Source organism: Ceratotherium simum, chromosome 20, assembly GCF_057802395.1.
Source record: "Ceratotherium simum simum isolate JZ-2026a chromosome 20, ASM5780239v1, whole genome shotgun sequence".
In the NCBI taxonomy this organism is placed as follows: domain Eukaryota; kingdom Metazoa; phylum Chordata; class Mammalia; order Perissodactyla; family Rhinocerotidae; genus Ceratotherium; species Ceratotherium simum.
In genome coordinates this window covers 44,509,714-44,653,892 of record NC_141919.1, presented here as the reverse complement: position 1 = coordinate 44,653,892, position 144,179 = coordinate 44,509,714, and the positions used below count along the sequence as shown (strand labels likewise).

The 144,179-nt window shown below is 37.4% G+C and overlaps 1 long non-coding RNA gene across 1 annotated transcript; it reads left to right on the top strand.

Annotated features, from left to right (window-relative positions):
* Positions 1 to 56,857: 56,857 nt before the first annotated feature.
* LOC147914448 (uncharacterized) lies at positions 56,858 to 137,786 on the top strand. The gene is made up of 4 exons (XR_015555328.1): positions 56,858 to 57,028; positions 57,211 to 57,290; positions 114,660 to 114,756; positions 136,774 to 137,786. It is a non-coding gene; the product is annotated as an uncharacterized LOC147914448 (long non-coding RNA).
* Positions 137,787 to 144,179: the final 6,393 nt, after the last annotated feature.

Here is a 144,179-nt window from a genome sequence, read left to right as displayed (position 1 = left end):
TTTTAATTAGCCTGGAATCCTCTATATTAGCAAAGAATGGGGAGCCTGAGTTACATCTGACATTTGAAAAGTTCTGATAGAAATTTTACTGTTCCTTAAGATGAGTTAGCCTAGGCTAAGGAAAATGTCAAGTCACTTTCATTTTAGCCAGAAGGATGTCAATTCAGTGTTGAAATGGTGTTTAACATTAATCGTGATGATTAGAGGGCCCAATTGGGAGGATACTACCAAGAAAAGAGGTGGACTATTTTTAATAGATAAAATGTGAAAATAAATTATTTATTTAATATGTAAAATTACTGAAAGTAATTCATGCAGGATGGACCTGGGGCATGATGAGGGTGGGTATAAAAGAAATTTGTGGGACATGGTAGGGAATAAGCTGGGCTACTGAGGTACAAAAGATTCTAGAGTCGTGGAATTTGGGGGATGGACCGAAGTGTTTTTTTTTGGTTGAATTGAAGAGCCTTGAGCTTTCAGGAAAGTCAAGCTCCCAAAGATGCGTTGATTCAGAACTCAGATGAGGAAGAATGTTAAGAAGGGAGGGAGTATAGAAGAAGCCGTGGGAAGATTGAGCATTTGATGGGGAGAGAGTAGTGGCTGGCTCTGAGGTCGACTATGATACGTGCTGGAGCAATGAACAGGAAGATACCCATCTGTGGAGAAATTTGGGAAGCATTCCTACATCATAACATTGCTCAGCATTCATGTTATACCCTAAAGCAGCAAAGCCCCTAGGTGCTTTGGGGGCCTAGGGAGAACTGACTCCAGGAAGAGTTGCCATTGAGAAAACTTCAGTTCCTGTGACTAAGTCAATGAGAACACTGTTGGCACTAATGGTTAAGGGCTTACATGGAGTCCAGGAGGGTGGGATCCTGGTTGCGAGTAAGGGCCTTGAGTTTTATGGAAACATTGGTGAGGGCAGGAAAGTAGAGTGTGCAAATTTTCACATAATCCCAGGGGGATCTCTAAGCGAATATACGTATTGAGGTCAGATATTTGTTAATGGAATGAATATTTTCTTTTAAGAAGAAGGATTTAGAAGATGGCTTCGTTTCTCGTAATTGCTCCCTGTCTTCTCTCACAATCTCTACTCTAGCCATGTTGAACTATTTATAGTTCCTTCAACTTGCCTTCTCTCACCACAGTAGGAATTTGAACTTGCTGTCCCTCTTGCCAAAAACTCTTTTCCCCTCTTCTTTGCTTCTCTTTCTTAGACCACCATGAAGACTCCCCTGAGGCTCACCTTCCTTGAATAATCCTGGCTGTGCCCCTTCTTTATACTTTCTTGGTTCTCTGCTCTTCCCTCTATCACAGCATAGAGAACTTTGTCTTTTTGTAGTAAACCAAATGCCTTCAGATCAGAGGCTGCGTCTTACCCATTCTATAACAGTAAATACTTGTTGAGTAAATGAATGAAAGTAAGCAGAACCACCTGATTTCTGGCACTACATGCACTTGTAATAGAATTCTACAGCCTTTTAACCATGAAACTAAATTTTTGCAGGTAGAATTTTTTTGTGAGCTCAATTGTGCAAGGGCTCATATTCTTACTGAGCTTGGGAAAGGTTTCTTTTGACTTTATGGAAATCACACAGAGCTAGAACAGGTTCCTTGATAGATATACTAGTGCATCAGATGTCCCAATTTTTTCCATTTGGAGTGCTCTCCCCCTAAGTAGGATAAATAAGTCTCTAACTTAGTTAGAGACTAAAGATTTGTGGGTCTGACGATCAGGTTTAGCACCAAAACTGATAGTGAATTTAGACACATTATCTTAATGTTCTACAGCCATATCCACATTAAGAGAGGCATAATTCTTTTTTGTAAGCTGCCTCAAAGCCTTTTTAGAAAGAAGGATATAAATAAATTCAATACAACTACAACATTAAAGTTATTCTCGAGAGATAGTTTGGGGAATTGTGTTGCAGCCTAATCATCTGAGTAATAAAATCCTGCCTTTGGAGTCTTCTGAAGAAAACAAAAAGAAACTGATAGGTCTATGAATTATCCAGGTTTCCCTGGAGAATATTACCCTTCTACAGTGAACCCCGAATGGGTTGTGTCTCCAGCTCTCAGTGTTTTTCTCTTCTCTGGTAAATCCCTCCTCCTCTCTGTCATTCACTTGGTTATAAGAATAGCAGTTTGCTTCCCCAGTAGGATCTTGCCCCATGACCTCAAGTGAACCAAGAGGACTAATGATATGGAATTGAGTCTAAGAGATTCCATTGTCCAAGTACATTCTAGTGTGTGGCTGACTTTGGAATGGAGGAGATCTTTGCTAGAGAATTGTTGACAGTAGTGGTTTTCCCTATGTAACCCAGGAAATGGAAAAAGCCAATCTTCGCTGAGGGAGAAGAATGAAACAAACAAATGAACGAAGCAAAGAGGCAGAGAGACAGAGGATTTTCTGGTTATCTATAGCCCTTGAGGAGGAGTTGGTTCACATTTTTCCTGAGGATTTCCCCGGACACCCTGTATTCCTAATAAGTAAACCCGATTTGTGTGTTCCAGCTCAAGGACGTTTCTGTTACTTGCAGCCAAAGAATCTAATTCTCAGACCATCCTTGACCTACTGGTCTCAGAGACACAAGCTGGTGGAGAGAGAATGTTGGGCTTCTAAACTCATGGCACTAAGTAGCCTCCTATTTTGTCTGAGGGTAGAACAAACCTGCAAATCTTGAGTCGCTAATTGACAAAGCAGCATCAATCTGTGTTTCTCTACGTCTGTGAGTTGTAATCATGCAGTGTGGTATAGTGGTTAAGACAGCAACTTGGGGGTCAAGCTGCATTTCTGACTCTCAGTGTCTTCCTCAGTGCAATAGGAATGTTATCTACATTTCAGGCTTTTGTGAAATTAATTGTAATAAAGCATGTAGCACAGTAAATAGGAGCGCTAATGAACAGTACTGTTTCATCCTAGCACACTCTTCCTTACAGAGCCTCTCCACGCGTCTTCACCTTCGAGTTTGAGACCAAATGTCTTCATTTTTACCTCAAGCATCATAAAAGAGGCATATCTTTCCAATCTTCCAGAAGCTCTACACCCCCTACTTCTGCCCATATAGATCACAGATTGGAGTTGAAAGGAAACTTAGAAGTCTAGCGTGATCATCCTGTTGCTCATTTGAGGAATGTGAGAGAAAGGATGAACACCTGGCCTAAATTCCTAACAGCTACTAGTGCTCGGTCTCTTTCAGGTAATATTTTCCTCCTGGTGAACCTAGGGAACAGAAAGTTCCAAGATGAACACCACCTGCCTGCTGGGTTTCTTAAGAGCCCTCAGGCCAATGCTTCTCTAACTTTTGTCCCAGGACACTTCTGAAGGTGGAGGAGAGAGAGCATATCTCAAGGGCCTGACAGATAAAATATTATCACAACCACTTTTTTTTTTTTTTCTAGTGAGGAAGATCAGCCCTGAGCTAATATCTGATGCCAATCCTCCTCTTTTTTGTTGAGGAAGACTGGCCCTGAGCTAACATCCGTGCCCATCTTCTTCTACTTCATATGGGATGCCACCACAGCATGACGTGACACACAGTACGTTGGTGCGCACCCGGGATCTGAACCCGTGAACCCCGGGCCGCCAGAGCGGAGCGTGCACACTTAACCGTTTGCACCACAGGGCAGGCCCCCCACAACCACTTTTTTGAAGTCATCCTCTATCTTTAAAAGTCATTCAGATTTTACATTTTTCTCCAGAATATAGCCATGTCTGTTTTAATATGAAAGAGAAGTTTTAAGTGTCAAACCATTAAATAAAATTGTTGTTCCTTGGAGTGCTAAAATTATCCTGTGGCTTCTATTCTTCCAGGACACCACTGTGTATTTATATTTCTCCAAATTGAGAAATAAGGCATTTGGATGTCATGTTTTAATATGATGGTTATTTCCTCCACTACTCTCCACATATTCAGAGGAGGACTAGAAAGACTGACTCTAATAGCAGCTAACCTTACAGGAATAACAGCAGTAAACCAACAGCTCTAAATAGATTGCAAAATATAAGTACCACATAAACAGCAGTGCTAGTGCTATAATCTCACATTGCTTGACTGTGGTGCTTTGGAAATATCATTGGACTAAATAAGTTGCTTCCTGGCCCTAATCTATCCATCTATTTTAATACTTTTAATATGCATCTATATTATAAAAATAATATAGCAGAAGTTTAAAGATGGAAACTAAATTCATCGTTTGTGAATCGTGGAGTGAATATGTTGGATGTTAAAAAGAATGGGGGATATTGGTTCTTTAACCAGACAGAAAAGGAATAAATTTACTTACAAACTCAGTGAATTGCAAAAGGTACTGCCGGTTAGTAGTTATGGGCTTCTGTGCATGAATTCTGCATTAAATAGAGAGCTAATGTAGGTAGCAGAACATTTTTATTTAAGTGCACATCAACCCCAAGTATGAAATGCAGCCATGAAGTAAGCTTCTGAAGTTCCGGAAACCATAAATTCCCAATGCTATAACTTAATCTTCTGGATATTCTCCGAATAACAACCCTGAGTTCCCCTGAGTGAAACACTCTTATTTTCTTCCCATGTGCATTTAACTCTACTCTATTGAATTAAAAAAAGGGCGACTTGGTTTGTTGCTTCTAATAAAAGAAATGTAATCTGAATACTCAAGTATATAATCAGATCATAGCATTTCAATTGTATTACTATTATGGCCATAAAATAAATAAGTTGTGCACTAAAAAAGCCCACCATGTAGGTTGATCCCGTCACTGTGTCCCATTCATCTATTCTGGCCATTTCCAGTCCGTCAGCATTTTTTTCTCTACTCTTTTGGTTGCACCTAATGATTTTTCACACATCCTTCTCTGCTGTCTTGTTACCTTCTAGTTTAATATATAGAGGTGGGAAGAATCTGTTGTACCCCATTTATGCATCTTTAGGTTTTGGACTCGCAATCCATCACCTGACCACTCTGCCTGCTCCTTTCTAGCTGTGCTCGTTAAACCAGGTGCTAATGCATGAAAGTGGATGTTTCTCATATTGATGTTTCTGAACAATTGGTCTTTAAACTCTCTGAACCTTGCAAGATGAAGCTTGTCTCTGGTGATAGTCTCTAACAGATAAATAAAGCAATAGCAAATATTCTTTTAGCTTCTTCAATAAAGTTGGAAATTATAGAGAAAGGATAAGAATTTCCTTACAAAGATTTTTAAAATAAGTTAAGAACTAATTTAATAGGTACTTTAATTTTTGTGGAGGAGAGGGTGAGTAATCTTTTTCTCTTAGCTTTGGGAGGTTTGTATTTATCTGGAGCAGTATATTTAAAAACAAATACATATTCATACATGTTAGATCATCAAAATTTTGACCAATCTTAAACCCAATACCCAGACTCACCACGGCACAATTAATTTGGATCTTTAGGTCTTTATTCAGTAAATATGTGAACAATGTTATGTAAATTTTATTAAAAGAAATATTAACTTCAAAAATGGTCACAGCATTCACTGATGGACGTTACTATTGCTCAGTGAGAAATCTTATTTAATAATTTAATTTTATAGTATTCAATAAAGAAATCAATATTTTAGAAAATACATATTTTTATACTGAATTCTGGAATGATTTTCTCTTCTACTTTGTTCCGCCTCGTGGGCACTAGAGGGGAGCCATTGGACAACACAGTTGAGTTATAGCTCTAGGTATTGACCTCTGGTAGCAAATGAGGTGCACCCTGGAATTTACTGAATTATCATGAGTGTTTCCCAGCCAGAAAGATTTAGGACAAATATCTTTCTTTCCTCTATTTTAGTTTAAAAATCACCAGTTACAATAATGTCTCTAATATACCACATCATTGAGATCTTGTTCTTTGAAGCAGTCTCTTTGTAATGTTCTTTTGTTCAAAAAGCTTTGTATTTCTCTTGGAATCGAGTGTGTTCTTTAGTAAAAACAACCCATGTCTGCTAAGGGCTGTGGATATGACTCCTGTTACCAAAGTATTCAATTCAGTCCCATAAACTGTTGAACTGATCTCCCCTCCTCACATTAGGATTGATGTGGAGTTTGCCTGGTTTGAAAGAACAGTTGTTATGACATTCTGTGGGCAAGGCCCCTGCCAACATAGTGAATACTCTTAGGAGATATGGCTGTGGGGCTGAAAGACAAATGAGTATTGCATACGCACAGGACTGCCTTAAGTCTCACACCGTTAAATATTCACAAATAGCTCACATGAACTACCATGTTCTCAGAGTGGTAGAGGGCTGAGATGCCTCACCAAAGTCGTTCGCCTCCTTCTGGTGTTCCAAATAGCATGCACATAATAGATGCTTAGTTGGAGAGAGAAACATTAACCATCCCACAGATGCTTACTCTTGTGGATTCCCTGGCCCTCCAGGTTTCCAAACTCCCCACTCTTGGCCCAGCTCTTCTGCGGAACAGCCATAATCCTCTTTGCTCAGCATTACATGGTCCTTTAGTGATTATGTTATTATAGTGATTACAGGGTTTGGACCAGACAATCTCTGTAAAAGATAGGTGCATTGAATATGGGTATAATTGACCTCTGACAAAGCAAAAAATAAAATCAAAAACAAAAAAAAAACCAATAAGCATAAGGAGATTTCCTTGGTAGGAGAAAAAAAAGGATAGACAAGGATCCTGTCAAATAGTCTTGAAAAATTAAAAGTAAGTAAAAAAGACATTGCGGCACCAGTTGAGAAGGTGGACACAGGAAAAAAGAGGAGAAGTAGAGGGGCTGGTCATGGTCTGCCCTCTTTATTCAGTACTTTAGCTCAGGCATGGCATTGATCCAGATGACTTGGCAAAGTAATTGATGTGGGGGGAAAACCAATAAGAAAATTCATTGAACACTGGTGAGCTTGATGCTGACTTCTGAAATCTCTTGATATGTCATTGAGGGGATAGCCCGGTTGGGAACAAATTTTAGTTTGAATAAAAGCTACCGTTGTCCTCCCCTAGGTCACTTTCTGTGCTTGTTATATGCAAAAGCCGATGGGTACAGGCATTCTTGATTTTAGTGTTATTGATATTACTCCTTTTTAAAATTTTTTTTTGTTTTTTTTGGTGAGGAAGATTAGCCCTGAGCTAACATCTGTTGCCAATCCTCCTCTTTTTGCTGAGGACAATTGGCCCTGGGCTGACATCTGTGCCCATCTTCCTCTGCCTTATATGTGGGACGCCTGCTGCAGCATGGCTTGATGAACAATGTGTATGTCTGTGCCCGGGATCCGAACCTGTGAACCCTGGGCCGCCAAAGTGGAGTGCACGAACTTAACCACTATGCCACTGGGCCGGCCTCTATTACTCATTTTTAATAACCTTGAAATACAAATTTTTCTTTTGATTTGTTCATATAGATAAATATAGTACCAGGTTGTTTCAGATTTTATGTCTCTGAATGTTGTACGTTTTATTTGGAAAAAATGCATATTACCCATAGACTAATTTATAAATTTAAGTATAAATTCCAAGGCTTAACTTCCCTGAAAGACAGAAAACCTCAAACTTTGAAGAGATAACATGCTTGATCTTCAAGTCATCATTCTGCATTTATTAATGCCTAGTTACCTGCCCTATACAGTAGTTTTAAGTTTTTTTTTTTTTTTTAGTATTTTCAAAGTTATTTATAAAGTACTTACTATGTGCCAGGCACTGTATTAATTTCTTTATATGCACTATCTTAATGTTCAGAATAATCCTGTAAATTAGATAAGTTATTTTTCCTATTCAACGACTGATGAAATGAGCACAAAGAGATTAAACATCATGCCCCAAATTATGTATTACATAAGTGGCAGAGCCAGAATTTTAAACCAAGTTTTTCAAACTCAAAAAAGCCTATATTTTTAACCTGAGTTTTATTCCTGAAATTGTTCAGAATTGAACTCCTAATCTCGAAGCTATATATTAAAGACAATTTTGAAAACTGTTTGTTTTTAAAAAACACCCACAATAATGGAAACCTGGAAAAGACTAGGTTAGCATCTATTCTAATATCCTGGAATCTAATAGCAGGAACTTTTAATATGTCTATACAAGAAAGCATTCATTCCTTCATCTTCCAGTAAATTCACTGAGCACTTACTGGGTAGCCAGTTTTCACTATGCTATGGCCATTGCAACTATTTTTTAAAGTTCTCTCTGATACAGAAGAAGCAAATAATACAAGTGTATTATGCATTTTTATGAACAAAAACAATCCACTTACTTACTTAAAATCGTTTTTGCCCTAAGCATTGATGGATAGCTGCAGTGCTGCTCGCAGTAGCTTCACTCTTTGTCCAAAATGTCGATCACCAACAACTCTGTCTCTTTAACAACTCCATCCTTTTCTCAGATAAGTCAAGTTAAATTAAAGGTTGATTTTTGGATGTGCCAGTTTTGATTATTTCGCTAAATTTAAGGGTCAATATAGGATAAGTAAATGACTAATTTATTCAAGTAATTTATTAGTGAGTTCTTACTGACAGAATAACTTAGATAAAAAGGTTGTACCTGTCTGAAAGGTAGATTCAGCCCGAGTAGCACCACAGAACAAGCAATTAACAGTTGCATGCCTCAAGTTTCTCTACTAAGGAGTTGGAAAGCTTGGGAAAGACTTCAAATTATTTAAAGAGACAAACAGTATGTTCTCAAATGAAAATTATTTTAATTTCCTCTTATAAAATCTCAAGGAAGCTTAAATTAGAAGTGTCTGAAATATCAAATGAATAATAGAATTCTTGAACTAAAAAAATCAGTGCATATTTTTGAGCACCTACTGTGATGATAGTCTTTCTATTAATCCATTTATGTACCCAACAAAGTCGTTAAGACCTTAAAGGTTTATGTGAAATTTGAGTAAACAATAGCGTAAAATTCTTATTTGAGTTCAAATCCTTGGCCATATTTATGTTTGCTGGTCCATTTGTCTTTCAAAAGTACTGTAATAAATATTCAGTGCAGTTGGCCTTTTTTTGAATAAGAAGATAGAGTAGATGAGATTTATTGAGTATTAGTTTTCGGTAAGTGATTATATAAACAAAGGATTTGGAGGTAGGAAACCAAGAAACACTTATTTTATTGAAATTGTCTTCTTAAAAGACAATTTAATAGAGTAATTAATTTCATACCTGTCAGCCACTGGATCCATATCACAGGATGGTACTGATTCCTATTAAGAAAGGCAGACATTTGTAGCGTGCACATTATGGCTGTAGGATTGGATTTGGAAACTGTTCAGACAAAGGAATTCCTGTCAGAATCTCTGAGAATTGACCCTGAGTCCCAGGGCTGTTCTGAACAAAGTGTGTCTGACTCCTTTAATACTGAATGGTTTCCAGTTTGGAAATTGTGACTGAGTGTGACCAAGTCTCCTGGGCAAATTAGTTTAAACTCTGAATACCCCAATCCTTGAATGTTTCTCTTGGGATGCAAGACCAGTCTTGAGGTCAGTGAGCTTATAAAAGATGTCCACAAACCAGAATACAGCATGCCAAGACATCTGCTCAGTGTTTCCCCTTTAAGTGTGTGTGTGCCAGTGCAGAGCTGGACTTAAAAAGAGATGGGCAGCCAATCTTGAAATATTTTGAGACAAAAAGTACCAGTACATTGGCATTCATCTCAGGTAACAGCTGTTCTCCAAAACAGGTGCTGTTCCAAATCACAGACTTTGGAGAAGCAGTACACTTTCTGTTTCCTGAAGTAAAACTGTATCTTGTTTTTCCAGACCACAGTCCACCCAATGTGAAACTAACACTTTCATCATCAATATTATAGATAAGTAATTGAGAGGAGTTACTTGGCTATTTTATACTGCTCTTGTAAATAGGAGTTTTCTAATATTAATATAATATTCGTGGTCCTAGTGCTTTATGTTTTGCTTAAACCTGGGTCAGTTATGTTTTCCATAAATTAGGGGTGATAACTCTTGGGGTTCAATTGCCCACAAGCAGTTAGGAGCATCCTGTGTATCGGAGACCACCTGGTTTCCTCACAGTTCAGTGTTGACTATATGCTTTTTCATCTAAATGTCAGAATTTTAGCTGTGGCTAGCAGTTGAGGACTTGTCAACTTTCTTGCTCCTTTTCAATCCCTATAATAGCTCAGCAATTACACAGCAGGTAGGTTGGTATGTTTCTTTCAGATGGTAGTCTCCTCCAAAGGAAAGGTGTCATTTTCAGAAGAGCTAAACATAGGAGCTTCAGGATATAAGACCTTAAATATACAAATATTTTCTTCTAATGCTGTTGCTTGTTTGTTTCCCTCCCTGAATGGAGAATAGCCTGAAGGAAAATGGCAAGACAGGTGATGGGGGGGGTGGAGGGGGGTGGAGGAAGGACACTGGTAACATTTCAGTTGCTTTTTTTTTTTTATTTATTTATTTTTCCCCCAAAGCCCCAGTAGATAGTTGTATGTCACAGTTGCACATCCTTCTCGTTTCTGTATGTGGGACGCGGCCTCAGCATGGCCGGAGAAGCGGTGCGTCGGTGCGAGCCCGGGATCCGAACCCGGGCCGCCAGCATCGGAGCGCACGCACTTAACCACTAAGCCACGGGGCCGGCCCTCAGTTGCTTTTAAATCAAAATGAGCTTTGTAAGAGAGAAACTGTGTTTGTAGCTTCACAGGAAATGGAGAAGGCAAAAAGAAAGAATACAGAAATAAGAGAATGGGAGAAAAGATTGTCATGAGTAAAGGGGAAAAAAGGAAAATGAAAATATGATCCCCACGCCTGTTTCTCTAACATCTTCTCTCTCCTGGAACCTCCAGACTATGTTAAGAAGTTTTTGCAAATCAGACGTATTGCAGCTGGAAATGGTTTTAGATAACATTTAGTGCAACCACCTCATTTTATAGAGACAATAGACAGTGAGGAGAGAGTTAAGAAAAGCATAAAACCAGAAGAAGTGGTAAAAAATAATAGAAGATAGAGGAAGAAAAAAAGAAAGAGAAGTAAGCTTTTCTGGAAATTTTTTTTTTTTTTAATTCTAAAACTCAATATATAAAACTACAAGGAGTGGTAGAAAAAGAAAGTTTATATTCATTTTGTGTAATTGTTAATCTGTTTTTTTCCCTTCCCAGTATATAACATTTTGGTTTCCAGCTGTTTATTATCCAAATCATTTCCTGCACTAGATAAAGCACCACCAGCGGGACTCTAAGATGTTTTATGCTAATGAGGGGGGAAATTTGGACAAGTTGCAAAGCATAGATTTTTGAATGACATGACAAAATAATCAAAATATAAATGAAAAAGGAAACTTGGGTAACAGCCATTATACTTAATATGCCAAAATAAATGATTGACAGTTTAATTAGATGAGAAAATGTAATTATATTTTTAACTCTGAAAGGACCCCTTGCAAGAAAGATGGACATTAAATAAAAAAAACTTGCCAGAACACAAAGGAGTACAAAGAATATAAAGATGCACTCAATTTTCAGTGTTCATGACATGAGTTATTAATTCCATGGATCATGAAGCAAAACTTTTAAAAAAGTTAACTTGCGTTTACCCTTTTGACAACAGTTTGCATTATAGTGATTGAATTTTATTAAGAGAATTGTTTGCTAGAGCTATTTGTCTTCACTTTGGCAGCTCTGGCGTAAATGTTTAATTTAATTTATGTTCCAAATTAAAAAAATGTCTCATAAAAACTGAGTGGCTGAGTTGTACCTGCTCACCATAAAAAAAAATGAGACTTACGTATTGCTGCACATAATAAAAAGTACATCTACTTGAAATGAGACTTTGTATGACTTGAAGACATTAACCTTTTCTGACATCTGTGGAGAAGAAGAGCTGTTAAGAACCAAATAGAAGAGGATAACAAGTTGAGCTACAAGTCATGACTTCTCCAAACTAATGTTGCTTTTTAAGTTTTTCCTCTTGTAATGTGGTTCTGATTAATACTTAACACAGACACTAACCTGAAAAAAGTTAAGTAGAAACTTTAGATACAGGAAAATGTTAACAATTATACTTTTTAAAACAATGAACTTGCGGGCCGGCCCTGTGGCTTGGTGGTTAAGTGCGCGCTCTGCGATGCTGGTGGCCCGGGTTCGGATCCCGGGTGCGCATCGAGGCACCACTTCTCCGTTCATCCTGAGGCCGAGTCCCGCATACAGCAACTAGAAGGATGTGCAGCTACAACATACAACTATCCACTGGGGCTTTGGGGGGAAAAAAATAAAATAAATAAAATCTTTAAAAAAAAAAAAAAAAAAAAACAATGAACTTGCTTACATTTTTAAACTTCACTTTGAATTTCAGTTACTTGTTATTTTATTTGCGTTTTCCTTTAGTCTACATGCCAGTTATAATTGGGGTCCTTGAAGTGAGAATATGTAGAAAATACTTGCATAAGTCTTGAAAGTTCTAGATGATAGTGGTATATGTTCACTTCTGGAGTATAGGTTGTAGTTTCCACTACATGAAAGAGATATTGCAACGGTACCATAATTTTTCTCTTTGTGGAATAGAATTTGTCATAAGGGAGGATCCAGGCAGTGAGTTACAGAAATATATAAGGGATCTGGTTGTCAGACGGTACTGTAGCCTTCAAGCACTGACGTGTATATCTTCATGTGCATATACACTTTGTAAGTCACAGAAGAGTTCCGGCAGATTGTATTTTCCAAAGATGGCCACAGCAATATCTCCCATCTCACGGACTTTTGTGCAGTGTGATCTTGCTGTTCCCCCCCTGAGAGGTGGAGTCTAATTCTCCCTCCCTTGAATCTAGGTTGGTTTTTGTGACTCACTTGTCATCATTAAAATATGGATAAAGAAATACTGTGTGACTTCTGGAGCTAGGTGAGAAGAAACCACGCAGGTATCTCCCTGTTCTTTTGGAATGCTTGCTCTTGGGATTCTCTCTCTCAGGATGCTCTCTCTCAGAACTCAGCTACGAGGCTGTGAAAAGCCCAAACCGCATGAGAGGCTGTGTATATATGCTCTACTCAACAGTCTCAGTGGAACCTGTCCTGCAAGGCATCCCAGTCACGGTGCTAGACATGATACTGAAAATATTTCCAGCTTAGGGCTTGGCAAACCACAGCCTGCAGACCAAATCTATTTTTGTGAGACTTATGAGCTAAAATTAATTTTTACATGTTATAGGATTGTAAACAAAAAAAGACATATGCAGCAGACACTGTATGTGACCCACAAAGCCTAAAATATTTACTATCTGGCCTTTAAAAAAAAAAGTTTACTGACCCCTGTTCCAGATGATTCCAGCCCTCAACATCATGGAGCAGGAACAAGTCATCACTGCTCTGCCCTGTCCAAGTGCCTGAACCACAGAATCCCTGAGAATAATAAAATGGTGTTGTTTTACTTCAGGAAGTTTGGAGTGATTTGTTATGCATCAATTGGTAGCCAGAAGAAGAATCAAGTTATTTTTTACTAAAAAGTGAAGAACTGCACACATGGCTTCTATAATAACAAAGTGTCCATGACAGATGATGCTCAAGTTACTTGGATAATGTGATCTTGCTATCATGGGTCTGGATTATTCTTAAGTAGTTGAACTTGTATTTTTAGAAGATCAGTACAGCATTAACAATTTAGTGAAAACTAAATATTCTATTCTGTGTTGAGCCTCTTGTTTAACTTTTGAGTAATGAAGCTCTCCTATCAAGTTATTTAATTATAATTGAGAGTTACATGATACAGTAAAATCTACCTTGTTGCGTATATTATTTGTGATGCTATACAATCCCGGATATTGTGCAAGTGCCATGAGGCTATTCTTCTGAGTTGTCTTCATGTCCAGTATTGAACTTTCAATATACGAGCTTTCTAGTTAGTGTGAGTCAAAGCATTAGTGTAGACCAAAAACTCTTTTTCCGTAACACATTGCCTTTACTGAGGTCTTCCCTTATCATCCTAGCCCTTTTGGAGGTTAGGTAGACTTCTCTCAGAGTAATAATCTATTTTAGGCTTTATATTTTCATAAGAAAATGTCAACTTTGCTATGCCATAAATTTAAAATCTAAGCTATAGGGATATTGCTTAATCAACACCTGACTGGCTGTAATTCAGGCACTCATAAGTTCTTAAGTGACAGTCAGTTGTCCGTTGTTGAAGAGGTGGCATTTTAACCATTTCTTATTTTTTCAGAAAAGTTTTATGCATATACAAACATATATCTGCATGTTAATACATAATCTAATCTCTCACACAGTTGAGGCATACTGTGCATCTGGTTCCTCAAATTTACAACCTTTCTAGAATATCTTTCTATGTCAACACATATAGATATATTTTATTCTTTTTGATGGTTATGTAATTTTCCAATGTATAATTGTGCCAAAATGTATTTAACTCGCCTTGTATTGTTGAATATATTAGGTAGTTTCCATGAACAATTTTAAAGTAACTTTGCCCAGACCCTAATGAGATGTTTGATTATATGTCAGAGACATTTTGTTCTGAGGTCTAAATGTCATATTTAATCATTCAAATGAATTAAACAGATATGGGAATCTCCACATGGAGTAGGCAAAGTAGACCAGGTTTAAGGCAATATCTATAAAAAGTAAAATACTCAATGGTTTGACTGTTGGAGCCAAAGGTCATGGAGAGGACCCTCAGGTTGACAGGCACTTTGACTTGACACTAACAATAGCCCAAATATTGCATCCTTTGTTTTACCAAAACTTGGCAGCTGTTAGGACAATGTCTTATGCAGTTGTAGACAAGAGCAGCAGGAAAGTCAGTTTGTTTCCAGTTGTAGTGAATGACTCTAGACGTGTGATTCAGTGTTTCTCACACATCTGTCCACAAACTGTGCCAGTCTGCGCTGAAGCTTTCACCAGTGTGCAGGCAATGTGAAACATAGGGACAACATAGGGAGTTTCCATGAGATTAAATTTAATTGTTCAAGTTAATTGTTCAATGTAAAGGGCACTTCTTTATTCTGAGATTAAGTCTTTTCTAATTTTGGTGGTTAAAATGTCCTATCATGAATTGATATTAAATAGTAAATTGTAGTTTTTTTTTTTTTCAAACGTGCTTGTAAAATCTAAATGCTGGGAATCAGTGTTCTGATCATTTCTTCACCCTGTTGGTGAAGGAGGACTCTTTCACCATAGTATGAGATGGCTGAACACATGGCACCCTACATTTGACGGATGAGATTGACAGTATTTATTAGTCACACTCACAGCCTGGGGGAGGAGGACACTGTACACCATGCAGAGCCATCCAGGGGAACCAGAAGGGGTTGTTGGGGACAGGCCTTGTAGTAACAGGAGGGTGGGGTACCCCCTGAATCCTGCAGGAGTATGTGACTTAATTGTTTGAATAATTCCGTGGGCTGGCAGAGAAGTGAAACTCATTAGGTTGAGAACGGGGTGGAGTGAAGTTGGTCTGGCCAATAGGTTAATGAGTCAGGTGGGAAGCTTTTCTCACTGGGTGTGGGTGGGGGCCTATCTGTTGAGAGTAAAGGAACTCATGGTTAGGCCTTTGGGGCCCTGTGAGGCTCAAAGATGTCAAGCCAGCACTTAAAATTTTAGGCCTTACTATAAAACTGTTGACCTTAATGATGACCCAATTCAGTGTGTAATGTTAAATTGGTGGTGAGAGAATTTGGAATTTCTAAGCAATTGTACACGTTTTGAGTTGTGGAGTTCACATCATTGCCTCAGGCATTGCCCCCAGAGGATGAGATAAGGGACTTAACAAGACTCACGCGTGGGGATCAGAGCATCTCTTTGACAGGAGCAATCTGAGTGGCTTGGTGAGAATAAGCTGCTGAGTGAAAATGAGTGCAAGTCTAGGACGAAGTCTTCAAAGCTGTGGGCGGTGTTGGAATTTGTTCTGAGTTACTAATCAAAGCTCCATGAAGCTGTAGAAAATGTTTTCTTGCCACATACACATAGTAAAGGGACATACCAGCCACTGTCATGCCTAGAGGAGGTGAGTGGCAGGAAGAGAAATCAACATATAGGAACACAGACACACACACTATTGACGACAGAGTAGAAAGAAGGGGCAATTTGGCATTTGCAGCAGAAGTACACCGGAACAAGTCTATTGTCTGTATGCTGATTACTGACAAGTCTCATTTGGACAAGAAAGATCATGGGCTTTAGAGTCCAGAGCAGTAACGGAACCTCTTTATGTCTTAGTTTTCTCATGTGCAACATAGGGATTGATGCTGCTACTACGTCATAGGGTTGACATGAGGAGCGAATAGCATAGCATAGGCAAAGTGCTCTACAAGGTTGGTTCACAGTAGGCGTTCAATAAAAGGGAGACTTAGACAGTGAGACCCAATGGCAAAGTAACACTGATTCTTGGATTTTAAAGTTGCAGCCAAGTTTTCAGGAACATTTCTATTTTAAATGTAGAGGTCATAACTGTAAAGCTTTTGCAAATAACTCTCTAAAAAGAGTTGCATTAATGTCAACAAGCCAACAAATATATATATATATATATATATATATAAAACTCCTCAGACGCTCATTTCAAAGTGTGAAATGCACACAGGGTAATTCAAAACAAATTTTAGGGTGTTTCAGACCATAAATTCCCTCAGCCTAGATCAATGGCTCCACTCCACCACTGCTTATTTTCAGTTTAAATTGGGTTTTACTGAAGAGGAATTTTTAAAAATAATAGACCAAAGCATCCTGACTTGTTTTTCAATTACTTCACACATATTTTAATAAGAATTGTCAACAGGCATTTTGCTATCCTGCTCATTTTCTGTAGGTACAGAAGTGCAGTGGCTATCTATCTGTTGTATGTGTACTTTGTTACAATTATACAAAATTTCTCTTAGTCATAGATTTGTTCTAATGTACCCAGAAACAGTTTCTAGGTAGGGGTTAAATTTTATGGCATAAATTCCAACGACATTATGAATCACATTAGTTCCCCAAACTGTATTTCAAAATGTTTATCTGGATGTGTCAAAAGGAGTTGGATGCAAATGTGAAAAGAAATGATGATTTCAATAATAAAAAATAGACTCTAAGAAACAACTGCACATTATCATTATAAAGTCAGCTAGTATCTCTAGAAGGTATTCATCCTTTTACACACGATTGCAAAAAAGTCAAGAATGTGAAGGCTGAAGAATGTAAAAACCAAAATAGAAAGACTGGACATGTTTGGATCCTCCTGCTGAGCAGAGAGAAAAGGGAACTGACCTGATACTACGTGCCAGACACTATATTAAACTGCATTAAGCATTTCATAGTCATTTACTTATTTCATCCCTCAATAGTTCTTTCAGGTAGGTACTTGTATTTGTGTTAGTCGGCAGTTAGGTAACTGCCATGACAAATAATCACAATATATTAGAGGCCCAACACAGTAAAAATTCCTCACTCATATCGCAGTCCAGTATGGGTCAGTGGGGGTTGGGGAGTGGAAGCCTGAACAAGCAAGTTCTGTTCATTAGAGTAATTCAGAATCCAGGCTTCTTCCATCTTATGGTTCTATCACCCTCTACGACTTTGAATTTCTCCACTGGAAGATGGATTAGCAGGTGAAGGGACAGTGAGAAAGAATGAAAGATTCCATAGGAGGTTTTAAGGAACAGGCCCAGGCTGATAAATGGCTTATCTACATTCCACCAAAATTTAATTCGCCAGTTCAGTCACATGCCCCAAACTAACTATAAAGGAGGCTGGGAAATGTAGTCAGCCAGTCTTCCCAAGATAAAAATGACTCTGGCTTTGGTGAACGTTGCCATGTTTCCGCTACAGTGCAATTAAGCCAATTTTATGTACTGAGAAACCTGAACTTTGGAGAAGTTAAATAATTTACCCAAGGTAACATAGCTAGTATGATAGGACTGATTTGGCTATCTTGAATGCCAATGCAATCTCATTGCATCAGAAATTCTCTTTAGAAAAATTTGAGAAAGGTAAATTTTCAAACTTAGTAACTGTAACAAAACCATATAAGGATATCTTGACAGCAGCAGCAAAAAATCAGAACATTTTAGCTTTTAGTAGACAATTCTTGACAAATCTAATATACTGCTTGAGTTTAAAGACTGAAATATGTATGATACGTACATAGCTTAAATTATATATATCTTTATCTGGCATTCATTATTTCCCCTAGATCATTGTATGGCTTTTTGGAGACATTATGAATTAGGTTATCAAGGTGTTCAGCCAACTTTCTTACAGTGTTTCCGTTTATGCAGCAATTGGATGGATATATTATCACCATACTTTCTTCCTAATGTCTCGTGATAACTCAGGCTAGGTTGTGGTTTTTATGCTGGCGCGAAATTCAGCTATTATAAATCTGAGCTATTCACTCAGTAACCTTAACGTGCAGACAAAGATGCTGACTGATCGCTTGTGTAATGATCTACTGCAATCATTCTCCATGATCCGTTTGTTTCACTCCTAAAATCAAAATCTTTAAAAAAATACAGGAATCATTTAACATTAGCTGATGTGGAATCTCATCTATGCCTTTTTCTGTGACCTAAGATTATATAAAATATAGAATGAAGGCATATTAAGAATAAATCAACCATCTTAATCTGGAAAAGCATTTTTCTCTTTACATCCCAACAACCACCTGAGCAATATATTTAGATGTCTAAAGCCTGTTTTGATCACCAATTTGGCAGAGTGGAAAGTACTGTGCAGTTGGTTTGAGAAGTCCTGAGTTTGGATTCTGGCTCTGTAAGATTGGCTATAGATTTTGATTGATTGATTGATTCATTCATGCATGCATACAATGAGCTTCACACATGAATTCATTCAGCACATGTCTACTGAGTGCCTACAATATATCAGGCATTGTGATGTGCTGCCAGTATATAAAGAACTTAGAAACAAAAGGAAAAAGAGTATTCTGTTATAGTAAACACCTTAAGATCTACAGATATATAATGGATCAGAGTAGAGATACATATAGGTATCTTAAAGAGACAAATGAGTCCCCAAGTACATTGACTAACAGTTAAGAATGAAATATATAAATGAGAAAAAGGTATAATATAAGATTTCATAAAATTATTCTTATCTTTAGAACGTTGTATCTGAGCTTAATGAAAGAATTATACTGACATGCTAAGCTGTTGTACTAAAGGTGAAGTCTATGGAAGCATATCCTTAAGATGGAGGGAATTGGAAGAGGGGAGGCAGCCTAGACAGATCACCTATATCCCCTGCTATTACCTTGACTTCTAGATGTATTTGGATTGTCTAAAGTTATAGTGTGGGAAGGCCTTAAAGGGGCAGTAAAGGTGCATGGGAATGATACACATCAACTTCTGAAGAGTGTCTCCTCTTAATTTAGGTAGTTTAGAGGGATAATGGGTTGGACTTTAGCTGTATTTGCAAAAAATACTGTCGAATGCGGTATGAGGAGAGGTCATGATTTTCCCCAAGAGTGTTGAAAAGAGTATGATACAGCTTGGTCTCTTTTACCCATGAAACATTCAGACGCTTTTCCTGCCCCCTCATTTTTCATAAATTCTAAATCAGAGAGAAACTCTGTTATTTCTCTTCCTCACTCTCAGCCTTCCTAGGAGAATGAAATGGAGGTGGCAAATAAATGTGATCTGAACAACTTTCCATGTTGGGTGTATTCAGCGCTAAGCTCCATTAAAACTCCAAGTGGGAAAAGACTTTCTTGGGGCAGCTGTGTCGCAAATTCACCGCCAAGCAACATGCAAAGATAGGTTTAGTTTTTGTAATGACTTCTTTGAAGATTGTGACCTTCTAAAGAAACACTGTAAATGTGTTCTAAAGAAACACTGTAAATTCTTTAGAATTTTAAATCTACCCTGTTTTCCCTGCACGTAATCAAATAAATGGAATATTCACATTCTTAGTAGCATGTCTTTTGTAGTTTTGTCTTTCTTTCCTCATCTTGGGAAGAGGTAGGGGACAGAAGGAGAAGAGATGTGCAGAAAAGAAAGATCAGAGAATATGTAAGATGACCTTTTCCACATAGGAAGCTGTTTAATATAGTGAAAGAAGCATAGTGATGGGAGTCAGAAAACTTGGATTCAAGTCTCTTCTCCAGCCATGTGAGGCTGTACAAGTTGCTTGTTGTTCCTTACCTTTGTTTCCTCATATCCTTATATGGAGGTAATTAATAATCCCCATCTCTTGGGTTGCAATGAGAATTAAATAAGAAAACATAAAGAACCTACCACAGATATTGGCTTATTGTAGTGGTTAAACTATGTTAGTATTTTTTCCTCCTTTTCCTTTTTGAAGTTCTCAATTTAGCCCAGGGATTGTTGTTACCCAAGTGGGTTTAAAAAAAATCTATTTTCTAGAGACTTACTTTTGTATTGTATATTGCATTGTCTTCAGTGGCTTTTTAAAATAGGACCACTGGTTGTTTTGGTGCTTATTCATTCATTTTCACCACTTCTGTAGTACAGAACACTAAAAATTTTACATTGTTTCCTGATTTACAAAGCTCCAAGTAATGAACTATATGTCATGTGATATTAGAGTTGTAAGAAATATTAGGCATCATCTATTCAACCATCTCATCTTGAAAATGAAAAATTTAGGCCTAAGAATAACAAGACATAGTTAAGGTAACACAGCTAGTTAGGAAAGAGTTGGGGAATGAACTCAGTTCTGCTGATTTTCAGTTATACTGGCTTTCTACCACACCATGCTACCTACTTGAAATAGGAGCTTGAATATCAAATAATTTTGATGCTTTTCCATGAGGGCGTGGATCATAGTTGTATTTAATAATCCCATCTCTTGGGTTACAGTGAGAATTAAATAAGAAAAGGTAAATAAAGAACCTAACATCGGCATTGGCTTATTGTAGTGGTTAAACTATGTTAGTATTGTTTCCTCCTTTTCCTTCTCAAAGTTCTCAACTTAGCCCAAGGATTGTTGTTACCTAAGTGGGTTTTTAAAAAATCTCTTTTAGATCACAGTGCCTAATATGGTGAATGACACATTGTGGACTTTCAATGAATTTAGAATAAATGAATAATTTCTAATTAATGGTATAAAGTATTCTCTTATACACCTTGACTGGACAGAATATTCCAAGTCATGTTTACTATGATAGATATAGATATAGATTCCAATAGATAATATCTCCAATTCCATCCCCATGGTCAATCTCGTCTCTAGCTCTCGTTCCAGTAAAAGATCTGGGTTTTCACTTTTTCTCAAGATTTATATTAAGTTGTGTTAAACACCTCCCACCAATTCCATGGCTTAGAAAGGTACAAAGCCCTCTTCAATATTTCTGTAAATTGAAGAAGACATTTTCATGGCTACCTTGGTCTTTTGGCTCTTGTTTCTACTCAGGCAAACTTTACTCTTCATTCCATTGATCCTGATGGAAAATTCCATGTTTGCTTTGATTTATACACAAATGCAAGCATAGACACACAACCTTACTCACACAAAAAATTTATAAGTGAAGTAGCCTTATTTAAGATTTGGAAGAGAAGAAACATCTCAAAAAATGCAAATATCTTTCAAATGTTTTGACGTTGTTGTTCTTAAAGGTCTTTTAATCATCCTATACCATGGAATTTTACTGCCCCTCACCCCCCAGTCTGCTTAGCCACTTTCCATCTTGGTGAGCCTGCCTGTCACTTCTGGCTTCTCTATTCTCTCTCCATTTCATTTCTAAAGTCAAAAATATCAATACTACTTTTGTCTTGTGCAAAGCAGATTTGTCCTTACAATTGACATCTTGAGTGGCCTACAACCACACTTCTGGGGTGTAGAAAGCACTGAGAAGGTGGATGAGTGGAGGTTGTACATCTTATCTTCCATCCCATGTCTTAGGCTCTCCCCTTTCTCATGTTTGTATACAGAGGGATTTTCCTGGACTAATATCCTGGCCTCTCTGTCACCCTTGTTCATTCCACCTCTTAGAGGAGGAGTGACTTATCTGATTGATGTCTGAAAAAATAAGCTGAATGTGATTGGCTCAGCTTTTCACCTGCATCTCTTAGACCTGTCTGCAGAGAGAGACACGTATTTAAACATAATCATGAACATTTCACACACTGCTTAATATCCTACTTTTTCACCTAACATTAGGTTGAGGACATTTTTATAAGAGTTCATTTTAACTTTGGGCTTTTTAAAAGCAACAAAGCATGAATTGTGAGGACTCAATAGCATATCAAACCTCACCCTACCTGCAGAAGCTGATAAAAATGATCTGTTAGGTTCTCTACGAACAAAAGCACCCAAGATCTAAAGAATTAGAATGTGTGGAAGTGAAATCGAATTTTGTTCTGATCATATTAGTAGAAAGAGTCCTAAAGCCTTTTGGGTTAATCTCAACCATAAATGTCATGTTCAAACTGTAAATAGTCTGAACACTACTTGAAAAATACACACATTGGATTATATTTTAATATTTGATGCCCATCAGAGTCAATATTCATTAAGTTTTTTCCCACATCTTTGAGGAGTATGCTGTTTGGCCGTTCCAGCTATTCATACATCTTTTGGTGATTGTCAATCATTCCTTGAAAATTTTGGCAACAGGCTCAATGTCTCTCTCAACAAATTTCTCTCGTCATGAATCTTGAACATTTCAATATCCACAGGGAAGATGCTTCTGATAAGCTGGCCTCTGAGCTTTTGGGGCACCTCATTTCCAAAGATTTTCTCTTGCGCTCCACCCTAGCTACCCACACTGATGGTCATAGTAGGCTGTTTTTATTACTGATGACTCCACCTCTTCCATAACCCAATTTCAGACACACACTTTCCAGCCATAACCTCCATCTTTCCATCTTAACTTCCTCTCATGTCCTCAGATCCAACAGTTCTTCAACCCCACTGTTTCTTCCAAGCCATTTGACTGTTTCCACCTTCCATGCTCTTTGACCGCTCTTTAACCTCACTTCCTTCCTTGCCTGGCTTACATTACAAGGTCCGTCTTTACCATCACTTCCTTGCATACACTCTCATTTCTTCTGGCCTTCTCCCACTTTCTCCTTCTGTCATCCTCACCTGGTTACGTTTAAATCCCAATCTTTTATCAGCTGTATTGACACAGTTAAGTATGAATGGAAAAAAATAAATCACCCTGTCTGGTCCCACTTTAAATTCCATTATCCTGCTACATTTCCCCGATTTCATACTCTCCTAGGCAAATATTTTGCACCTTCTCCTATGTCTTCTAGTCACCAACATCTTCTCCCTCCTCATTCTTCTTGTTTACTTCTTGATTATTTAATATTTCACTAAGGAAATAGAAACAAAAGCAGGAAAACTTTTACGTGTTTCTACTACCAATATACCAATTTATCTGCATTTGAACCTTGTATTTTGCCTTTCTTTTTACAACATTGTTTCTATTCCTTTCTATGGCCAATGCTTCCATTTGCACTGGAACCCATCCTCTCTTCTACAGTTATGACATCTACTTTTTCCCTCTTTCCCATGTTATCAAATTTTCTCTTTTTCCTGGATCATTTCCTTTAATATGCATGTGCAATAATATCTCCCGTTAAAATATTCTGTTTGCCTTGCACCTGCATTCATGCCCCACCGCCCTATTTCTCAGCTTTCTTGTTGCCTTGTTCAGCAAGACCATCTTGTTTGCTTCTCAATACTTAAAAGGCATTCACATTTACTGCTCCCCGCCGAATGGTCTTAGTAAGACATCGATGGCATTACCCTTCGCCAAATTTGGTCAAGTCGCAGTCTTCATCTGCCTCTTCCTGTCAGCAGCACTGGGCAGAGCTGATGACTCTTTTCTTGAAATACTTCTTTACTAGACCTCTTCATACTTCTAATAGTTCTCCCGCTTCACTGGCTGATCCTTTAAAGTCTCCTTTACTGACTCTTTTTCGTCTTTGGGACTTCTCAGCATGGGAGTGCTGTAGACTCCAACTTTTTTCTTTTCTATTCTCACTTACTCCTTAGTTGATCTCATCCAATCTCATGGCTATAAATCCTTTAAATACTTTACCATTATGTCTTCTGACACAACCTGTCCTCTGACTTCCAGACTCCTATATTGAGTCGTCTATTTATATCCCTACCTGGATGTCTAATGGGCAGCTCAAACTTAAAATGTCTGGAAATGGGCTCTTGATTCCCATTCATCTCCCAAAACATCTGTTCCTCCTACAATCTGTCTCTACAAGTGGCAACTCCAATCTCTCAGTTTCTTAGGACAAAAAAAAGTTTGAATCATCTTCTCCCTCATGCCCTACATCTGATCCTCAACCAAGTAGCAAATCCTGTTGGCTCTAGATCTGAAAGAAATTGGGAACCTGGCCTCTTTCATTCCCTTTGGTGCTATTACCCTGCTCTAAGTCAGATTCCTGGTATGTACAGATACACACACACAAATTTCAGTGGCTCTAAGATATACAACTAATTTTAAGAACATATTTACTTTATTGGGGTGGTTAGAGTCTATACTGGTATGAATGAATAACTATTGATTGGCCTGTTATTCATATTTAGGGAACAGGTATATATTTTTTTCCCTTGGGCTTATCCATTTCCCTATCAGGTCACAAACAGAAGAGTTTTGGACTAGAAGTCAGAAGAATTATTTGTAGCAATGCAATTAACAAGTTGTATGATCCAGATATGTTTCTTCTATCTCTTGGCCTCAGTTTTCTCATCTACCAAATGGAGCCTGAAATATATTCATCTTTCTCCTTTACAAAACTTGGCTCCTTTTGATAACAAGAAGAAAGTATTTTGAGAAACTAAAAGAAGGAAAAATCAACATATAAGTTAAAATATTATATATCCACTGACAATCTTGGAGGAAAGCAATTCCATTTTTCACCTCCTTTACCCCAGCTCTGCTTCCCTGTGATTGCACAATTTAGCACTTAAATCTGATGCCCAAAAAGTAAACTTGTATGGTATCAATTTATCCCGCCACTCAAAAGCGGAGTAAAATGCAATCCCACCCAGTGAATGAGACTGAATAAATAAATAAATAAGACCTGGGTGGGAGAGTTGGGGGAGGAAGAAAACTATTTGAAGATTGTTACTGTCAAAGACTTAATTTTGTCATTTTGCAGAGTTGAGTTAATGGATTAAACTTGTGGCTGTTTTATGTAGTTTTGCCAGAAAGTGATGTGTCAGAATTTTTACATCTGAGATATTTGCTCTTTCAAGCTGACTGGAAGCATCAATCATAGGTAAAATTTTCCCGCTGATAGTTCTCTTTTCTCTCGTTATCAAAAAAGAGGAATTTATATGTGATTTTTCAACGGAAAAGGGAATAGAAGAAAGCCAGTTAGTTTCAAAGACCCTTTAAAGCCTCCTGAATTTCTATTTAACTTTGAAAACAAACTTAAACTGATATTCTGAATTCTATTAGCAATCATGACTACACAAGTCTCCATTATCATTTCTTACTCCTTGACTTAGGTGTTCTAACATACAACTTTCCAAGGTATGATATGCTACACTTATTTTGGGGTTCGATTCTGCAGACTCTGGGAGAGAGGAAGGAAGTTAACTTTTTAGGGACTTGTTAGATCCTCAGCACTATTCTAATTTGGCTCTTTGCATTCAGAGTTTATCTCATATATAATCATCACGGTAATTATTTGAGATAGGTGTTAACATTTCCCATTTAACAAATGAGGTTACTGAAGCTCAGAGAAATTGAATGACTTGCCCAAGGTTATTCAGCTAATAAACAGCAGATTCAGGAATCAAGCTCAGATCATTTTCTTTCAAAGACTGAATTTTTTGGCATAATCTATTTGTAATTAGGATTCTTTTCTGAAAATTATGAAGTGAATTTAGCCCAAATTTAGATATAGCTTTGCAGTCATTAGTTTTAAATTGAAATACGCAAACAGAAAAAGAAAGAGAGAAGAAATCTACCCAAATTACTCTGATATAATGCAAAATGGCTTAAAGTGAGATTCGTAAGGCATTCTTTTTGGTCACAACTGTCTCACTAACTAGCTCTGTGACCTGGGGCACCACTTGGGACCTTAGATTTCTCATCTGTAAAATGAGGATATTGAACTCAATGATCTTTACATGCATTCCAGCATAAAAATATTCTTTGTTTCTGAGTGGGAAGTAGTTGAAGTGCATTTTCTTCTTTTCAAAGTCATATTAGAGCAACTTAAGGGAAAAAAATGAGAAAGGGAACAAAACCGCATGGCATGCTGTTATGCCATGCCATGTTTTTATGTACGTAATCTCATGAAATTCCCACAACCAACCTGTGTGTCGGCTGCTGTTAACCCCATTTTACTGAAGGGAAAAGACTCAGAGAAATGAAGCAATTCACCCAAGGTCGCTAGCAAGATATAATACCTAAGGAGTGTTTGACTAGTCTAGTGTAGGAAAAAGACACTTATCATTCTGTGACACAAAAAAAGATGCTTTAAAAGTCTCTATTTACTTGAACTAGACCCATTTGATCATACAAAGTTAGGTAAATGTGTGCTATAATACACATAGCACCTCTTATTGTATAGTTTCCACCTGGATACAACATATTTGTCTATAATCATGCAATGAGGGAAAGAAATTTTGATCCTGCCTGTTTTCCAATGTTTATGAATGCCCAAATCTTAGTTCTCAATCTGGTGAACTCAATTTATTATTTTGAATATTTATTCAAAATATGTACCTTAATTAGCTCATTGCAAGGTAATGAGCTAATTATTATAGCTAAGCTATATAATAGCTAACTATTATACCTTACTATTTAAGCATACGTTCTTGTTGAAATCAGTACAGAAAGCTAGGAGGAGAATAAAGCCAGATGGAGTTTAGAGAGGTAAGGAGAAGGCCACGGGCAGAATTGCAGGGCCTATTGGCCTAGCTGAGGATTTTTTTCTTCTCCTTAAGGAAAATAGGTTGTGCTTATGGGTCGCATGATCCAGATTGCAATCCGAAAAGATCATTTGAGCTGCAGTAAGGAGAATGGATTATGGCAGAGCCAGAGAGGGGCAGATGAACTAGTCATGATGGTATTGCAGTAAACCAGGTAAGAGAAAAAGTGACTTACATTAGGATGGTAGTTATGGAGATGGAGCGAGATGGATTGACTTGACAAATGTAAAGGAGATGAAACTGACAGAACTTGAATATAGGTGGTGAGGCAAGAAAGATGTGAGGGATAACTCCTAGGTTTCTCTCACATACAATTGGATGGCAGAACGGGAAACGGACCAGGTTGGGAGGTTGATAGTGGAAATGGATATTGCAATAAATATACTACAGAGTGTGGTGCTTTGCCGCTGACATTTCTTCTAAAGAATGCTTTCTGATATATCCTCTTGTTAATGCCACTATCCTTCTTAGAACACAAAATTCTCAAAAAGAGAATGAATAATAATAAACATGATGTAAATTTGAGAGAAAAAGTCTTTTGATAACTTCTTATTATTCTCTATTTCAGGCGAGCGTTTGTACTTTCCCCTTAATAGGCTTGTCACAAAATGTGAAATCCCATTTATTGTGGATAACTAACAGCTGGTGTTTCTGAGGAATGAGAGATATACAGGTGCCTTTGGAATGATTAGCAGCATTAAACATGCATGATTATCAACCAGGTTTTTCTATCAAAGTAGTAACTCAAAAGGAGAAATTTAGGTATTTGGGAGTTAGGTATTTGTATTTTAAATTCAGGATTATTTACTCTTTAGCTTCCAAGTGGCCAAGAATATGTGTCCTCTTCAGCACATCTATCTTCCTTAACCAATGATGTCTTTGGGATGGAGTACTCATCTAAAATTTTTTGCCGTGGGCCTTAGATGATATCGGCATTTACTGATATTCAAAATGAGAGCAATCTGGTACATATTATACTATTTATTAAATTACTGGCTAGAAGTTATTCATTTAATTCTGGCATGGTCCTGCATTATTTCTCAGCAATTTCCTTTTGAAATTGGGATTCCAAGGGATTGACCTAAACGTCTTATTTGAAGCTCTTATTGGAAACACATCCAGACTTATTTTACATGCTGTAAGTGCATCATTAGTGCAGTGAATATTTACTAAGCTCTACCATGAGCCCGATCTTATGCCATCTGCCTTTCAAGTATTATCCCATTTACTTCACACAAGGATGCTCTGAGGCAGGTACTATTTTTCTAGCCATTTGACGCAAGAGGCAAAACACCACTGACTATGGATAACTCTGGATCGTTATTTTATACCTTGTTACAGCCAAAACATCTATACAAGAAAGAGAAAAAGTGAGAGAGAGAGAGAAAGAAATAAAAGAAAGAGAGAAAGAAAGAAAGAACCAAAGAAATAGAGGAAAGAAGGAGATGGAGGAAGGAAAGAAAGAGATGGAGGAAAGGGAGAAAACGTAAAAGAAGGAAGGGAGTTTCCTCATTTATTTCAGAATATGAAAGTGCTTTCTCTTATAGATAAACACCTGACAAGAATCATAGCTCTCGACATTTGGTCATCGTTATTCTCTTAATGACAACCTATTTGAGATGTTCATTCTGATATTCTGTAGATATTGGAAGAGCATCCTCTATAAGTGATCAGAGAAAGTCAAAGAACAGAGAACCAGGCATCTGTCTATGTTAAAAGGTGATGTGTTCGAATGAATCCACCGAGAAATCCATTTAACTAAGAGAGTCTACTCCATAGAATCATGGAAGTAAATCACTCTGGGGACACACAAATACATTAGAAGTATCCCCTAAATACATCAGTTCTTCCTATTCTATGAGAACCTTGGATCATATTTCAGTCTCCTTTCAAAGCTCCAATCCTCTGGCCTCTTAACCAGAGTCAGATACTCAGTTAACACTGGTGGTCTGCCTACTTCATTCGAAACACTGTGCTGCATATGAGGGATACCAAATGAAAGGCATTTTCAAGCTGAAATTAAATGTAAACCTTGAATAAGTAGACAAAAAGCAAAAAAAATTAGGTAGAACGGGGCAGGGATGGAGTAGTGCGGGCATAGGGAAGACTTTATCCAGGCTTAGATTTGTCTAACTTTGCTGGTCTGTAGTGTTTTAAATCACCGAACTAAAATATTTTATACTTCTTGTTCACCCTTTGTTGCATTTTGGAGATCTGATTTATATATTTCTTAAAATATCACAGACATCTTGATTTGGCACATATGAGACAGTGCCCACAGATCTGCATTTTAAACCATATCTCCCAAGCAATTCAGATACACAGTAAAGTTTGAGAACCAGTTGTCTAAAGAAGTCACTTTATGTCTGCGATGCATCTTTCTTAAGGAACAACAGTCAGCCCAGCCTTGAAAATACAAGGGGTTTAAGTAGAAGAAAATATGCTTGTCTCGATGAGTAGTCATTGGGGATGTAAATTCCCAGTGAGTTGCACTTGAGAGCTGACCTCCTTCACATTTTTACTTAGGATGAAACTCTTCATGCAAAAAAAAAGTCCCTGTCTTTTTGCTGCTCTAGCTTTTAACAATCTGAAACATATTCTGCCTCCTGGAAGTTAAAATTTACAAGTAGATCAGAAAATGGGGGTGAGGAGTAAGGTGGGAAATGAAAGCACTTTCATAAAGCAGCTCAAGATTTTAAATGTTAGAAGGTCATTCACTCAGGTGCAGCATTTTATTTTTATCTCCTCCTCGGAATGTTTAGATCTGACTGGTGTGCCTGACGGCTCCTTTCCCAGTGCCGCCATGGGCTGCCTTAAAAGGAAAATGCTTATGTAAAGAAGACAAGTGTGGGGAGGCAGGCATCAGCTTAACAGACCAAGGAGCTCAGCAATTCCACCCACCGCTTCTTTCCCGGAGCAAACTCCCGGGAGACGCTCTTCTAGCGAGGTGTCTGGTACTTTACAATGCTTCCCCAGCCCTTTCTGATGCGATGATATCCTCCTGATAGCTTAATTTTATTAGATCATAGGAGCACAGTCTGTAAATGTGAAAACACTTAAAGGGAAAGAGAAACTTTCAAAGCAGCTGTTTAATGTCGGGTTTAAAAAAAAAAAAGAATCCGAGAGGGAAAAAAAATAGAAAACTAAATCTAAAACCTTACAAAATAAAAGCTATTTAAGCAGGCTAGCTTTCCCTTTCTCTCTATAACTAAAATATTCATGAATTCTGTCGCTATGGTATTGTATGCTAGATGCAATCAAAAACTCTTATGCAGAGCAAAAATCATTGAAAAGTGTACTGTTACTTTACAACACTTCGCAGAAAACCCATGAAATCTGCATTGCAAGGCAGTGTCTCTTACTGTAGCAACATTGCTTCACAAATTTCCAGGAGAAGGAGCACAGATCTTCACTGTCTGTTATGCTATTCATAACAAGATGCCTAGAGGAGGTGGCTGGCTGCTGTAAGGACTGAGGGTTCTGTGAGGCTGTGATGGGAGGACAAAGCATGGAAAGGGGGCCAATAATCACATTTAGGGCCAGTTCAATATCAGCGCCCTGTAATTCAAACCAGGGAAACACTTGGTGAGCTGGAGAGCGGATCTACCTCTTCCTGAGGCAGAAAGAACTCCCAAGACTGCTACTTCAAAAGACAGCTCGTGGGGCCAGACCTGGTGGCGGAGTAGTTAAGTTCTCACACTCCTCCTCTGGCGGCCAGGGGTTTGCAGGTTTGGATCCCCGGCGCGGACTTGCGCTCCACTTATCAAGCCACGCTGTGGCAGCTGTCCCACACAAAGTAGAGGAAGATGGGCACGAATGTTAGCCCAGGGCTGATCTTCCTCAGCAAAAAGAGGAGGACTGGCAACAGGTGTTAGCTCAGGGCTAATCTTCCTCACATGCACACCCCCCCCCCCACACACACACATCCAAAGACAGCTCACCCCTCCACAGGTGATGGCTCACACAATCTCTTTGAGCCACCACGAAGATGCTCTCTTTCTAGTGTCCATTCATCTCCCCATCCATCTATTTCAGCGTCCATTGACCTATCCATTCATGGATTTATCTATTCATTCAGTGAGTACTTCAGAGTGCCTACCTCACAAAAAAACCTCACATTTAAATAGAAAGACATATTGACATATTTCTGGTTAAACACGGTAGATTGAACACATATTTACCTGAGGTCAACCTCATAAATAAGATGAATGGAATAGGAAAGGATGAGCAGTAACTAATTTAGAAATCCCCAGAAAGCAGACTCATAAGTTGACAGTTGGGACATCTAAGAAACCACCCATTTTTATATGAAGGGACCCTCGAGGGGCTCAGGTGAGGCTTAAATCATAAGTAATCGCTGCAAGTCTGTTTAAGAAGCAGTTGTAACAACAAAAGGTCCTCCTTCACACCCTCCAGTCGGGGGATGGCCTTTCTTCCCTCCAGACAGAACAAACAGGAGGTTGATTTTCTGGCAGAGGGTACCAGAGGATCTGTGCCCTGTAAAACACAAGGAATTGTGTAGAGCAGCGTTCCCTACTGAAAACATGGAAGTGAGTACTAAATTATACACTGAAGGGGACCTCCCCCATCGCTGTTTTCCTCTATCAGCTCTCTGGACACCAAGAGCTAGTGTATACTTTCCAGCCAGGTCTTGGAAAAATGTTGTCTACTGCATCTACCAACCTGAGTGAACTAACATGGTGATTCTCTAATTTATACAATAAACAAGCAACCACTGTTTCAGTCACTTCAATGTGCAATAAAGACCATCATCCACCAGCCCTATCCACAAACACAGACTTTCATTCAGTCAGTAATTTCCACACTCATATGTGGGAGAAAAAAGTCAAGGATCAGTAGATATTTGAAGGAAATCTCATAAAAGACCAAAACAAAACAAAACAAAACAAAAGCATCTTGGAGAAAAAAAGAGTCTATGTGGGAGAAAAAGAATTCTAAAACAAAAAAACCATTAACAAAACTGAAACGTAAGAGAAGATATTGTGGCCTTTGGGGAAATAAAAGTATAGGGTTTCTCCAGCGATGCTGAAAGCAGCCAGGAGTATTGCTGTAAACCTGCACTGTATAATACAGTAGCCACTAGCCTCGTGTAACTATTTGAATTTAAATTAATTAAAATTCGATAATACTAAAGTCTCACCAGCCACATTTCAGTGACGCATTAGCCGCGTGTGGCTGGTGCCTGCCACATTGGGCAGTGCAGGTAGAACGTTTCATCTTTGCAGAAGCTCTGCACAGTGCTGCTGTAATGGGAAGCTTCTTGAGCTGGAAACAGAAGGAGTGGGAAAAAGGCATTTCTTCCTAGCTGATTGATAAATATGATAATGACAGCAGTAACAAAATGATGGGAGAAAACTGAAGAGAGTGTTAGTAACTTTGGCCCAGGGAGTTGAAGAGGAGACATTTCACCTGAGTCACATTTTGACAGGTTGGAAATGGGGTAGAAGAGAGTCCCAGGTTTGAGACCCGGCAAATCTTACATGCTGTCAGGCTTTGGTCCTACTTGTGCCCTTTCCTGTGACTTCAGAGTATGAAGATGCTGCAAAAGCAGAAATAAGTGCTCCAGAGAGGAGATACAGGCACAGGAAATCTGAGAAGGCAAGGGGACATTTAATGTTAAATAAAATCTCTGAGCAGTTGGGTCAGGGGAAGCAGAAGTGAAACATTGTCCAGGGGATCTTGGAGGAGAGTGCAAAGACTGCAGATGAATGGGGACAGCGTGCCGAGTGTTGAAAAGGCAGAGCAAAATGTCTTGGGTTTACCCTTCACAGAATCATGTTCCGCTAATTCCATCCATCATATGTTCAGCATTTCATTAAAACATAAGTTTCACACCTGCATGCTAGAAAACAGTTTTAAAACACAGAGAAAAAATAGGAAAGTGTTACTCCCTCTCGTTGCACTCAAAACCATCAATAAAATCTCATGAGCCACTGCTTTCTGGCCAACGACCCACAAAGAAGAACATAGGAAGGACCAGAAGGGCAGTTGTCAGATGGAACTGAGATAATTAACTTTAAGGCAGAGAAGAGATAAGAAGATGAGACACTAGTCAACGTCAACTTTTAAAAATAAAACAGATAAAAATTGGGCTCTTCCTGAACTCTTGCTTGTCATGAGTAGGTGTCATTTCTTCTTCATAATCGTTGTGAATAAGAACAGGTTAAAAAAGAAACGAAGGCAGAAAGGCATTCAGGATCTGATTTCCCAAACAGCAGACATGTTATTGATAACAGCAATAGTTTAATTTAAAGGCTGGTTATTTATGATATTAATTTAGCACATTTGCAATTCATATTAGCACCATTCAGGATATAGGCATTGTTATTCCTTAACTATAAAAGGTGTCATTGGTCCTATTAGGGAATGTCTATTGCAGGATTCATTAATTAATTTATTAAGCACACTTTTTTTGAGTACTTATCGAGAGCTGCATTTCTAGGCTGTAAAGACACATGTGCCTAAGATAATGTATTTGTTCATCATTGAAGATAAATAGGGAGGCATTTTATTTAAGAAAATGTGTGTGTGTATGTGTATGTAGAGAGAGAATTCAGCTGTTCTTGATTGTAAGATAAACAAAATTTACTGAACTGCTTTTCAATTGCAGGCACTATATTATGTTATTTAATCCTAACTACCTCAAGAAGGAACCATGATTTCTCCTTTGAGTGTCAGATGAAGTTGAGGCTCTGTCTATTCGACAGGAGCTGGGGGCATTCTACAAAGTAAAATGTAAAGGTATCAAAATATGTCCCAAGCTACTATTAATTTATTTAATCTAATTATCTAGAAATAATATATTTATTCAACAAATATTCATGATCATATACCAGGTGCCCAGCTCTATACTAGAAACTGCAAAACAAAACAGACTAAAGAGCTATTCTCATATTCTAATGGGAGAAATAAGATAATAAATAAGCAAATCAATGGATACTGTGTAAGGTGGTGATATGTATGCTAATGAAAAATAAAGCAGGGAATTAGAAAAATGAAGCAGAGTGAGCCTCCACCCACATGTTCTGCCTTTCCAAGCCGATTGGAGTACCCAATAGGAAGGTGTTACTGGCTTTCCTCCAATATTCCTGTGTGCTGGACAACAGAATATTACTCCCCGCCTACCCCTAGAGGGCAGTTCACAGCAGTGTGACAGATTCTTCTCTTAAAATGAGTCTTTTTAGGTATGAAGTTACAGTTATACATGTTTAAGTTCCAGAGATCTGCTGTACAACATAGTGCCTATAGTTAACAATAAGGTACTGTGCACTTAAAAATTTGTTCAGAGGGTAGACCTCATGTTAAGTGTTCTTTACACACACACACACACACACACACACACACGCACCCCACCCAAACGGAACAAAACAAAACAACAAAGGGACACAAGGGAACTTTTGGAGGTGATGGATGTGTTGATTACCTTGATTGTGGTGATGGTAACACAAGAGTATGCATATGTCCAGTCCCACCAAATTGTATACATTAATTATGTGCAATTTTTCTGTATAGCAATTATACCTCAATAAAGCTGGAAAAAAATAAATTAAAAAAAAGGAATCTCCTTGAGCTGAATTGCCAGAACTCTTGGGTAATAGCCAACACCGTCACACTTCTGGTTGCCCCCCAGTCGTCTTCTGCCATGTCCTGTGTAGGGGCTTCTCCTAAGGCTGTGTGACCCTCATGCATCACAGCGAGGCTGCTGCAGCTGCCCCAGCCCTCAGGGACTTCTCTGGCTCTGCTGATTCCATCAGTCCCTGGAACTTCGTGTTCCCCGTAGATGCAGAGGCACCTATCACATTGGGTCAAAGGATTACACATAGGTAGCTTATATGTTCCCAAGGTAAAAATGTGAATTTTTGTGTCTCATGTATGTGTTCTTGTTATCTTTCACATGAGTTTTAGTGTCTCCAAAGGTAAGTGTGAGTCCCTCAGGGGGTGGGACTGTTTTTTACTTTGTTTTATTCTATTACCTCCATTCTCTCTTTGCCTTCTCTTGTGTTTTGAGTGCAACCTGTTTCCACTCAAAGAGATCTACTTAATTATTCAACAGAACTTTACTGAGTATGTACTGCAATGTTTCCCATAGTTCAATGGCTTTAGAGCCACAAAGAAGCAGACAAATTTGTTGTTGCCCTTGAAATGATCGTAATATATTTGTGGAGATAAAAGCAACACATGCTTGGATAGCATGGGACATCTAGAAGTAGCGTATGGACAGGAAAATGATTGTGCTGGGGTTTAATAGGTCAACATGAGCTTAGGCGCGAGGAAGTTTGGGCAGAAATTAATTTGTGAATCATGAACTAAGACCTAATGAAAACAAGGAATGTGAATTGAGGAGGCTATTCCCTGTGTGCAGAATGTCATAAACAAGGTGTAACTTCTAGAAAGAGTGAAACATGTGGAACATAGAATGTCTATCATCCTGGCTAAGTCAGAGAGTTCTAGAGTGGAGAGAGACAAGGTCAGATAGGCTAATTGGGACTAGTTAATAGAGGGCATGGAACCCGAAAAGGAGGATATGGTTGTATTCTAACAAGTAAGAGGAGCTGCTATCCATTTTTAAACTGGGGACTCTTTCAGGAAAATGAGAACGTGAAAACATTTTAGAAAGCATTCGCAATGACTGGCTGGTTATTTTTATGTCATCCTAGAATAATAGTAATATACTCTTCTGCATACGTAAGCAAAATGCTGCTATGGCCAACCTGCAACTTAAGCCCTAATAAGGGTGGCTCACTTGCCTGTCCCACACCTGGAGTAGGTCAGTCTAACACCCTTCACCCCCCTGTACGCACAAATACACATACACACACACACTGATTTCTGCTCAAATAGGACCTTCTTTATGCGAAGCAGGTCTTTTTCAAGTTCAAAGAGGTGGAGAGCTTTAGTTCACGGGCATACAAACTCCTTACCATTGAATGTTGGATATCTCTGTCTTGGAAGTTCCCTTTGTTGATCCTGTGATTCCCTCTCCTCTTGCTACACTTCCCTGCTCTTTCCTTGGAAATAAACATTGACTAGAAATTAAAAATAAGCACCAAAATATCACAACCGTCCTATTTTGTTAACAGAGATATTCATCTTTTCCTGGCCTGTTTCCTGGCTCCCTTCAGAACTTGAGGTCACTTTGCAGTGGGTGGGACCACTTTGCCAGGAGAGACGGACTGTTAGCTCTGTGCATTGCTCTCTCCCTGGCCTTGTAGGCTCTCCAGGTTTTCCCACCAAGTTTGTAATATCTAGTAAATACAATAAAGGGAGGGCATGTCTGTCCCCCAAATTATTCTCTGGAAAGCTCTGTCTGAAGTCAGATTTATAGGAATTAAGGGCCTATCATACATTCCGTTCTAAAGGCCACCAGGTGAAAGCAGATTCTATCTTTCACTCCTTTTGTTGGCAAAACCATCTCTTCATCGATTTCCCCCTACACAAATTTTTGTTAATTTATAAGGGCAGCACTTGCCCATGTTTTTATTTTGAATGTCACATTGATAAACTGAAAACCCTTTTGATATCTTAATGAAGTGGATGATTCAAACAAATTATTTCTATTTCAGAATCACAAATTCTGCCTCATTGTTCAGGAAATTTCTAAACTATTATCTCGGGACAGTCTACAGCGCTTAATTTCAATAACAGAGTATCTTTGTAGAAGAGCTTTTGTGTGCTTCCAGAGCAATTCGTGTTGGCTCTTCGATTTCAGTTACACCATTTGTCTGCTGACTTTCTCCCTTTCTGATTTGTAGAACTCAGCATTCTAAAAAAGACAGATGTTGGCAGAGGGCTGGAGTATAGTCTATAATATTTGGACTGTGGTTGGGCTGGCTCTCTCTGTAAGGAGGGAGAGGAGAGAGGGTAAAGTCCTTTTCTCCCTCTGACTGAGAGGTGGGTCTTAATGTTCATTGCTGCTGATGCAGAACTTGGCTTAAATGATATAGGACGTGAGGGGGCGGAAGCAAGTACAAAACAGTGAAATAAATTACCATATACATCATGTTCTGGTGGGTAAGATAGAAGTGATGTGTGTAATGAATCAAAGCTGGAAGTAGTTCTGGTGTGTGGTGATAGGGAGGCAGAGTTCTCTGGCTCAGCCTCAGCTTCTGAGGGCTCTGTGTGAGGAATGTGTGAGTAAGCAGAAACCACTCACTGTAATGTGACGAGGAGGACATTTGTGAGGGCACAGGAGACCTTTCGTTATTGTAGTGGGGATCTGTCATTTCGCCGGCCCAGCACTCTGATTTTCCTGCGGGGGACTTCTCCTCCCCCGCTGCATGCAGCCTTGCATGCACTCAGTGAGGAGCCTTCCTCTCCCCTGCCGAGGCATGGACATGTGACCAGGCTGGACCACAGTTTCCCTCTCTTCCTGCACCTGAATCTCGAGTGGGGTGATACACTGATGGAAATAGTCTGCTGCTGATTCATCCTGACAGTAGAGCCTTGACAACATGGCCCATTTGTTTCCGCTCCCCAGAGTTAATCTGGTTGCCCTCTTTCTTGGAGCCCTGGCTGTTCTGGTTCCTTTCGATTATGTAAGCGACCACATCTGCCTGGAAGAAATTCTGTTTTGTGCTCAAGTTAGCCAGGGTCAGTTTCTTTTGTTTGCAATGAGCTATTCCAGTTGTTGAAATTTGCTGAATATTTGGGTGCTCAGCTTCTCGGTAGTATGTCATGCCAGCACGCAGGCTGTGTGCTTAAAGGTTATCTGCGTGAATCTCAGATAGTCAGACTGAAAAAGAGACATGGGAAAATGGAAAGAGTAAAGATAAGGTTATGGTTAGACTTAAGGTATTGTTCCGAGGACTTCCATAAACAGAAGGAAGAAAACATGGCCTGCCGTGGATGATGTCACAGGGGTCTTTCTAGGCTATTACAGGACAAGTTTGTAATCTCTAAATCCTACTTCCTCATGCGTGACAGAGTGATAATCATTCCTTCTTCTCAGCAGAAGTGAGAGTTAAGTCAGATGACATTGGTAAATGCCCCTCACAGGGCGTGGTACATTGAAGGTGCTTAATTAATGTTTGATCCTGCTCTTTCCTCTCCTTGATCTCTCTCTCAATCTCTCTTCCAAGATTCTAATGTGGCTGCAGATTAAACAATGCATTGAAATCAGATATGTTTCGTTTCAAATTTCTGCACTAGGGCTGCTTTCTGTAATGGATGATGATGGGGAGTGTCTAGATGTAGTTTCCTTTGGAAACTTTTCATTAGTGTGGAATATTTTGTTGGCACCAGTCACAAGGAAAGGCTTAAGAAACTCGATGGTTTAGAGATGATGGGAGTACAACATGTTATATACATTTCACGGCCAAGGCCTCACTGGGTAGTTGATACAAATTATTTCCCATTAACATGATTATCTTCATTTCATTAACTCTAAAATCCATTTGCTAATGAACAATTAATCCCCTACTCATGTCTCTTCCAGAGCCCAGTGAAAGATGTGCCTTGGGCCTGCCCCTCTGTTGTATCATGTGGGCATTGCTGCTGTTGTGTTTCCGCTTTACAGTTAGGATTTGATTCTGCTGCTCTCTTTGGTCCTGACATATGGAGGCTACCTGTACTCTGTCCCTACCCAACACCCATTGTATCCTGAACTTATGTTTTACTTGGTCTTTGTGCTCCAAAACGAGCCTGATTGTCATGTGAATCAGCCTCTTCATTTTTGGGCTCTCTTCTTTCTCTTTGAGGCTCAAGACTAGTCTATTAAGCTGAACTTAGGATGGGAATATGGATGGACAGAGGCCGTACCATTGACAGCATTGTTATCATATCCTCATATCCATGGGTTCTTTGCTTAACTTCTTCATCCTTTATACATCCTATATACATTCCTATATACATCCTTCATATATATTTATAAATTGAGCAAGCAGGTACTTTAGAGGATAGTGTCATCTAACTCCACATTCCACATTCTAGACATATCCCATTTCAAACATGGACCAGTTAGGATACCATGCTACATGTTTTAGAGAAAGCTAAATCAGGGGATATTGTTTTAATGACTGATGTTGTTTTTTGCTCTCAACCATGATTTTATTAAAATTCTATACTATGATCAAAGAGGACTCTTTTAACTACTAAATATAATCCTTTAAAGAGTGAAATAAGTATTGACAGCACATTTTTCCATCGTTTGCAGCACGGTTATGTTAATGATTAGCAAACGCACAATCTTCAGGTACTGACAAGAGAACATTATATTTGCAAAGGAAGGCATTCTTTAGAGAAAGGTAAAGAAACTATAGTTGCTATGACTAATTTCTATCCAACATAATTTATATAATTTAATGCTTAGATAAAAGGTTTTTTTTTAAATTAAAAACCAATTATTTTCTGCTATATTGAAATGCATTGTTAATTATAAATTTTAGCATTTCACCTTTTTCTTTGTTAAGGCAAACATACGATGATTATTGCTAAATCTCAGGAAAACAAATTGAATTCAGGGAAGTGCAATATATGGGTAATCTATGAAATTATTGTCAATTCATTAAAATTTTTCCAGGAAGCAAATTATGCTGGCTGGGAGGATGTGTTTTTCTTTCTGAGATTAAGTTTTGGCCAAGAAAGCTGGTCATTTTGCATTTCGGTGTGCCTTCATCTTGCTTCCTTTCTCCAACATTGAGTCTCGATTCTGAAATTCTCTATGATTCTTTTTAAAATCTGCCATTTACTTCTTCAGTTACAAGTTCTCGCATTTCCTACAGTGCTGTCCTTTTCTTCTAGTAATTATGAAATCATCGTTAATTTGACATACAGATACTTTTCAAAGCAAGGAGCAGAAAATAGCCTGTGGTTACTGCATCCTAATATAATGAAGAGAACAGGGATTTTGAAATTCAACAGTGATGAGTATGAATTCTGGATTTGCCACTTGCTTGCTGTATGACCCCCTAGAACCTCATTTCCTTTGGGTGTAAATGGCAAAAAGTCTGCCTACCACAAATGGGAAAATTTTGATTTTGGAAAAATTGAAAAGAAACCTTTGGTCATCATCTCCTCTAATGTAGGAAAATAAAATCTTTTACTCTCTTTTCATCTTGGAGGCACACTTATGTTTCCAAGCCACACAACTGCCATTTGGAAAATGATTTCTTCCCATTACCAGAAGAGCTATTGACCATTCAAATATGAAGTGCTTGGTCCTTTTACAGAAGAAGCAGCTCTTAATAGTTAGGAGATGGGGCATAAATGCTCCATATTTCCATGAACTGAACAGTTGGCCAGTTTATGGATGTTCTTAAGGAGCTCAATTCTGCACTCGAGGTTTGATGGTTAGGATAGGAATATACTTTTAGAATTTCTAAGCATTTGATCTGTTGTTGAATGCATGCAGCTGGTGACTGGATATATTTGCTACATGCATTTTAAATGATCAGAAGTGCACTAACTGTACGTATTTGTGAGTGTCTCCAATGAATGCATTTATATACTTTTGAAGGCAATATTTAATATTTTTTCTTTGTCCCAGAGAGAACACTGTCATATTTCATATGATAAAAATAAAAGTGCTTGAAAGCTTTATTTGTAAGGATGTACATTGCAAAATTATTTAAAATAAGATGATTTTAAAAAATTAATGCCCATTAATGGAGAATAGTTAGGTAAATTATTCTTTATTTTTGTGACGGGATGCTATAAGATTTTAAAAATTATGTGTATGTTGTAAGGACAAATGCAAATTAAAAATAAGACTTTTGTCCTTACTCAAAGTTGCAAAAGAACCTCCTGTCATAAAGATGTGAGAAGTGTGTTTTTCCTTTGGATAAAGCCCATTAGCTAACACAGATGGCTACCTCAATTGCCAGGTAAAGTTAGGATGAACTGTGTGTGACAAGTGGTGCTGTCAAGTCCTCTTACTTGAGGACTAGTTATTATTTATCTCGAAAACATACATGTAATGGATTATATCTGCTTGGCTGTATAAAAGGGCGAGATTTCTTTCTGTCTTTGCAATCCCTTAGTGGATTGCTGGGAATGCACATCACATTTTGGTTTAATGCTTGTTCAATAATAAAAGTGTCTTCTTTCTCTTCTGTCTTCATGGAAAGGATTTCTGGGTTGAGAGAGGATTTTGTTTTTGATTATATTTCACCAACGTAATTTAAGGTAATATAGAAAATATGTATGAAATGGTAAGTAAAAAATCCATACAAACTTATATACACATGTATTTTTTCAATATATAGAACATACTTTTTTAATATATATGAAAAGACTAGAAAGATATACACACATTAAAAAAAGGTGGTATTATGGGTGATTTTTATTTCTATCTCTTTAATTGTTTTCAATATTTTTGTATAATTGCATGCAGTACTTCTAAGCCTAGGAAATTATTTTTAAAAAATTTATTTGAGCTCTTTAAATGATATGCTGGAACTTAAGTGTAATCATCAAATAAGTGAGAATAAATTGCAACTCTACATTTTTTCATTCCAAACGTCGCGCATGTTTCAAAAAGTTATTATTCATGAGTTGTGGAGGAGGACTTGTCTTTAGAAATGAGAAAAAGAAGTCATGGGTGGGAAGCGTCAGTAAGCCGTGGACTAATGGTCTCATCTATTGGTTTAGCAGGTGGAAGAGACATCTTCCATACACTTTGGAAAGGGAGAACAGAAAACAAAAGATGTCAGGAAGTAGGCAGAAAATGTCTTTCAGCTGTTAAGTGTCAGGTTACCTTAACCCGCTGTTTAGCTTCTGTCTAGTGGTGACCACATCTAAATTTAAAATGATGGACGATTAAAAATAGGGACTAAAATGACTGTGCCAATGACAGCAATGAGTTAAAAGCAGAAAAGGGAACGTAGATTCTGGCACAGGAGAAAATCCAGTAGCAATTCTCCACAGGCAGCAAATAATTTGTTTGAGTGCATAATTAATAGATTTGTCAGAAAGTACTTAGATTGTGAAATATTGTGCATAGCCCTCTTTCCAGATGGATTAAGATGAATGGGTCCTCCAGCAGCGTATGAAACCTCATTGCTCAGCGGCTAGAGAATTGCTGCATAGAGTTGTTTGAGTCTCTGCCTCTCTGCGCTCTGCTTTCTTTCCCTGGCTGCAGGGGGAAAAAATGAATAGAACGCTTCTAATTCCGATATTGAATGGTGTCCTTTACCTAAAGGGCATCCAAGCAGACAAAATTAAATCAGATGCTCAATGGGGAAACTTTCCACTAAGCAGGAATTTAAAATAGGGAAATGTATTAACATGTTGAAAAATGGTTAAATTAAGCCAGTCTGTGGATCAGAGGTGTGACTTTTCAGCAACAAACCACAGAGGTATTTCATGTGCAATTGCCTGCACATTGAGAGGTGACACATGCCTTTTTTACCCTTGGAAATATCCGTGTAATACATACCTGGGGGACCCTGATATAAATTGGCTGGTTTAAAACTGTGGGATGAGAATTCAGATTTTATTTCTTTTTAGAATACAATTGATTTGAAGGAATTACCTATCAACAATTTCCATCTGAAAATTCCTCCTAAAGATGAGAATTATGGGCCTTAATGGATGGAGGGAGAGGACTGTGAGTCCGGGGAAGTGCCCTCCATTATTTCAGGCGCCCAGAACAGTTAAAATAAGCGTAAATTTCATTTTCTAAGTTTTCTTTTATGGTAAAAATTATGCTGTGTTTTAAGGAAAATGGGTGATATTTTTAACTCTTTTTTTTGTTTTGTTTCATTTTTGTTTTTCACTAAATGGAGAGATGAGGCAAGGACAAGGCTCGGCATCTCTCCAGGGACCTGATGCCGTGCCCTCTCATCACTCTTTAGTTCTTTCTCCTGAGCAGGTATTTAGCAGAGCCAAGGAGGTCAGAGCTACTTCTGGTCTCAAGGGGAAGGGAGTACAAAACTGATGGTCATTAGCGCCTTGTGCAGATTAGTTTCCAGGGCAAACAACTGGGAATGACACCAGCAAGCACTTAATAAATTGTTGCTGTTATTTTGTCTCCCAGTTGAAAGCATAATCCTATCCCCAGTAAAGCCAGAGCGGTGGAGTGTAACCAGGACCGGCATTTATCAAGTTTTATTCGTTCACTCAACATTTATTGAGGATCTATTCTATTGCTTTTCAAAATGAGATTCCTAAACTATGTGAATCCACATCACTTGAGGTGTTTGTTAAAAATGTAGATTTCTGCTTTCTATCCCTAAATCACTGAACCAGGTTCTTTGGGTAGTAGGTCTAAGAATTGGCATTTACCAAGTTTGTCTGGGAGTATTTTCACGTAGTAAAAGCTTACAATCTTGGGTTATAAGCTGGGTGGACCGTCTTATCCCATCAGCCATTACTGAGCGACTGCGTCAGAACTCGAACCAGGAAATCTCTGTTAAAGGGAAAAGAGGGGGATTATGAAATGGTTTTAGGATTGAGAGAGACCCTTTAAATTACTTATAGTTTGCTGCTTTAATTTTTATTTGTTTATTTGCTCATTTATGCTTTCCTATTTCAACAAATATTTGTTGAGAACCTGTTCTGTGTCAGATACATGCTAGGGGCTGGGGAGAGGAAGGACATACAGCATCATGTTCCTTCCACCCTTTGCTCTGGAATCCATTGTCCAGTTGTAAGTCCTGTAAGGCTCAGAAAGCATCCTTGGCTCTCAAATCTGACCAGTTTCCTGTCTCAGGACTCTTGCTTCCTGTCCTACTTGTTTCAGAAATTTCTCCAGACTCTTCTCCTGGAGTTTCTGAACCTCAGCTTTCCTGTAAATTTTTAGTTCTCTTTTAGCTTCTTCTATTTTTTTGTTTGTTTGTTTTGGTTGCCCCAGAGTCTCAGAGGTTGGGGAGTTGGGACTTAACAGGGAGGAGGAGAAGAAATTATATAATGTTATCAGAAACCTCAATAAATGAAACTAAATGTTCATGTAAGAAAATTTGTTTTAGATCAGGGATGGCTCAATAACTTGAAATAAGCTTTAAGAGTAAGTTGGTGTTAAAATTCGAAATGGACACCTGTAACATTTTGAGATCTGTTCAGTGAAAGGAAAAATACAGGAACTTACTCTATGATGAATCAGAGTTGTTAAATATCACCATTTTCTATTTCTCCTGCTCTGTTGGTTAGAATCAGATGGAACTCTGGATTTATTCAAGTAAATATAACCATGATGCTGAAATCCTAAAAGTCTAGTCAAATAAATGACCTTGACACAAAGGTTTCTGATAGATGAAATGAAAATATTCTGGAAGTAGAAAAAGTGTGGGCGTTAGATGACCTTTTTAAGTCACTTTGGGAGGAAAATTAAATGGCAAACGAATTCTAATTCTTATCTCTCTCAATATATCACAGCAAACTATATGGAAATATATTCCCGTGGTAAGCTAGAGGGAATGACTTAATGCTTTAAAACATCAGGTTTGCAATGATTAGAAACCATGGAACAGTCGGTTTGAATCTCAAAACACTCAGCTTAATCTTCCTCCCTTCCAAAACATGTCAATGGAATACCTAATTCAGGCTGTGTGTGTGTGTGTGTGTGTGTGTTTTATAAACGAAGAGATAACTTGAAAGATCAAACCTAAGAATTTTTAATAAAAAGTGAAAGTTTCATATCATTGTTTTCTTCTAGAAACAATTGGTCTCACAGTTTCCTTTTATGATTTCTGTAAAGCACTTGACAAAACTGGGAAAATTTATTATTTATTTCTCCTCCATTCCAGGAAAGCAGTGTTAGAATTTTCTGCATAGTGTTGCAGTGTCCATTTTTAATTAACCTCAAGGAATCTTGAGAATATGGGATAATTCTAAAGGGTTTGCCTGCTGCCTAAGCCCATTTCATGTGATAAAATCATATTTTCTCAGTTTAGGGAAAGAGATGCTGAGAGTGACAGGTCCTCATAAAAACATCAAGGTTTTGAAAGACCTTGAAAAAAATCAATAATCATCCGGTGGTATATTAAATGCCTATGGAGCAAATGTAATTTTTTGATATAACTATTGCAAAAAAAGTTCTAAAAATATAACTAATTTAGGTGTAAATTATGTGAAATAAGCATGACTGGGTGCTAGAGAAGATATGGCTACACAGCTGTGCTTTCTACCGATCATAAATCCATTTTCTCCTTTGACGTGTTGAGTTTGCTGTTTTACTCAGTACAAAAATCCTACTATTTTTTAAAAATTGGAATATATCAATCTAAGAGTCTAGTATCCTAAGGAACACTTATAAAAGTCCTCCCTGTAACTTCAGGCAAACAAGCATCAGCCAAAACCAGGCAGGAGACATTAATCTGATTTTAGCAAACCAAACTGCCTAAATTATATAGTCCAAGTAATCTTGAGAAACATAGAGGGAAAAAAGTGCACTCAATTTGACAATTTGAATTTTTTGGAGACATTTTATTCCTCAGGGACTTAAATTTCAGTGCCAAGAAGAACTCATTCTGCCCCACTGATTCCAATGATGATAAATCTTAGCATCCACGTCAGCAGTTAGTGAAGTAACAGCAGCCCTCGTAATGGGATTGAAAGGAATCCAAAGTATACTTCTGTTACTTTTTCAAAGAAATGATACTGTCTGTGGCCACATCACCTTCGGAGTGATGGCAGCTGAGTTTCAGAAGAAATCTTGAGAGAAGAGCCCTAGATATATTTTCTTTTTTAAATAAACTGAATTTGGTTCCAATAATAAAAGTAAAACATTCTCATTAAAGAAAAATTAGAAAAATTTAGATGTAGCAAGAAGTATAAAACATAAGTCTGTAATTCCTTCATCTAGAAACAACCACTGATAACATTTTGGTGTACTTCCTTTCACCAAAGAAAATATTTTATTTTTAATATAAACTTTTAAAATTCTGGATTATTTCTAATGTACAAAAGACCATACATAACACAACAAAATCCTGCGTATTCACAACTCAGATTTACCAAACATGAACGGTTTGCCATAATTGCTTCAGATACTTCTTTTTACTTCAAAATTTCGAACATAACTGAAACCTTGACTGCATGCCATCTCCTTGCTGTTCCTCTCCTCTGAGATGTACCCACTACCTGGAGCTTTGTGTGCATAATTTGACCACAGATGTGTATCCATGACCAAACAATATAGAGTTCTAATCTGCGTATATTTACATTTTATGTAAATGGTATGTGGTACATATGTTTTTGCACCTTCTTTTTTTTTTCTAAGATTTTATTTATTTATTTTTTTCCCCCCTAAAGCCCCGGTAGATAGTTGTATGTCATAGCTGCACATCCTTCTAGTTGCTGTATGTGGGACGCGGCCTCAGGATGGCCGGAGAAGCGGTGCGTTGGTGCGCGCCCGGGATCCGAACCTGGGCCGCCAGCAGCGGAGCGCGTGCACTCAACCGCTAAGCCACGGGGCCGGCCCCTACACCTTCTTTTATTACTCAATGTTGTTTTCCATATTCATCTGTTTAATCATGTTAATGTAATTCATTCATTTTAATGGCTCTAAAGTATCACACTGTATAAATATTACACACTTATCCATTCCCCTGGGGATGAATGCTTAGGTTGTTTCTTTTACTTTTTTTTTAATATTATAAAGAATATTTTTTCTGTGCATGTGAGGAAGATTAGCCGTGAGCTAACATCTCATGCCAAGCCTCCTCTTTTTGCTGAGGAAAATTGGCCTTGTGCTAACATCTGTGCCCATCCTCCTCTACTTTATATGGGATACTGCCACAGCATGGCTTGATAAGCAGTGCGTAGGTTTGCACCTGGGACCCAAACCCACAAACCCTAGGCCGCCAAAGTGGAGCGCATGAACCTAACCACTACTCCACTGGGCCAGCCCCTGTAAAGAATATTCTAATGGACATCATTGTGCGAATGTGCATACGCTGGCTATTTTCAACTTCACCTAATAATGCCAAATCATTCTCAGTAGCAATTATAAAATATATACTTCTTCCTGCTGTGGAAGATATAGTGCATTTCTCTACATCCTTGTCAGCAAGTGATATTTTCAGATTTTTGTTTATTTATTTTTGGCTATCTGCGGTGATATGTTACCTCATTCTTTTAATTTACATCTTAGACTGCTAGAGAGCTAAAGTGTCTCTTCATAAATGTATTGGCCATTTTTACTTCTTCTTCCATTACCTGTCTGTTCACATTCTTGCGGTTCTCTTCTACAGTATTGACTTTATATTGATTTAAATGTATACTATATGAATCAATTAATTTTGACAATTTTATGCATTGCACATATCCTCTCCCAGTCTGCTGTTGATGTTTTAAGCTTGACATATGTGTCTTTTTGGTACATTAAAAATAGTATAATCAAATTTATAAAAGTTTTAATCTTTGGTTTTCACTCTTTGTGTCTTCTTTAAGAAATCCATCGCTGGCCCATTGTTGTAAAGATTTTCTCCCATATTTTCTTCCAAGAGTTCAAGAGTTGTGCTTTTACTTTTCACACTGGCTGATTAATATATTTTGAATTTATTGGGTTTTTTTGGTGTAAAGTAGAGATCTATATTTGAACACATGTATTGACATTAGGCCGACACTATTTGACGATTAGACTATCACTGTATGTATGTTTTTAAGGCAATAAATTTCTCTATAAATACAGACTTAATTACTAGATGCATAGAGTTTTCATTACTTTAAATAGATCACTATTTCAATTATGAATTCTTCTTTAACACATTCAACATATGAAAGTGTTCTTTAATTTCTGGAGTTTTTGCTAGTTTCTAATTTATAACATTATCATCAAAGAACCTATTCTGTAATTTAGTTATTCTTTAGTATCATTAAGACTCCCTTTGTTGCATAGTTCGTGCTCAGTTTTAGGAATGATTCTTGTATGTTTGAATAGAATGAAACTGCTTTTAATGTCATGTATGTTTCTGTACACATGCATTAGATCAAGCTTACCATTTTATAAAAATTTGACCCTATCAACCAAATCCATACTGTTACTGAGAACAGTTATCTCCTAGCAACTAATAGAAGTAGCAGAAAACAAAATTAGTAAGGATATAGAATTTTTGAATTTCAATATTCAAATTTTGAAAACAAACTTGATCTCATAGATGTTTCTAAAATCCCGTGACCAACTGTTAGAATAGATTCATTCTTATCAAGACGCAGGTAACATTCACAAAACGTGTCCATATGCAGGGCCAAAATGAAGATTTTATGCAGACTGAATAGCAAATTTCATACAATTTTAGAAGTGACACAGCAATTCTGTAGTTATAGGGGAGAGGAGAATAACATGGAATAAGTATTATGCCTTTGAAATGAGAAGGGAATGCTGTTGCTTCCTCGCATAAGGCTTGGTCTAATCAAGTGGGAAATTGGGAGGAGACATGCAGTTAGGGTCATTCACAAGATACAAATCTCACCCAGTAACACCCAGGACAGGGGTAGAGCAGGCTATTGGAACTGGAAAGTGAATGCAGAAAATTTCAGCTGCCATGGATCTCCATGAATATTCTCAAACCAGTTGCAAAGAGAGAGAGAGGTCCAGAGAGCAGATGCAGGGAAGATCAACAAAAAGGAAACATATCCACAAGTCTCTATGCAGCAACAGCCATTCAGAATTCTGCAGCTGAGGGGGTACAGATGTGTCCAATTAAGGACAATATCTTGTGTTGCCCTTAGTTTGACTCATAGTTAAGTTTACATTATCACTGTTCCCTCCTGGAACACAATTTGTCAATCATACATTAATTCCACTCTTTATATACTTAATAAAGCATGCCAAAGAAAATATTTTTCACCTTTACCAATAACAATGTTACTTTTACAAATTTTTTTCTCCTACTTAATACATAATACATGTCTTAATATCTGTGGTTTTATATGTGAAACTGAGAGCCAAGTGGAAGAGCCTGAGGCCCTCAGAAGGGATTTCCTCTAATATTAGTAGTCCTACAATGAGGTTATGTGGTTTTTTTTTTTTTTTTTTGCTGAGGAAGATTGGCCCTGAGCTAACATCTGTGCCCATTTCCTCCATTTTGTGTATGGGAGGCCACCACAGCATGGCTTGATGAGTGGTGCATACGTCCACGCCTGGGATCTGAACCTGTGAACCCTGGGCCGCCAAAGTGGAGCATGTGAACTTAACCACCATGCCACTGGGCCAGCCCAAGGTTATGTTGATTTTTGATTCCTATTTTTGATGCTATTTTTTTGTGTCCATCTTAGTTCAGCATTATGATATCTTCATGGTCTATTGTTCATTTAATCATTATGAAACATTTCTCTTTTTCCTTTTATTATGCCTTTTGCCTTAACTTCTTCATCATTTTCCATCCATTATTTTCAATCTTTATTTGTTATTATGTCTATGATAGGTATCTTGATTTTTATATTCAAGGCAGGTTTAGATTTATCCACAGGTTTATCAGTTTCTGTGTACACATTACTTCTCTCATCCTACATCTTCCTTAAGGTTTCATTTCCTCTTTCCATAGTATACTTTGTAGTGATTATCAGTGATTAGTAAGTTTTCCCAGTCATTTTTTTTTCTAAAAATATTTTTATTTTGCCCTCATTCTTGAATGGTAGTTTAGGTGGACATAGACTTTTAGGTTTGTGTTTCTTTCCTATTAGTTCTTTGAAGGTATGAGTCCACTGTCTTACAGCTTCTGAGTTTGATCTGAGATATTTATTTTTTCTTATTTTCCTCCCATTGTAGGTAATTTGTCTTTTCTCTTTGATAGTATTTAAGATGTGTCTTCTGTGTTGTTCTGCATGCAAAATTTGATATATATGTCCCAGAATAAATTTTTTTATTAATTATTTTTGGGAATTCAATCCAAAGTTGCACACTTTTAAATATTTCAATAGAATTATCTTCCGTTATTTCTTAATACATTTTCTCATCCACATTTTCCTGTTCTTTCTTTTTGGAGCTGCCATTTAGATTTTGAACCTTCTAATTTAATATTCCATGCCAATCGACTTTCAGTATGTATTTTCCATCTTATCTTTCTGGGCTGCATTCTAGATGGTTTCCTTATATCAGCCCAACAGCCCACTGATTATATCTAATATTTTGTTTAACCCTTTTATTTTATATATCTTTCTAGAATTTCTATTTGTACTTGTCCAAATCTGCCCAGTAATTTTTTTCAGAGCATCATTTTGTTTCATTATGGCTTTTAGATCTCTTTTAATCCTTTTAGTAACTTTAAATATACTACTTTTATTGTCTCAATATTGTTGTTATATTATTTCTTGTACTTTGAGTGCCACTTCTATATCTTGTATTATTTGACTCTCTTTTATGGATTTGTTTGTTTTGTGTTTTGTTTGTAAATTTTTGTTGTAGACTAAACTCCAGCTGGGATTGTTTTTTCTCTACAAGCCCTACGTACCATAAGCAATAGAGGAATACCTACATGGCTTTTTGTGATTCCCTTCTGCTGGGGCCCTTTGGTCTTAGACCAGGATTTCCACACTTTCCGGGTTATATACATTTGGATTCCATGAATGAGCATGGCAAAGGTTTGATAAAAATACCCTTCACTTCCCTCTACCCACCCAGAGCCCAGAGCACTTAGCAAGTTTGTGTCCTGTTTCTATAGGACTGTATGGAGCTTTATAATCATCCTCATGTTGGGGATTTTTAGAGTCCTAGCTTTATGAAGAATCCCTAGTTTCATCTCCATGGTTTGACTAGATCTGTAGCTGTGCACATGTGCCTACCATACCTTTAGGAGCATTAAAGCCTTAGCTCCCTATTCCCAGGGCCTAACCAGGGGCACTGTTCTGGTCTATCAGCATCAGCCAAAGCTGATTATTTTGGCTTTGAGTTCCCTCTTTATGTTAGCATCTGGGGGTTTTCCTTTTTCTCTTTCATTAAATTTTTAATTTGATTAAATTATTTATCTTTGTTTTTCATGTATTTTTATCTGGCCTTCCTAATTGTTTGTAGCAGAAGAGGTGGTCTACATTAAACTATCCCTCCGTTTTGCTGAAACTGCTACCCCATTCTTTTCTATGCAGTTTTCCCCACAGTTGAAATCATATTTTGCATGCTACTTAAGGCCTTGTTTTTCCACTTAATATTATAACAGTAAGATTTTCTATGTTATTACAAACTATGAATACAACTTAATTGGTTACCCAGTATTTCCTTGCATGCATGTACCATAAATTATTTAACCATTTTACTATGTTTTGACATTTAGGTTGTTTATAAGTTATGTACTCCCATAAATAAAGCTAAAGTGAACATTTTTGTGTGCCAATTTTTTTTTTTCAGATTATTTCCTGAGGATTGAGTCAAGGACAGAAAATTCTAAGCATTTTATAACAATTTTTTTTGATGGGATGGTTCAAACATGTGTTTCTATGAATATCCTTAAATTGAGCCTTTTAAAATCACTAAAATTTCAAGTAACCTGAAGAGGGTAGTCTGGATAAATATCCACAGATTATAGCCAAAAGATGTAATTAGCTTGAAACCATCATTTCCCAACAGGTGGCTATTTCTGCCTTGAATACCTCTAGTGACAGTCATTATGCAACCTTTCTTGGCAGCTTGTTCCATTACTTAATTTTCTAATATTACTGTTATAAAGATTTTCATAATATTTAATCTAAATTACCCCAAGCTTTCATTTGAGCTATAAATATCTATCTGTGCCCTCTCACCCACACGTTTAATAATTAACAGCTAATTGGTATCTATGTAAAAAAGTGTAGCTCGTAGACAAAAATAAGATCATGTGTTCAAATTTCTTCACATAAAGAAATGAAAGCTTCAAGAAGTAAAACAGAAAATGTAGCCCAGAAATAGTATCAGAGAACCTCAAAGAGAAATAAATTATCTAGCTGCCCAGCTACAGGCCAAAACTGGCCGAAGATCAATAGCAGTTACAAAACGTTGTCTTCTGCCTTCAGGGAAGCAACTAAAATCTCTACCAGCAATTAAATAGCCCAAAGCAAGAATGTGAACCAATTGATCAAAGTTATAGGGAGGTAGATTTTAGCTTAGTGTTAAGAAGAACTTTCTAAAACTTGGAGATATCCAAGCACGTAATGAGGTGGTGACTTCCCTAGCATTTCAGGTCCTTCCGCAGAAGTTGGATTGTTTCTTATCAGCATGTTATAGAGGAGGCTCTCACATCAGTGGCCTTCAAATATTTTTTAGAATCATTTCTTCAGACAAAAACTTATGGTGAAAACTCATTATATGAAACAGAGCTGCTTTAGTTGAAGCATGAGCTGATCCCACACACATGGCTACCTTCTTACGCCGCCAGAGGACGTAAAGCAACTTAAAGCACAGTGTAAAAATCCTCTGATACAGAGAATTAAACCAGATGACCTCCAAAGGTTCTCCACAAGCTGAGATTTTGTGATATTCTCTTTCTCGTGTGTGTGTGTGTGTGTGTGTGTGTTTGTGTGTCTGTGTGTGTGTGCGCGCTGAAGTGGAGTAAGGGAACTGTTTGGTGGAAAGTTCATAATATTTTGAAAGTCATAATCTATCCTATCTGAGTCGGAATCTATATCGTCTGGGATTTGTGGTTTCAAGTGTTGATTCAAAATGACAATGAGTCCAATGGCATGAGCTTTATTCCCGCATTAACTAACCAACCTTACCATATTTCACGTTCATATTTTTTGTACCCCAGCCCTGATAAGAGGCATTTAAAGATAATAATGTTAGTGACTACTTACCTTTAGCAAAAAATTCATGCACATAGCGCAAAAATCAAAATATATTGATGGATATGAAGTGAAAGTAATTTTATATCCAACCGTGTTCTGAGCTATCCAGTTCTATCCCAGAGTCAACGACTCCTTCCAGTTTCTTTCCTGTATACTTACAGAGATACTGGTTCTTGGCAAATGCATATACATTTTCCTATTTTCACACAATCACTATATATGTTGTTTTGTCATAGAATTCTGAAAATAATATCCTTAGGGAATTGTCACTGAGGCCACCATGGTCTCAACAACATCTCTATAGTTAGCACCTTACACAGAAACATGAAATCCTGAAATGTTCAAAATAGTGATTGTTTAATGGGCTCAGAGCAAGGCCTCCAGCTGATCCAGGATAGACATGTAGAATGAACAAAAAATCGTTGTTTTTGGAAGCCACTGACATTTGGGGTTATTCATTATTGTAGCATAACTTACCATATCCTGACTGTACTGTGTCTCTAAAATAACTTTATACCAGAAGGAAGTTATGATCACAAATTGATAATAACTTTTCTTAAACTTTCAGTGAATTGATTTCAATGAAACTTGCCAATGAGTGGAAAGAAAAAAAGATAAGAAATCTCTCTTTATTCCATCAACTGAAACTACAATATACTGACTTCTATAATTTTAATGTGATCTCTGATTAATAATAAATAATGGGCAAAGTAGATATTATTTCCTCAGAATGGGTTGTATCAAAATTTGTACCAAGAATGATAATTTTCTTGTCTTGGCTTTTAGGTTTAACCCTCTCAACTCTCAAAGTTTAGAGACATAGGCTACTAACTGCTCTTAATAAGAGAAATAAGTCTTTCTACATTTCTATTACAATTTGAGAATTTTTATAAAAGCTTTTGCTATGACTAAATGGAGACTGTTTTGAAGAGGATATTCAAGATAGCTCTTATCTAGAAGTTTCCCTCCTCTCTCTGCTCATTTCAGCTGAGGGTTCTCGTTGACTCCTTCTGCAAGCCTCAGGCTAGTTACACTTGGGGGTTTATGGGTCTTTCAGAGAAAATAGATAAAAATCAGGATGCATAATCCTTTGTCTCAGTTCCTAAAGTCCTTTTGGTTTACCAGTGTCTCACTTCAGTTCTTCCAGATGTTTCTGTTTATGTGCTCATTATCTCATACCATTCTCATGTTCCCATTTCTTTGTACCAAAGGTTTCTGAAATCTGTACATTCAAAGTGTTAAAGCTTCTATACAGCGATTTCTCCCCCACCTCCCCCAACCAAACCTAGATTCAAAGTGCCACTTTTTTCCTCCCACAGAGTCTCAGAAGACGCTCTGTACTCTGTCTTCCTTTGCTGGGTCATTTCATTGTAAGATAAACTCTGATGCTAAGGTTGAAACAGCACGACTCAGAGAGTGATATGCAAAAACGTTGGGCTAAAAAAAAAAGCTACTAAGCATCTGGGATAGAGAAGGAATTCCATGTGAGCCAGTTTCAAAGGAGGAGAATGAAGCAGACTCAGAAAGAAAAACAGAAGTGAGAGAGGGAGGGGAAGAAGGAGAGGGAAACATGCAAACAAGGAAGATGAGAGAGAGGACAGAAGTTTTAACTGGATGTAGGGAAAGGGGAAAGATTTAGGAGAAAGCCAGCAAAGGGACCTCTATCCAATCAGACATCTGGAACTTATGGTAAAGGATGAAGGACTCTCTGAGAAGGGCATAAGGGATGCCCCAGACTAATTTTGTGTGTTGTGTAGTTCTGTCTGTAATTAGCTATATGGTTGAAGTACTTGAAATATTTTATACCACAGTGATTCCTTCACTTATTAGGGGTTGATATTTTTAGTACCTTCAATCAGTTAGAAAAAAAACACAAAAAGAAATCAAGTGTCAAACAAGGATCTTGATGGAATAATAGGTGTGACTAGAGAAGACACTGACAGGATGGTGAGTGGTACTCAGCAGGTGCTTTGGCACCATGTGAACACCGCAGTGTTAATAACTCCCAGGATGTTGTGAGGATTAAACAGAATCACAGTGTGAAAGCTCCATGCACAGTGCCGGGCACATAGTAAGAACTTGATATCCTTTCCCAAGGAAGCCAGTCATTAGGTTAAGTAGGGAAAACGGTGAAGGGACCAACAGTGACTGCATCAGGATCTGTCCCCTAAGAAGCTAATCAACTCTATAGGACATTACTGCATTTGGAATATTCAGGGACAGAGCTGCATTATTGTCCAGCAAAGGGAAACTGATATTTAGTGTTGTCTACCACAGGCTACTGGGCATTTTAATCCTCAAACATTTCCATCAGTTAGATCCTCATTGTATAGCATATATAGAAATATAGTGTATATGTAGAAATATATACTGAGCTTCAGAGAGTTTAGGTAACTTCCCCAAGATCACTTTCAGTAAATTTCCAGTTGGACTCTGATTTAAAGCTGGGAATGTGTGCGAAGTTTACACTGTTTGTCATTACACCGTGCTTCCATTTTATGTGGAATTATGTTAACAGTGACAAAATTATCAAAAGAAGCAACATTTTCTTTCATTCTAATGGAAGCAACAATTTGTTTCATTCTATTTACTTTATTAAGTCACTACTGGAGAATTACATGTCCATCCAAAAGTTTATATGCTAAAATACATTTATAGACTCTCTAGAAATTTTGGAAAATTTGCATCAAGTATAGAATGAGAATGGCCCCTGGGTTTGCGTAAACCTACTTATTTTAGATCAATATATTTTTTATGGAGATTTTTTTTAATATCATGTTTTGCTTCTGATCTAACATTTGTAAGAATTGCTTTTTGAATAGAAACTGTTTACCTTGAATATTTCCACGCAGTTTTTTGAAAAACATAGATAAAACACTCATAAAACAGACTTCTACTCTGGAATGCCCTGTTTTAGCAGCCTGCACCCAGCTCCCTCTCCATTCTCACCTAAGTGTTGAAGGCAGTGCTTCACCACAGTTTAGATCTGTTAGGTGTCAGATGTGCTTTAAGTCCATAGTTTCCGAGGTTGCTGGATGTGAAAGGGACTTTAGAGAGGGTTTATTCAAGCCAAAACACTTAGAAAACAGACTCAGAGAGAGGAACTTTCTTGCCCAAGAAACTAGGGCGAGTTAGTTAATTGTAGACAGCTAGTTAATCATAGAACAAAATGAACTATATTGTATTAATACATAAACTTGTAAAATTTTCTTAGCTAAAAAAAGTGAAAATGCAGAGAGAGAGAGGATTTTCTGAAGTACAATTCTCGTGATGTAATTTGTTTAACTCTGACATGGTCAATTACTGTTACTGTATTTCCATTTTGAGGAAGAGGGCTGAGGATACAAAGACTCAGGATGAGAAAAGCATGCTCTCAAACTGCAACATGTGCTCTCAAGGCAAGATGATTCAGGCGGGCCTTCTTCTGAGGGTGTCTGAGCCACAGTCTTGGGCTGACAAGACTCCATTAGCATGAAATCAAACATTCAAGTCAGGATGTATGAAATTCTGAATTCACAAACACAATGAAGGGATCCACTACATGTTTCGTTTGGATTGTATGTTCCTCCAGTAAATTTAAAATAAGATGTGATTTTTTTTTTTTTAGATATTTACCCCAGTTTTTAGAAATAGCTCTGTGCTTAAAGTGCCACTCATTCTGTGAGTCAGTACTGCCTTGAACATATGAGATGATTCTAGTGGAAGAAGCCCTAGGCCAAGAGTCGTAATCCTTCAGTTCTGCTTACTAGCCTACGCAAATCACTTTACCTGAGGAGGACCTTGACTCTGCCTTTAAAATCAACATGGGGTATGAGGCATGATTCTTAGGTTATAAAGGAGAGAAAACAAACTTACAAACAAAGAAGTGAATTTGTTTATTTGTCATATAACTAAAACCCCAAAGATAATACTGGCTTTACACAAAGCAGAACACAGGTGCTCTTTCTCCTGGGTTGGACACCGTTCTTAGGAATGTGTTTTCCAGCAGCTTCAGGCTCATTTCCGTCCTTTTCATAATCCTAATGGATGAAGCTACCTCTAACCTGAGAGCTCTCACCAAGTCTTTCGGGTTCTATTGGATCTGCTTTGAGTCACACACTCTTCCCCTAACTAGTTCCTGTGCCCTGAGTAGAAATCTTCAGACTGAATAAAATAAATGATTGACCAGCTATTTGCATCACTGTAGCCTACGGAAGGGTCAGTTCCTCCCGAATCACAGAAAGCGGAGGAACTGTGTTACCTTCAGGCAGATCAGGGACCAAAAGGGGAGAAAATAGATGGTGGGAAAGCAAGGCAACAGATTCCCATCACCAAGGGCTAATCATTTGCTTAAAAGGCCTTCAAATGTTCTTATCAGTGGACTAGCATTCAGCGAGATGTTTTTAAGAAACTTGGATCCATGAGACGCATCAAAGAGGCTCTGCTCTGTTTAAAGCTGGAGAGGGTGCTGCAGGCTGCTCTGCTGACCTGCTTTTGCTCCTTTTGCCCTGCTCCCCTCTGCGGGACTCTGCTAGGACTTGAAAGGGCAGAATTTGAAAGCCACCAGACCAGCTGATCTCTTAGGAGGCTTCTAAATAGCACATTCGACTATGACTTCTCTTCTGGACCGAGTCGTAAGCTCTCTGTGGGAAAGCCCTCAGTCTCTGCGCGTTACCTCTCATTTGCTCTTGTCCTCTGGTCTGAGTATCCACTCATCAAAGGCCCACTTGTTTCGATGGGGAGACACCAATTTTTCCGCAATATCAGCCCCCAAACACTTTCCCCAGTCTAATCTGCCCCTCTCTGGTACCCACAGTACTCAGAAAGCTGTAAGACAGGTGGAATCGGCTTTTCGTCTCTCCACTCAGCAGACACAGATTGCTCCTTGCTGTGGAGGTAAGTGCTACTTACCAGTCTGCTCTACAGAGTTTTTTGGGTGTTTTTTGGCAAATGGTAAAGACATTAAATCTCTTTGCCTAGATGCTGCATTCCATTTCAGCACAATGTAGAGTGAAGGCAAGGGAGAGTTTTAGTCAGATCTGACCCTTAAGAGAGCGATAAAAGTCAGCTGCCTAAGCATTAAACAGCCCTGAGAAGCGCTGTCTGCAAATCTCCACCAAACTCGTGCGATGATTTCCTCTCCCCATCCCACGACTCAGATTTAACACTGCAGTTGCTACTAATAATGCCGATTTTTAATGGTGCTGGTGGTCTTAAGTTTTCCCAAACCATTCGGGATATTTTAATGTTTAACCAACGTGAACCACTTGTTCTCCTTCAATATTCTAGTAAGTGAAGCTCTGCTTGAGTTCTGTATGAGCTATAGGCTATAAATATTTCACGCTGCAAACGCATCGTGAAGAAGGAAAGAACAGCGCATTGAGATAACTGCCATAGTAATATTAGCTTTGTGTTTGCCAGAATTCCATATATGAGCACATGCTTTTATGTATTATTATGCATTCCAATACAACAACAACAAAATCACATTATCGGGGTCGGCCTCATGGGGTAGTAGTTAAGTTTGGAGCAGCCTAGGTTCCCGGGTTTGGATCTCAGGCATGGACCTACACCACTCATCAGCCACGCTCTGGCGGCCACCCACATATAAAGTAGAGGAAGATTGGCACAGATGTTAGCTCAGGGCTAATCTTCCTCAGCAAAAGAAAAATCACATTGTCATTCTTTTAACTCTGAAGATGAGGTAGTCCAATAACTGTGAAAGGAATTTTGTATCTTCTTTATATAATAATGACCTTTGCTTCAGATATGCGCTCAGAGAACAGAACTATGGCACATCTTGATGATACTATGTGCCACATGTCCCAGATACATGTATCACTAGGTATTGAGGAGAAAATCATGTTTTTGTTTGTTTGTTTTTTACCTTGAAGTGCTCATCATCTAGTAGAAGAGAAAAAGGAAAAGAGCTGCATCTTTGGACATGTTTTTTTGGTCTTGTATGTTTCTGAGACTGAGTTGAGCTTTGGAATTGTGTTCTCATTCGTTGAGAAAAGCTTGAAGAAACATATTCGTAGAAACGTGTTTCTGTGTAAGGGGCTAATTGTAGAGATGTTGTTGAGATCAGGGTATCCATAGTGGTAGACCCCTAACGAACATTATTTTCAGAATCCTATGACATGAATAACTTTTTCTCCTTTGCATTGGAAATATTTTACTCCCCCCTTCAATGAGAAACATGCAACAGATATTTCCCTTTTCTGTTTAGCTGTCTGGAAGCTCAGAATCAAATTCAGCTTCATAACTATATATCATGTTTGACTATTTCTTTGTAATTTGTTACTTTTATTCTGCTTAGATTTTCTCTGATCCTGGATTCTTACATATTTTTATTTTTTATAGAATGTTGACTATATCACTTGTGAGCCACTTGAAATACTTTGTGGAATAAGGAGGTTTATGTATAAAGAAATGCATAAGTATTAGATTGTATCTTCGTCATTTAACAACTTATTCAAACACTTGTGTTAGGAGCGTTCTGCTTGTGTGAATCCTTTCTATTTGAAAAGATATAATGAAGTCACATCTGAGGTCAAGTTGAGGTTCTGAAGTAGTGCCTAAGGCAGGAGCATTACCCATGAAAATCCCTTGGGGAGATACCATATTGGAAACAAAAATGCTTCTTCTCAATAAATGCTGCACAGTTAGATTTTCCTCCAGAATGAAAGAGATATAGCTATTTCTTTGGTCAAACATCATGTAAAGTCGTTGGTTTGTGTTAATGACCATGTTGTAACTGTACATAAAATCTTTAAACATTTGACATCTTTAAACATTCAACAGGTGAAGTGCTTGGGCATTAAGAGATGGACTGTATCTCACATTTTATTCTCACTCTAGAACATTCACAGTTTAAACTGGTCTTCTTATGTTCCATTACCGCCTTTTCCCCTGTTATTCACTGCTGTGTAATGAATACTGTGTGGCACTAGTCAAGATTCAAGGGTAGGGAAATTGAGTTTCAGCTCTCGGTTGGAAGAGTATCAAGGATTTTTCATCTTCCTTAATCTGTCAAACTCCCCTTTCCTGTTCTCCTACCTCCTTTCTTCCGTTTCTCTATCCCCAAACACAGTGGCTTAAAATATCATTTATTTTCTGATTATTTTCTTGCTTAGAAATTTGAGAAAAGGTTTGCTGGGCCAGTTGGCAATTTATACATCAAGTCTAGAAATCTCTGTAGGCAAATCCAAGAGTTCATGAGGCAAACTTTATTTTTCATGTCACCAGGTTGCCTAACTTTTTGCCACTACATAACTATGACTCCCTTTTCTTTAGAATCCAATAATATTTTCCTTTTGCCCTTCAAGCCTTTACCAGCTGACTCCTCAAAGTCCTTCCAGTTTCTGCCTACTGCCTAGTCCCAAAGCCAAGGCTATATATTTTAAGTTTGTATTATGTAACCCCCTTTCATGCATTGGATTTTGTTCCATTTAATTATGGCCATGTAGCAAATTACCCCAAAACTCATTAGCATGAAACAATTTTATTTTGTTCACAATTTTGTGGATCAGGAATTCTAGAAGGGGTTGTTGGTTAGGCAGATCACCTCAAATCCACAGGGTGTCAGCTTCCAAGATGACTTCTTCACTCTCAACCTGGTGCTTCACCTGGTATGTCTGGCAGTTGATTCTACCTGCTGACTGGAACCTCAGCTAGGGCTGTTGATGAGTGTCCATGTGTAGTCTCTCCATGTGGCTTGTGATTTTCATAGCACAGATGTGTGTTGGTTCCCAGAGGGAGCATCCCAGGACCAAGTGTATTTGTTTCCTGGGGCTGATGTAATAAATTTCCACAAACCTGAGTGGCTTAAAACAGTAGAAATTTATTCTCTCACAGCTTTGGAGGCTAGAAGACTAAAATCAAAGTGTTGGTGGGGCATGCTTTCTCTGAAGGCTCCAGGGAAGAATCTTTCCTTGCCTCTTCCTAACTTCTGGTGCTTGCCAGCAATCCTTGGCATTCCTTGGCTTTTAGCTGCATCAATCCAGTTTCTGCCTCTGTCTTCACGTGGCCATCTTCCTTCTGTGTGTGTTTTTGTGTCTCCTAATATCTCTGTCCACATAAGGATAACAGTCATTGAATTTAGAGCCCACACTAATCTAGTATAACCTCATTGGGTTACAACTGCGAAGACCTTATTTCCAAATAAGGTGACATTCAGAGGAAACAGGGGTTAAGACTTCAACAATTTTTGAGGGGATACAAATCAATCCACAACACTGATTGTTCCAAAAGGCCTGAGCTGAAGATGTAAGGCTTAAAAATATAGTTATTGACCCTCAGGAGTAGATAACTATAGGCTAACCCTCAGGAGTCCTAGAATGTCACTTCTGCTGCATTCTATTGATCAAGAAAGTCACAAGTGCCAGTTCAAATTCAAGGGTAGGAGAATCGGACTTCACGTCTCAGTGGGAGGAGTGTCAAGTGGTTGCCACCATCTTTAATTTAGCATGCTCTCCTTTTCTCTTTTTCTACCCTCCTTCATCTCCTTTCTCTATTCCTCTCTCTTCATCTCAAGTATACTTTAAGTCAAATGTATTTATTATGTAACTTCACTAAATGACTGCTACATAAGAACATTTGGGAAAAAACCAACTTTTTGTTTTATGGTGGCTTCTATGATTTTTAATCATTAGTTTTCCTGAGAGAATGTGGGGTATATTCCTCTGTGTGTATGTGTATATGTGTGTGTGTGTGTGTGTGTCTGTGTGTGTGTGAGAGAGAGAGAGAGAGAGAGAGAGAGGGAAAGAGAGGGAGGGGGAGAGGGAGTGGGGAAAGAAGGTTTCTGTGGTGAAACATTAAAATGAATAGCTTGTGATGTATCTTCCCACAGACCCCCACGATTGATGCAATGTTTTTTCACCAAATTCCAAGCATAAGCACTCTCTCTATTCTTAAAAGTTTATCTGCAACTTACTCAAAAGAGCCTAGAAATCAGGTAGAAATTGAATAGTTTTTAGAGCTCCCATTTAAAGAGATCACGGAACAGATTCACAGAGAAGGAAAGGAATTTGTTCACTCTTTCAAAGAAAGGCTGTCAGGAAAGAATCGAGAGACTGCATCCATTTGTCTCGTGATAGCACTCCTATATTACTGTTTTGAGATTCCAAAATGTTGAATGCATAGCAATTCCATTTCTGGCTCTTGGCTACCACATCAGGGTTGCTTTCACAAACAGATGCCTCCAGGAAACATACAGATATCATGGGCATTTTGAATAAAAAACAAGTTATTACATTACCTCTCATCACTTCTCAGTGTAGTTGTATGAAGGTTATATTCTTTTTCAAAAGTATTTATTGTCTTCCCTAGTAGGCAGCTCTTCACCTATCCCCCCCAACCCCCAACTTGGCCCTTCCCTGGTGGAGGGGTATAATTCCCTGCCCACTGAGTTCGTACTTGGCCACCTGACTTGCTTTGACCAGGTAAACTGAATGGAAGGGATCTGTGTCACTTCTGAGCAGAAACTTTAAGCGCCATCGTATGGTTCTGTTATCACCCTGCCAGAGATTGGCATGTACCACACAGGTGCTCATCCTTGACCTCCATCCTAGAATGATGGAGCAAAGCCCATACCACATCACAGTGACAGTATCACATGAGTCAGAAACAACCTTTTGGTGTTTTAAGCCATTAAAATTTTCATATTCCATGGCTGTGATAAATGACTCATATCTGAGAGTAAACACCTTCCAGGGAAATGGTATGTCCCCCTTTTCAAAGGAGGCTCTCCATTTTGGTATGGCTGGGAAGGTTTCTGTGGATACATAGATCTGGATTTTGTGTTCATCTGGGTCTTTGAGTGAACTAGTATCATTCAATCACTAAATTATTGGGATCTGCAGTTGATTTGGTCTCCACTTTCTATCTGTGTGTCTTTGGGAAAATTGCTAAACTCCTCAAGTTTCTATCACCTTATCTAGAATGGAGACAATAATACATACCTCATGAGATTATTGAGAGAAATCGATTAGCTAAAAGAGTGGTTCTCAACAGAGGTAATTTTGCCGCCTAGGAGACATGTGGCAATGTCTGGACGCATTTCTGATTGCTACTTTTGGGCAAGGAATGCTACTGGCATCTAGAAGATAGAGGCTAAGGAGGCTGCAGAACATCCTACAGTGCACAGGACAGCCCCCTACAATAAATAATTTTCCAGCCCCAATGTCAAGAATGCTGCAATTGAGAAACCTTGAGCTAAAGTAAAGTTCTTATTTAGTGCAATTCTTGGCGTATAGTGAGAGAAAAATGAATGTTTGTCATGTATAATATTACTGAGAGGGCTTAAATAACAACCGGGAAATACTTTGCAATTATTTGTTTATAAATCAATACCAATTTTGCAAGTTCAGTATGAAGATCTGTGTTCAACTATAAATATATAACGAGAAGAAAATCATTGTTCTTTCAGATGGCTTGACAATGACATTCTGTAAATCCCACAGTGGTTATATCAGTAGTAAATAGAAGAGGATAGAAATTCTCTGAAGTTTCATACGATTTTTTTATGATATGCTTCAATTTCTAGTAATAATTGTCAGCATACAATGTATGTTAGGGTTTATAAAACCATATGCATTTAAAATGTTATATAAATATGTAATGCATAAAAGTAAACTTCCTGAATAATAAATATATTTACCCAAAGAGTAAATAAAACAGCTCATAAGAAGCTGTTCCAATTATTCAGGTAAACACTACCTTCTATGCATGACTTCCTTTCATTGTTTTGAGTCTTGAGACTAAAACCCAGAAATATTGTCTTTCAATGAAATAGAGAAATGACATCATCTAAAGCATCCCAACAATCTAATATAAAGTGTCATTGTCCTAACTCTTTTCTTTTGTCAGTGTCCAAGGGGACTCCAGAATTGCCTTAGGAGTCTATTCTTCCCGACAAGAAACTTTACTGTAGAGATAATTAAGGCCAGGAATGAATTGTATGGAAAGCTATTGGTCTTAGTGGAAAGACTGGCAGATACTTGCTTCTAATGTTGGTGACTAATGTCTGGTAATGTCTGCTAACCCTGGAGCACTCATTCTCTAGGCATGAATTTACTCATCTCTAAGATGAGTGTATAGAGTTAGATCTTCTCTATATTCCTCTCCAGCTTATAAATTATATGAATTCATGTCTCCATATGATCCATTTTACTTATATAATCTTTCAGATCCACAGAAGCACTGCCTTTGTTTTGAATGTCATTTAAGTGGGAATAAACCTACAAAGAAGAGTCTTAACATCATTGCTGATTCACTGCTTTCTCCTATGTTTGAGTATTGGTTTGCTTTTAGATTGTAGCTGGCTTTTTGTGTCTTTGTTTTTTTAATTTAAAAATCTAGCAGGAGTGGCTGGCCCCATGGCCTAGTGGTTAAGTTCAGCACGCTCCACTTCGACGGCCTGGGTTCATGGCTTCAGATCCCAGGCGCAGACCTACACCGTTTGTCAGCCATGCTGTGGTGGTGACCCACACATAAAATAGAGGAAGACTGGCACAGATGTTAGCTCAGGGCTAATCTTCCTCAGGGAAAAAAAAATCTAGCAGGAAACTAGCCTCTACCATTGAAGAATAAGAAAGCATAGTAAAATATCCTCCTAGAGATTTTAAATAGCAAACAATAATAGTAATAATAATGGTGCTATATGCCATGCTCTGTGCTGTAGTTTACATACATTATCTCAGTTAATGGCAACAAAAACCCTGATATGGAGACGTTATTAGCCATTTTTCATGTGAGTAAATTGAGACTTAGTTGACATTCAAAACCACATGTGTGGTTCTTCTAATCAAGGTTGTCAAGCCAATGCATGGTCCTAACCACCAAGCCTTACAGCTAAAATGCCATTTCATGACACCCTTCACCGAAAATAGTAACAATATGGACTTCTTCAAAAGTGAGGACACACTTCTCTGTTCCAAATATGTGACTTACTTTTGCATCTCTGTGGGGTGTTTCATGTTCTATCCATGTATCTTCTCGTGTCTCTCTCATTGCTAGCTATGCAGTCTTTGTCTCCCTTCCTCTCAGGCCAGCTAAGTGGCAGTGAAGGAGAGACCATAGTCTAGCCTGAAAATTATGACAGGACAGAAAGTTGATGAAACGCTTACAGAAAGATAAAATGAGCAGTGGTTCCCTTCATCTGTTTCTCCTATCTGCCACATGGATTCTGTGTGGGTTTAAGTAATTCAAGCTGGGTTAGGAAAATCTAGCTGTTCACCAATCATGTTGCTCATGTCTTTGGAAATCCTCCTCCTCTAGATGGAAGAAGGAAATGGTTATGAAAGATGAGACTGTGGTCTCCCGAAGACATCACTGCTGACTTAAAGTGCCAAGTGCCAGGACTATCTTCAGGAAGATAGTCCAAAATATGAGAATGCATATTTATTCTTTTCAGATATATAAGTTGTCTATACCAATATCAACTTCTTCTTGGAAAAAAATTTAAATAGTATTTCACTTCTATTAGTTATTTAGCATTGAAAACCTCGAAATAAAATCCCCTGGGGCACAAAAAATATATTCTAGGACTTTTCTACTTCTACCTTTAAAGACTAATTACTGTTTGCCGCTTTTTCGCGTATTATATTGTTTAATCAACATAACTACTCTCTGGGTTAAATGCTATTGTTATCACCCTTTTACAGATGGAAAGACTGAGGCTTAGAGAGTTTAATATCTTGCCCACTGATCCACAGCCAGGATATAATAATTCCAGGACTGAAGCTCAGGCCACATGACTTAATAGTGTCCATGCCCTTAACCATTATATCACTTTACTGGGCAGAAAGAAATCAGGTTCAACCACTACCCAAATTCTCTCATCCTAAAGTGCTTAAAGCCTTGATGAGAAGATATTTGTTACTCAAACTTTTGTATAATTTTTCAGAGTTCAAACCTGAGCAACTTATAGAGAATTACTTGAAGAATTGATAGTTGCAAATCTCTATCTGCTTGTAAAGATTGGATTCATGAAAGTGATTTGTATAATTTCATATAGGGGTCTCCGTGACTTCCGTGAACTCTTTTTGCTATAAGTTAAATATACTACCCTTAACTGCATTGGTGGCACTTCTACACTGGCCCTGAAAATCAAGCTGTGATCTGACTTTCATTATTATGAGTTATAACAATTCTGCAATTGGAATAGAACAGGTAGACTCTGCCTATTAGACTAATGAAAGATGAATCAAGTTTTTATAGGCTGTGTTGGAGCTAGAACAGACTGTAATTCTGGCACGGCTCAATTTAGATATCAGAACTCCTATTTGTTTGTACATTGCTCTTACCTAGTTTCTTAAATTGCATTGAGAAAGAATTGGTTGCACAATTCTTAAAAAAATAATAAAAGTTAAAAAAGAAATAAAACAACAATTGTGCTGAAATCTCATGGGGCAAAATGGAACCTGTTTACTCTGCAGTAGTTTGGTAGATTAAATTTTATAATTTGTATCCCTTTCTGTTACTGAATTTATAGCTGAGTTCTTGGATTTTTTTCACCTTATGATGTCTGCATTTATTTCTTTGAGTAATTAATATAAAATGCTTTCTTTTGGCTTCTGTTATTTAATTTAGCAAAGTCCTTTGAGATATGGTTTTATCCTCCAAAAGTGGAGAAATTTCTGTTGAATCTCAGTAAATTCTAATTTACTTCCATCCCTATGAAAAAAAGGAGAATTTACCAAAGTAGCAATTCAATTTGTAAATTTGGAGAACATTTCTCTCTGCCTTGCTCCATTCCTTTTAACTATTACCTCAGTTTTGCTATTTCCTTTCCATCCAGTCATCCTTGGCATCAGCATATTCCTGGAATTTACATAGAGGAAGAAGAAGATAAAGAAAAAAGAAGGTGGGGAAGTGCTGCTCCTCAGGATTTTTTCCTAAGGTCTAACTTAGGAACATTCCCTGAACACAGCTACAAGGGAGAGCGTTAAAATGTAAAGGCTGTCTTATTTTGAAGTATTCTGTTTATGATCAAGACCCATCCTGAGCAAAATTTATAAACAGTGAAAACATGTCTTTGAGAGTCCTAGCCTTTTCTGTCTGTGCTTCACACGACTTCTATTTCCCATCCTCGTTCACTCCGTTACCCCTACATGCCCTGGCATGTCTTCAGAATCCACCCTGTCTTATTCCTGCTTCATAGGGGACCTACTTTTAGGAAATGATGTCATTCCATATATTTAATTTTTTAAACAACTAGTGAATAAACAGATTCTGGGTTCAGGTATTGGGATGTGAATTCTGGAATCGAGTGGAATGAAACTTAGTCCCAGAGTTCCAGGATATTAAGAAGGACAGTTGAGTGAGAGAAAGAGACAAATCAGTGTACTACTTTGTGTGTGTGGGTTCTGTGATATGCTCATAGCAGTAAGAAGTAAATATTTCTACATTTCTACAATACACATTATATATATATAATGTCTTCTCTTTCCCAGGAAGAGAAACATTTCTTAACCTCAGTTAATTCTAGAGACAAGAATTAATGTATAATGTATATTATACATTCAAGGCATCAGTGCTTTTTAAGTTAATATTTAACAATTTGATCCATCCCTGAGAGCTTAAAAATAATCTGTGATGACAAACCAGAGTAAACTAAAGCCACCCTTAAAGTTTTATGGTATAACTTCCAGTAGTGAGTCAGATTTACAAAGAAATAAGAGGAAAGCGTTGATCAAATAGTGGATTGAACAAGTTCACAAACAGATCCCTTGTAGCAAATATGGACACATGAGATTCGTTGTCTTGTCCCGAATGGGTGAAATATGTAAATCATCCAGGCAACTCTCTTGTCTTTGAGTCCCTATTCTCCAAGCAACTAAATGATTATAATTTAGCATCCAATGCAGATCTGTTCAAGAGATACAGAATATTCTGGTCACGTGCTTCTGCATGATTGTTACAGATATCATTGTTGATTAATGCATTGATAGTTTGCTTTACATGCCATTCTCTATGAGCTTGGTTAATGTGGACAGCCCTCTTCTCTCCAGATCTGATAAATTAGGTTTCTGAGCCTGTATAACTAAAGGGCAGACCTTGGACTGGGATGAATTCAGTAACGGAAATGTCCTCTTGCAGCCTCTTGGAAGCCAGCCTACGTGCTTCTTTGGAGACATTGTCACTTTACTGTGCTCCTTTATTTTGAAATTCCACATTTATAATTAGAAGAGAGAAGTCAACGCATAAAATGTGTTTTGTTGCAGGGTATTTGTCTCCTTCCAGCTAAATGGGGAGAGATGGATTTTTTCCTTCCTTTCTCCTCCTTTCATTTTTCTTCTCAATTTTACATGGATCTTGTCTCTAGAATTAACTGAGGTTAAGAAATGTTTATTCCAGTACATTGAAAACTGTTAAGAAGAATCTGCAAGGCTCGGTTTACGGTGGGAAGAGTAGAAGGAGAAAGACAGAAGTTTCAGCATCATATTTTCATATTTTATAAAATAGCTCTTTTCTGTGTAGTTAAAAGATGTGTAATGTGTATTGTTGCTGTTCATGCTGATGTCAAAGAGGGCAAAGACAACTTAAGTACTTGGTTAATTCGTAAGTATGTTTGATGCAAAGGACAAATAAACATAACTTCATGAATATATAATGTTGCTGATGGCAGCTGAAATTATTTCTGGCCATCATTATGGCTTTTCTCCAAGGTCAGTGCTGCTTGTTTGCTGGTAAAATTGTTGAATGGTTTTATTATCCTCCTTGAACTGTGTCATAGCAGCCACTTGATTTCTGAATCGCTTATTCCAGATTCTGTGCCTTGAGTCATTTCCAGACATCTCAAAGAATTCCAGGACTTGGAAGGGCTGACTGGGAAGTGGTATGTCTTCTCCTTCTCCTAACTGTGGACAGGATCCTCTGTCAAATTCCAAGCTGAGATGGCTTAATTTCCTCATTAAAATGAATCCTTCATTGTGGTACCTTAGGGAGATTTCTCAGGAGGCTGATCAAAGATTTAGGAAAAACTATAGGGAGAAAAGATAATTCATAGCGACCATAGAACATGATAGACACTAATGGCATGACCACAGTAATCTAAATACCTATGCTCCTTTTTTTTTTCTATTTTTACGTTAATGTTTTCCCCCTCACTATATTTTATTTATTTGTTTATTTATTTATTTATTGGTGAGGAAGATCAGCCCTGAGCTAACATCCATGCCAATCCTCCTCTTTTTGCTGAGGAAGATTGACTCTCAGCTAACATCTGTACCTATCTTCCTCCACTTTATATGGGACGCCGCCACAGCATGGCCTGACAAGGGGTGCATCGGTGCGCGCCCGGGATCTGAACCTGGGCCGCCAGCAGCAGAGCGTGCGCACTTAACTGCTACGCTATGGGGCTGACCCCTCTCCCTCACTATAAATGCAAACCCATACAGCCTAGAACAAACTTGAAAATACTTTTGTCCAGCATTTTTCCTAAGCACAGAAGTATTTTTCCCACAAGGTTTATTGTATATATTTTGAATCAGTACTTAAAGGAAACATAAATGCACATTTCCAAGGTAAATATTCCCAATGTCAAGATTACTATTAACAACTCCCTAGCTTTTTGGAGCATTTTATGGTTTATCAAACATTTTCATATATTACTGGCAAGGAAAGGTAACATTACTTGTTCTAGATTCAAATGAAAGAACTAAGATTGATTAGGTGTCTAATGGCTAAAACCAAAATCACATAGCTTGTGAATACTAGTGGTCAATGTAGTTCTTTGCTTACATAGAATAACACAGATTAAAAAAAAGGCCCCAAAGTCTTTGCATTTGGCTCAAAATATTTTCATCATACTGTGCTCCTTTATATTAATGTAAGAACACAAAAGCTAGAGTGAGAAAAGTGTCGAGTCATTATACTCTACTGAAGTGTTAAAATGAATTAGCTCATGACAGTAGCCAATAGAACATGGTGGAGGCATGAAAACAGACAGGAATATCCAAAAGTCACATATATTCACTAGTTCATTTATTTAACCATTCAGCAGATACATAAGCCCTATTTGCCAGTTGTTATTATGCTAGGTCCCAAGATACCATCGTAAATAGAGTAGACGTGATCTCAGCTCCCATTGAGTGTTTAGTCTAGTGGAGGAGATAGACATTAATTATATGAGTATATACTTATACACTATCACAGAAGCAAGGGAAGAAAATCAATGAGGAACTATGAAACTGGAGAACAGAGGCACCTGATTTAGTCAGAGCTATCGGGGGGGCTTCCCTGAGGAAGTGACATTGGATATGATATGTTAAATATAAACTGGAAATCATAAGCTCAGGGGATTTAAGAGTTGTTAATGTGTTCCTGGCAGAGGAAATGTGAAAATGCCCTGAGTCAGTAGGAGACATGCTGCTTTGAAGACTTGAACGAAAATCAGTGCATGGAGTGTAGACATCAGGTAACAGCTTGTTTGCTGAGGGACAGAGAACAAGAGACATAGAGGATCTTGTTGACCATATTATATCCTTTGAATTTTAGCCTAGGAACAGTAGAAAACTACTGAATGAGTTAAATCAGAGGCATAAATTGATCAAATATGTGTTCTTCAAAAGATCCCTGTGCAGGTCTAGTTCTAGTATAACAGAGTGTCTTGTATCAAACTAACCCTCCTGCATATAGCAATAATAAATCAGAATTGCCCTTCTATCTCAAAGAAATTTAATAAGTAATTAAAACCCTCTCCTCCAGAAAACTCCAGGCCCAGACGGCTGCATTGGTTAATTCTATAAAACATTTAAACAAAGAAATATCACCGCTCTTAGACAAACCCTTTCAGAAAAAAGAGGAAAAGGAAACGTTCTCCAGGTAGTTTTATGAGGCCAGCATGATCTCTGTATCAATATGTTCATTACAAGAAAAGTACAGACCAACATCCCTCAAGAATATAAGTGCAAGAATCTTTAACAAAGTGTAAGCAAATCAAATGGAGGCATATATGAAAAGGATAATGCATCACGCAAGTAAGGATTATCCCAGGAATGCAAGGTGGTTTTAATATTTTAAACACAATCAATCTAATAAATCATGCTAACAAAATGAAGGAGAAAAAGTCATGTGATGTGATCGCAATCAGCACCGAAAAAGCATTAGACAAAATTCACCATCCATTCACAGTAAGACCTACCAAAATCTAAGAATAAAAGGGTAGTTCCTCAACCTGATAAAGGATATTATAAAAATCTACAAGTCATATCATGCATATTCTTAAATTTAGTAAATCCATCACAGCAAAGAGCCAGAAAGACCTGGAAAGAACATTCAGGTTGTCACTCCTAGGGTGATACTTTTATCAATCACTCATCAAACCTCTTGGAAACTCTTGTTCGTATATAAAATGGAGACACTAATAAAATTACCTTAAACAGTTTTTGAGAGGCTCCAATAATTTAAGTAGCTAGACGTGCTTTAAATGTTATAAAGTGCTAAATAAGCTTGATTTGATGGTGATAATGATTATGAACCTGATGAATTAAAATTCTTTAACTTTCTCTAACCAGTACCCTGAAAGCCCTAGAAGAGGGTTTCCCCTAACTTTATATTACTTCAAAGTAGTTCCATTATTTGGGGCCTAGAAAGCAATATAGATATTTAAAATTCTGTGTCCAGTGTCTCCTTTTGAGTTATCTGACTTCTCATTATCTCTTTCATCACAGTCAGATGGACAGTTTCTAGACGTGAAGGTCAATGGATAATGGGGCCACTTCCTTGAACCCCTCGTGGAGGAGCTAGTAAAAGAAAATAGGGAAATAATAGATTCAATTATTATTTGTTCATTTATTGGTACATTTTAATTTTTCAGACTTTCCCTAACCCCCACCAGCAAGGGCAATTTATAGTCACTCCCTCTCTTTCTTCTGGAAAATAAGTCACATTCTTCTTCTGAATCCAGGAGAGCAAGAGAGAGAGAGATCCTAAAGAAGTCTGCAAAATATAGAAAGTGATCTTAGTGCTTTCTAATATTCCTCACTCCCTGCACGGTACTAATTGCAAAGCTCAAAAAGTGTCCTTGGTGTTTGATAAAAGTTTATAGCAAAGTAACTGGAAAGTACATGATATTTATGCAGAAATTAGCAAGGTCATTATTTTTTAAAACTATTTCTATTATTGATAACTTATAAATCTTAATGAGATTTCCCCCCTTAGGGCTCAGGTACTTCTAATTCAGATGTCAAAATGTAAGAAATTATCATTCCATAACAATAATGAAACAATAATTCTTTTTTCACATGGCTCAAAGAAATTCACAAATCTTATGTTAATTCATTGATTGTCACAAATCCTGCATTGTAATTCAGACATATTTCTCTGTTTCTATTATAATTTGGTCTCAGTCAACCAAAGGAACGTCTAGATCTGGGATTGTAATTTTTCAATAGGGACCCAAAATTGTGAAAAACTTTGGTGATTGTCTGGGTAAACTGTTGGTATCTGGCAAAGTAATAGGCTTTGGGATTTGCAAGGACTTTAGAAATCGCTTCTTTACAATCTCTGATTGTAGACATGAAAAAATAGTATTCCTCTGGAAGTAGAGCCCCAGAGGTCAGTGGCTTGACTTCAGACCCCAAAAGAATTCAGAGGTTAGGTTGGGGGCCTAAGATTCAGAGATATTGTCATATGGGGAAAGAATGGTTAGGTCTGGGCTCAGCAGGCCTAAACCATGACCTAGCAACTGGAGGTAAGTTTTAAGGCAAGATGTTAGCCTTATCAACAAGCTTAGAGCACAGGTGCTGGGATTAGGTATGTGACCTCAAAGAACTTGCAGTAATACTGGCCTCAGATGAGTCTGAATATGATGGATTGAGCACTCCTTTATTTCTCCTTTCTAATGAGGGGATGGTCCCCGATTCTGACCCCACACTGGGAGTTTAGTGTTCTGAAGGGAAGATTTGAAGCCTGGAGGTCAGTGTCTGAGGAGTGTGGCTTCTAACTGTAGTGGGTTAGATTAAGAACAGAGAAAACTCTGGCTGTTCTTTCCCTACCTATAACCCACCCCAAACCCTTGTGCTTCTACTTAGCTCTTCTTCCACTAATTCCATTAACATCTCAAGGGCCATTCCTCTGGAATAATACCACCTTGGTTGCAGTAAGACCATTGAAATAGTGGTATGTTCATAGTGTGGACTGCTTTGTTAGACCAAAAGAATTGAACAAATCACAAATATGACAGTGATTGTCACAATGGGAACTCTTCATTTTGGGTAATCACAGTGACTGAATATTAGTTAGGGCCCCTGGCAGATCAGATTTCCTGTATTGTCACATTCAAAGTACTGTCCAGCAACTGATAGCAAATTGTTTCCAAACTTTCATTGCTTCTCTTGAAGCACTGTAAAGGAGATCTGAATTAAACCCATTGCAACAATCCTTAAAGTGGTTTTTCTTTCCCAATTCCCTCATATTCTAAAGCCTCTCCAGAGGTTCTCATCCGCTAGATACTGAATATTTCACACTCAACACTATGGAAATTCCTCTCCAGCTCTCTTACACTTTCTCCACTCTACACCAAGCTCATTGCTTCTCACCTAGAAGAGGCTGCCAGGATTTCAGCTACATACTTCTGGCAATTTTGCATCTCTCTAGGATGACCAAAGGACACAGGAGATTCATTTGCTTCCCCTAACCATAGGGGGAGCCCTCTCAACCTCTGGGTATAGTTTTTTCAATCTATTTTTATCACAAGATGTTTTAGAATTATTTCTAGATAATTAAAATTCTCTACCTTATTAACAATAAAATGAAAGTCAGGAACTCTGAGAAAGGTTTTAAATTTGATATTGAGTGCGTGGACACAGAATGGCAAATTATATGTAAGTTTAGGTTTGAAATATTAAAGGATTACAACATGAATGATCCCATGAGTTATGTTTGAATTCATTAAAACTAGCAAATCCTATCAGTGGGTGATTCTATTCTAAGAATATTCTAGTACAATTCTTGCTAAACTACTAAGTAAATTTGTGGCTTTGAGCAATTTACTTAAATTCTTTGGTCTTCATATTTATCATAAGTAAATGTAAGGAATTAGCTGAGGTTAATCTCTGATTTTCCTCTAAGCTATAAAAATTTATGAAAAATAACCAGAGATGGGATAAGTTCCTCGAATATCTGATTTTTTATACATAGCGTTTTCTGTATAAGTTCCCTATAACTTCATTCACTATTCATTGCTGTTTACTTGACATCTTTCATATTTCATTGAGACAAGTTCTCAAAATTTCTTTTAAAGGCTTTTAAAACATAAAATGCTTTTAAAATGTCTTTTTACGTGATGGTTATCAAATTTGGGAATTATCAGTAAATTGCTTTAAGGTAATTAAAATGAGTGAATTATGCACACCTTTCCTCCTATAAATGACAAGGAAATGTGTCTTCCCCTGTTCTTAAGTCTTGGTGGTGTTCCTATTAGTTTTAATGCATTATTTTTAGACATGCAGTCTTATTTACTTGTTTATTTTCTACAGAAATCAGCCTCATACGACATGTAGGTTTTTAGTAATTTAATGCAATTCAAGTATTTTGCATAAAACAAGGTTCTTTTTGATTTATTGTTTTCAATTGAAGGCCTAAAGTATTAATACAAAAGTAACATCTTTCAAGTATTTCTAGTTATTGGGGCCAGAAGAAAAAGGAAAGGAACTGGCTGATTTCTAAATGAGAATTTGCTGTTGCCTCCAGAGTGGAAAGCTTTATTTTCTAAGGAGTAGAAAAGTAGACTTTTGAAATTTCATGTTTACAGCTAAGAGCGAGCATAGATATGAAACTGTTTCAAACTTTATCATTTACTATGTATGTTATCTTAGGAAAATTACTTAAGCTCTCTAGGCTTAATTTCTTCAACTAGTAAAATGTGAAAAATACCAGCTATCTCAATGGATAATTTAAGGATTGAGCTAATACATATAAAGTATTAAAAACTAGTGAATGCTCAATGACTAATAATGCTATTTATTTAAAGGATTTTTCCTATGCGTTGTTAAGAATAAATAAAGATACAATGATTCTCAGAAATATAGATGATGAATGCAGCCTGTGTAAGGTGATTGGGAATTATTCCTATTGTATCATCAGTATTTTAATTACACTTGTGTTTTTTCGGAAACTACAGATAAAGAAAACTGATTTAATTTAGGCATAATTCACTCTTCTGTAAACTAAGTGGTTTAAGAGGTACTCAGGTGGCATGAATTGCCTCACTCTATAAAAATTGATGCATGAAGTAGGTCCAGTTATCCAAACTGATGCACGTTTACTATTTTATGGACTATTTTTAAAAGCTAATTTGCCACCCCTATAGAGGAGAGGACATTTGAGTTTGCTGAGGTATTGGGTAGAGGAGGGTTAGCAAACTTGAGTTCTGCTCCCATCTTTAGCTAAACTCTTCATTCATTCATTTATTCAAGGGCCTCCCATGTTCAAGTTACATATGAAGTGCTCTCAGAGAGTTTACCATATAATATGAAGCCTGGCACAGAATATGTGCTTATTCAATGTTTAGTGAATATTGTCATAAGGAAGACGGTATGGAAAATTACAAATCAAAGGAAAATGTGATTCTTACAAAGTACTGAGGTAGCTCAGAGGAGTGAGAGAGCAAACCTTGCTGTTGTGCTGAAAAAGGCTCACTAAGGAGGTGATATTGAGGGATGTGTTCAGGTATGAGTAGGATTCAAAAGGGTGAAATGGAAGAAAAAAGACAGTGGATTCTAGAAGAGGAGATCTGCAATGGTTTGCCTAGACGGTCGTTGTGTAGTCAATGGGCAGAGTTATATAGACCCAGGCCAGTTATGAGCAGATGGGCTGGCCAGTTCCTCAGCTCCTCTGTCACTGCATCTGGAGCCATGTTGCCCAGGAGGGAGGATCGGTCTCACTGGCAGTTCCCATTGGACCTTTCCCTCCAGATCCTCAGACTGTCTCCTTACCTTATTATGCCACAAAGTTCTTTTCTTTCCAGATTTCAAACACTTTGTCCATGCCACCATCACCCTGTATCTAGAATATTGTAATGGCCTCATTAATTAACTGGTATCCCTACTTCTACTCTTGCCTCACTTTCCCCAGCTTATTATCAACCTAGCAACCAGAGTAATTCTGTCGACATTGAAGTTGTAGTGTGCTCTCCATGGTTCAACCCTCCAAAAGATAAGGTAATTTTTCAGAATCAAACAATCTGGCTCTCAGACTGTTTAGACAATTTCACCTGCAGGACCACATATCCATCAAGACTGATTATATCCATCAAGACTGACCACTATTTCTTGGTAAATTTCCTTGATCTCTCCCTTTAAATTTTTATTAAGTTAGCATCAGTGTACCTCTCAGAGGAGCTTCTCAGGGAAGACAGAGTTTACCATTGGCATTCAGTTGTATATGGCCAATCTCCAGTAGGGATTAGCTGAGTGGAAATGACATTTTAGAGTGGGTAATGGGGGGAGGAAGCATAAGGGTATAGTTTGCCTCCAAAGATTCCCTCATGTTGATGTCAAATTTGGTTATGCCTTTAACTACTCTGAATGTGCTCAACTGTATTTGACGCAGTAAGAAAAAAAGACATTATTAAAGAAGTAATGAAAATACAGATACTGGGGCCAAGAATAATGGTCTTTAGATGAGATCTTTTTCTTTTCTTTCTGTAAAAGGAAAGCAGAGAATTTCTTTTTTGACCCAATGCATACCCAAGGGTCATTCTCAGCCACTGGAATCATAATATAGTCTATTTAAGTATGAAGAAATACCAGAAATCAGATACTTCATAATCAAATGTATTAGGAATTCACGCCTCACTCATTGCCTCTTACTGACATGTCTTAAAGAAATATCACATTTGGATTTTGCATCTTTCACTTCCAAAGCAGTCTACTCCCTTTTCACTCTGACTCCTGGAGACCTTTGCCTCCTTACTGGACTTCAGGTTCATGTTGAAACCACTCTCAGCAATCAATCATAAACAACTTAATCCTCATGCTCACCATGTATCCACTCTGGAAGTAAAATCCAATATCCAACATAAGATCAGAAATAAATATGGTAGATATTTGTCTCCTTCCTTGAACAACACCTCCATCACTATCAACCTTAACCAAAATATTTTATCACAAACATGCCATCTATTTTACTGTCTTTCCTCATTTCCTCCATACAGTAGGTGGTGTGGTTATGGTAGGTGGAAAGAGAAAGACTAAGATTCAGATACACCTTGCTGAGTTTTGCCTCTGACACTTAGTAGCTGGGAGTCCTGGAGCAATTGGCTTAGCGAGCTTTTCTTCATTGATAATGTAGAAATAATTGTGTCTATCTTCAGGGCACGTTGTGAGCATTCAATAAGAATATGTTGTGAAAAACCTAAGAAACTGTAAGTTCTTAACAGGTGTCGGTTGATTGTCATTCTCTATTTGCACCTTCCTTTCCTCAATGAGTGATGAGAAAGTGATTGTTAAGATCTCACGATTTAGTTCCATATATGATTATCTGGGGGGAAGAACAGGGGTTATAATCTTATTTTCCTATTATAAAGAATATTGACTCATTTACTGAAGATTTTTTTCTGGCTGGCATATACTATTTTATTCTTCTTCTAAACAAGATGCTTCTTTTTCCCTGGATTAGACTGTTGCTGGGAAGAGCATTGACCCCGCTCTGAAGGCAGGGTGCCATGTCAAGGGAGCAACGGACCTTTTCAGTCTCTGCACTGAAACCATGAGCCAGAACTAGAAAACTGATAAATCCTCTTGATGAATTTTAGCCGACTCTTTTCCTAGGAAACTTCACATTTGTATATGTTGTTTCACTTGGGTCCATTCTCTAAATCGATAATTCATTTTTTTCAGAAAACAATTTTTAAAGCTTAATATAGAGTTTTCTCTTTTACTATTCCTGCACTGTTGTCTCCCAAATTAGAAAGTCTTCAATCTGGTTCAGTGGTTCTTGCTGAAAAATTGTGCAAATTTCAGCAATATCCTCTGACATTTTGCCCAGAATGTGTAAAATTATTATTATTAATTATTTATAGAAAACTTGGAGCGAGAAAGAGTACGTTAGAAACAGTGCTTTAAAAAGAACATACAGGATAAAATTCCTAACCCCAAAGAACTTAGCTCACAAAACACAATTCTAAATCACAGTATGAAGTGTTGTTATTGAAAGGCATAATAAGCTAATAATGAGAGTACTGGCCCTAATATGTGCCAAACTTTGTTATGCATGTGGTTAACTTATTCAGTGGGAGAGTAGTAGGTGAGTTCTTAAGTCTAAAAATGGTTAAGGACTTGCAAATTTGTAAGTAACAATTGTTTCTTATGACTGAATAATCTGATTTTTTTAAATATAAAACTTAAAATTCAATCATAAGGATTTTCCTTGGAAATGAATCTGGAACATGGCAGAAATACTTGGTTGTGAGAATGCAGGATGTTGAATAATTATGCTAAAGGCTGTAATCTGTTAGCACATTTATTCACTTTGTAAACAATTATTAAATGCTTACTATGTCTAAAGTACTATACTAGACAATATGGATTAAAAACCTGATCAAGATGCTATCCTTGTTTTCAGGAGGCTTATAGATTAGTGGATATACATATGCAAATAAAGAGCACAGTAATTTATGATTGATAGATGCTAAAATAGAAGTCTTTTTAGACTACAAACAAATGCACAAAGAAGAGGGAAATCCACTTTGGCTGACCCTCGTTGTCCAGGCTTGAGTGAAAAATAATAATTAAGGTAAACTAATACCAGTTATTAAATGCTGTGAAAGTTAGGAATGTGAATAAAGACATTCCATAGCTTGAGATAACTCTTAACCTGTAAGATAGTATTTTAAAAATTCAGAAAATTTTAGGGATAACTCCATGCAGATGAACTTTCGGGTCCCCAATATTTCTCTGCTTCCAAGTCAATGGGAGGCAGAAGTTCTCTATTAGAGTATCCGTAAATTCCTGGGAATGGTAGGCAACACTGTATGTGTATGAACTCCAGGGCATTTTTGTGGGTAAAGAGTCCATAGCTTGCATCAGAGTCCCAAAAGTGTTTATAATCCAAAAATCGTTAAGAATTTTTTAGGGAATTTGGTAACCCTTAAGTTTCATCATTAGAAGTTAAGCATTTATTTCAATAATTAATTTTAAGTTTCAGGAACGAATGCTCTGGAGTGCAGTGTACATGGAATTGTAGTAACTGATAAATTTTTCTGATAGGTAAAGGTGCTCCTATTTCTAAGTTGTTTCCTCTAAATCCCTAAACATAGCAGAATCAGGACATTTTTATTTTTATGTTTTGACTTGTATACCTTTTGTTAAAAATAATAAGACAGAACTCTATAGCCTGATTTACTGTCCAGCAGATGTGGGACTAACAACCATTATCCTTCTATTGATGGTTCAAGACTTAAGAAAAGAAGTCTTTCCGTGCTTCTCCCTTGAGAATAGTCTCGCTGTATTATAGTAATAAATTAATTGCAATATTACTTTGACTTATGATTCGATGTTATGTGTTTACTATTTTCTTCTCTGCTTCTTTATATAATGAAATTAGGTTATCTACTTTTTTTTTAAACAAACCTTTGTATAAAGTTATGATAGAATTTACAGTTGTGGTGATGTGCATCCTTATAATTAAATTAAAACCTAACCACGAGGGGCCGGCCCCGTGGCGGAGCGGTTAAGTGCACTCGCTCCACTGCTGGCTGCCAGGGTTTGGATCCCGGGCGCGCACTGACGCACCGCATGTCAGGCCACGCTGTGGTGGCGTCCCATATCAAGTGGAGGAAGATGGGCACAGATGTTAGCCCAGGGCCAGTCTTCCTCAGCAAAAAGAGGAGGACTGGCATGGATGTTAGCTCAGGGCTGATCTTCCTCACCAAAAAAAAAACACAAAAAAACAAAAAAAACCTAACCATGGGATATCAGGCAATCAAAGGATAAAGTTATTAATGTTTTGAGATACATTATTTAAACTATGACACACCTGGATTTGTTAAAACAAACTTTCAAGTTTCAATAGTGTCCTATTAATTTGGTTCACTGTTTTAAAATGACAATAATAGTAGTTAGTCATGGAAAAAAATGCAGCAGTGTGTTGAAGCAAATGATAATTTCACTCAGCGTCTATGACTAAACTTGAGTCCATGTTATGAAAAACTTGACAGAGGTAGGGTTTTTTTAAATTTGTCTGGATCAGATGATGTGGCCAAGCTAAGTGGGACCCAGCATGGCACAGCAAACGGTACAGACTTCAGAGGTCTCATCTTGCCATTTACCGTCTGTGTGGTCTTGGAGAGTTTACTTACCTCTCTGAGAATCAGACTCTACATGTGTAAAATCAACACTGGAACTGTTATGATGATTAATAATAATGCACATAAAGTATTCTAGTGTTTTACACATACTGATGATTAGCAATATTATCATTATTAATGGTCATGTAGAAAGAAACGAATTCAGATGATTAAAAAGAATAGAACGGCCTCTACCGAAAAGTGCGTGACAAGTCATTCATTTTTCTCTGAACTTCAGTTTTGTCATCTACAAAATGAAATTGTTAGAGTATTCTGACATCCCATCCAACTCTAATTTCCCTACTTTTATGAAAACCAACTGAATGTGTGTCTGTAATAGAAATGACTATTCACTTATTTTAGCTCAGTGATTTGGGCCAAATCAGAGTAGATCTGATCAGAGACTAAGAAGGTACATTGTTCACATAGATTAAAATAGATGGTATGACACCAGAAATCATTGTTAGCTAACTAAATGTGCTTTTGAAAATAAATTGTTTAGAGATGTCTTAATCCAGTTTTCTACAGTAGCCCATAGAAAAACAATACTATTTCTTCATTGTGCCACTTGCTAAGACTATGTTTTCAGTATTTAGGCTGTTCCATGTCTTACAACGTAACTAGGGAATGTTCTCTTGACAAAATATGATAGTTACTATATGTCAGAAGCCACAAGAGAGAAATATCTTACTTTTAAGCAACTATGCAGTATTAGATATGTTTGATTTTTGCTGTTATTCCTTATTCTGTCCTGGACAACACGTTACTCTAGGTTGCTTTATTTAGCATGACTCCCTCAAGGAAATGAGCCAAACTTCATTTAAAGTTTTGATGTATAGGTGGGTGAATAGCCACCTTATCAAGCCAACATGACAGTGTGGTGTTTCTCATCTTGAGAGACGTCCAGGTGGAGAGAAATCTATAAATAAAGTAAAGAAATGGAGTTCAAAATAGTGCACTCATTTCAATCAATGTGAGTGACAGAAACAAAAGTTTATTAATGATTGTTTTGTAACTAATTTGGTTACTGAATTTGTTAATACAAGGTGAAATTATATTACATTTCCTGAGCAAGAAGTGACTGTTGCAGAAAATTTTCTCTTTTTTTCTTGTCATAACTTTGATTTATTCCTTTATGTCTTTATAACTCCATTTCAAAATAGACACTATCAGTAATTTTCTTTATTAAATAAATGATTTAAATAGGAATAACTATAGAAAAGTTTAGAACTAATCAATATAACATGAATCTATGTTTGCTGAGGAAAATTTTTGGGCAAAACTCAAGCATCATTAAACAAGAATTTATCATTTTAGTCTATATTGATTTATTTCTTGATTAAAAAAGCTAACAAAAATTTCAATAAGAGAAGGATTTTCATCTGAGGAAAGGGTAGTTAATTTAGGTGTTTGCTACATTGTCAAGAAAAACTGAACTGAACTGAACTGAGTTCAAATTATCAATGTAATATGTATCTAGAGTTTTGAATTAAATAGACCCACAATGCTGAAAGGAAAACTATCGGAGTCTCGGTCAAATCCATGAGATAACTACCTCTGTTTGTCCTTTTCTTCTTCTTTTTTTTTCAGTTGAAGATGTGGGAGATCAAAATTGGCCACCTCAGAATATATCTTGTTACCTTGGTTATTTTATAGATAGGCTGAGAGGGTCCTTGCTAAGACCAAACATTTACATTTATGTGAGAAATCTCCATTTGTAAAGGTATCTCCCTCTCCGTACCAGGAAGAAGGAGGGGTGACATTATCCCTAGAGACTCTTATCAAGAAGGAAGGCAAGGATTTAAATCTGCATACTCTTGTTTCTGGTAATCTCCCATAACTGACTCTCCCCCACCCCCAACATCTTCCTTTGTCTACCTGAATATGCTATTTAAGGTGAAAACCTCCACCATTTGACAAGAAACTCAGTTTCCCTGGTTTCTCCCATGTATACGTGTTATAAAGCTTTGTTTGATTTCCTCCAGCTATTCTGTCTCATGTCAATTTAATTTGTAGCCCAGCCAGAAAGGACCCAGAGGGGGCAGAAGATAGTCTCCATCTCCTTCAAAGACATCTCTCTTGAAGTTCGCTGACCCCTTCCTACAATCTCAATTTACTGATTTTTAGGCCCTCTGTACAGCCGTCTTTCAGGAACACCCATTTACTGATACTGGGAATTCTTTTCACCTCTGACTACTATGTTAAATTTTTTTTTTTTTCCCCTGGATCGGACATCTTTTCTTTTTTGGTTTGCTCTCTTGATTTGGTGATTCACATGCCCAGTAGTTTCCTAAGACACAGTGTTTTGATGATAAACATTGAGCTACCTTGATACATGATCGCAATTTTGGCTGGGGATAGAATTCTGGGTTCAAAATCATTTTAATATAATTTTAACATCATTGCTCCATTAATTTCTAACTTCCAGAGTTGCATTTGAAAAGACTGATAGCATTCTAATACCAATCTTTTGTATGTGATGGGATTTTTTTTTTCTTTCTGGAAATTTTGATTCTCTCTTTATCCTTGGTGTTCTGAAATATCAATATGATATTAATTAGTGTGGGTATATTTTTGGTTTTATTCATTTTATTGTCTTCAGTGGGCCTTTTCAATGTGGAAACTAATGTGTTTTAGTTTTAGGAAAGTCTCTTATGTTATCACTTTTTTTATTTCCATTTTCTGTGATCTTTCTTTCAAGGCTATTAATTAGTCTGATGTTGGCCCTCCTGGATAGATATTCTTTTATTTATCTGTAATCTATTATCGTTTATCTCCCATTTTTTGTCTCTTCACCTTTTTGTTTTTCCTTTTTCTAGGAGACTTCCTCAACTGTATCTTCTAACCTTTCTGCAGATCAAAACAAAAAGATTCTACCATTATATTTTTAATTTCCTAGAATTCTTTCCTGTTTTCTAAAAATTCATATAACATCCTGCTCTTGTTTTTTAAACATACCCTCATATCTTACCTCTCTGAGAACATACATGAAAGTTTTTAATATTTTTTTCTTTGCCCTGACTTAACTTCACTTTTCCTACATCTAGTTGTTTATATTGCTCATTGTTTCCATGTAAGGCCCATTTCTTAAAAGTCTGAGGACTCTTAGTGGTGTATTCCTGCTCAAAAGGACGGCAAAAGCTGACTGAGTGTTCGCTGCATGGGGAGAGTTAATGGACTGGTGGTCCTCACGGTTGTGTGATAATATGGAGATATTGCGCTACATTGGGAGACACCAAAAGTCAGCACCCAAACTCTTCCTTCTCTTGAATGGATTAATTTTATTGAAAATAAATTGTGCAAAATCTTGACTGTGTATCATAAGCTTGATTGTCAGCTTCCTGGAAGCCAAGAATAGGAAAGAAATTTCAAAATTCAGTGTATAGAGTTTCATGTGCTGTACCCCTGCGCTCACCTGTGCCAGGTGCACCCAAGTCCAGATAGTCTCTGGTTCAGTGTCTCTAGAGAGCAACCTTTTAGTATTCTACCTGGGCAGGCTCCTGACTTCATGGGTTTGGGAAGGGTTCTGGAGGATTAATACCGTCTACTCTATACCCTCTACTATTAGAGTCACCTGGTGTTTCCAATTCCTGGGCTTTTATGGGTTATTTGGTTGGAATCAATTTTTTTAGTTGTCTTTTGACCTTAGTCAGTTGGGTTTCAGCTTTTCTTGTCAGCTAGGTCTGTACTACTCATTCCCTTTTTGTTTCTTCTAAAATTTTAGGACTCGTTATCTATTCTTTCTTTATCCCTGTGGTTTAAATTTGGTTATTTCTTTACTATTATTTTAGTGGTCTTTCAAAAGACAACAGAGATAAACACGAGTGCTGAATCTGCCATGTTTAATTCAAAACTTCATTCTGTAGAGATTTGAAAGAAAAAGAAAGGAATTATAATATTTGCATTGCATAAATTTAGGCTTATCTAAATTTAGGTTTGGCTTTTTTGGGGAGTGAGGGGAAGCCTTGCTTTATAAGAGATCTCTTTTTCTATTCCTCAGTGCTAATTATTAGATCTTAAAATGTTTCTTTTTTAACTTTTGGATTTTTTGGTATTGTTTATGCAGTGGTAGGACTGAGGTCCCCATTCTGTTGCTGATTGTCAATTAAGCGTCACCTTTGGCTTCTGAAGGCCTCTCTCTTGTCCTTGCCCATGGTCCTTGCCCATGGAATCTCTCTGACTTCCTTTTCTGCTACATCTCTCCCGTTTTCCTATTCTGCCTCTTCTCTGATTGATTCTTATACTTTTAAAGGCTCATGTAATTACATTGGGTTTACCTAGATAATCCCGGATAATCTCCTTATTTTAAGGTCAGCACATTAGTAATCTTAATTCCATCTGCAAAGTTTCTTCATAATAGCAGCCAGGTTAGTGTTTTATTAACCAGAGAACAGGAATCTTGAGGGGAAGGGCATCTTTGGAAATTTGCTCCCCACGGGGCCTATATACGTGTCTGATCTATATTCATCATCAGGCCAGTGGAGACTTCCAGAGCCCCTAAAATAGAATTTCTCTAGATCAGTTGCTCTCAAACTTTGGTTTATGTCAGAAACCCCTGTGAAACTGATTTGGAGCTCAGAGGCCCAGACTCTTAAAGTAGCATAGACCTGGCCCTTCATATTTTTTCCCTGGTGATTCCAACACTCACCAAAGTTTGCTCGACCTTGGTTATATAGTAAAATTACTTGGGGAGCTTTTTAATATCCCAAAGCATAGGATGCACACAAGACCAATTAAGTCAGAATCTCTGGGGGTGGTGATCCATGTATCAGTATCGTTTAAAGCTCTAAGGTGATTCTAGTTTTCTAGATTAGTGCTTCTCAAATATTAATCCATATATGAATGACCTGGGGGTATTGTTAAAATGTAGATAGATAAAATGTAGATTCTGATTCAGTAGGACTTTGGTGGGGACTAAGCCCTAGCATTAAGATATCTAAGAAAAAATGGTTTAAAACTCAGGCAGGACTTACTGGTGGACAAGTTTAATTATGCGTGTGTGTGTGCATGCATGGTTTTGGTTTATTTGTTCATTCAAATACATTCAAATACACCTGGGAAAGCACAATGTGGTACTATAACTTAAAACAGAAAGATATCTATTTTTCTGTACTCCTTTAACCATAGTGTTACCCAGTGTGATGTCTCAAACGTAACCATTTAAGCTGTTACAAAATATACCATTTATATACAGGAAAAAAAAACTATAAAAAGTTGTGCTAGGTTGCTAAAGTTACAATTATAAATAAATGCTGATTAAAATGATTTTGTGGATTCTTCATGTGAATCAATTATGAAACAAAGATTTATTGAATGCTTACAGTGTTGAGGCACCCTAAGTCTGAGGGAATCCAAAGTTGAAAAAGACATGTTCTTCAAAGTGCTGAATAACAAGTGCAGAATGGGGCACGTGCCATGAAAGAATTCTTTTAAAGGTCGTGGGAGGGTTGAAGAGGGACTTACCAATAGTGCCTGAAAAAATCCAGGGAGATCAGATAGAGGAAAAGGCATTTGAGCTGGACTTTGATATATGAGTATGATTAAGACTAATGGCTATGTATGAATACAGGTATAGAAAAGGGAAAATGCAATAATGCATAAGAAATAGTCAGCAGTGTAATTAAACATAAAGAGGTTGGGGTGGAAGAGAAGCAGTAAGGGGTGTTTAGAGCCAGATCATTGGGAAACTTTGGATTGCAACATTGAAGAGCTCGGACTTTATTTGCCAGGCAACTGGAAACAAGTGAAGACTTTAAGGAAGAGAGCTGATATGATCTGAATTGTGCTTTAAAAAGATCACTTGACCATGGTGTAGAAGATGGATTGGAGCAGTGCGACAGGAGTGACTTTACTAAGCCGACATAGAACTCCTTCCTACTCGGCTGAAATGTGTTCTTAGAATCGTTCTCAAGGCAACACTCTGGGCTTCCATTACCAATCAACTGAAGTTGGCACAGGGGACCAAAACAATTTGCCATTTTGGGGATAGAAGACAGGGAGACACATTGGGAGATTACAATTAGAGTAGGGTTGTCAGTAGGTCCTGAAATAGGTAGTGATAATGGGAAGGTATTATATAAGAAAAAATGGATTCTCAGGGCCTGTAGATAATAGGACTTGGTGACTACTTTTAAGTGGTGCTGGGGGAGAAGAAGACTGGACTATTTCTTTCATGAGAGAGTCAGGCTAGGGTTACACATTTGATCATCCAATAAAGATACTTGAAAAAATAAGACAAGCTCACAATGGTAAGTACAGATAGAAAAGAGAATAGTGGAGATAAACCTAGACTTTGGAAGTAGAAGCAGGCCTAGATGTTAAAGAAAGGAACAAAGAAGGAACAGAGAGGTAGAAACTGAACTAGCATGTGATAGATGCCAATTAAGAAGACAATTTGAGAATGAACAAATGGTCAAAAACTGTCAAACGGCCAGAAGGTTGAAGAGGATGCTGGCTCAATAAATGCCATTGATAAAAATTGAAGACCACCATAATACCCAAATCAAATATGGGGATGGTTTTATGAGAATGTCTTTAGATATAAAGAACCATAATTCAAACAATACTGCATATGTGAAAGATTTTGATCAGGATTCAGTTGTGTTTTCTATTGAACTAAAATATAAAGAATGATCAAAGAAATGGTCTGGAAATATAGTAAGAAAGGTAAAGAACTAAGGGAACAGTATGAGGTTTTCATATTAATTCATTTCTAAGTTGTTTGAATTTTTGCATGAGTATGTACTGCTCTAGTTAGAAAAACACACAATAAAACCATGTGAAAAACATATGTGAGGAGTAAGAATAAGTCATTAAAAATATTTTGACAAATGCTGGAATAGATTATGGAGCAGGTTTTATATTCCTGGAGATAGTAAAGAATAGACTGAAAAGACATCTTTTATGGTATAGTTTATACATTGGCCCACTGCCACAGGGTACTTGAAGCTCCATGACTCTTGTTTTATGCAGTATATAGCAAATGCTTGATTCATAGATGAGGCATTTTTAGGCACCACATCCTATCTAGACTCCATCACTGACTGCTAAAGCATCTTAGATCAATTCAGTTGCACTTATTTGAATTGACTGTAATTTAGACTTCAAAATTTAAATTTATCAACAGAATTATAATTGAAAGTCATTAAAGAGGGAGTTGACTGTTATAAGAATCATGGGATTTTATAGCTTCATATTAATTATTATCAGAGGTCAAGCAAATTGAGGTAAAGATATTGAAATTATTGTAATTTCGATTTGGCTAGAAATATTTACTCCAAAATGTTTTTTGTTATTAAATATTGTAGTAATATGAAAAACTTTAGAGCTGAATATAAGTATATCCAAAATACACATATGAAACAGCCAAACACTTTTAGATTTTGCTTCATTATACTCTCCACCATTTTATCCTAGTATTGATTAAAGATTCAGCTAGCGATTTTTACTGCAAACTTGTCTTTGAAACTGGCTCAATAAAAAAATTCACTGTAGTCAATACTTAGAACAAATTTTGATCTGAGTCTGATGCTACTTTTTGGTCTTTCCCAATTTGTTTTTGGATTTTTAAAAAATCTGTGAACAGCTTTTTTCAAGCATATATAACTTACTAAGAGATGCTTTTCATAAAAAAAGGTGTTTTACCCCAGAAATAATTTTGTCAGCTTTCACTGAGCACTCAGGAGAGATTACTTGCTGCATGTTTGTGCTATGTAAATTCCGCTTAGACATATAATTGAAACAAAAGATGTTACCTCTTCTAGGTTTTAAATGACAGACACACAAAGATTCTATTGTTTTGTAACAATTTAAATCGATCTGTGAATTTCAATGTTAGTTTGATTTGTCTGGTCAGATATGGCAATACACAAAAGAAACATAGATGAAATACCTTTAGTTCGCTATTGGAAACAAACTATTTTGCTCTCTGTGATTCTAATTGAATTTTTTTAGACTAAAGTTTATTTTCAGTTTTTCCCAGGCACACTCAGCTCAACCAGAATCTTCTGTAACGTAGAAGGGAAGGGATAATATCATCTGTCTTCTATGTTTAACTCTGAAGCCACGGTAGAAAAATGAAAACACTTAATTGAATATGCTTTTAAAACTCACATTCTTCTTTGAAACTTTTCTTTCAACCACAAAAAAGTAAAAAATATTATACACACTAAAACTAATCATAAACTAGACTAGACCTAAGCTTTCATTTAGATATTAGGTAAGTCTGAATGAAGAAAATAGAAATTTATTGAAATTTGGGTGTGATTGTTAGAAATCAACTCAAAGTGCTGCTCTTGATATGGAAATAATTAATGCCCAAAGCAAAATACTTGTAGTTTTAATATCTAATACTTCAAATAATAATAATGATGATGGTGATAATATTAACTAAACCAATTATAATAACAGCGTACTTGATGAAGCCAGATTCCTAGTATGTAATCTCAAAATATCTCAAAAATGAGGAAATCTTTGCTAATCAAGGACTAAATTTAATGTAATTAGTAAGATTCATATTGTTTACTGCACCACTGACACAGGAATTATTCATGGTGTAGAATTACTAAGACCAGCATATCTTTAAGGATCACAACCCTTATACTTCATTTCCCATTCCGTACTGAGTATAGACACTGCCCATGATAACTACATGGAGCATAAGACATTGCACAAACAAATGTATAAAGGATATATTTCTATTTTTAATTTATTATTGCAGTCTAAATGGATCCATGGACATTTTCACTTTTCTATATGCAAATTGATAATATCTAATTATATTACCAAAATACATTAAAGAGGTAAAGAATTCCCTATTCATAATAATCAAATATACTTGTGAGAAAGTGATATTTATATATTTGGGGACACAAGCTCTTCTAGATATTAAAATTGAATATGCAACATTATGTACCTATATAAATCATATCTCCAGAGTGTCAAAAATGCTACCAGTGAGCATTTCTGAAATCTGTTGGGAGTCTCTCAAAACCTATTTACATCATATTTATTTCCGTATTATACAATTATTCTCTTTTGTACTACTAAGTTGGTTCAACAATCTTGCCATTCCAGCAGAAGGAGAAAAGAAAAGATTATGGGAAGGTTTTTATTTAATAAAAATTTTTTATAAAATTCTTGAGCTCACTCTTCAGTCTTTTTATGCTTAAATTATTTCTTTGAAATAGACAAAAGTTAGATAATGTAATAAGAATAAAATAAGCTTGATTATTCCTGTTGAGTCTTGAAATTTCAGTCCCTGTGTTGTTGGAAGAAAAGTTTATTTTGGTTTCAATATAAAATGGTAAAAGAGAAATATAAAAGCACTTAAAATGAGTCTTCTCGAGTTTCCAAACATATAATTGAATTTACTTACTAATATCAAGTAAGAAAGGTAGAAAAGAAATTTCAACAATGTTATAAACTCTTGAAAAATGTGGTTAATAATGAAAGTGCTATCCCACTCCTAAACTATGCAATAAAAGCTTACATGGAAACACAGCTGAAGTTGGAATAGAGGGAAACTTTTTGTTATATTTTCTAGAATGCCAAATATTTGTCATGTGTTGCTTATAATGGAAATAGACTTTCTTCAGAGCAGTGCTGCTTAGTTTTAGCTCTTTAGCTTTGTTTTAGGCCTGAGATTTTCAATGCTGGTTTGTTTAGTAGATATTCTAAGGAGATCTTTTTCAAGAATTAAAGATATAAAGAAATAACTATAGCAAGATCTCATACCATGTGTATGTGGAATTGTGTCTTAAAGAATATTTTTCTTAGTAACAACATGATCTGAAGGTTTTACTGGGGAAATGAAGTATATACAATTTATTTGTATCTTCATTTCTAAAAGAAAAACAATTAAAACTGGATGATGATTAGAAGTAAAAATTCAAAATTGTGTTTGATTTTTGTAACAAAACTTTTGGCTTCCTGGGAGTAACCATTTGCAAAAAAAAAGATATGATTAGTTTTAGAAGAAAGAAATTTTAATTTATTCTTTTTATATTTTTACTCTGTGTTTATGCCCAGAAACTGGTTGAACTGATTTCATGTTAAGTTAAATCCAGTTTTTTTAAAAAACATCTTTTTTATTTCTATATGACTGAGGGAGGTTTGGAGTATTTTTCCTATGGTTGGTTTGAGTTTATAAATAAAAAATGTGGGTTACTATTTGCTTTTTATTAGGAGACCGTGCTACTGAAGCAGGCCATCAAGAAATGTGGAATTAAATAAATGCTTTAGTTTTGTTTAATAAAAAAAATAATGATTCAACTTTTCTTAATACAAGCTTAATGATAGGAATATTAGACAGAATCCTTGCCAATAAGATGCTAGGCGAGTTACTTTCTATTCAGGATCTTCAGATACAAGTTCTATCACCAACTCATTATTTAGTTTCAAATTGTAGGGTTTATTATATATACTATCTATTTTGAAATGAAACAAAATTCAGCAAACAATTTGAAGTTGCTTGTTACTTTTTTATTGAGGTATAATTGACATAACATTTTATTAGTTTCAGGTATACAACATAATGCTTCATTATTTGTATGTATTGCAAAATTATCACCATAATAAGACCAGTTAACATACATCACCGTATTACAATTTTTGTTTCTTGTGATGAGAACTTTCAATATGCACTCTCCTAGCTACTTTCAATATGCAATACAGTATTATTAACTGTAGTCACCATTCTGTACATTACATCCCCAGGACTTAATTCATTTTATAGCTGAAAATTTGTACCTTTTGACCTCTTTCACCCATTTTGCCCAACTCCCCATGCTTATTACTTTTAAAACACATACTATCCATGATTAGGTATGAGATTACCGGTTTTCTCTCTAACCTGTTTCATATCTGTCAAAGTAAGGGATATTTTACCTCTTTTTCTGAAACCTTCAGCCCTTCCCCGCCCTCTTCTTGGCTACCCTGCTTCCCTCCAAGCCTGCTCTGGAGGAGGAGTGACCAGTCTGATTGGTAAGAAGGGACAATAATTGGCCCCATTTTACCAGTGGGTGGGATTCCTGTGTCTTAATGTCCAGACCCATGAGGGAATGTTCCTTTTCCTCTCTGACCTTCAGGTTCCCTGGCCATCTTTGTTTTGGGGGGAGTACACAGGAATCCTTAACCTTAAGCCACATTTTCCAGTCCAGCTTTTTTTAAGCAACTTGGATTGGGTGGGGGAGGGCTATGTTAGGGGTGTCTTGACATTTAAACAAATCAATGAACACAAAAATGAACTTCAAATGGATATAAGACCTAAAATGATAAAATTCTTAGAAGAAAACGGGGAGAAATCTCCTTGGCATTAGTCTTGGCAATGATTTCTTGGATGTGACATCGAAAGCACAAGAACAGAAGCAAAAATGAACAAGTGGGACTACATCAAACTGAAAAGTTTCTGCACAGCAAAGGAAACCATCGACAAAATGAAAAGGCAACTTATGAAATAGGAGAAAATATTTGCACACCACATATCTGGTAAGGGGTTAATATCCAAAATATATAAGGAGCTCATGCAACTCAATAGCAAAAATGTAATCCAATTAAAAAATGGCAAAGGACCTGAATAGACATTTTTCCAAAGAAGACATTCAAATGGCCAATGGGTACATGAAAAGATGCCCAACATGACTAATCATCAGGGAAATTCAAATCAAAACCACAGTGAGAGATCACCTCACACTTGTTAGAGTGGCTATTATCAAAAAGACGAGAGATAGAGGCCAGCCCCATGGCGTAGTGGTTAAGTTTGGCATGCTCCACTTCAGTGGCCTGGGTTCACGTGTTTGGATCCTGGGTGCGGACCTACACCCTCATCAGCCACGCTGTGGCGGCCACCCACGTATAAAGTAGACAAAGATTGGCACAGATGTTAGCTCAGAGCTAATCTTCCCCAGCAAAAAAAAAAAAAAAAAAACAGACAGATGATAAGAGGGGTTGGTAGGGATGTAGGGAAAAGGAAACCCTTGTGTACTTGTGGTAGGAATGTAAATTGGTGCAGCCACTATGGAAAACAGTATGGATGTTCCTCAAAAAATTAAAATAGAACTGCCATATGATCCAGCAATCCCATTTCTGGGTATACATCTGAAGGAAATTAGATCACTGTCTCATAGAGATATCTGTACCCCGTGTTCATTGCAGCATTTTTTACAATAATCAAGACATAGAAACAACCTAAGTGTCCATCAATGGATGAATGGATAAACAAAATGTTTGTGTGTGTGTATAATATCCATTGTGTGTGTGTGCATATATATATATAAATGAATGTTACTGTCATAAAAAAGGAAATCCTGCCATTTGTGACAATGTGGATGAATCTGGAGGGCATTTTGCTAAGTGAAATAAGTCAGACAGAGAAAGACAAATGTTGTATGATCGCATTTATATGTGGAATCTAAAAAAAAAAACTGAGCTCAAAAACAGAGAGCAGATTGGTGGTTGTCAGGGGTGGAGAGTGGGCGGGTGGGGTGGGGGAAATGGGTGAAGATGATCAAAGGGTACGTACTTCCATTTATAAGATTAATAAGTTCTGAAGATTTAATTTACAGCATGGTGACTACAGTTAACAATACTATATTGTATATTTGAAAGTTGCTGAGAATATAGAGCTTAATAGTTCTCACCACACACACAAAATTGTAACTATACGAGGTGATAGGTGTGTTAACCTTATTGTGGTAATCATTTTACAATATATACATATATCAAATCATTATGTTGTACGTCTTAAACTTACACTTGTTATATGTCAATCATATCTCATTAAAACTGGAAAAAAATAAAGCTCATGTTCTACTGCAAGAAATAAAATCCTATAAGTTAGTGAGCAGAAAAACTAAACACAAAGTTTTATTAGAGACAAGGTAAAAGTGGAATAACTAATCCCATTTTACTTCAGATAGTAAGCCATGCCTTGTGTGATTTAAAGAAAGATACATTTTAGACATATGTGAGCTTCTTTAAAAGTGATTTCTCAAAGAGGATCCCTAAAAGGTACTTGCATCTGCTCATCTCTCGGGAACAGACACTAATCTATGAATTTAAAGCAATTGTTTCTCCAGGGATATTGTAGAAATCAGCAGCATTCTAACTTGTCATTTTCTGCGGGGGAAGTAGGTGGTTAAGGCAACAGAACTTGCAAGCGGTAGGTGTCATGTTCCATGATGTTCTTCCTACACAAATCACAGGTATCTCAAAGTTTAAAATGTTAACTTCCTAAATAATAGTCTTTTGTACTGCCCACAAGTCTCTGGTATTTGAACATGGGAGCAGAAATTTGTATAATTGTCTATTTATGCAAATAGCTTTCAGAAAAATGGAAGTCTAGATACCCAGGTACAATTTTGGTACCACTGTGTAAACTTAGACAATGCATTTAATCTCTGACTCAACTTTTCCTTCATGCTAAAGTGGAAAGTTTGGCTATATCACCTCCTAGGTCACTTTACATTTAGGCTATTGTTATTATTCTGTGACTCTGAAAATATTAATAAAATTATTCTCTTATTTCTTCCTCTGAAAGCTATATTGATCCAAAGCATATTGTTTAGTAACAAGCTGTCCCCCTTTGAGCTTGGTGGGGAGTTATTTAAGTGTAAGAATGTTGTTCTATTAAAAAATGGATTTGTATATACCTGAGAGAAGGAAAGAAAGAAACAGTTGAAGAAATTTGGATAAAGGGAAATAAAAATAAGAAAATAATAAAGCCCACAATAAAGTTAGCAGAAATTAATATCATACAGTCATATATTATTGTCACAGGTGGGAGCAAATTTGGCTTTAATCTTTCTAGCAGCCAAAGAAATAAAGAAAAACAATAATTTAAAAGACTTATTGAATAAAAAAAGTATGACTTTTCCTGAGGAAAAAAAAAACCTTTTTTTCTTCTTTTCTCAAAGGGAACAATGTTCAATGTGGTAGATAACATCTTCAATATCTTGGAATTTTATAACAGCTGAGTCTTATAATATTTTCAATAGCTTGAGGGTGAACGTCAGATCACACACATTGATTATAACGTTATGCCATTGAGCTAGGCAGGATTTCTAAACATTGGCTGTAATGACATTTTGAGCTAGATGATTTTGTTGCTGTGAGGGGCTATCCTATGCATTGTAGCATGTGTGGCAGAATCCCTGACCTCTACCCATTAGATGCCAATAGTGACCCTGCACCCACCCCAGTTGTGACAACTAAACTTGTCTCCAGACGTTGCCGAATCTCCCCTGGGGGAGCAAAATCACCCACAATTGAGAACCACTGAGCAGTAGTAATTAACTAATTACTAATTTTTCAATTACAATTGTGAAAAATGTTATAATAAAGAAATGGGTTTGGGGCTTAAGAAATGCTTTTCAGAGGAAGTAAGACCCAACAAGAGACCTGAGGGTAAGGAGCGCTTAGCTACACAAAATGTGGGATAAGGAGCATTCCAAATAGCAGGATAATACGCATACCGGCCACGAAGTAGCAAGGCAGGCATGACATTCCACTGAATCAAGACCAATGACTAAGATGACAAAACCAATTTCTTGTCATTGTCCAACCAAGAAATCTTGACTGAGTAGTGACCTCCTACCAGTCTGGGAAAGTGGGGTCTAGATTTTTCATGGAGGAGCTTGCAGTCTGGTAAAGAAAGCAGAAATAACAGACAAAACAAAACTGGATAATAATTAAAGCTAGTTTGGGAAGTACGAACTCTAAATGCAACAGAATAACAGAAGAGGAAAAGGCCAGTGTGAGCTGGGGAGATTGGGAGAGGTGGCATAGGAGTTGCCACTTGAAGGGGTTCGTTGATTGGTCTGATTGTGAGCACTTGAGAGAGGAATTAGAGCATGTAGTAGGAAGGGAATAGCATATCAAATGGCTGGAGATAGAAATGAATTTGCAAACTAGTGAAGGTCATAACTAGTTTCAAGGTCCTTTGTTAGGGATTCAGGAAATTTGGGGCTCCCAAACTCAGCCATGCCTGTTTCAGGGCCAGGAGACTCTGGCCTGGTTTGCTTCATCATCTTGGGAGCAGATTAAAACTGACATGAAGGTCAGCAGGGAATGGGAAAAAGGAACCTTAAAATAGCTGCTAAGGTAGAAGGCTGGGGCAATGGTAGAATCTCTATAGAACTGTCTAGGTGATTTTGATAGGTTGCTGAATTAGTCTAGAAAAGACTTTTGCTTTTCGGGGTGTGATCCTCATGCTGAGATATCCTCAGAAGTTTGGAGTCCAAAGCAATTGCACCAATTATTTTTCTTCTAGAGTTGGCTCAGAATGAAAGTGAGATGATGTGTTAGATCCTGGTCAAAATTGGGATGACTCTCTTCCCTCGACTACACCTAAATTTAGTTGTTGTTGTTTTTGTTTTAAATATAAGCAGTGAGGCAAAAATTTAAAACCAAAAAGTCCAGAAGACCAGTCAAATTCTTTTCTACTAACTTTTTATTGTATGTGTAAAAGTTTCCTGTGCAGCTTTCAGATATTCCCAAATTAGTTTTAGTTCTCTACTTTTAAAGTGTGAGATTTGGGACTCGCCAATTTCAGGGAGAGTGGATGCAAAGAGTTTTGCTGTTTCAGAGGAAAGAAGGCATGCTGGCCCTTTCTGTAACCTGTTCTGTGGTAGAAACGATTGACAGTGATGACACCCAACCACAGGCCATTATCTCGTAAGAAGAAAGTTCAGTGAGCGGGGTTACTCTTTGCTATCAGTGTTACCTTAACTACAAGCTGGTAGAAATATTTAATAGCAATTTTGCACAAAGATTTTGAAACTGTTGCATAGTCCATTTATTGCAAGTATATGGAATGTATCTTTGAAGAATAATATGCACAGATTTTTATGAGACTTGAGAATAATTAACAGTCATAAATTATTTCCATCTTTTTTTCCCTAAAAAGAGAAAAAAAATTATCAAATATATTGTGAAAATTAAGGGCTTTCAGACCTAAAAAGGGGAATTTGACCAAAGATCCTTTGAATAGATAAGACAGGTGAAGGGCAGCAGAATAGGCTGCCCCCAAAATATGCCACTTCAGCATGTTGATTATTTTAGCTATAGGCACTTGAAAAACAGCAAATTCAGCAGGCTTTCTCAAAATTCCCATTATCTGCCTAAAGGTAAATCCTCCAAAAGGAACTCAATTGTCATAGATCTCTCCCCTGGAGTTTCATCAACCTGGGGAGATTGACTCTTTCTATAGGAGAGGAGACTAGAAGTTAACACCACACCCAAACTTTTTCATAAACTATCGTACCTCCCGTCTATTCTTCTAAGGGCCCATTCATCTTTCCTAAAAATCATTTCCTCTCCCCTAAGAGGCCTATGTCCCTCTCCCCTTTTCCTATTAAGATGGGTTTTAATCCTGAATTCTAAGCCACCTCGGGGACTTACTTGTTTTTCCTGGGTATCTCCCATGTATACAAGAGGTATGCATGTTAATACATTTCTGCTTATATTTCTCTCATGAATCTGTCTTTTACTATAGGAATCTCAGCTAAGAACTCAGAAGGGTAGAAGGGTTACTTTTTCTTCCCTACACAGGAATAGGTGATGAAAGCACTAGCAAGGAGGTGAGTTTGAAAGTGATTAGATGGGCAAGAGGAAGATATTTATGTTTTCGGGCTGAAGTGAATATAATGTTTTGGGGAGGAAAGCTTGCAGTGATGCTCATGAAGAGAGAGAGAATGGGGACAGAACAACTTGCTAGTAAGCACTTGAAATCAAAAGTTGTTTATTTACGAGTTGCAGGATTACTGGAAGCATTGGAAATAGGAGTTGGAAGAGGTTTGAATTGCTGCGTCAATACAAATGTGTTAATCTATTATTTCCTGGTCTGATTTCTTAAGTTCCTTTTCTGTTTAACCAATGGCTTGTTAGATGCATCTTTGTGTTATGTTGTACCTTTTCTTCAAAGTCACCATATCCTAATCCAAGCTAATTGGGTTCTTTTGCTTCTAAGTATCAGAAACCAATTCTGGCTGGCTTAGGCAGAAAAAGGAAATCCAAATAATTTATGGAACAGTCAAGCCTCAAGAAGTAGGAAACCAGGGCAGCTCTGGGATGCCCAAGAATATGATTTGGTGGGTCAGTCTTCTAGCATGTTTCTATTTCAAACACTCAGCTGTCAGGAATCTTCTCTTTCTATATAATAGATTCCCAAATTCAGGGAGAGAGACTCTTACTAGCCCGGTGGAGTCCATGCAAATACCTTAAACATTGACGTGTGACTGTTGAAAGTCTACGCCCTATTCAGAGGGGACAGAGACTCTCAGAGGAGTCACTTCGCATTGTGAAGATGAGGGTCACATTCTAGAGATGGTGGAGTGGTAAGTGGGGAGGAAGTGCCACAGCAGCCTGCTCCAGGTACACACTCCATCTGGGCCTAAGGGAGCAGCTTGGAAGAAAGAACACGGAAATGCCAAAGAGCACATACCAGCTGTCTTTTAAGATTTCCCAAAAGCTATCATATCATTCTTCTGCTTACACAGCACATAGATAGCCCATGCGATGTGTACGAGAGGGGCTGGTAAATGTAGGCTTTATTCTAGGTTGCAGTGTGCCCAGCTAAAAGCTGGAATTCATTACCAAGGCAGAAGGGTAGAACGGATGTCGAGATAAACAGCTGACAGCTTTTTGCCACACTTGGGAAAGTAAATTATATACAGGCACATACATGTGTATATACACACATAAATATTCCCTTGTGGGTGCATATGTAAAGTATTTATGTCTGTGTATATATATATATATGTATATGCATATATGTATGTAATTTCTAATATTTCAACTGGTGTTTCCAGGAACCATAAAGACTGAAAAAACTCACTTCATGAGTTGTAATTAAATCAATATTTACTGATATGCTTTTCTATAAATTCTAGTCTAGAGTGATTCTTCATTAAAAAAAGGGGACATATGGTTAACTATTCTTAGGAAATGCTTTATGCAATACTAGGGGGTACAGATTCATGATACAAATTAGCATGTTAAAAGTCATAGAAAGGTCCTGCAGTAAACAAGCTTACTTTATGTTAACCCAGAATATTCTGAATTTAACAGAAACAAAATTTTCTTTTTGTAAGTTCCTGTCAATATTACATATTTATATTTTGAGAATCATTGGGCTAGCAAAACCGAACTAGAAATTAAAGAACAGATTATTAAATTCATAAATTAAGAAAAACATAGTTTAAAAACATAGATAGTAGCCATATTTTTGTGTTTAATTTTATAAACAATATTTATCTATTAATCTATTGTTGAAAATACGGAGAATTATAAAATAGAAAATAACTGCTTTAGTTTTTCTATCAAATTTTTAATTTTATTTTAAAAATTAATAATTTGGTAATAAACACTTAAAATAATCTATTTCCAAGTTGTTTCAAAATCAAGCTTTTAAATAGCAAATCTATACTGTTATTTAAAACCAGTTGGTAAGCTCAGACATAGTTTAATAAGAAATGAAAAGTAGTTGTAACGGTGTTTATAGAGACAGAACTAAGAATTCAAAGATTTTCACTTTCATGCACCATCCTTTCTGCAAATCATTTGTCTTTAGTGGTCTTTCATCATTTTAAATGTAAAAATCTCATTGAGGAAGTTGTCCTTTAATTTTCTTTAACAAGATGGAAGGGTCATTAAGTTTAATGGGTCTTAAATGTTCCTGTACCTCACACCTTGCAACTGACAAGGGAAACTAGTTTAACTGTCTGAAAATTCCGAAGGTGGTATTACATTAAATGTATGCTCTGTAATTGCTTCTGGCAAATTATCCTATTGATAGAGAAGTATATAGCCAAGTTTCATGTGGATTTATTTCTTTGAACATCAGAAATGATTCTAAGTAAACGTCTTCAAAGTAATCTTTTGAAACGAATTAGCTATGTCTTTAGTTTGTAAATTACACAATATGTACTATTTTCAATCAAACAGTGACCACTAGAAATCAAAGAATTTCTATATTAGAAGGATGACTTTCAAAGCTCACTGCTTGAAAAATCACCTAGAAATTTGTGTTATCTTCCCAGACACAGAAGTTTTAAGAGATGTGATGCTATCGAAATTATGTTTCAGTTTTTTAAATCAGCTTTTCATGCTCTTTAACTCCATGTAGCAGTGTAGATAGACATTGGGAACAGACTTTACTAAAGCTTGGAATTCCCAAAAGGAATCTCATGTAAATAAAATTTGGGGTTAAAATTCTGAGGGAAAGTTATGTTTTTGATTAAGCAGAGATTTAAAAAAGTATATTTTTATTATAATTCCTATTTCCAAAATGTTCATTGCCATGACTATAAAGCTGTGAGTGAGATTTGTTTGGCTTTTGTCTCTTTTCTCAGAGAAAGAGACTTGCCTCAGTACATACAATTTCATAAGCACGATCAAATCTTTCCTTGATAACACTGAATTTATGTTTCAGAGACATCATTCAGGAATTCACTGACGATGTATGCGAAAGTGTTGTTAACTCAACTTGAAGTTGAGTCTAATATTGAGTTTTGCGTAGATCACTTGACCTCTTTGATCCTTCATTTATTCATTTATAAAATTAGAGTGTTCATCTGTTAAGCCCTTTCTAGACCTCAAATTTCTTTAGAGCTAAAAGCTTTGACTCTGTATTGTGAATTTGGAAGAAGTTAAAGATTTGAAAGATTGTCACTTCGTCTTGGATATCCTAGAGAAAACTCTTTTCTACGTAAATACTCAATATTAACTGATTTTATCATGGTTTGCTTTTTATCTATGAGCATAATGCCACAAACAATGTACAATATATATCTGAGTAATTGAGGGTTTTGTGTTTGTTGATTTGAGTACTGGTTTTATTATAGCTTGTTTACTGTGTGTTGTATTAGAACTGAGTTACTATAGGACAAATTCAAGTCAAAAGGACTAGACCTACACATGGCTGTAAAATAGCAAAATATATCTTTGGTGTTCCTTCTACTGACCCTTAGTGTTTTCCCACTTCCCATTCCATTTAAGGACCTAATTCCCCTTATTAAAATCAGCTCTCAGCAAAATACCAGCTGTAAATGACTGACAACAGTTTAAATTATTTCGTTTCTTGAAATTATGAAAATGAATTTGCAGTAGATTTTCAGATAATAGCCGATGTATGGGAATGACATATTTTGGGCAGCAAACTTTCCTTCCTTTAATTGAATAAATAAATTGCATATTACTTAAAGTGTGCATGTCACTGTAAAAATGCTGGAGATAAGCTCTAAATATACTCCCTGCTCTCACAGGACCTCACAAAGCTTCCTCTAGTGAGGAAGAAAGACAATGAACTAAGTCAGTCATCATCACAAAACATGATGACTTCTGTGATGAGTCTATGACTCCTGTGATGACCTGGTACATGAACACACAATGGTCCTTAATGTTCCTCTTCCTAGTATTCAATATTTTGTATAACCAGAGAGTCATAAGGCTCTTCTCTCACTTCTCTTTAATTGCTAAAAAATAAAACAACAGTAAAGAAGATTTTTGTCGAGGAAAACACTCATAATTTGACTGTCCTAAATCAACAACACTTCATGTGTGTATATTATTTTGTAGTGGCCATACATGGGCATATGTATTTTAATGTAGTTAATAACATAGCGTAATTGGGGTTTTTGTATGCTGCTGCTGTTATCAAATGTTGTTTTGTAAAATATTGCAATAATGTCTTTATAATTATTTCTTTTAGGGTAAGCATAATATCACTTTATGATGAGATGCCATAATTTACTTGAACAATTCTGTTTTGTTAAATATTTGCACTTTTCAAATAATAATATTGCCCAGCACAGAACATCATTGTGGATAGAGGTTTATTTTTCTATTGAATTATTTCCTAGAAGTTAATTACAAGATTGTAGGGTATGAACATTTTAATATCTCCTGTTATGAATTCTCTGTTGTTTTCCAAAAATGCTATACCAATTTCCTGTGCCATCATAATTATTTATTTTATTTTGAATAAATTATTTCTTTTATTCAACAAACGGTTACTGGATACTTAGTATGTCCAAGGTTTGGAGTTGAACAAATGAGTGAGATTTAAAGCTAATCATGTCTTTGGGATTATCTGAAGGTATGGGACAAGATAAAGGCCTTTTGGAGCCGTGAAAGAATCCCAGGGGGCATAGGAGGAAGAATTTGTGAGTGTTTTCGAAAAGACATTTCACAAACGCTATCACAGTGAAGCACTGAAACATGATCTCTTTAAAGTCTGGTTCCCGCCAACATTGACCTCTATGCAGCATCCAGCCCACTCCCGTTCTCCCTGGGGACTGCTTATGGTACAATCAGCTTTTCAAAGTGCTCTGCCTGTTTATTGATGTCCTCTCTAAAAAATTCAGCAGGTAAACACATTCCTGGCCCAAACAGTGATAACAAGGTAGCACAGCGGTAGCCTAGCTAGAAGATTATTTTAAAATAGTCTGGTGGTATGAAGGAGAATCACCAAAGTAAACAGAGCATCTTTCATATCAACAGCTATTGCAGGCCAGCCTGCATACATATGCTGCACTAATTTAACCCGTTTACCTTTTCCTTTCCCATTTATTAAATTTCAGAGCTTTACCTATACTATCTCCCTTAATCCTCACTATCTATGGGGCATTTGTTATTAGCTCCTTTATATAGATAAGAAAATGGAGGCTCAGAGAAATTAAGCAGTCTGTTTAATATCATACAGCTTGTAAATTGCGAATCTGGGATTCAGACGCAGACCTGATGGACTCTGAAAACTCTTTCCACTGGGTACCACTACTCAATTTTTACTTCAAGGTTTATATGATGTCCTGTTAGATGGGGACACATCTATAAATTGGCCTTCTCTTTTTTCTACTTCTCATTTATTCTTCCTCTACTTGGTGACACAATCAATATCTAGTTTTTATTGGACATCGATTATCTTCTGTGTCCTAAAAATGGTCTCATTTAATCCTCACAACAACCCTAGAAGTAAAGACTGTTGTCATTACAATTTTATAGTTGAGGAATTTGAAACTTTAGAGAAACATAATAACATGCCAAGATTTCTCAGTAATTAGGTGGGAGGAAAGGTAGGAATGAATGACCTCCATAGGGATTCAAACCCACTATTACAGGATCAAATAATTCTACTGATTACCCTTTAGACCAATAGATTCGGGGTGTTAGGATTGAATATATCTTTGGCTCCTGAGTATGGCTGCACTGGAGAGCCTGGGCAGTCAGGCAGCAACCTTGGGTCTCAGTCTACAAGCAACCATGAAACATCCCTGGGATCCATCAGAAAAGGAACTGTGGCCAGTTAACTCAGGTTTCCACCTTTGGCTGCTAGAAGCTGTACCACCAAATTTACAGCAGACACATGAGTTTCCTGATAATTGTGTTAGAGACAATTTTGTAACTGAATAATACATGGTTTAATGCTATTTACCTAGGATGAAATTTTAAAATTTCATTTCTATAGTTACCTCTATCTTGAGTGAGAGTTGGCTAATGGTATCTAATTAGGAGTTAATAAATGTTGAAATAAAAGACAACTCCAAATAATTAAAAATATTATGTTGAGTGTTTGCAATACATCCCTTATATTTTAAACCTAAAGAGATTTAACCTCTTATTGAAACAGTTTATTTCTCTGTGCCTCCACAAGTAAATTTTGAATAAATAACTGAAAGAGATTATTTTGTAGGACATTAAACTATTGCCTTGTCTGGTACACCTTGACATCTTCATCAGATCCGCCCCCTGGTAACAGTAGGCTTGTTCTACCCTCTCCCATTCCTCATGCATGTTCAGTGATGGCCATTGTCTATTAGATACATGGAGTCCAGGTCACATCCTTTTTGTTCAAAGGGAACTTAGAATGCTTCTGTGTTTGGAAAGATTCAGAAGGTATGAGATATTAGATTCACATAATTAATGTTATCTACAGATACAATCAGAATTGATCTCTGTAAATATAACAACTTAAAAAACTTTAGGAAGCTATACTGTCCACTGGCTTAAATATTTTATCCTGGGGATTCGCTTCAGTCCTACTACAAAATTCTTAATGGCTATAAAGTACAAGCCCCTGAGCCAGCCATCATAATGGATATAGTTAATAGAATGTAGTTCCTTCCATCCAGGATCTTATATTCCTGAGGGCTTGACAGAAACAAATAACTCATGCATCAAGAAGAGCTTTTTTAATTGCCATTTGGAACTGCAAACAATGTGCTGTGTGAGGGTAGAGCTTCTAGAGATCATTTACGTTAGTCTGATTAGGGAAGACAGTAGAAGAAGCCTTTAGATTATATCTTAAAGAGCATAGGACTTACCAACTCTCAGGTTGGGGGTAAGAGTAGGAAGAGAAGGAATACTTCAGTTGAAACATTTGCATGAGCAGTGGAATGGAAACAGAAAGTGGATAGAGTTGGCTAGGAAAGACTTATAGATAAATGTAGTTGGGAGTGGAGCCAGTGCTTAGTAGAGGGAGGCAAGGCTTAAAAACGATCGGAATAGTGGCTTCTCAGATTATATGTTTCATGTAAGGCTATAGAGTGATACCATGCTGGGGGTATTTATTTTTCTGTGTTCCTCCAGTGAGGATAGCACAGCACCTTATGGACTGTTTGCCAAATGGCTGGCCAAGGCCAGATGAGCAACCACGCATAACGGAACTCAAAAACAGATGTTATGCTCTCCTTCCTTTACCTTGTTGATATACTATTATTTATTGAATTATTGCATTTTTTTCTATTATACTCCAACCCCAAAGATTTCAAGGGCTGAATCATAAACACCATCCTCCCAGCCTTCCATGCATGCATGCATCCATCCAGCAAATCTTGAGAACCTGCTGTGTTTTACACTCTGCACTAGACACTGAGGTTACAAAGAATTAGAAAAACTCTGACCTCAAGAAGTTCTCAATAGTCCGGGTGGGGGGGGAATAGGTATGCTACCAAATAATTAAAATAAAATGTGCATGATGTTATATGGAAAACAGAAGGGGAAGTGCATAGCTATGGCTTCACAAAAAAGGTGACTTAATTTGAGTTATGAAGGATAAATAGGTGTTCTCCATGTGGAGAAGGAGAAAGAATGGCAGCCATTGATTGAACTCTGCTATGTGGCAGGCACCAGAATAGGTTTCATTTTACGTAAGAACAGTCAGTTAACCCTGGGAGCAGTCTTATCATCTCTGTTTTATAGATGAAGAAACTCGAGATCAGACAGATGAAGCGATTCTCTCAAGATTACATGGGCCGTGCTATAAGAGCTGCAACATATGCCCCAAACTACAAAATCAAAAGGCGCATAGTAGTTCCACTATGATATCCTGAAAGAGAGAAGATGGTTTTTCAAAACATTGCTTAATGTTAGCAGAGATAGGAAAACAGGGACAAGGGACAAGAATAACTCCCAGCTGTGAAGCAAGCAGAGTTTATCTCATCTTTTTCACTAGTACTGTGGCTCAACATGGCAGCCCTGTTACAAACTAAAGAAATGTTCCATGATCTGAACTTTTTCAATATTCTTCTCAATGGCAACATTAACCTGTCTTATTTTCCGTAGTTTCAAAGCCTCTTGTTCTGCCTCTATGGTAATGAAACTAACAGTTTTCAATAGGCTAATCTGTAAACAAATCAGTACAAATTTCCCAACCTATTGTCTTTAGGATATCAAAATCATTTTCCTAGCATAGCAATTTCCAATAAAAATATAAAGTGAGTCACATGTGTGAATTTCTATCAGCTACAATAAAAAAGTGAAAAAAGAAGTGAAATTAATTGTATATTTTATTTCATCCATATTCAAAATGTCATTTCAATGTGTAATCAACATTAGAATTATTACAATCATGTGTTGCTTAACGACAGGGATATGTTCTAATAAATGTGTCATTAGGTGATTTTATCATTGTGCAAACATCATAGAGTGTATTTACACAGACCTAGATGGTATAGCCCACTACACACCTAGGCTATATGGTACTAATATTATGGGACTACCATCATATATGCAGTCCATCATTGACTCAAATGTCGTTTGTGGTGCATGCCTGTATTGTGGTATCTTTGCGTTCTTTATTTCCTACCAAGTCTTTGAAATCTGGTGTATGTTTTACTCTTAGAGCACATCTCAATTTGGACTAGCCACTTTTCAAGCACTCGATAGCCCATGTGGCTAATGGCTACTGTATTGATTGGACAATACAGCCCGTAGAAGACATGTAATGAGTGGAAAGTCAGGTGGAGTATCTGTGGCACTACAGCAAGTTATTAGAAAGGATACTTTTGGTCTGGGGTGGCTTTCTTGTTTCTCACATCATAACAAATAAGTAGGTTAGGGTTCTCAACCTTAGCTGAACTTTAGAACTACTTGGGGAGCTTAAAAGCTCAAGTGTTCCACTGAAGTTCTGATTTGGTTGGCCTAATGTGGGGTGCAAACATCAATGTTTTTTAAAAGCATCCTAGATGATTCTACCAGGTAGCCAGGGCTGGGAATCACTGAGATAGATAGAGCCCATTCTTACCCTTGCTATGACCAGTGCTAGGAAAGGGTCAGGACAAATGGAGAAATAGCAGACTCTTCCCTGTTCTACACCTTAGTGAGAAATAGGCCATTAGAGCTTTCTGTGGAAATTTCTACCGACTAGTGATGCCCATACTTGCTTTGGTTTGAAGATATTGAATCCCCAGTAGGGATTATGTACTTTAATGATCCCATCCTTATTAATCTGAGATTGATTTGGGCTTTTTTTTGTAAAAGTAAAAATAGAATGGACTGAAATCTAAAAAAGACTGTTGTTTTAAGCATCTGATAAATTACTGAAATAAAAGGCTTTAGTTAGATGATCTTAAAAAAATAAAATATATATATATATATATTTAGTGAAAAGTTAGGAGTATATAAACTTCTGCAGGAGCTGATTTCTTTAACGCTGTGGAGAAAAATAATGTTTTAGACCTTTGCCCTTGATGTGAAACAATTCAGACCTCTGTATTTGCATTTATCTTTGTGGTCTTCAGGGTCTGGGGTTTGTGAGGTGAGGAGGATCAGAAACAAAGCAGGGTGTAAATATCTGCTGTCTAGGCCACAGACCTGATCCTTTGTCAGCCACAATAGAGTGTAAAAATGCATGAGTGTTCTCCCCTCCATCCTTAGCTAATGTCCCATTTGTATCTAACGTTATAGATGCCATTGTAAATTACCCTTATATTAAGGATTGCAATCTCTCAATAACAGGGTCAAGTTAATAACTCGAGTTTAAAAGGAAGACATCAAGCCTTCCTAATGCTGAAGCAAATACCATCCAAATGAGTAGACCAATATGACTTTAAGTCTTCATTAATACAGTAAAATTATTAGCACCTGGTTATGCAGAACTATCTAATACCGGCATGCAATTGCTTTTTTATGATTATTACAATAGTGATTTATTCTCTTTAAACTCTTAACCATTCTCTTTGGAGAGTACTTTCTTCTAATGTGTACAAAGAAGCCTTAGGGTCATGACAATGATATTTACTACTCTCAATATTAGGATATTTCTCCACTTTGTACCTATTTACAATGTTCATAAAACATCTGCCCCAATGCTGAAATCAGCTTTGAGAAAGTAAACTAATGGTGCCCTGTGAAATGAGAAAGTTTGAGAGTCTAGGATTTGGAAGGCTGTAATCACTCTCGTTCTCACGCTGTAATCTATATCTTTAGCTTTGGGACACATGATGAGCTGTGAAATGAAACACTGATGCCCACATAAGGTCTCCTGTAAATGAAGCTACTGTGCTAAATGGAAGCAAGGCCCAAGCCTGTGTACATGTGAGCACGCATACACACACATGCATGTACGCACACATGCTCACCTACTCCAGATGCAGAATTGGAAAATGCTTCAAAGAGGACTTAACTTAAAAACTTCACAACCTTCAGTCATTGTTTTAAGGGTGAAGTAATGGGTCATTAGTGATAGCCTCTATTTCCATTTTTGCTAGTGATGGTGGTAGCCTCAAATTTTGAAACTAGAATTCAAAGCTTTAAGAAAATAGCTAACTTGCTGATATTCACAGAGAACCAAATGTAGAATCATGCTGTGACAAATAGTCTATAATATTATGATGTAGCCAATCAGATTAGGGACAATTTAATATAGCAAGAAACTAGTCAGCTGCCTTGAGTCAATTCCCAAGGGTTCCATTAAAATCAGATGAATCAGAGCAGTATGGCTGCTAATCTTGTGCTCATCCAAATTATACGTGAATAGCCTGAGCCTGCAGATTTGGGCTGAGAAAAACCTAAATGCAGTCTCTTCTTAGATGTTTAGCACACGAGCTGATCGGCACATTTCAAAATGGGCTTTAGAGAGATTCAGTGAACAAATTTTACCGAGAACTTCCTGATTCCTCTCAAACACACATTTAGAGATGCTATTCGTAGTTTTTGAGTTTTTTTTTTTGTTTTTGATCACTCAATGCGAAGGTTGATGTAAAGAATTTACCAAGATTCAGTCTGTTTCTTCAGTCTGTTTTATCTGTAGAGGTATGCTTGAGTTTGTCAAAGGTGAAATGCAACTCCAATATGTTTTGCTTTGGTTAAATACTTCTTACTTTTTTTTTGGTGTAGACTTCATCAACTCTCTTTGGATTAATCTTCTCTCAGCTAACAACTGTAAATCATAGCAGTATGATCATTAAACAGATTTTTTTCCTGGTTGAGATGAATATCTATTTGAAGATGCTGCAGTGTGCAGTGGGAAGCATTCTTATCAGCAAGGAAAATGGAAGATTTCTTTATAAATCACTTCATGGGAGACAAGCAGAGTTTAGCTTTATTAAGAGTTGGAGGAACAGAAGCCGCACTTAGCAAAGAGTACCTAAGGCACATGGGATACTTGAAAACATAAATATACCATTGAATCATTAAGTACTCAATCTTGTTAAAATTGCTCATGCAGAATTCCTGTTAATTTCAAACTGTCTGAAGTAGTGCATAGAATTAAATTTGACCTAGGTCTGCAGTTCGTATTTTTGACCACTCAGAAGCTGGTATTATTGATAAAAGAGAAACCAAACAAATTTAAAGATTTCCAGGCAAGACACTTGGCAATTTCACAATGGAAAATCTAAAAGTATCCTTGAAGTCAAATTTCCAACAAAATACTTCATTTTACCAATATTGTATCAGTTGTAATTTATTTTAAAGGGAAAGCCATCTGATGTGTGTTAGTTTTATGAAAAGTGATCATGCTTTCAATTTTTCAAACATTCTTGGGTTCCAATGTTATAGAAGCAAATTGATGTCTTGGTTTCCTTATCTAGTTTAGAGTTTGTCAGCATTGGAATGTGGAGTAGGCAAAGAACAGTGATTCTGGGAGAAAAATATCATTTTGTTGCTTACCTGTTTTGAGCAAAGATTATGATAAATATTTTCATATTATTATCATTCCAATTTAGCTGATGAACTGATGCATTGAAATAAAGAAACGTATGTAAATGTCCCCAGTTACATAGTGTAACAGAGCCGGGGTTTGTCTGGAACCAGTATTCTGGTTAACAGGCTCTGCAGAAGAACTCTGAAGTTGAATTTCCAGGGCTACAGTTTTACTTTTGACCCATCCAACTTAAACCAGCATTTATTGGGCAAATACTTTGTGCAAAGTGCTATGTTCTCATAGTTTACAACTGAGTAGGGGATAAGATAATTATGAAATAAGTTGTGTGTGTGTATGTAATGTTCAAGGAAACATTTCCTGCCCTCCAAATTTGGATTGGACACACTTTCTGTATGCCCCACGTCACACCCACACAAATCTGGATAGTTTAGGGTATGATGTAGTAACAAACAAACTCCAAATCTCAGAGGTTTAACCCTGTATAAATTTATTTCTTATTTGTGCTGCATATTTACCGTGGGTCTGCTGAGAGCCCTGTTCTCCCTTGTCTTCACTTCAGGACCCAGGTTTCCAGATCAGGCACCTTTGGGAATAATGTCAGTTCCTGTGGAAAGGAAAAAACCAAAGTATGGTAAATTGTATCCTGGTTCCTAAAGATTTTATCCAGAAGTGATTCATATTACCTCCACTCCATATTATTGGTCAAATAAGTCACCCAGCCACAACTAACTTTAATGGGGCAGGATATGTAATTTATCACGTGCTTAGAAGGAGAAGCAGAAGTTTTTCTCGACAATATTGACCACCATAGCACCCCGTTTTCCTCTGGTAAAGGATTCATTAACTTTTAGTGTAGTTGTTCCTTAACAGAAATTCCATGATGGTCATGTTCTTTACTCCATCTACAATACCTATCACAGTGTTTAACGTATTCACTGTTTGTTGAATGAAGGGCAGTAACGGTTCTATTTGCATATTCATAATAATTAGAGTTTTAGAAGTCTATGATCAGCTGAGAAATTTAGAAAATCCTCCAGTTTCTAAAGGAAAATCTCAAGAGAAAAAAAAAAAAAAAGGCCTTGGGCAATTCCCACATATATTGCCACAAGGGATATTTCATCCAAAAAAAAAAAAAAAAAAAAAAAATCAACTAAAGATTCTGATACTATATAGAGCCTGAGTTGAACCTTGGAAAATGATTGGAAAATGTCTACCCATCTTTCATGAAATGATGGTTTATTTTTCCTGCTTGTCTAGTTGTGGTACACCAATCACGTAGAAACAGACTTATCCAAGAGACATTTTCATCAATTACACGGTGCTCTAACAACATTCTGTCTCGGGAAGCTTCATAGCTTTCTCAAGTGTGATTTCTTTCCCCTTTTCATCTTGAGATGAAACACAGATCAGTACAGCCCATACCAACACTTTTACTTGACATAAAACCGTTTGCTATCTCGACCTTATCCTACAAAAGAATCCCATTGTTGTGTGAATTTTGGAATTTAGTTTATCACTTTTCAAACTTCAGTCTCTGAAGGCAGTATCTGCAATAGATTTTAGTACTATATAACCTCTTCAATATTTTTAAAAACTTTAAAAAATTGGCACATTTCCCTGAGATAAAGTTAAACATGCTAACAAAAAGGCTAAATTCCTTTGCTTTGAGCTAGAATCATATTAACAACCTCACAAACTTAGATATTTAATCAGAACCTCTTATTAGAAGTTATAAATGGGATTAAGTAAAATTTAAGAAAATTAAAATCTTATAGATTTCAGATTGTTTGGAAGACAAGTTTTAAAAATTGGGCTTGGTGATAGTTGTACATATGATAGATGGCTAATGCTACACAGAAGCTAATTTTGATGTACAGTCATGCACCGCATAAGGACGTTTCAGTCAACAATGGACCGCATATACAAAGGTGGTCCCATAAGATTAGGACCGTATAGCCTAGGTGTGTAGTAAGCTATACCATCTAGGTTTATGTAAGTACACTCTATGATGTTCGCACAACGATGAAATTGCCTAATAGAATGTATCCCCAACTCCTATTCCAAGTCCTTCTGAGACACCTTTCCCTGCTGGCCATTTTGCTGAGTGGGAAATGGGCGGTGTAACCCAATGCTCTTGACCATAGATAACTGAAGGGTGAGTGAGAGAAAGAGAGAAAGAAGGAGGAGGAGGAGAACAAAGAAGAGACAGGAGGAGAGGAGAATGGAGAAGAGGGAAAGAGAGAAATAGAGCACTGGGCTCTGGAGCTGCCCGGTTCTGTACTCTTGGAGCCAGGATTCTTTAGTTTTTTACCAATGTTCTTTCCATTAACTGTTTATTTTTCTGAGGTAACTTGAGCAGGACTGTGTTTTTTGCAACCCGCAATGGCCGTATGAGAATAACCTCCTATAAACACTGAGCTGTCTTACAGCATCTGAAATACGACTGATGTGCACTAAACTTTTTAGGAAATAGGTCTTGTAGACGGCTGTTTCTGGACGGGAATTCTGTTCTCTCACCTTCTGGCATGCCCTTATGGTGGCAATCTTGTCACTCATGCAACAGTGAGAATTGTTATAAACTGCTTCTTCTTTAGACATAGTCAAGGTCTCTAAAAAGAAAATGAAACTAGAACTCAAAAAGCAAAAACACTAACAACTTCCCCTCCTGTAAACAATTGTCTTTGCTTGACTTAAAATGAAGATGGCATGATATTCTGAGTTCTACTAGCAATATCTGCAGGTCTTCATTTTTCTTATGCAGTTTTGCTTTTTCTTCCAGTTTTATAAAATTTTAATCACTTAAAAATAGACAAAAACACTGATAATAGCTAACATTTGGAGTGCTTACTATGTGCCAGATACCGTGCTGCTAGAACTCTCATTTACGAAACCGAGGCTAAACTCTCATTTACGAAACCGAGGCTAAGTCACATGAGGGATGTGCAGCTAATAAATGCTGAGCTTGGACTGGAAGCCAGGCAGTCTGACTTCAGAGCCCACATTCACCCATCAAGGAGCTATGGTTACCAGTATATTTGACTGTCTGGTTCTAAAGGTCTTTCGAGAATGCTAGGGCTCAAACTTCGGATTATTTTTTTTTGCATATTTCAACCCTTTATGCACCCCTTTGAGAGATTAACATGTATTTTATACTCTCAAGAATAGGCTTCTCACTTCCACTTCCTTTCTACATGAAGCATAGGCTTTTCACACATTACTTACGGAATACGAATCCTGATTTTCGAGATAAGACAAGCTCACCTAGTTTTATTAGAAACATGTTGTCCTTTTGTCTATTTAATCCATAGTTCCAGGAACTACAGTATTGCCTCATTAAATTCCCACTGAAGAGCCCAGGATGAAAAAATAATTCATACTACATTGTACTTGGAGAGCAGCTTGGATGAATATACTCACCAGACTAGCCATGCCATCTTTTTCTTTGCACTGACCTTCTGCTCAAGGCTTACAGCTATCCTAGCTTTTTCTTCAATCTGGATCAAATTTTTATTCTATACTACCAGTAAGCAGTGGCTCCTGTTCATAATATGGATCAAATATGAGGATTAGTAATTATTAGGAAAGATTTAAAACCATTGCTTTCACCTCTTTTGTAGTGGAACAGAAGATTAATTTTTTCCCAACTTTATTAAGGTATATTTGACAAATAAAATTGTATATATTTAATGTGTACAACACGATGATTTGATATACGTATACATTGTGAAATGGCTATCACAATCAAGCTAGTGAACACATCCATCACCCCACATAGTCACACCCCTTTTGTGTACTGTGTGTGTTGAAAACATTTCGGGTCCACTCTCCCAGCAAACTTCAAGTATACAATGCAGTGCTATTAACAGAAAGTGAAGGTTAATTGCTTGAGTAACTGATTCGACTACCCAAAGGAAATGTCAAAAATTCTTCCTTTACTTTGAAACTTTAAATGCAAGGCTGAGGCCTTCATAACTCATTAAGTCTAAGTAACTGGCAGTTTACAAGTCACCAAGAATAAACGTGAATGCTTTCCGTAGTACCCCAGATGTATTACGTATGCATCACTGGGCTTTTCAAAGGATAAAGAAATATTTAAGTATGAGTCTTTGACTTTTTTTATGTAAGGAATTTCTTGATCTTTTGAAAAACGTGATCACCTGCCTACATCTCATCTTAGAGTTGGAGAACAGCAAATCAAAACACTGTCCCTGAATTTTATCATTTTGTTCATAGATAAAATGGGTATTTACTGAGTGCCTGCAGTGATGGTGATTAGCAGTAAGAAAGACCAAGTAAGACATCACCATTCTGGGGCCTCAGGTCCATGGCTCACATTCTCTAAGCCTCAGCCTCCTAACACAAAATAGGTGTCATATCAGGACCTACTTAGGGTAGTTTTGAGAATTGAGTGAGATAATATACCTAAGGCATTGATGAAGAGATTTGTGATTTGAGATTTTAGCCTTAGATTTGTGGCAAAAGGAAAACACTCAATACAATGTAACCAATGATTACCTTGGTGTCTAAACTCATTGAATGCTTGATACAAATCTGGGGGAGAATTTATGGATGTCCACGAGTTGTGTTAAGATCTGTGTAGAAATAAGATGCATAAAAAGATATTCCCTGCCCTTTAGAAACTTCTAGTAAGAGTGACAGAGGTAGAAGTAGAGATAAAGATAGAGGAAAAGGTGAGAGAGAGGCAGACAGAATAAAATACTATATGAGTTTAGAAAAGTGGAACCATTTACATCTGGGTGAGGCATTAGGGAAAATTTATGAAGGAGGTGACTTTGAATGAAAACCTGAAAAACTGGACAGCATTTGTATTTGTGGAGCTATTATGATATTGGAGGTAAAGTCCTGAGAGAATAAAGATGTTTTATCCCAGGATTCTGTCCTCAGCAAAAGGTGTGTATAGTAATGATATGATATTCGGAAAGAGAAAGTGCCATTGCTTTCTAAGAATTGGCATGAATTCTCTTCTAAATAAATAGTTGTGGTAATTGCACAGGACCTAGGGAGTTGGCTAGGACTCCTTTGGACTTGTTAGAAGAACCCAAACCAGGTGGGTTTAAAATTTTAAAAGTTCTTTCTTTCAAATTCTCTAGCTTGTCAAATAATTTTAGAAAATTGTCAGTCTAAAAAAAATTTATATAAATATATAGTTTTGGAAGAGTACACTGACCCTGTTCACATTTCCTAAAGTCTTGGCTGTCTTTAGACATCTTCATCTCCTTTCCACTGTGTTGGGCTTATAGAACACAAGCCGTTCCTTGGGGCAGAGATAGGAATTGTAACAAGTACCTGGCACCTGAGATACAATTAAATAGGAGGTGCAGTTTAATCACGCAGCCCATGCTGTGATTTATCTGCATCAGGCTTAATCATTAGAACCTTTTTAAAAAGCAGCACTCTGTGCAACTATGACATACAACTATCTACTGGGGCTTTGGGGGAAAAAATAAATAAATAAAAATTTAAAAAGCAGCACTCTATTTGAGGTCAATCTTCCTGCTTGTCAAATGTTCTAAAGTGACCATTAGTGCCTTACTCTGTATTTCCAAAAGGCATTTGGGACAGAAACAATTTATTGAGCACATTTTCTATATTAGCCACTGTGCTAACTGGGTTATTGCAATACTCCTCTCAGTAATTCTGTGAGATAGGTAATAGTTTCATCCCTTCCTCCCTGATGAAGACCCTGAGGCTTAGGCTAAGTAATTTGTGCAAGTCTCATACTCAGCAACTAGTGAGGGCAGGATGGAAACTCAGTTCTGATTTTTTTTTTCTTTTTTGCTGAGGAACATTCGCCCGGAGCTAACATCTGTGCCAATCTTCCTCTATTTTTTATGTGGGTCACTGCCACAGCATGGTCACTGACAAGTGGTGTAGGTCCATGCTTGGGATCCAAACCTGGGCTGCCCAAGCAGATCACAGAGAACTTAACCACTAGGCCACGGGGCTGGCCCCCCAGTTCTGATTTTAAAGACTGTTCTTAATTACCGTGTCTCCCAGGTTGCTTGTGGAGAAATTACTCTTGAAAAAATTACATGTACGTGCATACATATATACATTTACATATGATATGTAAGGTTTTCTTTATTTACATTCTACTATAATCTAGCTGGCTACTTCTTAAGGTATCAAAAAAACCAAGATCTTCCTATCTTGGATTGAGTTTTTTTGTGTGTGAGCTGAGCTAACATCTGTGCCAATCTTCCTCTGCTTTGTGTATGGGATGCCGCCACAGCACAGCTTGCTGAGTGGTGTGTATGTCCGCGCCCAGGATCTGAACCTGGGAACCCCAGACTGCCGAAGTGGAGCATGCAAACTTAACCACTACACCACCGAGCCGGCCCCTTGGATTGAGTTTTAAGAATCTAGACCATGCTGGTACATTTTTGCAAATGTTCAAGTCAGAATGCATTGAGAAAGTTTTGGAAATAAAAGGAAACTTCCTCTTCATTTTTGGAAGCATGCAACTAATATAACCGATTGTGACTTAACATCAGTGAAACGGTTGGACCATTGATGCTATTTATCAAATTTATTCAGTAGTTATGTTTTGCTTTATCTTCATGTATAGCTCAATTCCCTGGCAGCTCTGCTTCCCTTGAGGAACCACATCGTGTGACAGCAAGGATATGTCTTCAACAACTGTCATAACTAGGATTGAGCCCCTGGTAGGTGTGTTAACTTCAGCAAATTATTAAACCTCCTAATGCTTCAGTTTTCTCATCTTCCAGGATGGAGTAAAAATATATACCTTCCAGGGTTATTCTAGAACTGAAGCAGATTATGCATACGAAATGCTTAGCAATATATCTGGTACCTAATAATGTACTTAAAAAGTGGAAAATATTGATTTTTTTTTAACCTCAAACTTCTGTTCTATTCTTTGTAACAAGTGGCTAGTATCTACTTTCAGGGTTTCTGTGTGTGTGTGTGTGTGTGTGTGTGAGAGTGTGTGTGTGATGACTAAATAGAAATAATGTGTGTGGAGAACCTCACACCTGGTAGAATCTCAGTGAACATTGGAACCTCTCTCCTCCTATTAATTCACATTGAAAACACATTCCAGTGATCTTTATTTTCTTTTCCTTATTGGTGTGTGTATCCCTTTATTGTCTAGCACAACATGCTTGGCTTGTATGCAACTTGCAGTTTCCAAGTTTTAACTTTAAGAGTAAAGGAAGAGAAAAGCCCCCACAAAATGCAATCTCGATGGGAAGAGAATAAGCCACTTTTCAGGCAAAAAGATTATGAACTTAAAGTGTAGGTTCCTTTTCAATATTTCAGGAAAACACTTTACATACAGTTCTGGGAATGTAGCCAAAATGAGAAAGCCAAAAGTTATATCCAACAGCTATTATGAGAGGGTAAGAGGAGTCACAGATATCCAATTACTTCTATAATAAAAGTACAACAGCCTATGCCTTTCTGTCCACATCTTTGTTTTAGAAGAAAAGGCAAGGGGTGGAGGTTATGGAGTAAATCTTTAAAGCCTATTTGAAAAGCTTCTCTCTCTTTTACTCTCATTCTCTTCCACTTTATAGTGCAAGTTTAAGCTAAAATGCAAGGAGTGCCCCTACACACCAAGCATTATTCTTGTGAAATTCTCTGGAAGCAGATTTAGTAATGTACATCCATCCATTTGGTAGATTTTTTTGAATACCTATTATGTGCCAGGCGCTGTGATAGATGCTGAGAATTTAGTCAAGGAACTGGAGGAAACTTTCTACATGCCCACACACCAAATCTACCAATATTTGTGCATCTGTACCCAAATACTCTCCCTTTTCTCCCATTACAGTGAAAGAACTCCCCCAGCTCCTATTCATGGTCTATTCCTTCTCTTGGCTAGAGTGTCCCATTCTCACTCTCCTGCTCAAGGACTTCGCACTTGCGATTGTCCCCCGTCAATTTTCTTCCTTTTCTGTGAACATGCTTATCCCTTTAGTGGAATCCCACTTACAAAATGTATTCCTTTGACCTCTCTAACTACACCCTCCAACTACAGCTCCATTTCTCTAATCCCTTTGATGGCAAAATCTCTTGAAAGAGTTGTCTACACTCCACTTTCTTTCCTTCCAAGCTTTCTTGAAGCTTCTCCATTCAAGCATTCATCCCTATTATTCCACAAAGCTGCTCATATCGAGGTTATCAGGCACTGCCATATTGCCAACCCCAGCACTCCAGTCTCAGTACTCATGTTACTTAACCCAGCACAGCAATAGACCCTTGGTTTCTGGGATATGACATTCTCCTTGTTTTCCTCCTACCTCAGAGGCGAATCCCTCTCAGTCTCTTCATCTTCCCAAACACTAAATGTCGGAGTGCCTTGAAAGTCAGTCTGCAGACCTTTATTTTGTTTTCCTCATAAGTGAATCCACTCATTCCAATGATTTTAAATGCCATCTATATTCCAATAACTTCAAATATATTTATCTCCAGCCTCAAAACTCTTTCCTTAACTCCACAGTTGCATAGCCAACTGTTTACTTGACATTTCCACAGCTGAGACTTCACCCGTCTCAAACTGAACTCTTAACTTCTGCCTTCCACACTTCCTTCTCTCCAAGTATTTCTTGTTTTGATCAGTGCAACTCTAGTCTTCAAACTATTCATGCCAAAAAATTTGGAGTAATCCTTGGTTCCTTTCGTTCTCCGCCCATCCAATCTATCAGCAAGTCCAATCATCTCTACCTTCAAAATATATACAGAATCTGACCTATGTCCGTCACTTTTACAGCAATCACTGTATTCTATCATGATCTCTTCTGTTATAATCACTGTACATCACCGTGATCTTTCACTTAAACTACTGCAATAATCTCTTAACTTTACCATTGACTAACTCCTTCCAGGCTATTCTCCATACAACAGGCAAAAGCAATCCTTTTAAAATGTAAGTCAAATCCTGTCACTCTCTGCTCAAAACTCTCCAATTTTGTTCCCACCTTACCTAGGATAAAATGAAGGGCCTTGCCATATCAGTGTAGCCTTCTAGTGCTCCATAATTCTTTCAGTCTCATCTCTTCCTCCTCTCCTCCTTGTTCACCCTGCTCTAGCTACAATGCTGTTCTATGATTGCTGTTCTATGAACACGTCCAGCAGATCCCAGGATCACGGTCTTGCACTTACTGTTCCCTCTACGTGGAATGCTCTTCCTCTACTTATCATCATAGGTCTGCCTACCAGGAAGCCTTCCCTGATTACTTTTGATAAAGTAGACTTCATCCATCCCAACAACTTCTCATTGCTGCAGTTCAGGAGCACTCTTTATTCCCTTATATTGCTATAGTCTTCATAACATCACCACCTACCGTTTTTTTGCTGTTTGTCTGTTTCCCACTGCTAGAATGCCAGTTCACTGCTGTATCCCAGTGCCTAGAAATGATGCTTGGCACCTCGTACATGCTTGGTAAATATTTCTGAATACTGAAGAATACTAACATGGCTTCTGCCCTCACAGAGTTTACACTGTAGTGGGTGCTAAAGACAAATGCAAGTAAGCAGACAAATGAAACAGCATACAAATTTTGAGAAGTCATTTTGATAAGTATTTTAAGAGCATTGCCTAAGACATTGAGATGGAGATTAATAGGGACAACAATTTAGTTAGATTGGTTAGGGAGGCTTTTCTGAGGACGTGGCAATTCATGATTGGGAAATTCCAGCTTGGGATGCATAACAGTTATGAATCCTGGCCCATCTCAAGGAGTTTGTAGCCAGTCTTCATGTTTTGCATCTTTTTGAGAAGGAGGATTTATGTGAAATTTAGGTTAGAAGTAGAATTGAAATCCTTCATTCCAACCTCATCTGGGATCAGGATAGTAATAGACATTCATTAAGAATATCTCTGAGATTAGAAATTAACTAGCTTTTTAAAAGAACAATATCAATGGCAATATTAATAGTAGCCACAGTTTATTGAGCACCTAGTATGAGTCTGGCAGCTTACAAAGAGCTTCAACTATGGTACCTCATTATATTATTATAGCAATTATGTGAGAGAATTCATTTAACATGCTTAGCACAAGTGCCCAGCATATATGGAGTGCTTAATTGATCATAGCTTTTAATAGTAATAATAATATCAACTATCATTTCAGTATTATCAGCCCCATATTACAAATGAGAAAACTGATGTTTAAAAATGATTGCAGAAGAGCCCCAAAAGTTATACATTTTAAAGTGTCAGATCTCAGATTAAAATCAGATTTTCTTTTTTTTTGCTTGAGGAAGATTTGTCCCGAGCTAACATCTGTGCCGGTCTTCCTCTATTGTATATGTGGGTTGCCACCACAGCATGGCAGCCCGTGAATGGTGTAGGTCCACGCCTAGGAACCGAACATGAGCTGCTGAAGTAGAGCACGCCAAACTTAACCACTAGGCCACAGCGCTGGCCCCATGGTATGCTTTTTAATATGTATTTGTGAACTATCTTTCCCTTCTTTACATAATGATTTTATTTCTCTACTATCTTTCCTTTCTTTACCTAATGGTTTAATATGATTGATACAAAATAAACTCAACCAGGCTTCTTTTCAGGAATTTGCTAACTGGTTGACTTTCTTAAGTCAACCACGGCTGACATCTTTCCTTTCATCCCTTTCTCCTTCCTTCGTTCCTTCCTGCCTTCCATTTTACTTGATTGCATTATTGCCCTGCATCTGTTTCTCGTCCCCCATGTCCATACTTCAACCTTCTTTGCACTTTCAGAAATGATTATTCAGTACCCTCCACAGGAGCACATCTCCATCCTTTTCCAGCTGCCACGCTGTCTTGCAACTTGTTTCACCCTGGGTCTCTGTGCACACGTGCCAACCTCCGCTGGCAGCTCTTTTGGGCCGTTTGGTGCCAGCCTCCTCCTAATGCATGTGGGGCCCAGGGTGTGACCGTGAGCTATTTCCAGCTGCCTCCTCTACTCCTGGGGCTTGCCAAAGTTTGCTTCAGACCAGCCAAATCTCTAATCTTCAGAAAATTACTTGATGACTGCAGATGGATCTTTATCCCTCATGAGCTGCGTCCTTTCTGAACCACCACCAACTAAGCACAGCCCTGCAGAGAAATTAAGCTGTGAAATGCCTATGAAGAATCTAGTAAGTGTTTCAGAATTGTAATTGCAGCTATAAAAGGCAAGCACAACTGTTTATGAAATATATGGCTTAGTAGGTTCTACCTTTGCAACCAAAAAACCAAAAATCTCTTTTCCCTTTGTCTCTATGCTAATATGGAGGGGCAAGAGTGCATTCCGGGTTCATGTTACCTTTAAGAAGAGTCAGTGGTGTAATTGGCCAACACTGAATTTTACCCAGTCTACTCAACCTCAGGGTAGCAGTACTATAGGATAGCAGATGAGATAGCTTTGGAGTCAGAAGAAAGACTTAGGGCTGAAGCCCAGTACCTTCATAAACTAGCTGTGATATCTTGAGAAGCTACTTAAATTTCTCTATCCAGGTTTTCTCATCTATAAAAAGGGAGAGAGTAATTCCTACTTTGTAATGCTGTTATAAGAATTAATCGAGGGAGTAAATATGTAGTGTGAATGAATCTAGACTTATAAATCCAGAGGTGGGAAGCAAACAAGCTTTCTTCATTTTCTTTAACTCATAATTTGTGACTCTGAATCCTCTTCTATTGGGTAATAGAGATACAAAGATAAAAACTCAATTTAATTTGTACCTGAAATTTTATTCTCACTTTCTTTGGGGAGCAATATCCACTGTTTGAGGATATCATACAGTGGTAAGATTTTGGCTGTTAGGTCTTGATGAGAGAGAGTCTTGTCTGAGGTCCTAAGTTAACCCAGATGGCCTTGGAGATATCCACCACATCAGCGTGCGTGGGCCCTTCAGACCCCAGAGCTCTCTAATTCTCTCTGCATTGCCCGGCTTGAGTACAGGGTATTTGGTAAAATTCTTTAGAGGCCCGTATTCTAGGGGCCCCTTTCTCCGGTCCTGATGCCTTTGTTGTGGAACACTAGGGGATAATTTTTCTCTGCTCTCAGGAACCATAGAATTTTCTCTCTTCCTTTGCTTCTTACTCAAGCCAAAGAAAATCTTTTAGTAATATAGATATGGGGAGTACGCTGCTTCTTCTAGATATTTAGTCTTTACATACAAATAACTTTTTCCCATGTTTCTCTCAGGAGCATCCCATATTAATCACTTGGTAGTTGTGGAAATTCTGAACACAAATCACTCTTACCCAAACTACTTTGAAGAAAGCAAACAGAAATTCTGTCCTCAGCCTCAAATGAAGGTTGGGAGGAGCAGACATTAGAAGGGGCAAAATCCAAGGAAAGAAAACATCTAAATATTTTAAATGATTATCCTGCATTGTGTGTAAAATCATTGTCACAAGGACTGGGCCACAGTAGGTGCTCAAGAAGTTGGAGTTATTACTGACATTTAAAATTGATTCTCTAATACTGCTCTTTTCTTCACAGAAACTGCATTTTCCAACATTTCTCTTCTGGAATGTCTTTTGATTTGGGGCAATCATTTTGAGATGGCTGGCTGGAGTCAGAAGAGAAGTCTGTGACTATGGAACTGAACAAACTAAATTAGTACAAGATGATAGGGGGTGGACAGGGATGCAACTCAATAGCTAGGTCTCCTGTGTACCATGGAGTCCAGCCACCATCAGGACACTCACAGTATCTCAGAAGCCACCAGAGGCAAGGTCACTTTCCAAGAGAAACATAAGCCCCCCATATAATCACCTGCTAGTATATTTTTGCTTGCTAAGCCTAATTAGTTTGTGAAGGAGTGCTAATGAGGATGGCATTTACTTGTCTGGACAGGCTAAGGATGAAGGGGTCAAGGATAGGAAGGTGATGTCAGAGAATGAAGATGTCTTAGGAGCCAGACTGTTATGTTTTGTGGAGAGCAGCAGCCAAAGTTCTGCAGAGCACAGAAAGCATGACTGTCTCCTCTGGGAAGTAGTAACAACTCAGATTTGTGTAGCACGTTTCACGTTTGTAACATTTTTATATACCTTAATTTTCTCTTATGCCTTCACAACAGTGGTCTAAAAGTATATAGGTGGTTCTTATAATTTTTACCTTATAGATGAAAAAAACTGAAGCTCAGAGGAACTTACCTGAGCTCAAACAGATAAGAAGCAGTCCAGACCTCAAAAGAAGAGTGCTTTTTCTATGATATTCCATAGTCTCCTAAAATGCAAGGAAAAGATCCCTCTGCCTCTGGGTTTTGATCTGCAGTCTTAAGGTTGACAGGAGCTTCGTATGCAATGTTGCCTACTTAGAATTACTCCCTGATGAGACTTCTGAGTTTCTGTTATGGGACAATGCTTTAAGGAATTCTAAAAATTCAGATAAAAGGCCTTGTTTGATTCTTTAAGGTTGTTTGATATTTGGATCAATTTGTATGCCTGACCATAGCTGTCTATTTTTTACCATTTCATCTTTTTCCCATGCATAGACTAGTATCTTAACCTTGTTAGGTTTTGTTATTTATATTCTATTTTGCATAATACTTTTAAATGAGAATCAGAAAGCATGGAGAATAAAATGGTGTAGTTTTAAAAATGAGCCTTGCCACAAGCAAGAGCAACTGTCTGGATTCTGACTTTACTTTCTATCCTCCTCATTAAGCTCCTCAAAGACCCTTAAGGAATCTCAGAGCAGATTTCCCGTTTAATTGCCATTCAATACCTTGATCCTAAACTGAGTTGGCTAGGATATCCTAATAGTCCAACATAAAAAAAAAAATAGTCACTGAAGATGGTATGCTAGGTTAGCCACAGACATCTTTTTTAATTCTAAAAGATGCTCTGGAAAAGCAATGCAGCAATATAGATTCTCATTTCTAGAGTGTAGACAAGACTGGTTAGTGACCTTGGGATCAGACCTCTTCCTAACCCTGGGAGAGAGCTATATCTAACAAGTTGTCTGTAAACTGGACTCAGAAAATTCAGTTTGCTCTTCTACCTCTAACCGACACCCCATAATTCCTGAGAAGTGATAAAGTGAAATGATAAAGTCACTCTATTAATGAGAGATACCCAACATCTTTACTTTCTTATGACTCTGATTCTGCCTTTGATCTTTGCACTTGGGGTTTGAAACTTGCACCTCTCCCACCTAACTTGGACCTGTCCCTCCATCTCCTCCTCTCCGGATCACCTGAGGTAGCGTGATTTACGTTAGCACAAATGCCTTGGGATGCTGTTTCTGATTCTGGCTAGTTGGCTGGTACTCAGTTCACCTGCTCTGAGGATGAGCAGTGAGAAACACCTCACTCACAGATCAACCCTACAGTGGGCTGAAGTAGCAGGTATAAAATGCTTCACCTTCAGCTGGTACCATCTGTGGAGAAAACCCTAATGGAAATCCCCGTGTAGGATCATTTCTAAAAGGTGAAAGATAGAACAGCACTGGCTACAATAGTGTTGGAATCAAAGCATTCCCCGAAACGGGAGGATAAGCAAAGTGAGATTTTATATGGATATATTGCTTTTGTTCAATTAAATCACAGGCCTTGAGCTGTCTTCTCAGTCTTATATCAGGAAATATGGGCCTTATTTTATTATTTTTTTTGCTGCTTTGGCTGGTTTCTTTTGCTCAATTATAGCTGTAATTCAATCACATATGTTGCAGAATTATTGAGATTATTCATTGTTATACTCTTCCTCAGTGTGGTTAATAACTTGTTCATATGCCACCGAGTCCCAATGTTAGAGTGAATTTATATCTGCTATTGCAAAGCAAGGCAGGGAATGAAGAGGGCAGGGTTTGTTCATCTCATATTCTTTAACCACAGAAACAGTTCCGCTGGAGGAGTCACAAAACATAGAGGCATTTATCTAAGTACCTACTCATTACATTTTTTTAAACTTAAATACTCAATACAACAAATACTCTATGTTGATTTGTTTCTACACTGTGACATAGTAATAATGAGAGGTCAGGCTGTTTGGTTTGGTAATTGATGAAATCCTACCAATCATTTTATAGAACCATAATTATTACTTGTTCTTCGGCTAAGGAAGGATGGTTTATTATGAAACATTTTTGCTTTTCAGTTAAAATGTAAACTTTGAACTGTCTTACAAGGATAGTCTCTACCATTGTGAACATCCTGACATAGAAGGATGCTTCAGAGACCATCAGTTGGTCTCTTTTTTTGTCTTACAGTTACACCAAAACCTTGAGGAATGCTTTGATTATACAACATTATTTCTGTTTTCAACTCATATGTAATTTGATTGCCCATCCATTATCCCTGGAGACGCTGTATCATTCTGTTTGCTGTCATTGGATCAAGATATTGCATATCCTCTTAGAATTACACACTTAATGTTAACCTCTTGTGTATCCAAATAATCTTGAGTACTTACAATACAGAGTCCCCGAGCCTAGAAATTTACATTTTAATGAACACACCAGAAAATTTTGATGTAAATTTGAAAACCCACTAGTTAAAACTATTTGTATATGACCCCAAAGGTGCATGACATATTGTAATGTATAATTTGTCACTTTACTGAGTTACTAATTAGAATCATGGGCCCTGGATTTAGAGAGTGTGTCCTTAGTGAGGGAGGGACTGTGACTACTCTCTCTGTGTCAGAGTGGCATTTTCTTTTTACACATGAACTCTTGAGAAGCCTTGCTTTACTTCATTTTATGGGTCAGTTATATGCTTTCCTAATGTTTGAGAAGTTCTCAGGACCCTCATGAATATCAAGATTCTCCTATTTTTGTACCCCAACCTTAAAATGCCTTTAAAAATTGTTTTGGCTATTTTTTTTCCTGGTTTCTCCTTAACAGCCTGCACATTCCCGACAGAGGTTGCAGCATATGTGTGGCATGGTTACATGCACGTACAGAAAGGGCTCACACCTATGATTCCACAATGAGTTATTATTCCATACGTAAGCCAATAACACCTTTCCATTATTGCTAATGTCACTTTATTGTTCTCATTCAATTTACTGTCCATTGTGATGACTAATCTTTTTTTCTTTCTTGCAACTTCCCAATTATGTCTCTCCAACTGAATAGGTTTATATTCTAAATCAATTTTTATACACTACTTTACATTTTTCAAGTTCGTCTCATCTTGTTATTTCTTGCCCCTAAGTCTAATCTTTCTTTTTCCTTTTATGTGATGTTATATTGCTCTGTTCTTCTTGGTACTGGTAACAGTTCTAATTTAGTATGTCTTGTGATTTAAACAATTTCTCTCTATCTCTTCATGCAGATCACTATTAACTGTTTAAAAATAGGATAGATTAATTTTTGCCTCCATCACTTCTCCAGTCACTACATTTTCCAAGTCATTGCTGCTCTAAGTTTCTAGTCCTTCCTATGCATTATCCTATGGAACATACTTTTATACTAACAATGCACAGAATGTTAATTTCCAAGGTAGAACTAACTAGTTAAATCAGATCCAGCATATTTCCTTAAGTTCTTAGGTTTAATACACACCTAAGGACACCGGTTAACTTGTCCATATTTGCCTACGTATAAAATTTATGGTTCATTTGTTAACACAGTCCTTGAGTGAGATTTTTTAAATGCTTTGTGTATATGGATGTGTGTGTGTCTGTGTGTGTGTGTGTAATACCTTTATTGATTCCCCCACTCAATGCTAATTGCCGTTATCATTCTTGTCCTTTTTAGAAAAGGTCATGTCAACAAATAATAGTCCTTGGAAAACAAACATCATAGTGCCTGATAGGGATGATCTATGCCCAAATGTAGCAGCTACTTGACTAGTTCCAAAATAACTGCTGTTCTAACGGAGCTGTCGTTGGCCTGGGATCAGAGGTACAGGCCTGCTTCCATTTATTTGATGTAGGTGTGAAATCATAGACATCTACAAAGTGTAAACAGTTATGGCTTCATGGGCAGTAAGTACATGACGTGCAATATACAAAAAGTCCAATGTTTAATGAAGAATAGAATTCTTCTTTTTTCATTTATCCTGTTTCTGATTAATTGACAAATATAAAAATGTCTCTATTGCCAAATCAATCCAACGCGACAAACGTTTAGAGTACCTACTAGGTACAGAGCATTATGCTAGGTCAGGAGTAATAACAAATATTGTTTATATTAAAGATCACACAGAATCTTAAGTTTTTCCTAAGCAATGTATACCCTCATTAAAATTTTTACATGATAAGTTATAAAATGTTACCATTTCTTCATCTACATGGACTGACTCACTGAATACTTCAATATTGGCTCCTCATTTTTTTATGAGTGCTTGGAACATGCTATACTATCACTTCCACAATATTCTATTGGTCGTGTGGGTGCCAGCCCTCATTCGGGGTAGGAGGGACTATACAAGTGTGTAATATAAGTGGGTTCTTTGAGGGAGATTGTGGAGGCTGCCTACCACAAACTGCATCCATATACTCAGAAAATTATCCACACCATCAAGCTTTCCACACATGTGACATCTCCACCTGGCAGAAGAAAATGCAGAGGGGCAGTCCGCAAGGGCCAAACTCTTCTTGGTTACATGGACTCTTACTCCCTCTCAGTAAGGATTTCTTGGAAGAACCAGGACACGTGGCAGTCAGGGCATAATGACAACCTACAGTGCTACTTTCACACTTATGGTTACCTTTTCTCTCTCTCTTCTTCTGACTCCAATCAATGCTTAGCTGTCCCTCACCTCTTCTTGTCCTCCATATCTAGTCCATCAACAAATTTAAGCCAGTAAACCTACTTCATAACTCTTGAATCTACTTCTTTCCATTTTCATTATCACTCTAGTTTAAGCTCCCACATATCTTTACTGATACTGCAGAAGCCTCATCATTCTTCTCCCAGTATCAACTTTTATCTCCCTCCAGTACATTTTTTAGGAGAGTTAGCATTTAAAAGTGCAATTTCAATAATGTCTTCCCTACATAAAGTCCTTCAATAACTAATATAAAGAAGAAAATCTTTGGTAGGACCTACATGCTTTAAATTATCTGGCTGCTTTCTTCACTTTCAACATCATATTTTGTCTCTGTGCCCCCCTTTTTCTGTATTCCAACCCAATTGTCTCTCATGTGGTTACTCAAATTTTCCCATGTTCTTTCCTATCTTGAGGCCTCAGTATAAAATGTTCTCTCCCCTCTCATTCACCTAGTTAACCGCTCTCCATCTCTCAGATATCAGCCAATTTGTCTCCTTCTCGTGGGAGTCTTTCTGATCTTTGGACTTATTCAGCTTGTTCAGAAATATTTTCTCAACATTTACTGTACTTTTTCTTCATAGGACTCACTATAGTTTCTAATTACATATTTGTGTGATTTTATTTGATTAATGTTTTTTTTCCTACACTAGGACTATAAGCTCCGTGAAGTCAGGTACATGTCTATTTTTGTTTTTTTATTGAATCTCCAGTATACATAGTAGGTGCTTCAAAATACTGAACAAATGAACTCAATTAATTTTCTTCTCTTGGAAGGAAAGTAAACCTGTCACTGTAGAACTGTGAGGTTTTTTCCTCATTTATAAATTCTCATGATTGTGAATCATGAAAAGGCCCTTTCTTTGGCTTGGCTTCATGCATCAGATAAGAAATATACCCTTAGGGAAACAATTAGGAGCAAATCAAAGCTAATTGATGTACAAAGTATTATCATGGTGAATCTCCACAACAATTTTCAGCTTGTCTCATTCCTTTTTGGATAGTACCTTTTCATCTATTCTTTTCAGAATGAGAACTATTTATGATTTCCCCCTTTTTTGTCTAAAGAAGTGCAGAGATGGTGCTATAAGAGATTGAATTATGTTGTTAGAAGGCAAACTACCTACATATTTATCTTTTGGTTCAGATTAAAACAACTTCTTTTTATTAATGCTGGTGTGTCAAATTTCTATTATATCCCAGCCACTATTCTACGAATTTCATCTCAGATACCTCAATAAATGTCATGGGAAATCTTTGAGAATGTTATCAAATATTTCTATGATAAAGATAAAGAAAGTAAGACTCAGTGAAGTTAGGTAACTTCCTTAAGGTCACTCTAGTTTAATGTAGGATATAGGATTGAAACCTCTCTCTCTCTGACTTGAAAACGAGAGCCAGAAAAGACACTCTTTAAATATGGTTCAATTCAGAACCTCTGGGGAACAGGTGGGCTGCCCTTGTGGAGATCATCACTCTAGCTCAGAATATTAGGGGCTCATGATGGGCTTCTGCTTCCTTCTCTGGTCTGTTTTTAGCCTATTGTAATTTATTTATGACATAAGCTTAGTGTTTGTTTGCTTATGCCAGGTGTTGGCATCTCAGTAATTGATGAATTTTATTCCATGTCCACTCAAAGACTACTGGGAAATGCAAAGAGGAAACTTCAAGTAACTTTATTCTACTGGTCGATATAGCATTGAACAGTCAATGTAACTTCCAGGAGCTACATAGAGAGCTGAAAATCTTACCTTTTCTCTTTTCGTGAAGCTCTCACATCAAGATATACAGAACCTATCAAAAGGTTCTATCCTGGCCACATCCATCTCTCCACAACATTCTCAGCCTCTTGTGCACTAACAAGTGCTAGAGTTCCATGCCAGGACTCTGGTGTGAATTTCCTTTGCCTCCCTGGCTTTACCCAAAGCCCCACTGCCGAAGTGTTCTCATCTTGCAATCTCACTCACTTGAGTTCTCCATTTTAAATGATTAGCTTTGCATCCCTCTTCCCCACCCATATTCTCTGTTTCAAATCATCCTCTTCAAATGGTGAGAACACTGGGGCATTACTTCCAGGTCCCAAGGAATTTCTCAGCCATTTCTTCATTACTGAAGTCTCTAAGTATTCTTAAATCTTTTACACCTGTTCATTCAACTGTTCTTTTTCCGTTGCGAAGAACTGAATGTGTTTAACTTATATGACATTGTGGAAAGGGATTGCACCTGTATTCATGATCCCAAGACTTCATAGATGTTTCTCCCCTAACAAGCTTATAATGGGAGACGGAGAAATGTCACTTCGCTTCTCCAGTCTCACAGTTTCTTTATGAGTAAATCAAATGGCCTGAATCATGAAAGATTCCTTTTACCCCTAATAACTCTGCTTTCTCTCTTTTCTCAGTGACTCAGTTCACACATCTCACAGCTACTAGGCAACCACGAGAAATAGCTAACAGAGTTTTTTAAATGACAAAAAAAACCCCACGAAACCTCTCGACTTCATGGATGTGGCACAAAGAGAATTTTCATAGCCTCCAGCAATGCTTCTTGTTGTAGTTGAAATTCTGGCACCATGCTTTTTCAGGGAATCATACTAAAGAATAAAATAAAGGACTTTTTCTAAACCCAGTAATCCACAGGATAAGTGTCTAGTTAGCCTCAAGTGCAGAAAGAGGTGTCTAATGTGGCTGTACCCATGTAGAGTATAAGAACTTTGACAAAATTAATGAAAATTAACTTTCGTTTGGCATGGATATCCGTGGCAGATATTCATTTGCCATTTTGCAGGAAGCTAAAAAAAAGTCAAATCAAAGAATTTTTTACTTTTTCCCTGTGTGAGCCTGCAAAACTCAACAGTAGCAACAGATCAAGCTGCCATTCCACACTTCACTTCTCTCACCTAGCAAGAAGAGAGGGGCCCGGAGAAAAGACATGAATCTCAGAGTCCTACGTTTCTCGATTCAGATCCTGTCTGTGCTAACTGGTATCTATGACCCTGGAAAATTAAAGCACTTCTTTATCCTTAGTTTCCTTATCTGACTCTCTTTCAAGGTGGTTACATGACTCAAGTTAGATAGGTACACATGTTACCATAATCACATACTTATCTGCCCATTTTTCTTTCAAGTCTCCTAATTCCATGAAAGAAAGGATAATTATCGTCTATCTTTTCAATGTCGTACTTGAAGGGTCTTTTGCAGTGGCTGGAAATAGTATGTGCCCAATACATATTTGTTGAATGATTAATATTTTAAAGAGCTTAACATGGTATCTGGTGCTTAGTAGATATTTGAAAAATGAGAATTCGTTTTTTCTTTTTGTATCCTTCCCTTGCAACTAAACTCTGTTCAGAAAATCCAAATTATATCCAAATTGGGCATACCAGTTATTTTCCTGCTGTCTTAATTCAAACCCACATCTCTAGACTGCTTTGTGATGATGGGGCTGGAACCCTGCAAACTACATTTCTTAGACTTCCTTGCCAAATGGCTTCTGATAGGTTCCATCAATAAGAGCACTAGAGGGAGATTGAAAGGCAGGAGGAGGGCAGAAGGGACCTTCTCTCTGTTCTTTTGCTCTTGTCAGCAATGCTTCAGCAGAAGTTGTTACCTTCAGGTTCTTGCAGGAATCCCAGAGCTAACCCCAGCATGTCCTCCCGGAGGTCGCAGAAGCAGGCAGGTGTTACCTCTTCCTCAGAGGCCTGAGCATCAGTTACGTCTATAGAGTTTCTTCTTTGAGCTTCTAAATTTCAACAATTTCGCATCTTCCTTTTTCTTTGTCAAGCAATATAGATGATAGCTATTTTTTGCAATTATCATCTCTGGTTTTACTCAGTGTTTCTTTGAGGCTTGTTCAGCTTTTCAACACCTGTGTAACCAATTCCTTATATTAAATTTCTCTCTGTTGAAATGCCTGGTAAGGTTTTAGTTTTCCTGAATGGACCCTGACTGATACAATACAGTCAGCAATACAATACTTGCTTTTCCTAAGCATGTCCACTTCTATGTCAAATTATTCTTTCATCTGTCTGAAGTATTCTTTCTTAAATAACTCTGTCAAGATTATAGAACCAAACATCAAATATGTATACTTTATATATATAACTTATAAATAATTAAAATATCTAAATAAAATATGTATATTTTATATACATAAAATTTCGCAATGTTCGCAGAATAAGTGCTCAATAAAATTTAATTATTTTCATTAAATTGATAATTTATTTATTCAAAAATACATATTGAATTTTGCCTATATGTCTGGCAACTGTGTTATACTTGGAAATATAAAAATGAACAGGTACAGCCTCTGTCCACAAGGAAGTGAGAGCCTAGAGGGAGAGAGAAAAAATATCTTATCAAATCACTTTACCACACTTAGTAAAGTGTTACCAAATTTTACCACAGTGAAATTTACTTACCACAGTAAAATAAGAGTTTACAGATGTATGTACAGAGTGCTAAGGAGGTACAGAGTGAAATTAGCAGAAAATTAGCAGAATCTTGGTGATAAGGAAGAAATTTTTATTAAAAATTTCAAAGGACTGACTGGAAAATGGCTAAAAGATCTTAAAGTTAAATGGAATGGAATTTACAACAAATATGGAAGTATACACATGATAGTAGAGATGGATTTCTTAAATAATATTTTTATCATTTTGCCTTGGGAAAAGGAGAAATAATCATCAATTAAGTTAAAGTGTTGAGACTTGGAATGTTTCCTTTAAATGAAGAAAGTAGATAAACTCTCATTCTCTTTAGCAAATGCTTCCTTGTTTTGCTTCAGATCTTATAAACTCTGCTTCACTAAGTAAGATTTAGATATTTCTTTTAATAATAAACCAGTCTTAGGAATGAATAAACTAACCCTAAGTGAGTTATGACTTCTGTGCCATCTTTGGATGAGAAGGACCAATGGCAAGAATAGCCTCTTTATGAAAGAGAAACACAACAAAAGCTCTATAAACCTATTGATCAATAATCATAGGACTGGCTTGAAGAAGGTATGTCCTACATTTTAATTCATGCTCTGAAAGTCAGCTCAGCTCCTTGGACTCATCCCCCTGAACAAGCGATGAGAGGCAGAGGCTAAACAGTAGTCAGGATGTTATCCTAGAGAAGTCACTAATATCCTTTTTAAGTGGAGTCTCCCACACTATAGGATATCTTGATTGTGGTTCTGAGACAGAAGATTAGACAATACAAGTGGTGGGTGCTATTACTTTCTACTTTCCCATTGAGTCTCCTAATAAATAAGCCTCCACTTTTAAACACCTGAATATGATGAGTAACAAATTTGGCTTACCCATACCAATTGGTTAAGGGTACAAGAAACAATTTTCTTTCTACTGCTAAAACCATTAACTCACATGAGCTCAGCTTTTCGTCTGAGAATATACACTATTACATGTAATTCGGAGAGACTTAGGTCTGGTGTCTTAAGCTCTACCAAAAGCAAGTGATGATAAATTAACACTGTAACACCTCTCCCCTTTCACCAATACTTAAGACTTGGTTCCAGGATTAGCAGTGAAACTTGGAAAAAGTGGCAATCAGAAAGCCTTCCTAAGCATCTTATGACTTGTCCCTGATCTCTTACTGATCCATACTGGTCCATACTGAAATATCTTTATTATTCTTCTAATTAATTTAGTACAATTCAGAAAAAAAAAACTTTGCTTATTTGGGAAACTGCCTGTAGGTCATTGTGGCTAATGAATAGCGTATATATGAATCAGTGAGTGAAGACAATATAATAAAGTTAACTAGGGATCAAATCTTTAAGGATGTTGTGTGCCAAGCTAATGGTTATGTGTTTTATCCTTAGACTATAGGTAGAATGGCCATACATTTTAGTTTGACTAGAGCAGCTCTTATGTCTTGTGTCACAGAATAGTTTTTAATACTACCACCTTTCATTCTCAAAAGTGTTTTTGTTTGGAGGATTCTAGGGGTATGGTGGCAGTAGCAACATAGATTTTGAATCTTTCCATGTAAAAATATTAAGACTAACAATGCATGGACAACATCCGCAACAAAACTGTGTAACAAGCTGTCCCCCTGAATCACAAATTACAAGCAGCTGGGGACAACCACTAATAGCTACATAACCTTTGTGATATTAGAATCTGTGCAGGAACTGAGAACAGGAGATCTCAAAAAAGAGTCAGCAGGTATTCAATGGAAATCCTAGTAGGTGAATTTAGGATCAGAAGCTAAAATTGGGATGAGATCTGCTCATCTATAATGGGTGACTGCATGGGACATTGGTGAGATTTGAAGGGGCTGAGGCCTACTGGTCTCTATGATTCCTAAAAACTTCTTCTGGTTTCTGGTTCTGCTTGGAAGTTGCCACTCCATCCTAACAAGAAGTAAAAGGCTGAACATACTGAAAAATCAACAACTGCTCTTGGATCCATACGAGAGGAGAGGTCACAGAGCAAATTGCTGCTCCCAAGATTGGAGAGTCAGACATGTGAATACAGGGAGTCAGGACTTACTGGACAGAGACTCATGAGCAGAAACTGCCCAGAGAACCTATGATGAGGTAGGAAAACAAGAAGTGTAATTGACGAATTGCTGGAGGGTCAGTGTGGACAACTCTGAGAGTTAAAACCCCCAGGATAACCCGGTCATGGAGTACCCCACAATATTGTGAGATTGATCTCCAGGAGCTTGACCAAATTCCAACAGCAAACATCAGAGAAGAAGTCCTTCCTTCTGAATTTCTTCCCTGGCATAGGGAAGGGAAAAGGAATCATTTTGAAATACCCCAGAACACTCTGTTCTTCTTAACAAGGCCTGCCTTCAGGAGAAACTAGTTTATCAGAGCCTAACCTGCTGTAATATTATCAGAGCCTAACTGACCTTGGGGAAGGGAAATAACTCCAGACACTCTAGCCATCCTGCCCACCTAAGGGAGGAGAAAAGAATGGAGAAACACTGTGAACTCAGAGTCCAGAGGAATGGACTCACTAAAAGACCAATACATAATCCTATAAGACTATAGAATGCTTCCCCTCCCCCATACCCTACCAGCACATTACTAAAAGCCTAAAAACTATATCTAGGCATATCATTTTCAAGTTATAGAAAATCAAATATAAAGAAAAAATTCTGAAAGAAGCCAGAGGTAAAACATATATCTATAGAGGAACAAAGATAAGAATTACATTCAACTTCTCAGAAACCATGAAAGCAAGAGGAGAGAGGAGTGAAATGTTCAAAGTGTTGAAGAAAAAACCACCAACCTAGATTACTGTACCCTGTGAGATTATCCTCCAAAACTGGATGATATGTGCACGTATACAATCACTGATCCCAGTCATTGTGTAAGAGTAGAATGGTGGTTCAGACTTTGTAAGGAGAAATATGCAGATAAAAGAACACTGAAGGAATCCATGAAGCACCATAGTCTAGTCTAGATCTTGGATTTTAGCACTAGGTATATCAAGGATTAAGTTCTGACCAGTTTTGGACAACAGACTCTACCACTAGTCTGAGCATTTTCATTTGTAAAATGAGGATAATACTTCCTACTTTAAGGCTTACTATAAAAATGAAATGTTGATGAATCTTAGAGATATAACGTAGAGCAACAACAACAAAAAACAGACATTGAGGGGTTCATATTTTATGATTCTTTTATATCAAGTTCAAAAACAGGTGAAACTTACTTTGGAGATAGGGATCAGAACAATGGTTAACTTTGGGAGTGGGGGTTTTTGATTGGGAAGGGGTACTAGAGAAACTCATAAGGAGGCTAGAAATATTCAATATTTGGTTCTTGGTAGTGATTACAAGGGTGTAAAAATTCTTCAAGCTGCACATTTAAGATTTATACATTTTACTGAATGTAAGTTGCAGTGCAATAAATCATACTCCTTCCTCTATTAAAAAAAAGTTAGTGAAATGGCATATAGAAAGCACTGAACACAGTTCTTGGCACATCACTGGAACTTGATAAGTGTTGGCTTTCTTTCTCCTATTAAAGAGAACAAAGCAAATACCACATTTAATAGAAATATCAACAGACAAAAAAGCTTCTAAATAGAAAAAAAATGCCATAAAATAAATCAGTATACACGTTTTATCAAATAAAAATAGTGAAAGGAACTGGAGAGATTTGCTTTGGAGAAAATATTTAAGATAATCTAACACTAGTTTCCAAATATTTGAGGATATCCATACCAAAGAAAGAGTGGATTTCTTTTCTCTTTTTAGGGTGCCCAGAACTAGTAAAGGAAAAAAATTCTCACCAAGCTCTCTCTTAAAGGAGAGATTTCTCCACCACTGGAGGCATTCAAGCAGAAGCTGGAGAATCACCTCAAGGATGTGATCAGAGTGTCCTGGCTCAAGTTATCTAATCCCAAGTTTTGGTGATTCTAAGAAACAAATGTCTCAGAAAGATGCAGAATGTTCAATATCAATGACATGTCCAAGGAAGCATACAGTGCACCCTGGGCCCCAAATCACACAACCCAGATTGGTGAATACATAGAATTTTCAGGCTCATGTATTTGGAAGCTGGAAAAAATAAATACAAAGGAAGCATCATACCATTGTATTTAACTCAGTCAGAGGGCAAGGAGCTTGTATTATCTCAGCTGGCAATGGTTTATAGTAAGGATTCCTGGAAAGTGAGAAAGCACAAAAAGTTGTATGAAGGTGGAATGGTCAGCACTCATGAAGACATGAAACATCATTTATAACCTTCCAGAATAAGAGCTCCATAAGCTACTTAGAAATCCAGTAAAAAATTTCTTCCATTTTTGTTAATCTTTTCAACTGAGTAAATCTTCAATGTCTTCCTCTATAAAGCTATTTATCCTAAAGAAAAAAACCAAAAAACAAAAAACTATGGTGCACTGAAGCAGAAAGAACCATTGTGTGAGCCGGCTAGGAAAAGTAAATGTGAAAAATCTATCAAGGGCTCAGGACAATCTTTGCAATAATAAAAATGAAAGGAAGTAAGCGAAAGGTATATTTGCTATAAAAGCTGAATATAGAGTTTTTGTGGCTGTAACCGCATTGTCCTATGAAGTAGGTTAATACAGCTATGTCTTTTCTATGATAGCAAAGTTCTTAATTTAAAATATTGAGATTACCAGAGTTGGACCAAGTATTCCATTCATGCAGCAAATTCCTCCATTGGTTAGGAATCAATTCGCAATGCTCTCTCCACTACAGTTTAAATATGTAAATGTCTGTCTTGAAAAGTCTTTGATGGAATATGGTAGGAGATGAGAACATCTCAGCCCTTCTCCCATAGTTTATGAAAGAAGAAAAGGCCTTCTACACCTTACTTCTATACTTACTTTATCTTCCATACTATACTTACCTTACAGAAGAAGAAAAACTTGGATTTTACAAAAGCACAAGTCAAGAGACCCAACATTTGGTCTGATTTTATGGACAAAAGGAAGCAAATCCTGGAGGGCTTTGATCAATGATTTTTAAGTTTCTTCTTATAAAGGACCAAATTTCTCATTCTGCAGGCATAATGCAGTATTAAAATGCAAATATTTGGGGCCGACCCCCGGGGCGTAGTGGTTAAGTGTGCGCGCTCCGCTGCTGGCGGCCCGGGTTCAGATCCCGGGCGCGCACCGAGGCACCACTTGTCAGGCCATGCTGTGGCGGCGCCTCATATAAAGTGGAGGAAGATAGGCACAGATGTTAGCCCAGGGCCAGTCTTCCTCAGCAAAAAGAGGAGGATTGGCATGGATGTTACCTCAAGGCTGACCTTCCTCACAAAAAAAAACCAAAAAACAAAAAACAAATATTCCTCAGAAGAAAACACGAGGACTTGTGTACTGACATTTAATGCATAACCACATAGAGGTTATCTTTAAACTATTTGGATAGATTCCAACATGATACCTAAAATCTTTCTACAGTTTACCCATTGTGTCCTCATATAGACATTGCCTTACGTCACTAATGTCAGATTTATTGTGGAAGGCAGGTTTTAGTAAGAATTTGGGGGAAGGAAAAAACCAAAAGGACACAAGAAATCTGATGAAAAGCAAGAACAACATGCAAAAGGGAAACTAGGATTTTGTTTCCTGTTTCCCTATTTTGCTCTATTGGCCCCAATTTAAGGAGTTTTAGACTATATTTCAGAAGAAAGGAGCAACACTAACTCTTTTAGTCTGCTAGCGTGTCATTAAGTAAATTAAGACCAAAACCACCAAATGGAATGCTATTTCATTATCTTATTAAGGCAAAAGTGTCTATGAAAATATATGAGTTAAATAGGTGTAAACTATAGTTTGAACATCGTAGTTATATGTTCAAGACATGACTAGAAAAATTCCAACACCATACAGTTATTATATGAAAGAAAGTTTTATATACATAGAATCAAACTTGTTGTAATCACTCATTATAACTTCACATTGCCCTCAAACCATGCTTTGAACTTCTCTTAATTTCTGAAATACCCAGTGCCACTTCTAGCCTTCTCCTTTATGCTTCGTGTTTGACGGACATTTACTCTGAGTCTTTTCTTCAGGTATTTTTGCGTGCTATTGGGGAAATCACTGCTTAGTGCATTTCAATTCCTGTGGGACAGTATTTAATGAGGATAAAATCATGTATGTATTGTATTTCGTTAGTCTTACTAGAATGGCTATTAGTTTTGGGGTCCTTCAATAAGTCTCATGGTGTTCTATCTATGGGAAAAAGTATAATTGAGCTTTAAGATTTGATTATACCCCCATAAAGCAAATTTACTTTATTTTTTTGTTCTTCATTGGATGACTTATCAGCTCAGACATGCCAATTCACCTTCTTGAATATGAACAATAAATGCGTATGTGCTTTTGACTACTCAGAAAAACAGACGATAATTCTCCAAATTACCTTTAAAATACCTTGGGGTTGTATATTTCTATTTGAGAATACTTGAAAAGATTGGAAATCATCATCTTTGAATAACTGTTTATTAATTACATTATCAGTTAATTAAGATATTATCAGATATTTTGAGTTAAACTATTATTTTCTCTGTTAAATGCACACAAAGGGGGCGGAGTCAAGATGGCGGCGTAGGCAGACTCTGAACTCACCTCCTCCCGTGGACGCAGCCAATTTACAACTACTCGTGGAAAAATTACCCCTGAGACAGAACTGAAAACTGGATAAGAGGAACTCCTGCAACAACGGACAATCCTAACTGGGGTAGAAGAGGCAGAGACTCCCTTCCGGAGAGGAAAAACGCCGCCTTCACAAGCCGCCAGCTTCACGGCCGCCGGGAGCAGCTCACAGGTACGCAGCCTCCCTGGAGGCGCGGGGCCCTGAGCCGGGGAGCCCCCGCTGTGGGCACTTTGTGGACCCAGCACAATCGACACCAGTGGCATAATATCTGACTTTGCTGCTACTAAGGCATTGAGTAGCACCCCCAGAAAACCCGGTTCACAAAGAAACTAAAACTGGCTCTTAAAGGGCCAGCGCACAAACTCACCCGTTCCAGAAAGCATCCTAAAATCACCAGAAAGAAAGGTGCACAGTGCTTCGGTGACAAGAGACTCACCTAATAGGCCCTGAGTGCATCTCGGTGAGGGGTGAGACCTCTCCGGGGACTGGGACATTGGCGGCGGCCATTGATGTGGCCTGGTGTGAGCGTGCTGACACAGACGCCATTGGAGTTCTCCCTGAGACCTGCTAGCCCAGGGTCTGCTCCACCCGCTAGAGCACCGATTTAATCCAGCTCAGCCAGGGCAGGCAGCCCACCCTAGAGACTGGCCCCACCCAACAACAAGCCCTCAGGCAACGTGTGGGCCTGCATAGATTGGTGACTGGATGCTCTGCAGCCTGGCAACTGAGCTGACTTGAGCTGGGCAGGGTGTGCACAAGGAGCGGGTGGAGAGTGTGGGGTGGTGGCGGAGTGTGTGGGGCTCCCGCCTTGGAGAGACTGGGTCCGCTTCGGGAGGTCGGGGCGCTCACATGGGGCAGGACTGTGTTGACTGTGTGTGTGGACCTGTGGGCAACAGGGCTTGTCAGCTGCAGAAGACTTGTGCTTCTCAAAGACCCACATAGGAGGTTTGCCCCACCTTCCAAAGCCTGAAACAATTGGGTGCTCCTGTGCCTGAGGCCAGCCCCACCCAGCTGCAATCCTCAGAGAGCTGACAAGAGACCTAATAGGCTAGAGGTTTACAGCAATTGTAAGGCCCTGAGCCTAACAACCTGCCACGCTGGGGGTCTACTCACTTAAAAGAAATACTGCAACACAAATGTGGTATTAGAACTTACAGCCAACTGTGCTGGGGCTCCCCACACCTGATAAAGAGACTGAAGGGCCCACAACAACTACAAGCAGCTGAGCATTACAACAGCTGGCCAGGAGCATAACTCAGCCTCCCTTGGTGCCTATAGGGAGAGCTAACAGGCCACAATAGAAGGACACACGTAGCCCACATAGGGGCCACCCCTGGAACATTGAGAACTGAGGGAAGCATACTGGAAGCCTCCTAAGGCATCACTTACATAAGGTCACCTATCAAAGAGCAGGAGACGTAGCTGACCTACCTAATACATAGACACAAGCACAGGGAAAGAGGCAAAATGAGGAGGCAAAAGAATACATTCCAAGTAAGGGAACAGGACAAAACCCCAGAAAAGGAACTAAGTGAAACAGAAATGAGCAATCTACCTGACAGAGAGTTCAAACTAAGAGTGTTAAGGATGCTCACTGATCTGGGGAGAAGAATAGATGAACTCAGTGAGAATGTCAACAAAGAAATGGAAGATATAAAAAAGAACCAATCAGAAATGAAGAATACAATACTGGAAATGAAAAATTCATTAGAGGGACTCAAAAGCAGAGTAGAGGATACAGAAGAACGGATCTGTGAGCTGGATGAAGGACTAGAAGAAATTACCCAAGGTGAACAGGTAAAAGAGAAAAGAATTAAAAAGAGTGAGGACAGTCTAAGGGACCTCTGGGACAACATGAAGCGCACTAACATCCGTGTTATAGGTGTCCCGGAAGGAGAAGAGCGAGACAAGGGGGCAGAGAATCTATTTCAAGAAATAATAGATGAAAACTTCCCTAACCTAAGGAAGGAAACAGACATCCAGGTACAGGAGGCACAGAGAGCCCCAAACAAGATAAACCCAAAGAGGCCCACACCAAGACACATCATAATCAAAATGTCCAGAATTAAAGATAAAGAGAGAATCCTAAAAGCCGCAAGAGAATGTCAAGTTACTTACAAAGGAAACCCCATAAGGCTATCAGCTGACTTCTCAGCAGAAACCTTACAGGCTAGAAGAGAATGGCACGATATATTTAAAGTGCTAAAAGGAAAAAACTTACAGCCAAGAATACTCTACCCAGCAAGGTTATCGTTCAAAATGGAAGGAGAGATCAAAATTTTCCCAGATAAGCAAAAATTAAAGGAGTTTGTCACCAAGAAACCAGTGTTACAAGAAATGTTAAAGGGACTGATTTAAGGGGAAAAGAGAAGACCACAAATAGGAAAAATTATCTATTTCCACGATTAGAATGTAATGGACACAAATGCACAAAAAAGAGGTTAGATATGATATCAAAAACATAAAAGGAGGGAGGAGGGTAGTTAAAGAGTACAGGTTTCAGACAGAGGTCAAACTAAAGTGACCATCAATTCTGTATAGAAGAAGTAAGGAACAGAGAAAGACTACTAAAACACTGAGAAAAAAAAAAAAAAGTTAAAAAATGGCAGTAAGTACATACTTATCAATAGCTACTTTAAACGTCAATGGACTAAATGCTCCAATTAAAAGGCATAGGGTGGCTGACTGGATAAAAAAACAAGACCCATATATATGCTGCATACAAGAGACACACTTCAGACCTAAAGACACTCACAAACTGAAAGTGAAGGGATGGAAAAAGATACTCCACGCAAATGGCAATGAAAAGAAAGCTGGGGTAGCAGTACTCATATCAGACAAAATAGACTTTAAAACAAAAACTGTAAAAAGAGACAAAGAAGGGCATTACATAATGATCAAGGGAAAAATTCAACAAGAGGATATAACACTTGTAAATATCTACGCACCCAATGTAGGTGCACCTAAATATATAAAGCAATTATTAACAGACATAAAAAGAGAAATAGACAGTAACACAATAATAGTAGGGGACTTTAACACTCCACTTACACCAATGGATAGATCATCCAAACAGAAGATCAATAAGGAAACATTGGCCTTAAATGACACACTAGAACAGATGGACCTAGTAGATATATACAGAGCATTCCATCCAAAAACCGAAGAATACACGTTCTTTTCAAATGCACATGGAACATTCTCCAGGATTGATCACATATTAGGCCACAAAACAAGTCTCCATAAATTTAAGAAGATTGAAATAATACCAAGCATCTTTTCTGACCACAACGGTATGAAACTAGCCATCAACTATAGGAAGAAAATCAGAAAAGCCACAAATACATGGAGATTAAACAAAATGCTACTGAACAACGACTGGGTTAACGAAGAAATCAAAGAAGAAATCAAAAAATACCTGGAGACAAATGAAAATGAAAATACGTCATGCCAGAATTTATGGGATACAGCAAAAGCGGTTCTAAGAGGGAAGTTTATAGCAATACAGGCCTATCTCAACAAACAAGAAAAATCTCAAATAAACAATCTAACAATGCACCTAAAGGAACTGGAAAAAGAAGAACAAACAAAGCCCAAAATCAGTAGAAGAAGGGAAATCATAAAAATCAGAGCAGAAATAAATGAAATGGAGACCAAAAACAATAGAAAAATTAATAAAACCAAGAGCTGGTTCTTTGAAAAGATCAACAAAATAGACAAACCTTTAGCTAGACTCACCAAGAAAAAAAGAGAGAAGGCACAAATAAGTAAAATCAGAAATGAAAGAGGAGAGGTTACAACAGACACCTCAGAAATACAAAAGATTATAAGAGAATACTATGAAAAAGTATATGCCAACCAATTCGACAATCTGGAAGAAATGGATAAATTCTTAGAATCATACAACCTTCCAAAACTGGATCAAGAAGAAGTAGAGAATTTGAATAGACCAATCACCAGTAAGGAGATAGAAACAGTAATGAAAAACCTCCCCAAAAATAAAAGTCCAGGACCAGACGGCTTCCCTGGTGAATTCTACCAAACATTCAAAGAAGACTTAATACCTATCCTTCTCAAACTCTTCCAAAAAATTGAGGAGGGGGAAGCTCCTAACTCATTCTACGGCCGACATTACCCTGATACCAAAACCAGACAAGGACAACACAAAAAGAAAATTACAGGCCAATATCACTGATGAACATCGATGCGAAAATTCTCAACAAAATACTAGCAAATCGCATACAACAATACGTTAAAAAGATTATACACCATGATCAAGTGGGATTTATTCCAGGTATGCAGGGATGGTTTAACATTCGCAAATCAATCAACGTAATACACCACATTAATAAAATGAAGAACAAAAATCACATGATCATCTCAATAGATGCAGAGAAAGCATTTGACAAGATCCAGCATCCATTTATGATAAAAACTCTGAATAAAATGGGTATAGAAGGAAAGTATCTCAACATAATAAAGACCATATATGAGAAACCCACAGCTAATATCATCCTCAAAGGTGAAAAACTGAAACCTATCCCTCTAAGAACAGGAACCAGACAAGGATGCCCACTGTCACCACTCCTATTTAACATAGTATTGGAAGTCCTAGCCAGAGCAATCAGGCAAGAGAAAGAAATAAAAGGGATCCAAATTGGAAAGGAAGAAGTGAAACTGTCACTATTTGCAGATGACATGATTTTATATATAGAAAACCCTAAAGAATCCACCAGAAAACTTTTAGAAGTAATAAACGAATATGGTAAAGTTGCAGGATACAAAATCAACATACAAAAATCAGTTGCATTTCTGTACACCGACAACGAAGTAGCAGAAAGAGAAATTAAGAATACCATCCCATTTACAATTGCAACAAAAAGAATAAAATACCTAGGAATAAACTTAACCAAAGAGGTGAAAGATCTGTACACCAAAAACTATAAAACATTTCTGAAAGAAATTGAAGAAGACACAAAGAAATGGAAAGATATTCCATGCTCTTGGATTGGAAGTATTAACATAGTTAAGATGTCCATACTTCGTAAAGCCATCTATAGATTCAATGCAATCCCTATCAAAGTTCCAACAACATTTTTCACAGAAATAGAACAAAGAATCCTAAAATTTATATGGAACAGCAGAAGACCCCGAATAGCTAAACGAATGCTGGGAAAAAGAACAAAGCTGGAGGTATCACACTCCCTGATTTCAAAATATACTACAAAGCTATAGTAACCAAAACAGCATGGTACTGGCACAAAAACAGACACACAGATCAATGGAATAGAATCGAAAGCCCCGAAATAAACCCACACATCTATGGACAGCTAATCTTTGACAAAGGAGCCAAGAACATAGATTGGGGAAAAGAAAGTCTCTTCAACAAATGGTGTTGGGAAAACTGGATAGCCATATGCAAAAAAATGAAAGTAGACCCTTACCTTACACCATACACAAAAATTAACTCCAAGTGGATTAAAGACTTGAATGTAAGACCTGAAACTGTGAAAGTTCTAGAAGAAAACATAGGCAGTACGCTCTTCGACATCGGTCTTAGCAACATCTTTTCAAACACCACATCTGACTGGGCAAGAGAAACAACAGAAAAAATAAACAAATGGGACTACATCAAACTAAAAAGCTTCTGCACAGCAAAGGAAACCATCAACAAAACGAAAAGACAACCTAACAATTGGGAGAAGATATTTGCAAACCATACATCTGATAAGGGCTTAATCTCCAAAATATATAAAGAACTCATGCATCTCAACAACAAAAACTACCAACCCAATTAAAAATGGGCAAAAGACCTGAACAGACATTTCTCCAAAGAAGATATACAGATGGCCAACAGACACATGAAAAGATGTTCAAAATCACTAACTATCAGGGAAATGCAAATCAAAACTACAATGAGATATCACCTCACGCCCGTCAGAATGGCTATAATTAACAAGACAGGAAACAACATGTGTTGGAGAGGATGTGGAGAGAAGGGAACTCTCATACACTGCTGGTGGGAGTGCAAACTGGTGCAGCCACTATGGAAAACAGTATGGAGATTCCTCAAAAAATCAAGGATAGAACTACCATATGATCCAGCTATTCCACTGTTGGGTATTTATCCAAAGAACTTGAAAACACCAATTTGTAAAGGTACATGCACCCCTGTGTTCATTGCAGCCTTATTCACAATAGCCAAGACTTGGAAGCAACCTAAGTGCCCATCAAGGGACGAATGGATAAAGAAGCTGTGGTATATATACACAATGGAATACTACTCAGCCATAAGAAACGACGAAATCCAGCCATTTGTGACAACATGGATGGACATTGAGGGTATAATGCAAAGTGAAATAAGTCAGAGGGAGAAGGTCAAATACCGTATGATTTCCTTCATTAAGTAGTAGATAATAACAACAATAAACAAACACATAGGGACAAAAAAAAAAAAATGCACACAAAAACATTCTATTTTCACTCTGTTGTTAGGATGATAATGTAATCATTGTATTCATTGCATGATAGTCTAGAGTACATATAGGCATGTTTCTGATTAATCAATTGTCAATATTCTCAAATTCCCCTGAAAGCATTTTGACACGATATGATTTGGACATTATTATGCAAAGATATTCTTTCCTTATTTTTTCTCTGCTCAAGTAATGGCTTTCTTATTCTACAGTGGTCCTAATAATGATCAGAAATTTATTGAACATCCATAATTATTAACTGCTCCAAACATATAAGCCCTAATTGCCCTAAAAACCAGAAGTAAGTTGTTTTAAATGATAAAGCTAACATTAATATTGATCGCCATGCTAATTAGTCCTAGTTGTAAAAGTAGACAGTTTGATCAACAGCAATTTGTTTTGGCTTTTTACCCACTGTGATCATCCAGATTCATTTTAGCATAGGGCTAAAATCAATGTGTTTCCTATGATTATCATTTATTTCTTTCATCACCCAAATGAATCCTGGCCTATGCATTTATAGCTAGCTGTCTGAGCACTACTGACTGAGTCTTATAGTAAACTACTGTTGGTTTAGGAGTTGAGCAGTGTAAGAGCAAAGGTCTCATAACAATGTCACTGAATTAGTTCCAGAGCTTTAGGAGTTCCCCTAGGTCTAAGCCCCCTTCAGCAAATCAGTTGTCACAGTATACAACAACTGTGATCATTAAAATCTTAGTGTAATTCTGGCTCCATCCCAACTAAACCATAGTCTAATAGTCTAAATCCAGTATACTATGTTCATAAACTGAAAGAGGTTAAAACTCTCCTCTGTCTTTCCTTAGTAGACAGTGAACAAAAATTTATATACAGTGATCAT